Here is a 144,179-nt window from a genome sequence, read left to right on the forward strand (position 1 = left end):
GATTTTATACTGAACTTAAGGAATAGAGCTAGTATTCTTATCTTTTCATATAACAAAATATCATTCAAATCTAATAAATGTAGAATTAGTTATGACTACGTTTTAAAAGGTTATTTACTGTCGGTTAGAGATTTACTACCACTAGTGCTTTCATATGTTTAAATTTTAAATTCAAATATTAAATCATTATCATTTTAATTAATTAATTAGTTATTAAAAATGACTTGATTCAAAAAGTTGGGATGTTACAGTTTGGCAATGATGTTCTTTTTCACTTATTTTTTTTAAAGAAAATAATCTTTTCTACCCTCTTGATTTGTGCTTTATGTATTTTGTCTTGGTTCAGGATTCAATTCCAAATCTAAATGCATATAGTATCAGATTACATTAATTTTTTGTGATAGTGTCATATTATTAGTATTTTAATTTCTTTTGTACTCTGTTAGCAAAATCAAAATTTGTGTTCTATTCTAATATAATTAAACTAATAATCTATACCAAACTAATAATCATAGACCTATAAATATAATTAAAATCATCTTTCTATTTTTTTATTTGTTTTTTTTTTTTTGAGTTATTAACCCTTCATTCAGTTGATATTTTGTGGTCACAATATTACGATGATCATTTTTCTCAGAAGCTTTATATGTCATTGAGAATGTGATATATAGGTCTTCAGCATTTTGTTTCTTTTCTCTTTTGGAATTTAGTTGAAATGCAGATTATTGCTATGCTTGATTTCGTACTGCACTACAATACAGCTAATGCCATCACATTTTAACTCCTGTATAATTTACGTGTCCACTATGTATTCTATGCACATGATGTTTCCAATTATCCATGCAATTCAGCTTGTGGCAGTCAAATATAGTGGCTGCCCCAACTGAATAATATTTTTGTCAAGTATTTGGACTTTTGCTAAATTTTTCTTTTCTCAAGTCCTCTAAGTTTTGTCATGCTTTTATATATGTAATTCTTTTGACATTTGATTGGTTAATTCTTATTGTAGAAATCCAGTGACAATCTTGATAGTGTTCTCATGCCAATAGCAACGATAGATCAAGACTTGGATACTGAAGCAACAATTGTGCAGTTTAGCTTTGGTGATCGCCTTGGAGCTCTTATTGACATGGTGACATGGCTCTTTGATATATATCTGTGCTCAAACTCTAAAACTTTGCAATTCATTTGAATGTATTAGTGCATTCTTGGTTAGATATTGTTGAAGTATGATAGCGTTGCTTTTTAGAGTTAGAGAAGATTTATTACTCCTCTTACCTTTGCTCTGTTGTCGGTCTTTATATATCCCTCATGCCATGTCAGTGTAAGTGAGGAAGGTTGTGTGCAACGTAATTTTTTTTCTCCAAATCTTTATAAGTCAGTGATGTTGCTGTCACTATAGGGATTACAATGTAAAATTTTTCTTCTAGAAAAAAAAATTGAATTATCAAGAATGTTTGATGGTTGAAATGAACAATTTGTCTGAGAAGTATTTGAAAAGAGATGCTTAGCAGTCAGATTTTCTATGCCATGTTACGAAAGGACATCAATTCTATCAAATTTTGTTATAGTTTTGAGTTCGTTTTCTCTGTGTGCATCATTATTAAGTATATAAGTATTACTAATAATTGACTTATTTCTGCTTATACCAAGACAGATGCGAGCATTACAAAATTTGGAGTTGGATGTTTCAAAGAGACCGGTGAAGCAAAAAAAGTTTTTAATTAATCAGAAATAAGTCTTTTTTGTCTCTTTCATCTTGCACTTTAGCTTCAATTTTTTTTTTAAATGATTTTGCTGGCAAATGAAAACATTAAACCCAGAAGAGATTATTTGCCTAATGGTTTTCTTGGTAGGGTTATTGCAGTCATTAAAAGCAAGAAAATTGTAAGTAAGTTTTAGTTATAACTTTTATAAATCTAACGAGGGATTTCTATAAATTATTTGGATCAAGGATGAAAAATATATTTTAGATGGGAACACTCATATACAAATACAAATATTTATTCATCAAACAAAAATAACTTATTTAACCGCTTATATGTTATGTAAGCTACTTTCCACGGTATATGTCTTACTAATTCTTATGCTTTTTTTTTCTTATATATTTTTATTAAAGTTCTAATTTGTTTGAATTTATAACAGTAATCGTATAACAAATATTTATTTAAACACATTTACATAATAACTTTTATATTTAAGTAGAACTCATTAATATAGACAAAAAATATCAAGATTATTTTGGTCTTTATAAAATGTAATAGTGTTATATCCTGCATAATAAATTTTTAATACAATAATTTTTCAAATTGAAAATAATAATTACTAATATTAATGGACATACAAATACCAACAAAATTTTATAATGGAACAATATTTAGCTCGAATATAGTCTGGATTTTACACTATAATTTTTCTGTATACTAAGTAAATTAATTCTTTCAATAAATATATATATTAATATATTTATAAACAAATTATACATAAATATAATAAAATAAATTAAGTACATAATCCACGTATAACACGGGTTATACATTAGGGGTCTAATAATAAATAAATATCACTTAATTAGTATTTATTGTTTGTGTATTAGAATATAAACTATTTTTATTAAAGTTTTATTTTTTTTTAGATTGTAGAACAGTAACATAATTAAATACAAACATAATAGTTTTTATATATAAGTAGAATCTACTAATATGAACTTAAAAAATAATAAAATTATTTTACTCTCTATAAACATAGAATAAAACAATCTTATACATTATATAATAAATTTTTATATACAAAGTTTTTTTTTAAAGTAAAAATAATAACTATTACTATTAATAAATAGATATTACAAAATTTTTAATATATTAACATATTAATAATAATTATATTTTTATACAAATACAAAAAATATTTAATATAGAAATAATATTTTTACATGTGTGTTGTATTTTAATTAATATAATTATTTTTTATTTTTTACTAAAATATTAATTTTTTGAAAATAACACACAACATATTAGGGTATATAATAGTATTTATTTTTTTATATATAAACGATGTAGGACTTTAAAGGATAACCTCAATTATTCAACGTATACTTATAAATTATAATATAATATTCATATACATATTGATTACATATTATAGTAAAACAATAGTGTAGTATATTAAATATTGATTACATATTTATTATAAAAATATAATAATTTTTATAATAAAATAATATTTTTGTTGTAATTATAAAACTAAATAAATTCAATCCTGTAGTACAAAAAATTATAATACCAAGAAGTCTATAACTAAAGTATGACTTTTATTATAAAACAGCTTAAAGAAGTATGACCTTCATTATAAAACAACCCGCACGAAAGCTCGGGTGATACACTAGTATGGTAATAAAGGTAAGAACAATAGTATATATTTAAATTTTTTTTAATTAACTTTAACTAAGTTAAATAATAAAATTTAGAGTAATATTATTCATAAAAAAAGTTTAAAAAGTTAATTATAGTATAAATCAACTAAATTAACTTCCTTTTTTATTTCAAAATTCAAAAAATTAAGATAATAAAAGGTTTTTTTTTGTTTTGTAACAAACCTATTTTTTAATTAGTTGGTTAGAGTTAACTTTATCCCTAATTGATTCTCTAGTAAAATTGTATTCATAATTGATTTTTGTTGATACTAAACCAATTTAATTAGACTTACTTAACAAAAATATTTGGATGTGTAACATTATTTTTAAGGTAATAATCCTACTAGAAAACTAACTAGGCGTACAGCCAACTACAGCTAATTAGTTGAAAAATATATCTGTTACAAAAAAAATCTAATCCTCCACTTTTTTTATTTTTTGAATTTCAAAACTAAAAATAAAATGGAGTTGGCTTATGTTGGCTTATGAGGGAGTTGGTCTCAATAATTTTTCGAGTTTAATTTTGGTGCACTGTTAATATAAAATGTTGAGTAAAGTATTATTTTTGTTCCCAACGTTTGGGGTAAGTCTTATTTGTGTCCCCTAATGTTTAAATTGTCCTATTTGTATCCCTAACGTTTATAAAAGTGATTCAATGTTATCCTACTATCAATTATACTAACAAATCAGATTATATTTTTCAATTATTCTCACTTGAATGTATTCATTTTCAATTAGGTCTCACTTGGATGCATTCGATTTTAATATTATACCCACTATTTGTGTTTAGATTCAATTATGTCTCTAGAAAAGTGAATTATGTAAATGTGTAGGAATTAGTTTCAACTTTTGATAAGCTATTTTTTGGAGTGGATCATCGATTCTATCCCAGACATTTGTATTCTAACTTCAAGAAGAGATTTTTAAACTCAAATTAAAGTGTTTATGATGTGTAATTGACGGTAGGATAACATTGAATCACTTTTACAAATGTTAGCGATACAAATAGAACGATTTAAACGTTAGGAACACAAATAGAATTTACTCTAAATATTGGGGACAAAAACAATACTTTATTCTAAAATATTTTACACAGTTGCATAATTATATCTGTATATATAGTTCAGTTTGACCGCTAACTAAGCAATAATAAAAGCTTGGACTTAGACTCTTAGTTACTATATATATATATATATATATATATATATATAATGTAAAAGGATAGAGTATTAAAGGAGTATAAATACAATTCATTTTTTCATTGTTTGCTTGTTATACTTGTTTTTTGGATTTCTTTGCATAATTCTTTATTTTTTTTTTTTGTTCACTGAGATTCTTTGTGTATACATGTTTTTATTTCAACATCACTTCATGGTATCAAGAGCCTAACATTGATCCATGGCTGAACCTACATTTAACATGTTTTATCTTTTTTGCTGGTTCTTTTTTTTTTATCATTATCACCATCTTCTTCTTCTTCTCCTTCTTTTTATTCATCTTTTTCTTTTTGTTTTACTTTCTCAAATTTCTTCTTGTTTTACTCTCTTAACAAGAATAAAAACAAAAAAATCAAACAAAGAAGAAGAAGAACCACATAATGCTACAAAATTACTTGGAAGATGATGAACTTACATTTATTTATTAGAGGAAACATTTTTCTGTACAAAAATATTATTTGTACACTAAAATCAGCCACAAAAATCATCCACTAATGTATTTGTGTATAAATACATGTGTGGTTTAATTTATTTTCAAAGTATATTTGTATTCCAGTATGTATTTTATATTGGTGGCTGACTTTGGTGGTTGATTTTGGTGTACACATAGCATAACTCATTTCTGTATTTGCAGTAAATTTGGGTGTAAAACAAAGATATTTAAGTGTATTGTTATTCTGATAAGTTCTGCATAATTCAGAACTCTTCCTCTTCCTCCTCCTCATCTTCTACTGTTTCTTCTTCTTCTTCATCTTCTTATTTCATATTCTCATAATTCTTTTTGGGAAGAAAAAATTAAATAAAAAAATATATAATGTTGCAAAATCAAAAGAAGAATGAGGAGAAACACGACGATGAAGATGAAACACGCGAAGAAAAAAGAGGAGAAACACAAAGAAGAAAGAGAAGAAGAAGGAAGAAGAGAAGGAGGAGGAGAAATGCGAAAGAAAATGACAGTTGTGGTTTTCATTGAGGAAGAAGAAGAGTCGTTCATAATGGTGAAGGAGCGCTTTGGAAACGTGATACGCGTGTTAACATGCTTTTGTGGGTGAGTGTAGCTTTTGTTGGATTTGCCCCAACTTATAAGACTTGTAAGTCAAAAAGACTTGTATGTGTAACATAACTGAAAAATAACATACATCCACATATTACATTAATAAATCAACGTAACAAGCTTTTAAAGCAATAAAAATTTAATATCCTCCAAATTTCTATTATATTTTTGGTAATACTAAGGAGATAAATAAAATAATTAAAATTTATTTTATTTAATATTTATTAATTATTCTAACAATTAATAAATAATAAATAAGATAAATTTTAGTTATTTTTTACTAATTTTATTTAGTTATCAAATATTTTCTTATATTCCTCGCCCATCAACCTTATCCACAACATTAAAAGAACTTAATTCACCTTTTGACTTGTTTTAGTATAATCAGCCACCTTCATAAAACCTACACATAAACACCCATTGCCTTTGACCATTCACATTGTATTAAAAAAATGAGGAGTAGAAGAAAGAGGTAGATATTAATTACTCATCCTTAGTATTTTTAATAGTGTAAGATTATATTTAATAATGTGAGATTACTCACTTTTTTTTGTTGGTTAAATATTGACCAAATTTTAATAAAAATAATAACCTCCCAAATTTTCTCATAAAAAAATTATTTTCACATTATAAGTTCCAATAAATTCCAATCACACATATAAAATAATATTCAAAATTACATTAATTAAATATAAACCACATTGACTCATACACTAAAATATTCATTAGATTATTATGTACTAACTTGCACCATATTTTTAAAACAGCAAAAATGTTCCACAAATCTAGATTTAACATGAATGCTGAAAAAGAAAAGTTATTATTTCTGTGATAAAATCTTAACACAATAAGATGAAAAACTCTTCCATACGAATCCGAATAGAACGGGACACAATACCTTCTTTTTTAGTGAAACTACAGCAAAAGTCACACGCACCCGACAAAAAGGATGAACACTAATTAGGTAATCTTTACAGTTGATGTATAGTGCAAGAATGAATGGCAACAATGACTTAAAAGGGACTAATGGATCAACTCTAATGAGTTTGAATTGTTTTTAGAGAAAAGGACAGATAAGTTTCTGACTTTTTAAATTTTTTATAAATACATTTCTGACAAAATTTAAATACAAAAAATTTCTTGATTTTAACAAACAGAGGACAATTTAATCCTTCCGTCTATTTGCCTCTCATACACAAAATGAAACTGATTGACGTAGTTGAAACGGTGTTCAGGTGTCCGTTACGGTGCTACGCTGGAAGGGCAATAAAGTTTGAAAGACAAATAGGTCTTTACTGATGAAAACGACGTCGTTTTACAAATAAAGTTCGAAAAACAAATAGGTCCTTGATATAACAAATTCTAATACACAAATAATGCACAAGTGAACTAATGTACTCTTGATGCATAAATAAACTAACGCTAACTAATGCCACTGGTATGAGAAAACTGAACTAATGCAATTTATCAAATTCTAATATAATACACGAATGCCCTAATGCTAACTTAATATATGAATGATGCACAAGTAAACTAGTGCACTCTTGATGCATAAATGAACTAATGCTAACTAATGCTATTGGTAAGAGAAAACTGAACTAATATAATTTAACAAATTCTAATATAATACACAAATGCACTAATGCTAACTTAATACATGAATGATGCACAAGTGAATTGATGCTAACTTGATGCATAAATGAACTGATGCTAACTAAGACCACTGGTATGTTGAAAACTGAACTAATGTAATTTAATAAATTATAATATAATACACAAATGCACTAATTCTAACTAATGCTAACTAATGTGAGAAAACTAAACTAATGCAATTTAAGAAAAAAATAGAAACAGAACAAGCCCAAATTCTGTAATTTTAATACAAATAATCTAAATTGCAGAATACAACAAGTTAACTAGATTTTAAAATACAAGCTTAATTTTATAAACTAAATTCCCATAATAGAAGTATAATGATCTAAATTCCCAAAAACCTATTTGTTCTTCGAATTTTATTTGTAAAACGACGTCGTTTTCATCAGTAAGGACCTATTTGTCCTTCGAACTTTATTCCTCTTCTAACGTGGCACTGTAACGGACACTTGGACACCGATTCAATCACATCAGCCAGTTTCGTTTGGTGTATGAGAGGCAAATAGGCGAAAGGATTAAATTGTCCTCCATTTGTTAAAGTTAAAAACTTTTTGTATTTAAATTTTGTCAGAAATACATTTATCAAAAATTTAAAAAATCAGAAATCTATATGTCCTTTTTTCTTGTTTTTAATATTGTAACTTTTCTTATGTGTTGATGTCCACTGTTTTGGCAATGGAGGTTTTTTTTCTAAACCTTGAAGAAACGTAAAAAAAAAAAAGGCCAACCAAGTCAAGTAGTAATATTAAGTACAATTATCTAAACTAGTTTAAGTTGGTCGAGTGGTCAGTTTATTTGTCCATTTAAATAAATGTTAGGGTTTAAATTCCGCCTTATGCATGCAGCAACCTATTGGTTAGTAACAAACCCTTAAAAAAAGTTCAGATCTATGACGAATTAGTTTTTAACCTGTCGAATTAAAAAATACCATGAAAAATCAAAAAATTAATTACAATTATCTACGAACCTCATGTACTCGTGAGAGGACACATGTGACCATAACAAAAGATAGTCTCTGTACTTACTGTGAGTTGTATTAATCAAAATCTGCTACTGCACTTCCACATACGTAGAAGGCACCAGATCCTCTACACTGAAGAGTTGGCCCAAATTAAAAAAAGGGATGAATTTATAGTGAGAGGAACTTTAGAGAACCAGTATTTATTATTTTTAGGTTTTTAATTAGGAGTTATCACTCAATAATATTTAAAAATATGAATTAAAAATATATTATTAAATTATTAGACTAAAAAATCAAAAAAATAACTAAAAAAATATAAAAATCGACTCTATATATAATTAACTTAAAAAAAATGTTCTGAAAATCGGACCGGATCGGTCGGTTCAACCGGGTTAATTAGAAACCGGTCACCTAGCCGGTCCGGTCCACCAACAAAACCGTTCTGTAAAAAATCGGTTAAAAAACTGGCTGAACTGGAGAACCGGGCCAGTTTCTGCAGGTACCGGTTTTCTCTTCTGATAATGAAACGGTGCCGTTTTGCTTTAAAAAAAATAAAATAAAATAAGAACGCGTGATGAAGGAAACGAGCCAGCCACTTTAGCATACCCTAATCCAGTAATCCCTAATCTTAGGGGTGTTTAAATCCAAACCGATCCAAATTAAACTGCTCATCCAATCCGATCCAAACCGAAAACCGATTAAAACCGCACTAATTCGGATTTGATTGGATTCTATTTTTTGCAAACCGCTGGATTGGATCGGATTTCGGATCTACTTTTCATAACCGATCCAATCCAATCCAAACCGCACAATGTGCTATAATATTATTATTTTATTATTATATTTATAATTATACTTATAATATGTTCAATTTGTTATACATTTTTCTATTATTCATGTATTATTATTATTTAATAAATATTTTATGTTGAAAATGTTATTTATTTATTTATTTTAACTAACCTATAATTTTATTTCTATTGTTATGTTATCGTTAGTTTTTTAAGATATTGTTAAGACTTGTTATGTCATTGTTAATTATTTAAAATTTGATGTTGAGACTTGTTATATGTATTTAATTTTTTTATTTAAAAAACCGCAAATTCAAACCGATCCAAACCGCTTGTAATCGGATCGGATTTCCAAAAAATTTTCATCCAATCCAAACCGCACCGCACATAAATTAAACGTTCGGATCGGATGACTTTTTCCCTTAAAACCGAACCAAACCGCACCACGAACACCCCTACCTAATCTGCTAACCCAGGAAGCCTGCCCCCAAGCCTAGCCTCCACCACGGCCTTGTGCCTCTATTGCTGCCGCACCGTCCGTCGCACCGAGTCTCTGGTTGACCACTGCCGCCGCTCTGCCTCCTCCCTCCATCTCCGTCACTGCGTTGCTGCTCCGCCTCTGCCAAGTTTCTCGGCCACTGCTCTGCGCCTCGTGGTGCTTAGCAACTTGTGAGAACCCCAACTCATGCCATATTTCCACTGAACACTCTCTTTGCACACAGTAATTCCCTTTCTTATACATGCTTCATATTATTACATCACTGCCTTGCATTACAGGTGTTCGATGAATTGCCTGACCCATTTCATTTGTAAAATTATTAGCTCTAATTAATTTTCAAGGGATATTGATTCAATACTAGTTACCAACTTGCCATTTAGTTACTTTTCAATTATAGAACCAAAATATTTGCCAAAAAACTTTGTAGAATAAGGAGTGATCTTTAGTTAGAAGGCGCCAACATTGCTTCCCCAGCATAGCTAGATTGAAAGCTCTCAAGTTTTTGAGATCCTAGACTACCCTTCTGACTTTGGCTTTCTAGTTGTGCTCCAACTGAAACATGTCATTCTTTTCTCCTCGCCTCTTTGTCCCCACTAAAGTTGGTTCTTCGTCTAATATACATGACTCTGAATAATTTTTTAATATTTATTTACTGTGCAAAAGTAACTATGAAACGTAAATTTAAATAGCATTGACTGAGAGAACTGAAGGATTGAAATTGAATAGAAGGTTGGTTTTTCTTGTTTAGGTTGCATTGTTATGTGGTAATAAATTAATACTGTTTATATAAATTGTTTTCTTATGATTATTTTGGGATCATTAAGACTTTAGAGAACTTGAACTAGCTATTGTGATATCTGACTATCTGTATTCGTATTTAGTTAAAGTATAATTGTTCTTGTTCTCTCTAAGGTTTGATCTTTAAGGTTAATAGTGGTTTGGAAAAAAAAATATTATACTCACATATAACTTCTGTTCTTTTACTTGCTTTAAAATTTTAAATGTTATTTTGTTGTTTTATTTTGTGCTGAGTAATTCCAAATTCGTGTATTACTGTAATTCTGCGTTTTGAATATTGTCATTTGAAGTTGTTTATGACCTTTTAATGATAAATTATGTATTGTTCATTTTGTGAAATTGTTAAATTTTGAATCTTATTAGTTTAAAAATTATTGAATTTAACTTTTTAAAATTATGTATTCAATTTTTTATAATTTCACTCTATATTTAATTAAACTGGTTTAATTACGGTTCAACCACAATTGAACTATTGAACCATTGAATCAGTCACTTAACCGGTTCGATGATCGGTCCGGTTCTCACAACCTTACTTACTAACATAGTAGTCTTTTTTTTTAAATCTGATTTTAAAATTACAAAAACTAAGCGTTACTTTTATTCCCCTTCACCTTTTTTCAAAAAAGGCAAAAGTTACAACGTTTTGTACCGTGTTCTACTGCTATTCCTTATCCTCCTACTCTTTCTCATTTTCTTCACAGCTTTTGCGCTTTTTTTATTTTTAGGTTTTAGATTTTTTTTAATAATTTTGATATTTTTTTTATAGATTTTGAATGTTTATTTTTTTATGTTATGAATATTTTTTTTATAATTTTAAATAAATTTTTTTAATAGTTTTAGATATTTTTTTAGTTTTTAAATATTTTTTTTATATTTTTTATGTTTTCTTTTGTTATGTTTTCAGATCTTCTTTTTTCAATAATTTTGAATATTTATTTTGTTAGGTTTTAAATTTTTAAAAATAATTTTTGGACATCTTTTTTTTGTTAAGTTTTGAATGTTTTTTTTTTAATAATTTTAAATTTTTTATTTTGTTTGGTTTTGAAATTTTAATTTTAATATTTTGGAATTTTTTTTGTTAAATTTCAAATGTTTCTTCTTGTTAAGTTTTAGATGTTTTTTTCTAATAATTTTGGAGTTTCTTTTCGTGATCTTTTGGACATTTCTTTTAAACAACAAGACAAAGAGAGGGATGGCAACGAAGGACAAATCATCTGCAAACGCAATGACGACAATAGATGGATGGACCAACAGCGATTGAACAGACTAGCAGCTTCTTTAATGCGTCACGGTTGGCGGAGCAAAATTCAATGTAGTCAGGACATTTTTCGGATGCTGAGTGGCTGAAAAATATTTTACCAAACAAAATTTTTGTTTCTTGTACTTACTGAAAATTATTTATTTTTAGTTTAAATTATGAAACATATAGGTTTTTACAATTTTTAAAAAGATATTTTTTAAAAGTCAAATTTCACAAGTTATTTTCGATAATTAAAAATTTTAACAAGTTCATAAGTGGGCTGATTTTTTTAATATGATTTAGTGTTGTGAGTAATGCTTCATTATGATCATTTGGGGGAAATTACACTGTTATGACGGCGTTATTTTAAGAAATTAGGGGGGAAGAAATCGGTGGGACCAATTTCAAGGAGAGAGAAGAGGGAACACAAATCGGTCCCACCGATTTGTGGAAGAGAGATGAAGAACACAAATTGGTCCCACCGATTTGTGTAAGATGGAGATACCAAATCGGACCCACCGATTTGTAGGAGTCCTATTTTATAACATAGTAATCGGTCCTACCGATTTCGGGCGTGAAAAATGTTTTTTTAATACGATAGTGCACCAATCGGAGCGAGCGATTTGTGTGGAACGCGGTTGGTGGGTCCGATTTGCCGTAACTGCTTAAATAAAATGAAGAAAACATCACAGAAGCTTCATTTCTTCGTCTATGGTCTCCGTCTAAGCTGATGTTCTTCCTCCTCTCCTTTTATTCTTCTCCGTCATTCTTTCCGTCATTCTTGTAGAAAAAATTTAAAATGAGTGTGAAAATAGGCAAGTATGTATACTGATATGGATGATAGAGTTGTGTTGAAGATTTATTGTTATGGGCAGATTTTGTTGCAAACATATGAAGGAGTTCAATTTGTGTGTGAAAATCCAGTAGATGTTGTTATTCCGTTCACGTTGTCGTTTGAGGAATTGAAAGGTGTGATTTGTGAGAAGATAGATTCTCAAAGATCTAGGAGAGTATCCTGTATTTTGTACAGGTATCCTTTATCTGTGTTTGGTGGGTTCGTTCAATTTCAGACCAAGTACGTGACGGATGAAGCGAGTATGCATGAAATGTTTTCAATGTACATGGAAAATTGCCACTGAATGTCTTATATCGAGTTGTATGTTGAGTTTGAGCAATCTGAAGCGGACCGTAACATTGTGTTGGAAGATTATAATAGTGAAAGTGAGGATGAATTTGAAAGTAACTATGAGATCGTTGGTCCAGGTGAACACGAAGATGAAGCTGGCGGCGACATGAATGCAGATGTGGCGGCAGTTGCAGATGCACTAGCAAACCCGCATCCGTTTCAGGAGCCTTCTTTCATGCGGTCGTTGGATTTGGAGGCTATGCACGCACCGGAGTTTCCGCAATATATGAATCCAGGTGCGTAAAGCTAGATAGCTGTATGAAACTCTTAAGTAGCAGATCATTATGTCAGATAAGTAATATATGTGATATGTGGATAGTCATTTGTGAGCATAGCATTTGGTTTTTTTATTAATTAATAGTTCTTTGTTATGAGTTATATTTAGATGTTCTTTACGTAGATAGAATAGCGACAAAGAAGACTATTATGATCTTACATGGTAAAGTGTGTTTATTAATTGAGTTGTAATAAATGATTTATTGCTAAGTACACAATAAAGGATTTATTATTTTTGATGTATGCAGTGCTTCCTGTTGTGGCGGATAGTGAGTTCACAGTGGGGATGGAATTCAGTTCAAGGGAGGCAGTAATCAATTGCAGTCTCACAAGATGGTAATAACAACATCGTGCCTATTGCATTCGCCATAGTGGAGGGAGAGACTTCTGACGCATGGTACTTTTTCCTGAGTAACTTGCGTCAACATGTGGTGACACGTGATGGTGTGGGACTCATCTCTGATCGACACGATTCTATTAGGTCAGCTATTGAGAGAAGTAATGGGGCTTGGTCTCCTCCTAGAGCGTTCCATATGTTTTGTATCTGACATATTGAATCCAACTTCTTGAGGAAGTTCAAGGCACCTTACTTGCAGAAGCTCATAGTCAATATTGGTAAGTTTAAATACAATGAAATTTGAATTTATTGTCAGTACGATCAAATAGAATGGTGTTCATTGTTGACTGAATGTTTTTCATAGGATACTCGAGGACGATCAGGGAATACCAGATGCGCTATGAACGATTAAAGGAACGGGGTGAGGCTTACACCAACTGGCTTGATCGGATCCCACGTGAGCAGTATGCTTTGGCATTTGATGGTGGATACCGATGGGGTCATATGACCACCAATCTTGTGGAGTGCATCAACTCCGTCTTAAAGGGTGCACGCAATTTCCCGGTGACTGCACTTGTTAAGGCTACATTTTACAGACTGAATGAGTTGTTCACTAGGAAAAGAGCTGAAGCTGAAGCCCGAATAAATGCTAGACTTGTGTTCTCTGAGATGGTGACCACCAAGGTGCATGCAAATTAACGGGCATCGGGTAACATACAGGTTAGTTGTTTTGATAGAGAAAATGAAGTATTTGAGGTACGGGAGATGCCAAGTGGGGTTGAGTATGCAGTTGACCTACGCCAGCGTCGTTGCGACTGTGGTGAATTTCAGGTTGACCGAATTCCGTGTCGACATGTATTTGCTTGTTGTGTAAATCAGCGGTTGGACTGGCAAGTGTACGTTCATGATGTATACAAGATGGACCAAGTTTGAAGAGTATACAGGGCTAGGTTTAGACCACTGGAAAATCCTGCAACGTGGCCTGCTTATCATGGACCTCGATTTGTTGGAAACCCGTTCCTCAGACGTGTGGCCAAAGGTCGTCCGAAGATGACCCGCTTCTTGAATGAGATTCACACTCGTATGTTGCGTCGCCCTAGGCGATGCAAGCAATGCGGTGCCGATGGCCATAGTCGTAGTAAATGTCGCCAAAGTGCTGGACCAAGTGCAGGTCCAGCCGAAGAGTAGTAGTTACCTTCTTTTACATTTCATCTGAATTTACATTGACATTTATATTTACCAACTCGTGCTTGTATTCATCTGAATTTACATTGACATTTATATTTGCCAACTCATTGAGTAGTAACAACCTAATTGAGGTACTCATTAAGTAAATAGTACAACTTAATTTTTAAATAGTAATAACAACCTAATTGACATACTAATTAAGTAAATAGTACAACTTAATTTTTAAGTAGAAGTAACAACCTAATTGACATACTCATTAAGTGAATAGAACAACTTAATTTTTAAATAGTAATAACAACCTAATTGACAAACTCATTAAGTAAATAGTACAACTTAATTTTTAAATAGCGATAACAACCTAATTGACATACTCATTAAGTAAATAGTACAACTTAATTTTTAAATAGCGATAACAACCTAATTGACATACTCATTAAGTAAATAGTACAACTTAATTTTTAAATAGCGATAACAACCTAATTGACATACTCATTAAGTAAATAGAACAACTTAATTTTTAAATAGTAGTAACAACCTAATTGACATACTCATTAAGTGAATAGAACAACTTAATTTTTAAATAGTAATAAACCAACTTAACAACTTAGTTCATCCATACAACTTCACTTCCTTGGTGCCCACTTCATATCGGTGTATAACTTTCTGCACTTCTTGGCAATCCTGTTAAAAGCAGATGGTGTATACCGATTCGCACTCCGACGAGGAGGATCAGCTCTAAGGTTGTAACCTTTTCCTCTTTCACTTGTGGCCGTACCTATGAAAACACAACAAATGGTGGATCCTATTACTCAAATGGCTATTCAATATGTAATACAAATACAATTTCACCATAAAGCTACAAATAGAATTAAATAATCAAATACAAAAACAACTTTATTTTACCTGCACTGGGAGCTGGGTCCTCCTCATCATCATCATCATCCTCATCCTCATCCTCTCCCTCATCCTCATCCTCATCCTCATCCGCATCATCTGGATGGTCTACTAGGTAGTTATCAGTCTCATCAACTGTCCTGTTACTCTCATGAATCAGACTCATCGGAATACGTCTAGGATTTCCACTCTGTATAATCCCTCCAATGCCTTCAGCACTTCTGCTTGAGTTAACAGATATTCTGGCACCAGAATTAGCCGAGGAAGTGTGAACCCGAAGTCTCGAATCCAATGCCTCCTAGCTGGAGTAATCCCACCCGAATGTGCTTGATGGTCGGTCGAAATGTTAACATAATTACCTGAATGTGAGTGGCGCGACCCCGATGCCATGAAACCAAGCAGCTGACTGAATGAAGTTTGCTCTGGATACTCAAAATGTGGACCACCCAAATACTGTTGCTGTACCGGGACTGACGTTGAAAAATAATCAGACGGATGCGTCTCAGGAACATATGGTACAAAGTACCAATGCATGTAAATTTCCAATGGATAATGTAAATGCACTAAGTCATCAGAGAGAGTGTGACTATACCGATTGGTCTACTTCATCACCCAAGAAGAGTGGGTATTGGCCCAATCTTGATTCTTAGGCCCAGTAAGAACTTCGCCGTGTGATGCACCTAGATTCTCTGGTTGATTAGGAACACCCTGTGTCAATCCAAATTGTCTCCTGACTCTATCAGATGCATGCCACTCGATGCATTCAAAAGATATAAGTGGAACTATGGCACTCCAGATAACCGAATTATGATGGATGTCTAAAGGAATCACGTCTGGGTCGATGTTTCCAATGCCATATGCCTGCCAAACAAACTAGACACATCGAACCAGTCAGATGATTACACAATTAATTTACTATACAAGTTACATACGGTACTTGTATTTTACAACATACCTGTCCTTCTTGTAGATCATCCAACAATCTCCTGTAGTGCGCAAGAGAATTATATCGGTAGGCATAGTTTTCACGGTCCCAACTACGCCACCTGCCATCGGACAATTCATTAGTTAACTAATCTTGTAAAAAACATAAAACAATTTCTATCATACATTTCAATGCATACTTTAATCAAACTTACTTGTTTGCAATTGGAAACACTCGGGGAATAGGCGCTAGAAATGGTAGCCGGATCCAAGCCCAAGTGAGCAAGAGTACCAACGGACCGTCCATCTTCTTGCAGTCGACACGAGTTGCCCTACACAATGATCTATACAAGTGTGCCAGGCATGCCGAACCCCAACTAAACTGTATGATCTGATGAAAGTTACGGAGCAAAGGTAAAAATTTCCAATGAACAGCTGAACTCGCCTTATCTCCAAACATAACTGTCCCAAATAACAACATTATGTGACACTTTACATACATCTGAATATGCTCAACATCATTCAACACTATACGATCTCTCAAACCCCTAAACCATGTTAATTTTATAAAGCTCCCTCTACATTCCGTCTTCCTCGGTGCAACTCCAAATTGGTGCAAGCACTCGGCTTCCAATGCCTCAAAACAACTCATGGTCGGTCCTGTTACCGGAAGACCATTTGTTGGCAGACCGAGAATCATCGCCACATCCTCCAAGGTCACGGCACACTCACCAACTGGAAAGTGAAACATGTGAGTTTCAGGCCGCAATCTCTCAATCAGAGCATTAATCATTGCTGACTGACATGGAATAAATCCAATTTGTGAAACATAATAAAATCCTGTCTCGCGTAAGTGTGACTCAACAATTTGGTTGTATGAATCCGGCGGCTTTAAATGTTCACACAGCAACATCCTTGAACCCTACAATATCACGTTTCCACTATAAGTCCCAGTATAATATAACTACATTCTCAAAAACACAATTATCGTTACATGACCATTATAACTAATTCCAGCATAATTGCATTCCAAACATACGCAGTAAATCTGTTATACAAATATCTTTCAATCATATTCAGTACCTTAAAACAGCATACTAATTTATTATTGTTATTATTACTCATAAAACATCATACTAATTTTTTTTTTATTATTATTATTATTATTATTATTATTATTATTATTATTATTATTATTATTATTATTATTATTATTATTATTCATAACACAACATTACAATTTTCTAATCTAAGTTTAGTTACTACTAAGTTATTCTCTAAATTTTAATGAATTAAAATTCATTTATTATTGATCATAAATAAAATAATTTATTAAATTTTAATTATTAATCATAATAAATTATTAAACTCAATTACTACTACTAATAATAACTACAATCTACTTTAGGGGAGCATGTACAGGATCTGATTTCATTAGTTCATTAACTAAAAAAAAAATTATTTACAGTTTACTATACCATACCATACCATACATACATACATACATACATACATACATACATACATGATTAATTTCGATTTTAATTTCTATTTCTAACCACCTAATCATACATACATACATACATACATACATACATACATACATACATACATGATTAATTTCAATTTTAATTTCTATTTCTAACCACCTAATAATAAAATCATACATACATATATGATTTAATTAATCTCTACTTAATGCTATTACAATATATATTTTTAATTAAATTTAATATTTATCACTATTATTATTATTAAATCAGATTATTAAAAAATAAAAACTTACATAATTTGGATCTCCAAGATAATTAACAATGTGAAACTCTGGTTGATTTACTTCTTTAATTTTTGGTCTTCTTGGCATTTTCTTTGAATTCTTTTCAAAATCTGTTGTGGTCCAACAATGGTGTGCAGCAAGGATATAGTGGGGTTGAGGTGGGGTTGAGGGTGTTGAAGAGAGGGAGACGAAAGTGAAAGAGAGTGAAAGGGATACGGTTGAGGGTGCTGAAGAGAGGGAAACTAAAGTGAAAGAGAGTGAAAGGGATAGGATGAGGGGGTTCTTTTGTGGCAAGGGGGTCACGGGCAACCGAGGGAACTGCATGCGTCACGCGTGGCCAAGGAACGCAAATCGGTGCCACCGATTTGTGCACCCTCCGCGACCTGAAATCGATGCCTCCGATTTCCTTGCAACCAATCGGTGCCACCAATTTCTGCTATCCAGCCGTCACAAATCCGTTAAACACCAATAATCACCATATCGCTGCATAACTCCATCAACGGCGTCATATCTAAATTAAAAAACTCTCATAAGTGTTAGAGTTGGAATTTTACTTTGTAAATACAGTAATTTATTGGCCTTAAAAATTTAAATTTACAATAGATTAATTCTTAATATATACGAACAAAAAAAAAAGAAAGAATAATGGGGTCAGAGGAAAAAAAAATTACAATAGAACTAGATGGGATATGTTGGCTTCCATAATATCATCAGCAATAGTTCTGGTAATATGCTATGCTTTGAAAATTGTTTGGGAATTGGGATTCAAAAAAATTATTCTTGAGTCATACTCAAAGGCATCTGTGGAGGTTCTTAGAAAAGGTAGAAATCTGAAAGAGCACCCAAACACAGTGGTGAGAAGTATTAGATTGAAGGCAATCAAAGTGCAGATTGGATGGCTAAAAAAAGCTTGAATGCAAAAAAATCAGGGTACCACTTTGTTGATGTTTTTTACATAGATTTTAAAAGTACTTTAGATGCTGATGTGAGAGAAGCTACCCTATCTCGAATAGTAACTTGTAATTTTTTGTTTTTTCTCATTGGACTTTTTAAACCCCGTTTCAACAAAAGAAAATAACTCTAATAACACCGTAAGAGTAAGGCCTATTTTAGCCAACAAGTCAGTACTTCTGTTGGAAACTATGATGTGTGAAATTTTCGTTGGTGGGAAATAACAGCCACATTAACATCATCATCTATCATAGATGCAAGGGGGTTCTATCAACGAAGTGGAACCTAGAGGATGTTTAGTATTCATTTTGGCTATTCGCATAGCTATTTACTTCTCCGTATACATGATTAAAAATGATTCATTTTCACATAGGAATATAACTTAATTATTAGTATCTGTTGTAGAATAAATATAAAATATAGAAGCGTAAAACGTTGTTGAATAAATATAAAATATTGAAGCGTAAAATTATTAGTAGTGTATAAAGAGAGAAGGATGTTTTATTGCTTCTATGTATGTTCCATATGCTTCATATTAAGTTGCTATTTATAAGCACAAAGAAGCTTTACTTTTCAAACATAATTAAATGCAACCACCCTTGGTAAACTAAATATCATAGAAAATGGTCATCCACATCATTTATCCTGATCACAACACTCTCTCTTGGATGACCATTTAAAATTATGCCTCGTTAAAACCTTACTAAAAAAAACCCAATGGGAAAAATTTTAGCGAAGGAAAAAGAATACAAAATCCTTTGTAATGGGGACTGCCTCATTAAAAATTTTGTCAAAAAAATCCAATAAAAAAAAACCTGACCAAGGAAAAAAAAGTACAGTCTCCCCCTCTTGTCGACATCATTTAATATCTCGAAATCGGCACATCCCAATCTAGTGTACCAATCTTTCAAAAGAGGATTTTGGGAGTGACTTTGTGAGTAAATCTGCCAGATTATCACTTAAGCAGATCTGTTAGACATCAATTGTCTCTTGATTTTGAAGATCATGAGTGAAGAAGAATTTAGGAGAAATATGCTTTGTTCTATCGCCTTTGATATATCCACCCTTAAGTTGAGCAATGCATGCTGTATTATCTTCAAACAGGACAGTTGGAGCTATCTTATGATCAATCAGTCTATATGATAAAAGAATATATTGGATCAGCCTCCTGAGCAAAAAACACTCGCGACTAGCTTTATGTATCGCTAGTATTTCAGCATGATTAGAGGAGGTTGCTGCTATCGTTTGTTTTGTGGACCTCCATGATATAGCTGTATCACCATATGTGAACATGTATCCTGTTTGAGATCTCCCTTTATGTGGATCAGACAAGTATCTTGCATCTACATAGCCAACTAGCTGTGACTTGGATCCATAGGGATAAAACAATCCCATATCAACCGTTCCATGAAGATATCGAAATATATGTTTCATTCCATTCCAATGTCTTCTGGTTGGAGAGGAACTATATCTTGCTAGTAAATTCACAGCAAATGACATATCGGGTCGTGTATTATTAGCAAGATACATCAGCACTCCAATGGCACTAAGATATAGTACTTCAGGACCAAGGATATCTTCATTTTCTTCCTTAGGACGGAATTGATCCTTTTCCACATCCAAAGATCTTACAATCATTGGGGTACTTAATGGATGCGACTTATCCATATAAAATCTTTTCTGTGCATGTTGTTTGATGAATAAAGATCTCACTTTTTGTATGCTCGATCTGCAGGTCGAGACAAAATTTAGTCTTTCCAAGATTTTTCATCTTAAACTCTTCTTTTAGAGCTTTTATAATTGCTGAAATCTCTTCAGGAGTTCCAATGATATTTAAATCATCAACGTACACAGCAATTATAATGAATCCAGATGCAAATTTCTTTATGAACACACATGGGCAGATATCATCATTCTTGAATCCGTTTTTTGCCAGATACTCAGTAAGACGATTATACCACATTCGTCCAGATTGCTTCACACCATATAAAGATCTTTGTAATTTGACTGAGTATAACTCCTGCAAATATTCATTGGATAATTTAGATATCTTTAGTCCTTCAGAGACTTTCATATAGATATCACGATCTAATGAGCCGTATAAGTAGGCTGTTACAACATCCATTAAATGCATATGTTGTTTATGATATGCAAATAAATTGACCAAATAACGCAATGTTATTGCATCCACTACAGGGGAATACGTCTCTTCATAATCTATATTGGGCCTTTGCAAAAAACCTTGTGCTATAAGTTGAGTTTTGTAGCATACAACTTCATTTTTCTCATTTCGTTTTCTCAAAAATACCCATCGGTATCCAACATGTTTTACATCTTTTGGTGTATAGACTACAGGTCCAAAGACTTCACGTTTTTGCAAATGAGTCTAATTCAGCTTTCATGACTTCTTTTCATTTTGGCCAATCATTCCTTTGTCGACATTCTTCGACTGATCTTGGTTCAAGATCCTTACTTTCATGCATGATATTTAATGCCACATTATATGCAAATATTTCATTGGCAATTGTTTTATTTCGGTTCCATTTCCCTCCTGTAAAGACATAATTTATCGAGATCTCATCATTTTCACAATTTTTAGGTACCTGAATGTCTTTTGGCGTTAAAATTATATCGAAATTTTGGACAACTGTAGGTGTCTTTACTATGTCTTTTTCAACAGGAATAGTATTTACCTCTTTTCTTTTTCGAGGATTTTTGTCTTTGGAACCGACAGGCCTGCCACGCTTTTAGCGTGAATTTGCTTCGGTGGCAATTTGTCCGACTGGGACATCAACTCGAATCGGAGCATTTTCAGCCGGTATATAGAATTTAGTAATCCTCTTTGTTTTAGAAAATGCATCAGGCAATTCATTTGCTATTCTTTGCAAATGTATAATTTTTTGAACTTCTAGTTCACATTGCCCTGATCGAGGATCTAAATGCAGTAAGGATGATGCATTTCAATTAAGTTCCTTTTTAGGAAGCTTATTCTCTCCCCCTAATGTTGGAAATTTTGATTCATCAAAATGACAATCTGCAAACCGGGCTTTAAATATATCTCCAGTTTGTATCTCAAGATACTTCACTATAGAGGGAGAATCATATCCAACATATATCCCCAATTTTCTTTGGGGTCCCATTTTGGTGCGAGAAGGTGGTACAATGGGAACATATATCGCACACCCAAATATTCTTATATGGGAAATATTTGGCTGCTGGCCAAAATCTAATTGCATAAGAGAGAACTGATGGTAACTCATTGGTCTCAAACGAATAAGTGCTGCGTCATGTAAAATAGCATGCCCCCAAGCTGAGGTTGGGAGTTTTGTTCTCATAAGTAAGGGTCTAGCAATCAATTGGAGGCGTTTAATAAGTGATTCTGCTAACCCATTTTGTGTGTGAACATAAGTTATTGGATGTTCAACACTTATTCCGTTAGCCATACAATAAGCATCAAAGGCTTGGGAAGTAAATTCACCAGCATTATCAAGGCGAATTGCTTTGATTGGATTCTCTGAAAACTATACTTTTAATCGAATAATCTGAGCCAGTAATCTCGCAAACACCAGGTTGCGAGAAGACAATAAGCACACATGTGACCATCTCGAAGATGCGTCTATTAAGACCATAAAATATCTAAAAGATCCACATGGTGGATGAATAGGTCCACATATATCACCTTGAATCCTTTCTAGGAATTCAGGGGACTCAAATCCAATCTTTACTGGTGATAGCCTTAAAATTAGCTTCCCTTGAGAACATGCAGCACAACAAAATTCACTAGATTTAAGAATCTTCTGATTCTTTAGTGAATGTCCATGGGAGTTTTCAATAATTCTCCGCATTATGGTTGTTCCCGGATGACTCAATCGGCCATGCCAAATTATAAATTCATTTGGGCTAGTAAAATTCTGGTTTACAATGGCATGTGATTCAATTACACTAATTCTAGTCTAATACAACCCAGATGAAAGTGAGGGTAACTTTTCTAATATAACTTTTTTATTTAAATCATTGGTTGTGATATACAAGTACTCATGATTTCCCTCATTCATTGTCTCAATATGATATCCATTTCTACGAATATCTTTAAAACTCAATAAGTTTCTTAGAGACTTCGTAGATAATAGTGCATTATTTATTATGAATTTTGTTCCTCCAAAAAACAAAATTATAGCTCTTCCGGAGCCTTCTATCACATTGTTCGAGCCAATAATAGTATTAACATATTCTTCTTTTGGCACAAGATAGGTAAAATATATATTACTTTTGAAAATGGTGTGTGAACTCGCACTATCCGCAAGGCAAATATCTTCACTATATGTCCTTGCCATTCTCTTCAAAGACAAATAATAATAAAATGAGTAGAAATATCTACGCAGTAAAATCATTTTCGTGATTGAAAATATTTTTATAAGAAGTATAGTATTTACTAAAAATTTTATTATTATTATTAGCACATTCAGTAATGTTGAAATTCAAATGTATAAATCTTAATAAGAAATTTCTTATATTATTTAGTCACATGAACACTTATACATATTAAACTATTCCATCATTGATCAAATAGCCAATATTTCCTTCAGAATCCTCAAAAAAATCAAATACATCATAATGAGTGGTGGAATTTTCAGCATCATTTGAAACAAAATTTGTTTCCTTTTCTTTGTCGTCTTTTTTCAAAGATGCTTGATAAAGATCGACTAGGTGCCTTGGGGTACAACAGGTACGTGACCAATGGTCATTTCCACCACAACGGAAATATTTATTCTCAATTGATTTATTTTGCCCATTGTTTCTTTCTTTATCCCACTTCTGGTGAGATACTTTCTTGTGAACATAATTCATTTTCCTTCCATAATTTTTCTTGCTACCAAAATCTTGCCATTTAACTCTTCTGTGGTTATGATTTGCCGCATTTGCTTCAGGAAATGGAGCGGCGCCAGTTGGTCGCGCTTCATATTTTTTAAGAGTAACTCATTGTTGCGCTTAGCAACAAGAAGGCAAGAAATTAGCTCAGAATATTTTTAAATCTTTTTTCTCGATACTGCTGCTACAGGAGCACATTCGAGGCATGAAAGGTCGAGAAAGTTTTCTCTAGCATATCGGGCTTGAGGAAATATCACCGTCTTTTGATGATTATACCTTTCTTCAAGGTCTTTCCACAGATCTACAACATCTTTTAATGTGAGATATTCATTTTTCAATCATACGTCATCTTGACGACGAAGGAAAATCATGGCTTTGGCTTTATCCATTGAATCAAGATGGATTTTAGCATCTAGTATCCATGATAAATAATTGTTTCCAGATATATCAAGAGTATTAAATTCAAGATGAGAGAGTTTCGACATAATGAAAATTTGTTACCTGAGTCTTCTTAAAATTTGATCAGAGTCTTAGGATGATAACGTGTTGTAGAATAAATATAAAATATAGAAGCGTAAAACTATTAGCAGTGTAGAGAGAATGACATTTTATTGCTTCTATTTATGTTACATATGCTTCATATTATGTTGCTATGTATAAGCACAAAGAAGCTTTACTTTTCAAATATAATTAAATGCAATCACTCTTGGTAAACTAAGTATCATGGAAAATGGTCATCCACATCATTCATCATTATCACAAAAGTATCTATATTTTTTTCTTTTATTTGTAATTTTATAGAATATTTTATTATAAAAAATTTTCGATTAAATCACGGTTAAACCAATTAGACCATTAAACTAGTGAATCAGTAACAGAAACAGTTCGATAATCGATTTGATTTTCAGAACCTTAGTTCTAAGGTAGCATTTGTTTTGAGGTACTAGGACAGAGACTGAGACTCAGTATCATGTTTATTAGGTCAGAGACTGGTACTAAAATTTTTGTCTCTGTCCCCAAAATTTCAGTTTTTCAGTATTTCAGTACCTCCAAAAAATAGGGATACAAGGGACTGAAATTTTTAGAGATGGATACTGAAACTTTAATAACATTTTATACCTAAAATACCCTCATTTCAATTAATTAATTCCAATTTTACCCTTTGTACAAATTAAATTAAAACTTCATTTTTGTTTCAATTTCTGTCTCCCACTTTGCACCAAACAAAATACTGAAATTTATTTCAGTCTCTGTCTCTAAATCTCCGTCTCTCAGTATCAGTCTTTCCGTCTCTATCTCTCTACGAAACGCTACCTAATAGTGCAAAAGTATTTCTACGCATACATATACCTGGTATCTCTTAACCCGACAATTCAAAAGCTAATCTATGGTGAATCGAAACTTCATTTAAATGTTTATCGTTAGCTAATAAGTTAATGCATACCCTAATGAATTTCCTTTTTCTTGGTGACCAACGGTATCCTGCTAATGGTTTTTTTTTTTTTTTTTTTGGGTCAAACCAGCTGAATTTGTTTTCGGTTTACTGTATCCAGCTCAGTTATACCCAATCAACAAACAAGACCGATCGGACGTTATATTAGGTTAGCCTAAAATTTAGGCAGGGCCCATCTTAGCATCTGAAGACAAAGAACCCGATACCCAACATAGTAGTTTTATATATGAGAATAATAATATAACATAGGCCCAACTGTAACTTCAACAAATGGGCTTATATTTATATAACACTAGTAGGCTAAATACCAAAAAAGGATACTAGTATCCTAATACAATGTTTTTTTGAAAAACACTAGTATCCAGATATAATTTTTTTTTTGAAACAAAGGAAGCTAACACAATAGAGTGGAGCAAAAATAACCAGAAAACCTATCAATTTCCTTGGCATCCCCAGCATTGCCAACACCTAAAAGAATCAGTGGTTTTGACAGCTCAAAAACGTCCTACTTTGTATGTTCTCTGCTTCTTTATGTTTGAAAATTCTGTTATTTCGTTCCAACCAGATGTTCCAGATCATTGCAAAGAACCCAACCAGCTATGCCCTCTGCTCTTATTTTCTACTGTACATGCTAGTCCAATTTTCAAATAGCCCTTTTATCGTTTCAGAAACAACGAACCTAATCTATACCACGATACTAGTATCCAGATATAATTAAAGAGTAGTATAAATAGTCTCAATCCCATAGTTTGAGACTTCACAAATGCTACATGAAAATTTAATTGTGTGAAGTATTGTAAATATGTGTAGTTTGGATAATGGGTAGTTTTAGAAATACATTATAGTACATACCTATTCCAAAATACATGTATTTGCAATAGTTGTACAAATTATTAGTTGTTGGTGTAGCATGTGTTGAGACTTTGAGGTGATGTAATGAGAGTGTTGTGGAGTGTCAAGTGTGGACAAACGCTGACTTTGACCAATAGGCACTACTCATAAGTTCATAACCCATTGGCGTCATTGTGTGATGGTTACCATAAACACGTCCAAATTCATTTGCAGGACCCAGTCTCGTGTGCAAAATAATAAAGTTGAAAACTGATATCATAACCAAGTGAAATTGACTGCATCACTTCAATTTTGCTTTCAACCTGTCCAAATACATTCTAAGAGTAACAACCTGTCCCAGTTTTTTTTTTTTTTTTCCAATTATTTTCTTTCTTAACCTTTTAAATCATCCAGCTAGGAAACCAATTAGAGATCTAATTAACTTAGAGCTAACTAGTTAAAAAGTATGTTTCATTACCAAAAAAAAAAAAAAAATCCTACTATCCTAATTGTTTTAAATTTTAAAATTAAAAATAAAAAAATTGATTGAGTTAACTTATATTGTAGTTGGTCTCCTATATTTTTTTCTTTCTAAATAGTTGTATAGTGCTCTTTTCATTTATCAATACTAGCTAACACTAGTCAATTTTTTCTTTCTTTTTTATACTAAAGATATTATTTCCTAGTATTTTTCATTTTTGTTACATTTTATATAAATAGTTCAAATTTAAAAAATTAACATGTTAATCTATTAATTACTTTTTTATAAGAGTATAAAAAAATAAAAATCCAAAGTTTACTATTTTTTTTTTGTTACTTCTATTATTTTTAAAGAACGTCGGATTTTCTATTTTCTCCAAAACTAATGCATTTGCGTTCTCCAAAATTGATACATGTTAGGAGATTATTTTTATGTTATTAATTAGTTAGTTACTCGAATGATTCATCTAATTTCATCAGTTTGATAATACCTTGCATTAAGGAATAATTTTACAGTAAAATGTTTTAAGTTTAATTATTCCTTATTGAGCATTAAATAACTAAGATATATAAAGGAACACTTTGTTGATTAAGTTTTTCTCCATCTTCTTGTAGTTTTGGTTATAAACATACGATTTGTTGAAAGCTTAAAGAAATGAAACAACTTGGTGGACCTCATAAAAAGCTTAAAACTTGGTATGATACATACACTTTGGAATTTAGATTTGTTCATTTTCATTTGTCCTTAATTTGAGCATCTTATGGGTTGTCCTTTCTTTTTCTTTTCATATTCTTTATATATATCACATTCACATGACACTTAGATAAAGTAGGGTGACCCCATACTATCTCCCACTATATAATTTCGTTTCCAATTTTACCACCATAATTATTCTTACCATAGCAAGTTGCTAATCAAGTTTCGTCTCCTAATGGCTGCTTTATTTCTCTCTCTCTCTCTCTCTCTCTCTCTCTAAGTTGTAGAATAGTATAACTATTATTTAAATAAATAAAACTATGCATTATGATTTATGACATGTATAGGAATTATGAGACAATGGATATGACAAATATCACACATATACATGGCTGGTTTGAGTTATTGATGAGATGTGGAGATCTGTTCACTCAATTCATTATTAAGCTCTCACTTTTTCAGTTTTTTCATTTAGCTGGCACTCATCATTTTTATTATGTCTTATTAACCTCGTGGAAAGTGTAAATACTATTTTGACATTGTAAATTTCTTCATCAAACATTGCTTGTCATATATTAAAAAGTAATTTTTTTGAGTTTTTTATTTATGAAAAGTAGTAATATTAATGTCTGGTGTAATTTTTAAAATTGAATTGCAGTTTTTTAAGAAGCTATTTAGAAACTTATAAAGAAGTTAAAAAAAATGACTTTTCTCATAATATTACTACTTTTTATCACATTTCTATAAAATAAGCTCTTTTAAAATTAAAAATCCAAACACAAAATAACTTATTTATATAAACTATTTTTAATATAATTATTTATTGTTTAAGCTATTTTTTCAAAAGAAACTTAATTAAACTGTTAATCCAAACTGGACCTAAGACTGGGTGACTTTTGAAAAAATTAAACTTGAACAAGTAATTTGTATTTTCATATGATAAGATTGCGACATTTTATTACACCCTTAAATCCCATCACCAACCAAAAAATGAGATGTAAGTATGACATTCTATCTATCGAGATTATTAGCAGCTTTTAGCGTGGTTCTAAAAACTAGACTGAATCGACCGGTTGAATTGATTTAATCGAGAACCGACAATATCAACAGTCCAATTCTATATCTAAAATCGCCAATTGAAGAATCGACAAAAAATTATTGAACCGCCAAAAATTGAGCGATTGGACCGAATTAAAAATCGGCTGATTCTTACTAAATGACACCATTTTGATAGATTTAAAAAAAAAAAAAATACACGCGAGTCACGCCCCTTTCCCCCAACTCCTCTCCTTCATGCATCACTTAGCAAAGAAAACCAAAAGTCCTTCCTTCAAAGTTCAAAGTTTCAAACCCAAAACCAAAACCCTAACTTCTTCAACGGTTTTACCACTGCTGTCTGTGGTTGTCGGTGCTTCCGCGACTTCCCTCTTCGCCTTGTCCCAAATCTAAACCCTCTGTTTTATTTCTGCGTAGCGTCCATCCTCCCGCAGCTTCTCCATTCGAGCTATTCGTCGTCGTCTCGTCGCTCGTCATCGTCCTGGTCTCAGTCACGCTCCACTGCTCTCGAATATTAATAGCAGTGCTCACATGAGTTTTTCCTTTTATGCTCTATTCTGAATTTCTGATTTCTCAATGTGAAATCATTGATAAGATTACAGGAGTTTTGAGTTGTCGAAATTATTGATAAAAATAGCTTTGTTATGCTGCTGGTACTTTTTCTTATTTCTGAGTCTGCTGTTTTTTAATTTTTCTTAATAGATTTATTGATTTCAGGGTTTAGGGTAATTATTTATTATTAGTTTTTAATTTTTGTTGCTGATTTATTTGATTTTTTATTCTATTGTGCTATTGGTGTTTTTGATTGGGTTTATGAGAGCTATCGTTTTTCACTGTGGTGTTAATTTCTTGATTTTAGTTATGAATGATTATTTGTTAAATGATTATTTGATTTTTGATTCTGCTTTGTTGCTGTTGTTTTTAACTTTATCGGTGATTTATTGATTTCAGTTATGAATAATAGTATTAATCAAGAAGCAATTGTCTTTTGTGTCTAGGGATGGCAACGGGTACCCAATGGGGAGGGGACATGCCCCCCACCCCCCGGCCCCGCCTCCAAAAACACTCTTCGTCCCCGCCCCGTCTCTGTGACGGGTAATGGGGACCTGGTACCCGCCGGATATTTGGATATCCGCGGATATCCACAGGTTTGAAGGAAGAAAAAATAGAATCAATAAAAATTAAAAAAACAGTTCAAAATAAACACAGTAGATGTCCCAATTTTATAAATACAAACCCTAAATAAAATTTTACAGTAATAGAATTTAACTCTGAATTCAAATTTATCAACTAACAGATATCAAAACCATAATTCTAAACCCAGAAATCAAACCCTAAACCCAATTTCATCAATGAAAAATCAAAATAAACACAGTATATGTCCCAATTTTACAAATCCAAATCCTAAATCAAATTTTACAGCAATAGATTCTAACTTTGAACTCAAAATGATCAACTAACAGAATAGAAACCATAATCCTAAACCCATAAATCAAACCCTAAACCCAATTTCATCAATTAAAAATCAAAATATATATTAAAATCAATTTCATCAATAAACAGAAACCAGCTATGGAGCAGAGTTGTCATCATCTTCACTGAACAAAGGCGACGTTGGAGAACACTTGTCGTTGACGTCGAAGATCTGAGGTGTCGTCACAAGAGCAGAGGCGTTGTGGAGCAGAGCCGTCGTGTTGAAGGGCGTCGTGTTGAAGAGTTGTCGCTAATGTTGCAGATCTGAGGCGTCGCGTAGAGCAGAGGCGGCAACGACGAAGCTGTGAGCAGCGAGGACACAATGAGAGGAAGAAAGTGAACGGCGGCAGCGACGGAGGAAGGTAAGGAACAACGACGTGAGGGACTGAGGGGAAGAACGCCGGCGATGCAGTGAGAAGGAAGAAGGACTGAAGGAGGCGGTGAATGGTGACCGGTGAGATTGAGAGTGCGAGAGAGAGGCTCTTTTGAGAGAGCGTGAGAGAGCGACAGAGAGAAGAGGGTCAAGTGAGAAGTGACGGTGAAATTGTAAATTAGGGTTTTAACTATCCTTGAATTATTTGGTAATGCAATACTTATTGAATAGAAAGAACAAAATTCATTTCGACCCCGTCGTAGTTCTCAATCATTTCGTGACACCGGGCGTGACTGAACCATCTACGATGGGGGGAGCGAATGTGCACGGAAGAAGCTTAGATAAGAGAATACGTTCTCGCATCGCTTTTTTTGTAGAAAGCTCGACCAGCGAGAAAAAGTGTTTGGCCGAAGCCAAAAAGAGGTTGACCCACTTCATTCGCTTGGCGAATGATCTTCGCTTCGCGGGAACAACAAAGTATGGTTATTTTTGTAATTTTATATATATAGATCCGTGGGTACCTCTATCCCTGCCCCCATCTCGTTTGTTACACAGGTACCCGTACCCGTTTCCCGTGAAGAGAAAATGCTCTCCAAATCTGCTCCCCGACGGATAAATCCCCGCAGATACCTGCCCCACCGAAAAAAATTACCATCCATATTTGTCTCGCTCTTTTCCTTATGTTCCAAAACCAATAATGGATTGTCACTCCCATCATTCTGCTTGCCTCTGTTCTAGTTGCGTTATACAATTGGTTGCAATTTTCATTGTTTGTTCTCATCTTTAGGTCAACCTATGCACCAGGCATCTTTCATAGAAACATTAAGCCTTGGCTTTGAGACTAATTAAGAGCTAGTTAAGTAACTATATTGTGCTATTGAACTTTGATGAATTCTTATTTTATTTGAGCATTTCAATGTAATTATCATTTGGTTTATAGTTTCCACTTTTTCTTTGCATTGCAATGTAATGTACCATACTACCATATTCTTTACAAGTATAATGGAATAAAAAATAGAAGGTAACCATTTCACTGACTCTAATATGTTGGGTGGGGGGTTATGAACTGTTATAATTGGTTGGTTTGTTATTGTTGGACTTCTAGTAATTTCTTAATTGCTCTTAAGTCATAGAGATTATTTGTCTAAGTTTCATGGTATAAATTTGGAAGATATTTTAAAATTTATATTATTCTATAATTATATTTTAGGATATTTATTTATAATTTATTTATTATTTTATTATAAAACAATTTTTTGATGAAACCACAGTTAGACTGATTGGACCAATAAATCAATAAACTAATAATTAGAACGGTTCAATAACTGATCCGATTCTCAAAACTTTAGTTTTTAGAGAGCTTTTATCTTCTTCCTTATGGTAACACTTTTGGGCAACGCTGTTAGGGTAGCCGACGCAGCCACGGCGATAAAAATAATTATAAAAAGGACAAATAAATATTTAATTTTTTATTTAAAAAATAAATAATTTTTTTATCAAACTAAAATATAAACCTTTGACTTTCACTACAAGAATTTGATAAATTAGCGACGAATTTTTACGAGAAATATTTTTTGTCACTAATCCGTCACTAACTTGCGAGGAATTAGTGATGCACTAACGACAAAATTGATGAGCGGTCACAAAATATCCGAACTTGATAAAAGCGAGTGATTAGCGAGAGATTCACGAGTAAGTTTGTTTCTCGCAGATTTACTTTTGTAGCTAAAAAAAGAGCGGAAAAAATTTTCTCGCTAATTTGTCACAAATTAATTAGCGACTGATAATGTTCTAGCAAATCAGTCACTTAGGGGTTCAATCGAATAAAAGTAAAGTAGCGAGGAATATTATTGTCACTATTCCGTCGCAAATGTTTGATATACAATTAGCGAGAAACAATTCACACATTAGTTCGTCGCTAAATAAACTTTGTGCGAAAAGGTATAATGAGGAACAATGTTACTAGCTAATCCATCACAAAGACTTGAAATGCATTTTGCGATGAAAAAATTCCTAGCTAATTTGTCACTAAAGTTTTTATTTTTAGCGAGCAACTAGTTTCTCGCTAATTTGTTGCATAATATTGTAAAAATTCAAAATTAGGGTAGCGACAGAAAACAGTCGTCGCTAACTCATCGCAACGGATAAATCATTCAACTAGGGAAGTGTTCCTTGCTAATTAGTCGCTAAAGTGGAAATACGGATATTGAGTGCCTAGTACCTAAGTAGCGAGAAATTTGCGACCGTTTAACAACTGACACACTTTGTTCGCTTATTTCAAATCGCTGATTAGCGGACGAAATACATTTGTCGCTAAGTTGTCGCACTTTTAATTTAGCGAGCGATTTGGCAATTGTAATTTTGTCACAAAGCAAAAGCTATATCCTACCTATTTTGTAGCAAATTACTCGCTAATCTCGTTGGAAATTCGTCGCATAGTTTTAACAACTCCAAAGCTAACCCAGAAAATTTTAGAAGTAACTGGTCACAATTAAGTCACTAATCAAAAGCTTATTTAGTGAGAAATTAGCGACCGATTAACAACTGTTAGACTTCCCTCGCTTATTTTATATTGCTACTAATTTGTGAGAAAAATGTTAGTCCTTATTCTATCCTTATTTCATGTTAATATTAATCGCTAACCTTTATATAAATCCATGGAAAATTCATGGAATTGCCAAGCACGCTAATGTAATTTGTCATAATTTTGTCACTAATCTAAAGCTATTTTAAATGAGAGAATAATTAAAGTCCCAAAGTTGTGACTAATAATTAGCTAGCTAATTTTTAATAACTAATAATTTACAATATTCTAGCAAGATGTCAATTCTAAAAAATGTTACAAACAACTAAAATCAAAAGATTTTTCTTAAAAAAGATTTTTTCCCCTATTAGATCACAAATTAGTCATTATTTTTAATGGAAAGTTTGCTGTTAATTTGAATCGAAGTTTTAAATTAATATATTTTAAAGACGAGTTTAAAAATTCAATATTTTTAAAAAATAGGAGCATAATGTTGATATTTTCAATCACAAAATATACTAGAAAATATATAATAGATAAGATAATTAGATTGTTATATATAAGGATTTATTTGTATATGATTATTATTAATTAGAATCATTTTAGAATTCATTCAATAAAGATTAATTTGAGCTAGCTCTTGAATTAATTAGGATCGTCAAAATGAGTCAAATCAGAACCGAACTGATCGGCCTGTTCAACCAAAAAATCAGTGAACCGATGTCCTATCCGGTTTGGTTCATTATTAAGATCGGACTTGCAATTAACTCGGTCAACGACGGTCAAACCCTTGAAAACCGGGTGATTTTGTCGTGAATCGGAGTCGGTTTAGTCGGTTGACCCGCACTTCCTCCTTGACCCGCGCGCTCCACATGTAAGCCAGCAGAGTGTGGATCACTGTAGGAGCATCTATTTGAATCCCCTTCAAAAAGTGGCGTCTCTAACGTTCGATCCTTAAACTTAAGAGTGAGTAAAAGATGGATATTTGACTTAAATAGATGAATATTTGACTCTAAAATCAAAATCGTAAAAATGCAAGTCTAAACGACTTAGCCATAGTTATCAGAATCGGACTGAACTGGCCGGTTTGACTAAAAAACCAGTGAACCGATGTCCTATCCGATTCGGTTCATTATTAAGACCGGACTTGCAATTAACTCGGTCAACAGCGGTCAAATAGTTAAAAACTGAACGGTTTTATCACAAACCGAACTCGGTTTAGGCAGTTGTCTCACACTTTCTCCTTGACCCACGTGCTCCACATGTAGACTAGCAGGGTGTGGATCGCTATAGAAGCATCTATTTGAATCCCCTTCAAAAAGTGGCTCTCTAAGGTTAGCCTCCATCTCACTGTGACAAGTGAATCTTCAATAGATGTAATACTTATGATTGTATATGTACCATATTCTTTTATATGTGCCACTAGTAGATTTTTTATTATATTTACTCATTATTTTATCTATTATATAAAAGTATGAATTATATCATAATTTACATATAACTTAATTAAATTAAATTTAAATAATATAAAATGTTATTTTCATTTAATTCTTATTTTTAATATTTAAAATTTAATTTTATTATAATTTTATATATTTATTAAATTATTATCGGATTAAACGGTTCGACCAATAACCCACTGGTTGAACCACTAACCCAATGATCCAGTAATTTGACTAGATTGATTGTTGGTTCAATTTTGATAGTTATAGACTTAGTTCGATTAACCATAAAAAATAGTGAATTAAGATTTTTCATGTTTATTAAAAAAATTTGTATTTATCTTATAATTTTTTTTTAAATTTATTTTTTTTGTAAAAAATCAAAATAAAATTTAAAAACAAAAGAAAAAAGTTAATAACTCAAAAAAAAAATATATTAATTTAAAAACAATTAATTTCAAAATTAAAAACGTACAAATGAGCGCCATTTCCATTACTTCAAAAAAAAATTGTGTATAAGCGCTCTTTACAGTACTTTAAATTAAAAATTGAAAATCCCATAATCTCATAATAACTTCCCATCCATAGCCCCTTTTTCTTTCTCTCTCCCAGCCAACAGCAGCAGAAAACCAGGAGCCACTGCCCAGTTCCCAGCGCCATCGTCGCCGACAAACTCGTCTCCTCAGCCAGCGTCCAGCCTCGTCGTCGCCGATCTTCTTCTCATGGATCCCATCTCCTCGCGTCGCTAGGTCTCATCGCCGCCACCGGGTGAAACTGACCGTGGTGGCATCAGGAATCATCGTCTGTGGAAGGTGAAGGTATACTCGTTGCCTGTCGTCGTTTCTCTTCCCCTCACCGTCGTCTCTCTCTATCACAGTCGAGCCCTCTCTGTCGCCGTCGAGCCCTCTCTCTGTGTCGTCATTGAGCCCTTAATCTCTGTGTGTCGCCGTTGAACTCTCGATCTCTCTGTGTTGCCGTCGAGCTAACGACCCTTCTCCGATAAATAATGCTGCTTGAATTATTTTTACTTGTTTTTGTACTTTTGTTAATAGGTGTTGATTGGGTTGCTGGTTTTACTATTTTAGTGATCTTGATTTGCTGAGTTAATAGTACTGCATTACTGATTTTGATCATTTTTTATTATCCTGAGTTGTTGAGTTTTTGATTTTTTGAAATGATGTTAATTTTTTGGAATAATACTGTTGCTGGTTTTCTGGTTTTCTGATTTGGGTATGGCTGATATTGTGAGTGAGTGGCAAGTTCATGTGGAGGTTCAGGTTCCGTGAGAACGCCAAGATAGATCAGGTGAAGACATCCATAGAGAATGGTGTTCTTACTGTCATTGTTCCCAAGGCTGAAGTTAAGAAACCTGTTGTTAAGCCCATTCAAATCACTGGTTAAATAAGATAATTTTTCTTAATCCCCCTTCTGGTTTTCAAGCCTGTGTTTGCATTTTGTTGTGAATTGTGATTACCTAATATCTATGATGTTCATATCCTAGAAATATAAATCATGTAGTAGTGGTAAGTAAGAAAGCAAGATTATTATGATATGAGATGTCATCAAGTATGTAATGCATGAATGAAATTTTTTCTGTGGCTGTGCTTTGAAAATTCTATCTATGATGGAAATCTTGAAACTAACAATGATGATTATGATTTTTTATTATTAGAGTTTTGTTTAGTTAAAAAGGTGAAATTTTAAATTTTATTAGGTTAGAAATTATTGAATTTAAATATTTGAAATTATATATGTAATTTTTAATAATTTTGTTTAAAATTTATTTAAACCGGTTGAACCTCGGTTGAACTTCGGTCGAACCATAAAACCAGTGAACCAGTTATCTTACCGGTTCATTAACCAGTCTGATTCTCGCAACCTTGGTTATAATTATAGTGAATGTATATGTAACACATGGTGGTACTGTAAGCTTTTTTTCTTTATGTGGAAGCGGAACATATTTGTAGTTTCTTGTTTTTCTTTGGAAAACAAATTGGCACAGTAATATTGTAAATAAGTTTGAATATTTAGCTTTACAAAGGGACAACTTCTAAATTTATTATTCATACGTCCCTGTTTTCCTTTCAAAGGTAAGCCAACACTGCCCACAAATTTTGAGGAGGTTACATGGGCAAAATTGAAGTCTGCTATTTGTGGTATATTCTTAAAGCAACCTGAATCTTGTGATTTGGAAAAGCTTTATCAGGTATTCCTAGATATTCTATTATTATTTATTATTCACAGTTGGGTTAGCGGGGGTTTGCCCTGTGAATTTTATGGTGAAATAGTTCATTAGTATTTTATGGTGAACTCTTCTGTAGGCTGTCAGTGATCTTTGCATATATAAAATGGCTGGAAATCTTTATCAACGAATTGAAATGGAATGTGAAGCACATATATCTACAGCTTTGCAGTCTTTAGTTGGACAAAGCCCAGATTTGGTTGTTTTTCTATCTCTAGTTGAGAGATGTTGACAGAATCTTTGTGACCAAATGTTGATGATTCAGGGTCCTTGTATCTGGATAGGACATATGTGAAGCAAACAGCAAATGTACGGTCCTTATGGGACATGGGCTTACAACTTTTCCACTAACATCTTTCATTATCTCCTGAAGTTGAACACAAAACTGTTACCGGTCTTCTAAGAATGATTGAAAGTGAAAGGTAAATCCTTATGTTACAATCCTAATCTTATAAATGAATGTCAGACCTCTTTATATATGACGATGGTAGGGAGTGTATTTCCTTGATTTTTCTATTTGTTGTCATCATAGATTTTATGTTTCTTCTTGCCATTACCTTGTATGGGCTGAGTTGATATGACACTGATGAGACCATGAGAGAGCATGTGCTGTCAAAATACTTGTAATATTTCTAATTTCCTATTTCAAAATATATCAGTAACCATTGTAACTGGTTGACATACAAAGGATAATTTTGTGAATAGTTTTGGCTTGAGTAGTTTGTTAATTATTTTTTAATAAATTTGGTCCAGTAGAATACTTCTTTATTATATATGACCATTATTTGTGGTTATATGAATTAATTTATCTCTCTTATCATAAAAAAAGATTAGCTAAATTATCATGTTTTGGGAGGGAGGGGGGCATAAATATCCTTTTGTGATGGAGCTTTCATTTTTCTGTTGTTCGTCTGGTATTTCGGATTAGGTGAAGCAGTAAATAGAACGCTTCTAAACCATCTTTTGAAGATGTTCACAGCACTGGGAATATATGCAGAAAGCTTCGAGAAGCCATTTTTTGAATGCACATCTGAATTTTATGCTGCTCAAGGTATGAAATACATGCAGTAATCAGATGTTCCAGATTATTTGAAGCATGTGGAGGTGCTTCCTTTTCTTTATCCCCTTCTATTATCTTGTTAGCTTGAATTGTTGGTATTTGTATGTGCTCCTTTAAGTAGTTCTTTAACTATTGGATCTTATCATGCCATGTATGTATTTTATCTGATCATGCATAATAGTTATCTTTGCATAGTTGAACTCTGCCTACATATCATCACATTATTTATGTACTAAATGAATATTTTTGTACTCATTTTTGTAGACAAAATTGCAAGAGGAACATGATAGATGCCTGATCTACTTGGATGCGAGTACTAGAAAGTCGCTAATAGCCACAGCAGAAAAGCAACTTCTTGAATGCTATATACCTGCCATTCTTGATAAGGTTGTGACTGCTACTAGCTTCATGATTTTTCGGGGTATTCAACCCCCTCCCCCCTTCTATTTTCACCTTACTTAGCTTGATTATTATTAGGGGTATAGTGATTTCATTTGATTTTGACTTTAGCTTGATTATTGGGTCTTTATTGATCAATCGATCAATTAATTAATTAATTCAACACAATTGATTTTGTTCTGTTCTTGATTTTCTCTGTTCTTGCTATTTATTGTTGTTCTTCACTGCTATTTATTTATTATTCTTGGCTTCTTGCTATTGTTTGTTCTTGATTTTCTATTCTTAATTTGTTGTTCTTCATTGTTGCTATTTTTTGTTGTTGATTTTTAATTTGTTGTTCTTTATTGTTGGCTGCTTCTACTGTTATTTTCATTTTGAATTTGTTAATTGTTGATTTTAATTTATTGGTTCTGTTATTTTTTGTTCTTGATTTTAATTTTTTTTATCTTCGCTGCTGTTCTAATGACTGCTATTTTTTGCATTTAATTTATTGTTGATTAAATAATTTATTGTTCTGTTTTTGATTTTGATTCACTGATGTGCTGTTATTTACTGATGTTATTTTTTCATGACATTTTTGCAGTTTGATCACAGTATAAGTGACAATATTGGTGAAACAGAAGGTGAAATTGGTGGACATGTTCTTTGTGCAATTGATATGTCAAGTTTTAAGTGTTGTTTACATTTTTCATTTTTTTAAATTTTCAATGTGAAATGAGGAACTGAGATGTGTATTTTTCACTTTTGTTTGCATAGTTTACTAATTAAGTCATCTTATTTCGAGCTATGAAAAGATAGAGTATACATTTGATCAAGCCCAAATGCTTGGTTATTATCAGGTTAAGCTTCAATACTTACTTTCTTGAAACATGGTTCGAACTTTTTTAAAAATGTATAATTTTGATGAACTAATTTATTCTGTATGTGATATTTTTTAGTTTAATGACTAAAATAAAAAAATAATGAGGTTTATTTTAGTTAGCGACATACTTGTTGTTGATGATAGTGACAAATTAAAGACTTTATTGCGACTAAAACATTTATGAGATATCTATCGATTTGTTACTAGTTTAAAAGGAAATTGCGATGATATTTTGTGATAGTATTATAACTAATTGATTACATATTATTTCCTAGCAAGTTAGCTACTACATCATAAATGTACTTTCTCGTTTAAAATAGCTATTGTTTAGCGACAAAATTCTTACAAATTTGATTAAAGATTTTCAAAGATTAGCTATAAATTTGCTACAAAATGTGGCAGATTTGCGATTATATTAGCGGATAACTTGCGACGAGTTAGGTTCGAAAAAATTCCTCGCTAATTAGCGTTAACTAAGCATTCTATTTTGTCTACAAAGTTAGCTTGTATTTAGCGATGAGTCTGCTGCAGTAGAGTTTGTTGCTAATTGGCGACTATCGTTTAGTCTATTTCTTCTATGGAATTAGCTTTTACTTTAGTGATGGATTTGCGACTATCTATTCGGTAGCTAAAAAACTTTCCGATGAATTAGCGACTGTTCTGTTTGTCTCACTGATCTGCGACTTGTAATTAGCGAGGAAAGCATTAGTTGCTACGCGGTAGCTAATCCGTCCCAAATTATATTTTGCGTCAGATTAGCGATGATTTTACGACTCTTTTTGTGGTAGCTAATCGGCCATATTCTTGTAGTATTTTATTGAGTTAATAGCCAAAATTGTCCCTGAAAGATACCCCAATCTCCATTTTAGTCCTCGAAAGATAAAATTAATCGAAATCGTCCCCGAAAGATACACGATTTGGTCACGTTAGTCCTTCCATCAGTTGGATGATGACGTGTCACGTTAAGTGCCACGTGGCACATGATGACGTGGTGAGTTGATGCCACGTGTCACAAGATGATTGATTGATGTGTCAGATCAGTGACACATGGCATGTCACGTGTCACTTGACATGTAAAAAAATTATTTATAATCAAAATAGTCTTTGAAAGTTCAGACGTAAGTCATTTTCATCTCTAAATTTTAAAAATTAATCAAATTAGTCCTTATATAATTTTTTTTTATTTTTTCTTGATAATATTAAATTTAAAATATTTTTGATACTACTAATTTTAATAAAAATGTAATTGACAAACAAAAAATTAGTAATTGTATCTTTTCTTCTTAAAAATTTTTTCAATAAAATTATCTCTCTCCTTTAATTCTTCTCAAAATCTCTCTTATTCTTTTCTAGTCTAAAACCTTTTTCTTACATTATCACATTTTGCTGGAATATATATATACTCAAAATTGAAATGTATGTATTTGTTAACCTAAACAAAGTTATATGTTCAAAATCAAAATTTATGTGATCATAATAAATTTTTGTGTGTTTCATATGTTTGAGATAGATTATATAATTTTCTTTTAATACATAAATTTTTGTGTATTTCATATGTTTGAGATAGATTATATAATTTTTCTTTTAATACATAAATTTTGATTTTGAGCATATAACTTTGTTTAGGTTAATAAATACATACATTTTAATTTTGAGTATATATATATTCCAGCAAAATGTAATAATGTAAGAAAAATATTTTATAATAGAAAAGAATAAGAGAGATTTTGAGAAAAATTAAAGGAGAGAGATAATTTTATTGAAAAAAATTTTAAGAAGAAAAGATACCATTACTAATTTTTTGTTTGTCAATTACATTTCTATTAAAATTAGTAGTATCAAAAAATATTTCAAATTCAATATTATCAAGAAAAAAATTATATAAAGACTAATTTGATTAATTTTTAAAATTTTAGGGATGAAAATGACTTACGTCTGAACTTTCAAGGACTATTTTTATTATAAATAACGTTTTTACATGTTAAGTGACATGCCACGTGTCATTGATCTGACACATGACATCAACCCACCACGTCATCGTCCAATTGGCGGAAGAACTAACGTGACCAAGTCGTATATCTTTCGGGGATGATTTCGATTAGTTTTATCTTTCGAAGACCAAAACGAAGATCGGAATATCTTTTAAGAACGATTTTGGCTATTAACTCAATAGAAAATATATAGATCTTTTTAATAATGGTTTGAATCTTGTACGAAAAGATTTATGTCTTTTCTGTTTACAAAATTTAAGAATTTATTTGTAATTAAATTTAATGAGAGATTTATTTATTTTTGAAATAAAAGGTAAAGACGTAATTTTTTTTAATATAATTAAAATTATGGTATCGACGTTATATCTATTAGTCCGATGCGTGGTTGCAATGTACTTTGTTAGGCAAGCTACATTTAGGCTGACACATCTTTTTACTTAGATATAGATGTTTAATTAGGTTTGGACTAATTAGCACTAATACCATGCCTTTTTGTTTCCCTCTCGTCTTTTCCTTTTCAATTTCCATTTGCTTTATTTATTGCGCTTTGACAATTTTCTTCAAACCAACGTCACAAAAAGCATTTAAATTCTTTGCCGATCCTATAATTGTGAGCTCATTTTTTATGATAGGATTTTGAGCAACTTTAATAAAAACATTTTTTGGGTATTATTTATAGTAATTGAACTAATTTAAAATTAAATTTTTTATTAGATATAATATTTAAAATGAGATTTATATCAATAAAAAAATTATATCACTTAAAAAAAAGACTAATTAAATATTGCTATTTATATAGTTTATTAAATAAAATAATTAAAAATATTATCAAAAATTTAAATTGAATTGAAATTAAATATTAAAATGATAAATCTCATATTAAAACTCAAATTAAATTTTTTTGGATCGATAAACTCAAATTATTTTTTATGATACATAATTTTATAATGTGATATTTTATGGGACCTAAAATAAAATTTGACATACTCTTAAACAATATTGTATTAGCAACTGTATTTGTTCAATTTGGGAAAAAAAAATCAATTCTGCATTATGGTGCTTAGTCTGATATATATACATGAATAAACGGATGATGACTCAGTTAATTAGTTGACTAAGTATTCACTAACTTCTAAATATAGCTAATAGCACTATAGCTAAATTAAATGACTAAATAAACATATAATCACAATTTACTTAATATCTAATACTCCCCCCTAAATTTGAAGAAAAAATATTAATAATTTCCAACTTGCGGATTAAGGATTTGAATAAAGTTGGTTGGACACAGTTTGTTAGAAGATTTACAATTTGATGAGCTGATTTTATATAGACCAATTTTATTGTGCCATCCTAAACTCTTTTTCGCGTGAAATGACAATTTATTTCGACGTGTTTTATGCGCTCATGAAACGTGAGATTCTCATCAATGTGTATGATTGTCATGCTATCACAAAAAATAAACAGTGGCTCTACTTCGACTTCAAACTCTTTGAATAACCTTGTAACCCACACAACCTCAGCAGTAACATTAGCTAGAGCGCGATATTCTGCTTTTGCAGTAGATCTCTAGAGACTATATCCTGTATTTTATATTTCCAACAAAACAAGGAATCACCCAAGAATACGCAATAACTGGTTGTGGACATTCTTGTTTTAGCACAACTTCCCCAATTAGCATCATCATAAGCCTTGACAGTCAAAGATGATAATGATGAAAACAACAATCCTTGGCCTAGAGCAGCTTTCAAGTAGCGCAATACATGGTGTACCGTATCCAAATGTGTAGTTCTTAGAGCAGATACGTATTGGCTGAGCTTATTCACTGCAAAACATATATCAAGTCTAGAAATAGTGAGATAAAGCAGCCTACCAATCAGACTTCGATACTGCCCTGTATCCTCAAGCAATTTACCATTTGAGGCATTCAACTTTACATTAGGGTCAAGTGGCAATGAAGCAGATTTGCAATATGAGAATCTAATATCATCCAACAAGGACATACAGGGAATAATTTCTTTGAGAAAGACATATACGTTTTTTGGATCTTGCAATTTCTAAACTGTAAGTAAAATACCCACACTTAATTGGCCCTAGGATCACTCACTCATATAAATGACGCTATCATATTTTTCATCTTTCAAACTCACTAACACTCATAATAATAAGGAGAGAATTTTTGAAACAAACACTAAGTATTTTGATTCATGGAGAGATTAATTAACAACATACATATGAAGCCTTTATATAGGCAAACCTTCATAATAAAATAGTAATTTTTTATAACAACTAAGCACTAGTTGTAATGATTCAAGAAACAAGTAGAAATTTTACTAGTCAAGTTCCTTATTCAATTTTGTTTCAAATTCTTAGTCATCAATCTTGAAGCTTCCAATTCATGATTCATCATTCTTCTAGTATGGAGGTGATGAGTACAACTTGTTCATGATTCTTCCAACTTGATTTGTAGCCTTCAATTTTGACTAGGAGATAAAGTTTGACTTGTGATTCTTCTAGCTTCTAGTTTCATCACTTATAATTCTTGTAACTTCTAATTTCATGATAGTTCTAGTATTGTGTAGTTGTACTACTCTCTTGAATATTCTTGATTTAATTATCTAACATTGCCTCCCTTAAATCAAGCTTGTAAAGTTTATCATTCCAAGCATCTTCTTTAACTTGTAAAATAATTCTGTCTTCAACGGTTTTGTAAAGATATCTGCAACTTGGTCTTCGGTGGGACAGTACTCAACCAAAACTTCTTTCTCATTCACCAATTCTCTAATTTTGTGAAATCGAATATCAATATGCTTCGATCTTCCATGGAATACTGAATTTTTGCAAAGTGCAATAGCTGACTTGTTATCACAAAATATTGTTGTTGGAGTACTTTGTTTCTCGTTTAACTCCTCAAGAATTCTTCTTAGCCAAACTGCTTGTGTTGCACAACTTGCTGCTGCTATATATTCTGCTTCTGCTGTAGATAGTGCTACTACTGGTTGTTTCTTTGACGACCATGAAATTGCACCAGAACCAAGATGAAATACAAACCCTGAAGTACTTTTTCTTGTTTCTATATCTCCGGCCCAATCACTATCAGTGTAGCCAACAAGATTTACTTCATTAGTATTCTCATAATAAATTCCATCACTTAAAGTACCTTTGATATATCGAAGAATTCTCTTTGCCGCTTGCAAATGGTTGATACAAGGCTCCTCCATAAATCTGCTAAGCAAACCAACTCCAAACACAATATCTGGTCTAGTCGCAGTTAAGTACCTCAGACTTCCAATCAAGCTTTTGTAGTATGTGGGATTTACTGCTCCTCCTTTATCTTCTCTCAACAATTTGAACTTCTCTTCGACTGGAGTAGAAACTGGCTTTGAATGCTCCATCTGAAATTTCTTCAAAATATCATTTGCATATTTCTTCTGAGAAATGAAAATTCCATCATCTCTTTGAACCACTTCAATGCCAAGAAAATAAGACATTAAGTCCATATCCGTCATTTCAAAGTGCTTTATCATAGCCTCCCTGAATTCTGTAATTATCTTCAAATTGTTCCCAGTGAAGATCAAATCATCAACATAAAGACACACGATCAAGATATCTCCAGGTTCAACGAACTTGATATAAAGAGTATGCTCAAACGGACATCTTCTAAAACCATTCTCAATGAAATAAGAATCAATCTTCTTGTACCATGCTCTTGGTGCTTGCTTTAACCCGTACAAAGCTTTCTTCAATTTATAAACTTTATCTTCTTTTCCAAGAACTTCATATCCTGCAGGTTGCTCAACATACACTTCTTCTTCTAAAGTGCCATTTAGAAATGCAGACTTAACATCCATTTGATGTATCTTCCACTTATTTTGAGCCGAGAGTGAAATAATCATACGAATAGTGTCTAATCTAGCAACAGGAGCAAATACTTCAAAGTAGTCGATACCTGGTTTTTGTTTGTATCCTTTTGCAACTAATCTTGCTTTGAAACGACCAACTTCACCATTAGTTTTGTACTTAGTCTTGTAAACCCACTTTACTCCAATCGGCTTCTTATCTGCTGGTAAATCTGTCAGCTCCCATGTGTCATTCTTCTCAATGGCATGAATCTCCTCATTCATTTCTTTCTTCCAATTATTGTCTTTAAAGGCTTCTTCAAAGTTCAACGGCTCACAATCTGAAAATAGAGCAAAATTTATGATCTCTTCATCGGACGGATCGTTGTCATTGCCAACTTCATAATCTGCTAATCTAGCAGGTAGTCTTCGTTCTCTTTGCGATCTTCTAGATGATTCTGGTTGTTCAGTTGTGTCAGGTTGTCTTTCTTCTACTTCGTCACATGTATTTGGAATTATAGTCAGCTGCTTTTCTGTCTTTGTGTTCCAGTTCCACATGTCTTTCTCGTCGAACGTCACATCTCTGCTGATGATTACTTTCTTTGTTTCTGGATTGTACAACTTGTATGCTTTTGAGTCTGTGCTATAGCCGATAAAGATACACTTCTCGCCTTTGTCATCTAACTTCTTCCTTAATTGATCTGGTACATGGGCATAAGCGATACACCCAAAGACTCTGAAATGATGAATGGAAGGCCGCTTTCCACTCCAAGCTTCCTCTGGAGTTTTATCACGAACATTTTTTGTTGGACACTTGTTTAAAATATGAACTGCTATTGCAACTGCTTCTGCCCAAAACTCTTTAGGCATTTGTTTTGACTTGAGCATGCATCTGACCATATCCATGATGGTTCTGTTCTTTCTTTCAGCAACTCCATTTTGTTGAGGAGTATATCTAGTTGTTAGTTGGTGTTGAATTCCGTGTTGCTTAAAGTATTCTGAACATGCAAGATATTCTGTTCCTCTATCTGTTCTGAGAATTTTGATTTTATAGCCACTTTGTTTTTCGACAAACGCCTTGAATGTCTTGAAGGTATCATATGCTTCTGATTTCTGCTTCAGAAAGTATACCCATGTATATCTACTAAAATCATCAATAAAAGTGATAAAGTACCTGCTACCACCATTACTTGGAACTTCTACAGAACAGAGATCTGAATGCACAATTTCAAGTAATCTTCTAGCTCTCCAAGACTTTCTTGTAGGGAATGGATCTCTGTGCTTCTTTTCCAGTTGACAAATCTCACAGACACAATTGGGAATATGAATTCGTGGTAGACCAAAAACAAGTCCTTTTCTTGACAGGTAGTTTAGGCCAGAAAAATGAAAGTGCCCAAACCGCATATGCCACAACCAGTTATCATCAAGTATCACAGAACTCATGCAAGAGGGATTAACATGTTGAATTTTTAACGGAAACATTCTGTTTGAAGTCATTTTTGCTTTATCAATGAACCTTCCATTGTTGTCAAATACAGTGCAATATCCATGATAAGTTATCATCTTATATCCCTTCTCAGATAATTGCCCCATACTCAGTAAATTGTAATCAAGTTCAGGAGCATAGAAAACATCAGAAATATAACTCAGAGAACCATCCTTCAATCTAATTGGTATGTGCCCTTTTCCTTCAATAGGGATCTTTGTACTATTACCAAACTTCAATAATAGTTTAACTGAATCATCTAGAGAAGAAAATAACTCCTTTCTACCAGACATATGATTACTGCAAGCATTATCCAAGTACCATATATTTTCATCTTCAGCACATGAATTACTTGTAAAAAATAAAGTTTGAGTACCCGGATTATCATCAGTATTTTGATGCTGATTTTCTGCAACGTGTGCTTGATTGTTATTCACCATTTTGAATCTGCAATCTGCTGCTTTGTGTCCATACTTTCCACAATGAAAGCAGTTGAAATTGGTTCTTTCTTGATAAAAATTGCCTCGACCTCTTCCTCGGTTGACAGGCCTGAAATTCGTTCCACCTCTTCCTTGATTAGGTGGTGTAAAATTGTTGTAACTTCCTTGGTTGTAATTGCCACGACCTCTACCTCTGAAACTTCCTCTGCCTCTACTTTGAAAATTAAAACCACGACCTCGTCCTACTTGTGTATGACTTGATTCTGCAATATTGTTTAAATTCACTCGACTTTTCAGTGCTTCCTCAGTTGATTTTTCTGACTTCTCTAATATTCTGCTGATGTGGCTTTCCATGGTTCCTTGCAACTCTGCAATCGTCATGGTGTCCATATCGTGGGACTCTAGTATCGTAGTCACCACATGGTCATACTTCATTGGCATGGTGCGAAGAATTTTCTCCACTACTTTGCTATCGGGCATATCTTCTCCATAGACTCTCATCTTATTGACAAGATCTGTAACACGGGTAAAATATTGCTCAACAGTTTCTGAGCTCGACATCTCATACCTTTCATATTCTCTTCTCAAAGACTGTAGCTTTGCTTTCTGAGCTTTATCTACGCCTTTGTATGACAGCTTCAACGTGTTCCATGCTTCCTTTGCACTTTTGGCATTTGCTATTTTGCCAAGCACCGTATAATCTACTCCTTGATGAATTTGAGATAACGCCAATTGATCTCTCCTCTGTTGGGCAGCATCTGCTCCTTCTTGCAAACCTGGTTCAATAAAATTTCACAGGTTCTGGGCCTTCAAATGGGTAGACATCAAAGTCTCCCAATAACTATAATCAAGTTTCCCATCTAACTTGGGACCGGACCACACAATATTGAAAGTGTTTGCCATACCACTCTATGAATAAACAACTATGTGAGAACTCTCCCACACCTCACAAACTCTCAAACACCAGGCGCTGGATTAACCAGCTCTGATACCAATTGTAAGTAAAATACCCACACTTACATAAACTAAGAAAATACTTTAGAGGACCTAGCACCTTGAGTTTGAATAGATTCTGTAATATTTGATTTGTTTGAGCAATGACAAGTCATCTTTGCTTGCCACTATGATGTCATCAACATAAACCAATACCATTACAAATTTCTTAGCCGTGCCTCGATGAAACAAAGAATAGTCAAATGTTGATTGGATGAATCCAGCTCCAACCAGCGCAGTGGAGAATTTTGTGAATCATTCCCTTGATGCTTGCCTTAAACTGTATATCGACCTATTTAACTTGCACATTAGGTTCCCAATCTGCTCCCCCCTTGTTGAGATATCCATGAGTCAACTGCATATATACTTCTTCAACAAGATCCCTGTTTAAGTTAGGCATTATTTATGTCAAGTTGCAACAATTTCAAGTATTTTATGACTACTATGGCAAGGAGTATTCTCATTGTGGTGAGTTTAGCCACATGGGATAAAGTATCATTGAAATCAATTCATGCGTGTTCCCTTAGCCACCAATCTTCTTTGCATCTATCAACTGTACCATCTTGTTTCCTTTTCGCCTTATACACCTATCTGCAATCGATGTAATTCTTTCCTTTTGGGAGCTATACCACCTCACATTTTTATTATTTTCCATTGCTTGCAATTCTTTAGCCATAGCTTGCTGTCATTGAGGGTACTTGGCAGCTTGGTGATAAAACTGTGGCTTATAAAACTCAGAGACTTGTAAATAAAAATTTTGATATGGGGTGCTTAACTTGGTATAAGAGTAGTAGTTGACCATTGTTAATGATGAAGTAACATTATTGCATTGATAATTTGACAAATAAGCTGGTTGTCGATGAAGTCTAGTGCTCCTTCTAATTTGTTGTTCTTGGTTCTGAAGTTGGTGATCTTGCTGGATAGGAGATGGAGGAAGCTGCTGTAATAGGTTTGAGTTGTCTAAAGGAGCAAGGCAGGGTTTATGGAGCACATAGTCAACAAAAGGATCAGATTCTTGAAGCTCTGTATTATCAGACTTGAAGGGAAAGTTTAGTTCATGAAAAATCGCATACCTTGAAATAAAAAACTTCTTGGACTTAATGTCATACAATTTGTATCCTTTCTATCCTTTTGGATAACACATGAACACAACCGGTGTAGCGTGTGGAGTAAATTTGTTTCTAGATGAAGGCAAAGTTGAATCATAAGCAAGGCATCCGAACACTTTCAAATCTGCATTGGACGCATCCTTTTTGAAAAGGATTTTGTAAGGTGATTGTCAATTCAATAGTGAGCGAGGAGGGAGTTCTGTTAATAAGGAATGCCACTATGGTGATGCAATCCTCCAAAAATCTTATTGGAATTTCATATTGATAAAATTAACTCCTTACCACATTGAGGAGGTGTTGGTGTTTTTTCTCCTGAGGCCTTTCCACACAACTAAATTGATGAAGAGTTCTTCTCATTTGTAGAAATTCAGTGAGTGAGTTTCGGTGCATTATCCAATCTCAACTTCTTAATATTGCAACCATATTGAGTTTGAATCATGGCAAAAAGATCTTTTATAATTGTTGCATATTTCTAACCTTGTATCACGTGCTTCGAAGATCACAGTATTTGTGTATAATCATACGTTGTTCTTGTCCTGGCTAAGACAAAAAAAAACTACTTGGAAGGAGATTGTTCATCCAGGTGCAACTCATTTTACCATTGTCTTCATCACATTGAAGAGTATCTTTGAACAAAAAGTATATTTACAAACATTGGTTATGATACACACTTTACCAGACACAAATTAGGAAAGAGTGTTAACGGTAGAGATATTAGTGCAATTATCCTAGACAATAAATTTTGAGATGATTGCTTTATTGCATGCAAACTTGTGAGTCCGTTGATTAATTAAATTGATGAATTGTTGATGCTGATGATAAACTATCATTGGGACAAGTTTATGAAGGTATGATGAGGACAGAAAATGCAATCAAAGAAATGTTCAAGTATAGTAAGACTGCATATCAGCCTTACACAGAGATTATCAACTCAAGATGGGATAAATATTTGAAAAAAAATCTTCATGCATCGGCTTATTTCTTAAATCCTATTTTTTTCGATGAAAATTATAAAAAAAGCATTTGATGTCATGCGAGGTTTACTTTATCTTGTTACGTTATATTGCAAAGTTAATAATTTAGATTTAGTTGAGGCAATGAAAGAAAGAAATTTGTATAGAGATCGAAAGGAAAGCTATGATAGACCTGAAGTTTTTTTTGCCAAATACATTTGTATAGAGATCGAAAGGAAAGCTATGATAGGCCTAAAGTTTTTCGAGCTGCAAAAAAACTTCAACCTGGTAAGAATTTTTGTTTGATAGTAACTTATTTTATATTTTTATTTCCTTAATTTGATAATTGATAGTTGGGTTATGGGATTGTAACTTGTAGACGAATGGTGGAGGTTGTTTAGTGGTTCTGTTCCATGTTTGCAAAACATGGCAGTTCGCATTCTTAGCCAAACATCTGATTCTTTGGGGTGTGAAAAGAATTGGAATCTTTTTTATCATATTCATATGAAAAGAAGGAATAGATTGAAACATGGTAGGCTAAATGATATTGTGTATGTTACATATAATTTGTGTCTTAAATCGAGATAATGTATGTTTCATACTTTCATTTCATATCATTAGATTTTGTATAGTTAATATGTTATACTAGGCTTATCATATATTGTATTTAATTTGTTAGGAAGGAAAATAAAAAAAGAAAGCAAAAAGTGCAATATAATCCAATTGATTATGAAAGTATTGATTGGTTGACTTTTGGGTCACGGAAGAAGTTGTTGAAAAAGAGCTTGATCTTCCTAGTAATATTGAAGACTTGCTTCGTGAGTATTATAGTTTATTTTCTGATCATTTATTACAATAATTTTAATTATTAAAAAATTTATTGATAATGTGTTATATATTTCATTACATGATATTGATGTTAATTTAGATTAAAGTAGTGGTGGTAGTGGTGGTAGTTGTACATTTTATGTTGTATCACTTAATTATACTAGTCCAAGTAGTAGAAATAAAAGTGATGATATTAACGAAGTAAATTTGCAGCAAGTTATAGTGAATTTTAATGATTGATGATAAATTTAGATGTTAATATTTTATATTTAGTTGGTTTTTTATTATTTGATTTTTAAATTTATATTTAAATGAGATCATAACATTGTGATTTATATAATATTTATAATTTGATTAATATTTTAAAATTTATATTAAATTATAATCATATTTTAATGTGTTTATTTATATTTTATTTATTATTTTATTATAAATAATTTTTTAATTAAATTACAGTCAAATTAATTAAACTAATAAACTAATAATTAAAATAATTTAATGATCAGGTGAATTTTCAGAACCTTAGTTCCGATCCACCATTTAGTATCCACCTTTTAGATTCGGGAAAACAGGAAAGTTTAGATCCAGGAAAACAGAAATGTTCAATAATCCTAAATCGTTATTAAATAAAAGGGTAAAAAACGTTAATAAGCCAAGGCAGGAGAGATTTTACGTATATCAGCCAAAATGAAAATCGTTTCACCAATCAGCCAAAGCATATTTCTATATAATTCGAACCAGCATGGTTCGAACTACAACAACAAATAATTCGAACCGAGTCAGTTCGAATTACTAACGAAAAATTCACTCTAATTCGAACCAAGATGGTTCGAACTAAAAACACGCGTAATTCGAACTCTGTTTGTTCGAATTATACAAGGAGAAGCTTGCCAAAGTAATTCAAACCAGGTTGGTTCGAATTACACAAACCATACTTCGAACTAGGCTGGTTCGAATTAGTGAGAAACAGACCTGTATATATATGGTTGTAAACGTGAGTTGCTCTCATTAGAGGGTGTAAGATGGCTAGTGACGAGTGTTTTGTAGTGTTGGTTCACCACAGAGGATCAATTAAGAGGAAAACTCGTTCCGCTGTGAAGTTCACTAATAAGGATCCTCTCTGTATTATCGTGAGGCCTACGACGAGCTATGATGACCTTGTTAGGTCTGTACTGATGAAACTTGGTCTGGAAGGTGCGAAGCGGGTTAAGAAGTTTTTCTATCGCATTCCAATCACGGTGCTCCAGGAAACCGTCAAGTATGATTGTTTCACGATCGGGAGTGATGAGGACTTGCAAGTCATGTTTCATTGTCGCCGGCAATTTCTGGAGGTGAGGACACCAGAATTGTTGGCAAAGTTGGTTGATGTGGTATCCAGCTCAGGGGTTCGAACCGGAATACCACCACTTTAGCCACGGCAGTCGGTTCTAGTTCCAGACCTGCCGTTGCATCTTCGTCTGTCCCTGTGTACGAGCCACCGGTCCAACCTGTCGCCTCCCCTTCTTTCGCTGTTGATCTCAATGGCAGCGTAGGCGACGAGGTCGGAACAGGAGAATTTCTGCCGACCTCTTTACAGTGCACTGCACCACTTGGGGTTGGAGACAGATTGTTGGGTGATGCAGAGGACGATGACGTCGAGCCGAATATGATTGATGATGACAGCGGCGATGATATTTGAGCGAGTGAGCCTACAGGGGCGGGAGGTGGTTCTAGCTCTGGCACACAGCAGTATCCACCACATTTTTTCTCTTTGGACTTGGATGCCATGAGGTAGGAGGGGGTTTCTGGGCAGCCTGTTAGATTTGGAGCTAGAGATGCGGAAGGGACTGCTGGTCTGACAGAGTTCCAGGTTGGTCAGCAATTTCAGGATAAAGATGAGGCCCTGTTAAGTGTGAAGACTTACAGCATCTGGCGAGGGGTACAGTACAAGGTAGTGGAGTCTAACTATCGCCGGTATGTGGGCAAGTGTTCTGAGTTCGGGAATGGGTGCACATGGTTGATTCGATTGAGTCTCCAGCAGCGCAAGGGCATTTGGGAGGTCAAATGGTACAATGGACCTCATACTTGTCTTGCCACCTCCATCTTGAGTGACCACAGGAGTTTGGATTATCATGTGATATCGGCGTTCATTATGCCAATGGTTAGGGTTGATGCATCCGTCAGCATCAAGATGCTCCTAAATGCCACGGCCGCACACTTTGGGTTTAGGCCGACGTACAAGAGGGTCTGGTTGGCGAAGCAGAAGGCTATTGCCCTCATCTATGGTGACTGGGATGAGTCGTACAACGAGCTCCCCAGGTGGGTGTTGGGAGTTCAGTTGACGATGCCTGGTACTGTTGCAGTCCTAAGGACGAGCCCTGTTCGAGTTGGTGGACAACTAGACGAGTCTCAAGCTTATTTTCACAGACTGTTCTGGACGTTTCCACCGTGCATCGAGGCATTCCGTCATTGCAAGCCGCTGGTTAGTATTGACGGCACCCATCTGTATGGCAAGTATGGGGAACGTTGCTCATCGCGATTGCACAGGACGGGAACTCCAACATACTACATGTTACAATCGCACTAGTTGAGGGTGAGAATACAGAGTCTTAGACATTCTTTCTCTCCCACCTGCGTCAGCACGTGACACCGCAGCCGGGTCTGCTGGTTATATCGAACAGGCATAACGGCATCAAGGCCGCGCTTAAGGCTCCCGACGGAGGTTGGTTACTTCCATCTGCATACCGTGCATTCTGCATTCGACACGTAGTGGCTAATTTTGCCCTTACCTTCAAGGACAAAGACGCACGGAGGCTTCTTGTCAATGTGGCGTATGCCAAGACCGAGGTTGAGTTTGATTACTGGTTTGATATTCTGCGGTCTGAAGACCCAGCGATGTGTGAGTGGGCGAACCGAATTGAGTATTCCTTGTGGACTCAGCATCGTGATGAGGGGCGGAGATTCGGTCACATGACGACGAATATCTCCGAGTGTGTGAACTCAATCCTCAAGGGTGTTAGAAACCTCCCTGTGTGCTCGCTGGTGAAGGCAACATATGGAAGGCTTGCGGAACTCTTTGTTCGCAAGGGGAGAGAGGCTGAGGCCCAGATGGGAACCGGACAAGAATTCAGTCAGCACTTGGTAAAGTGTATTGAGGCCAACTTGAAGACGGCGAGGTGCTTCACGGTGACTTTGTACGACAGGGATAACTCCAAGTTCACCGTAGCAGAGACCACTCCGACTGGTTCTTTCTCATTGGGTAGCTACAGAGTATCGCTTGCCTCTCAGACATGTGACTGCAGGTACTTCCAGGCACTTCATTTCCCGTGTCCGCACGCGCTTGCATGTTGTGCCTACTCACGGGTTACCTGGACCGCTTATGTTCACAGGGTGTATCGTCTTAGTTCGGTATTCAGTGTGTATCGGATGGGATTCACGCCTCCAATTCTGGAGGGTTTCTGGCCACCATATGACGGGCCCACTGTGATTCCGGACCCTAACAAGAGGCGTGCGAGAGAGGGTCGTCCGAGGTCCACTAGGATACGGACCAATATGGACGAGGCAGATCCGAACCAGCCAAAGAGATGTGGCCTCTGTCGCCAACCCGGACACACACGTTGGAGTTGCCCACAGCTCGGAGCATCGTCTCACACAGCGGGCCATTAGTAGCTGTATTCTTAGTGTTGGTACTTATTTTATTTAAGTTTCGCTTTCGAAAGTTGTAGTTGAGAACTCATTTAATTTGTTGATGTTAGTGCGTTGTATTGTGCATGTTGCATTAATTAATGAATATGTTATGTTTCACTTTGAGTCTTTCTAAAAGTTCGCTGAATGCAAAGTTCAATAAATAAATCTACCTATTACATTGATAGACGATGCGAAAACTATGATAGTCACTAATATAACCAATAAACACCTGTTTTCAAAGTACAATATGATGAACAAACAACAAAAGTAAACATGGCTAAAATAACAACAAAAGTAAACATGGCTAACATACATTAATGAACATGAAGAAACAACATACATGATACATGAATCATCTAAACAGATGCGAGCCCGTAAAGCAACGACGGGGTACCTGTGTCCTATGACCTCTGCGGATAAGCGGCTCCTTGTCCTCGATCCCATCCTCCTCCTCATCCGGGGCAGGCTGTGTAGGTGGCCTAGGCTGGACGGGTGCCGCAGACGGTCTGGCAACTGAATGTGATGCAGCAGTGTATGCGAAAGGAGGGGTACCTCCCAATGCAAAATGGTCACCAACAGATGTCGTAGGAGGCTCGTTCAGATCGACATCTAAAGGTGCCTGTGTGCCGGAACTCTGACCATGCCTACGGGCCGCCACGTCCTCCTGCATGATGGTAGTAATCTCGTCTAGAAAGTGTGAACCCCCGAAGTCCGCATCAAGCGTATCTGAGGCAAGGAAGTCTGCCCACTGTGATCCCGGACTAACCCATGGGCTACTCTCCTGAAGAGTCTGGTCATGGCCTGGTACACCAACGAAATAATCTCCAAGAGGCCCCGAACCAAGTCCAACGTCACTAGAGTCAGCCCCGTCACCCATACCTGACCCATACCACTTGCCTCCATGTCCACCATCATGGGAACTAATATCAGCAACTGCAACAGCCCCTGCACCATCCCCCCCCCCCACGGGCCATGCTGATCGTCGTCATCGTCGTCACAGTGATCACCGTGGTGGTCCGCCATAGCACGCCCTCTCTGTCTCCCTCCCTGCCCTCGTCGTCCGCCTCCACAGGGACCGGCATCGTCAGCCTCGTCCATAGCATGGTCCAGCCACCTCCACTCACGCTGGCTCCGTCGTGTCCCCACACGAGCTCTCCTCTCGACCCAACGCCTGTCCGGCACGTCGTCAACACGATCCATGTCAGGAACTCGCCCAGCACCCCTCTCTGACGCCTCAACGGGAATAGGAACGGCTCTCGGATCCCTCAAGTACATCTCCGGAGACAAGAACCTATTTCCATGCTGACTCCACCACTCCAGGAACTCATGCGACGGTCCAGAGTCGGCAACAACATCAAACCTGAGCACGGTCTCTGCACGTGACTCCCAATGGAGATGCCATGACTGCAAAGCGTACGGGAACCATCGATCACCGCCTCTGTCGTCCTTCGACATCAGATAGTCGATGTTCAGGGTGGGATGCGGATGGGGCTGGACCCCGCCGAACTGCGGTAGAACCCTATCTATCTGATGCCACTCTATGACGGCAAAGTATATCAGTGACGTCACAGACCGCCACAACGCCATATGCCGAGGATCCAAAGCCTCTGGATGCACAACCTGAAGTACCTCGGGGATGCTATACGGCATCCAGATAAACTGCACAGAGAACTCAACATTGTCAGGCCAACTCATGCACCCAATTCATAAAGTTTGGTTAACTAAATAAACTTAGGCAGTAGTTGACTCACCTCCCTGTCCTGTAACATGTCTATCATCAGCCTCCACATCTGCACTCTAGGACCCTTCTCGCTACCGGAAGGATTGTAACCTGACCACCTGCATCTCACATGTGTCTTATGGCTAATTAAATGTGTGAGAGATTTGTAATACATTATTAATGAACATGGAGTTAGTTATATTAAATTGAAATAGAGAAGCCTGAATAGAGTACCTCGAGGCCAACGGCCAGCTGAACGTGTCATACCTTGCAGGCCTAAACTGAGGAAAGCGCCAGAAGATCCGGGACTGAAGTAGCTGTAGTGGGCCCGCTAACTTGACCACATGTTTGTTCGCCACTCGGCACATGCACCAGTACAACCATGCCAGTGCTGCAGACCCCCAGCTGTAGGTACCCATCTCCTCAAGCCTAGCTACGTAGGGAAGCCATCTGATGTGAATGCGGTTGCCGGACTTGTCGGCAAACAGTTGCGTACCCAACAACATCATGATGTAGGCACGAGCAAATCGCCGCACAGTCTCCTCATCGACTCCATCGGGGCACTCTCCAAAATCCTCCTGGAACCAGCTGCAATTTACTGCGTACTTCTGAACCTGGCTTGGAGGAGGAATCACTCCAAGCAACTCCTGGAACCACACCCAAGCTGGACGGACACCCTGGATGTATATTTGGAAATCTGAAAGGTAGCCGCTGACATAACGTCCGTCCACTGGCAACCCCAACTGGTACGCCACGTCCTAAAGTGTGATCGTACACTCTCCGAACGGGATATGGAAGGTGTGCGTCTCCGGACGCCATCGCTCGACGAAGGCACTGACAAGGGCCTCATCTAACCGGAACCATCTATCGTTCAGCCTCGCAAGATGGTATAATCCGGCCATCTGCAAGTACGGAACGTATCTCTCATCGAGTCGCATGCCCTGCTGCCGCCGCATGCTCCTGATGCATCGCTGTGGCTGCGCATTACATGCACCGCATTATTAGAACCAACTTGATTACCAATGACAAAAACAACCGAAACCATAAATATATCAAACCACTTGGAAAACCAATATATCAAACCACTTGGAAAACCACATGCTCAGACCGCTAACATAAATCACAAAGAAATTCACTTATGTCAAACACATGTCAAAACCACTATCACGAACCGCTTACAAAAGCACATGGTCAACCACTTCCAATACCATCAAAATAAACCACCAAAGTAAATCATCAACAAAACCGCATACAAAAGTACTAACAAAACCAATACTAAAAACATCTGAACCTAAACCGCCAACAAAAGCACATGAATAAACCACTATTATAAACCGCATTCAGCATCCATTAACGAAAATCACATGCAAAACAACTATCATAAACCACACAACTGAACAACTAACAAAAATCAACTAACATAAACCACTAACATAAAACAGCTAACATAAAACAACTAACATAAACCACTAACATAAAACAACTAACATAAACCACTAACATAAAACAGCTAACATAAAACAACTAACATAAACCACTAACATAAAATAACTAACATAAACCACCAACTAAACCACCAACTAAATCGCATGCAAAACCTCTCAACTAAACCACTTGCAATACCACTACGATTAACCGCTAACATAAACCGCCACTAAAATCGCATGCAAAACCACTAACTCAGATATACCACTTGCACGAAGTTTTTTATGTACTAACCTCATCATTGATGACCCCGGCTATATGAGCAACTCCGTCCAACCGATATAACCTTGCCGGATCGTCCCCCATCGGCTGAGTGTTCCGTTCAAGTCTTTGTCGGATCGAACCCGGGTCGTTTTCTCTGGGATTTGGTGGGGTATGAGGATGGATAAGTGATTCGAGTGGTGCTGATTTGAACTCCTTTTATAGCTGTAAAACGTGTAATTCGAACCAGCCCAGTTCGAATTACTACTCGAGGACAACAACTATTAATTCGAACCAAGTAGGTTCGAATTACGTTGTGAAACGTGCAAACCCTAATTCGAACAAGCCTAGTTCGAATTATTCTCATTTCTAGTTCGAACCATGTTGGTTTGAATTACATTCAACAATTGATACATAATAATTCGAGCTACCCTGGTTCGAATTATGTGTTTCTTTAGTTCGAACCATGCTGGTTCGAATTATATAGAAATATGCTTTGGCTGATTGGTGAAACGATTTTCATTTTGGCTGATAGAATTATATAGAAATATTATTTGCCGATCCTATAATTGTGAGCTCATTTTTTATGATAGGATTTTGAGCAACTTTAATAAAAATATTTTTTGGGTATTATTTATAGTAATTGAACTAATTTAAAATTAAATTTTTTATTAGATATAATATTTAAAATGAGATTTATATCAATAAAAAAATTATATCACTTAAAAAAAAGACTAATTAAATATTGCTATATATATAGTTTATTAAATAAAATAATTAAAAATATTATCAAAAATTTAAATTGAATTGAAATTAAATATTAAAATGATAAATCTCATATTAAAACTCAAATTAATTTTTTTTGGATCGATAAACTCAAATTATTTTTTATGATACATAATTTTATAATGTGATATTTTATGGGACCTAAAATAAAATTTGACATACTCTTAAACAATATTGTATTAGCAACTGTATTTGTTCAATTTGGGAAAAAAATCAATTCTGCATTATGGTGCTTAGTCTGATATATATATACATGAATAAACGGATGATGACTCAGTTAATTAGTTGACTAACTAAGTATTCACTAACTTCTAAATATAGCTAATAGCACTATAGCTAAATTAAATGACTAAATAAACATTTAATCACAATTTACTTAATATCTAATACTCTCCCGTAAATTTGAAGAAAAAATATTAATAATTTTTAATTTGCTGATTAAGGATTTGAATAAAGTTGGTTGGACACATTTTGTTAGAAGATTTACAATTTGATGAGCTGATTTTATATAGACCAATTTTATTGGGCCATCCTAAACTCTTTTTCGCGTGAAATGACAATCCATTTCGACGTGTTTTATGCGCTCATGAAACGTGAGATTCTCAGCAATGTGTATGACTGTCATGCTATCACAAAAAATAAACGGTAGTTCTACTTCGACTTCAAACTCTTTGAATAACCTTGTAACCCACACAACCTCAGCAGTAACATTAGCTAGAGCGCGATATTCTGCTTTTGCAGTAGATCTCTAGAGACTATATCCTGTATTTTATATTTCCAACAAAACAAGGAATCACCCAAGAATACGCAATAACTGGTTGTGGACATTCTTGTTTTAGCACAACTTCCCCAATTAGCATCATCATAAGCCTTGACAGTCAAAGATGATAATGATGAAAACAACAATCCTTGACCTAGAGCAGCTTTCAAGTAGCGCAATACATGGTGTACCGTATCCAAATGTGTAGTTCTTAGAGTAGATACGTATTGGCTGAGCTTATTCACTGCAAAACATATATCAAGTCTAGAAATAGTGAGATAAAGCAGCCTACCAATCAGACTTCGATACTGCCTTGTATCCTCAAGCAATTTACCATTTGAGGCATTCAACTTTACATTAGGGTCAAGTGGCAATGAAGCAGGTTTGCAATATGAGAATCCAATATCATCCAACAAGGACATACAGGGAATAATTTCTTCGAGAAAGACATATACGTTTTTTGGATCTTGCAATTTCTAAACTAAGAAAATACTTTAGAGGACCTAGCACCTTGAGTTTGAATAGATTCTGTAGTATTTGATTTGTTTGAGCAATGACAAGTCATCTTTGCTTGCCACTATGATGTCATCAACATAAACCAATACCATTACAAGTTTCTTAGCTGTGCCTCGATAAAACAAAGAATAGTCAAATGTTGATTGGATGAATCCAGCTCCAACCAGCGCAGTGGAGAATTTTGTGAACCATTCCCTTGATGCTTGCCTTAAACCGTATATCGACCTATTTAACTTGCACATTAGGTTCCCAATCTGCTCCCCCCTTGTTGAGATATCCATGAGGCAACTGCATATATATTTCTTCATCAAGATCCCTGTTTAAGTTAGGCATTATTTATGTCAAGTTGCAACAATTTCAAGTATTTTATGGCTGCTATGGCAAGGAGCATTCTCATTGTGGTGAGTTTAGCCACATGGGATAAAGTATCATTGAAATCAATTTATGCATGTTCCCTTAGCCACCAATCTTCTTTGCATCTATCAACTGTACCATCTTGTTTCCTTTTCGCCTTATACACCTATCTGCAATCGATGTAATTCTTTTCTTTTGGGAGCTATACCACCTCCCATGTTTTATTATTTTCCATTGCTTGCAATTCTTTAGCCATAGCTTGTTGTCATTGAGGGTACTTGGCAGCTTGGTGATAAAATTGTGGCTTATAAAACTCAGAGACTTGTAAACAAAAATTTTGATATGGGGTGCTTAACTTGGTATAAGAGCAGTAGTTGACCATTGCTAATGATGAAGTAACATTATTGCATTGATAATCTGACAAATAAGCTGGTTGTCGATGAAGTCTAGTGCTCCTTTTAATTTGTTGTTCTTGGTTCTGAAGTTAGTGATCTTGCTGGATAGGAGATGGAGGAAGCTGCTGTAATAGGTTTGAGTTGTCTAAAGGAGCAAGGCAGGGTTTATGGAGCACATAATCAACAAAAGGATCAGATTCTTGAAGCTCTGTATTATCAGACTTGAAGGGAAAGTTTAGTTCATGAAAAATCACATACCTTGAAATAAAAAACTTCTTGGACTTAATGTCATACAATTTGTATCCTTTCTATCCTTTTGGATAACACATGAACACAACTGGTGTAGCGTGTGGAGTAAATTTGTTTCTAGATGAAGGCAAAATTGAATCATAAGCAAGGCATCCGAATACTTTCAAATCTGCATAGGACGCATCCTTTTTGAAAAGGATTTTGTAAGGTGATTGTCAATTCAATAGTGAGCGAGGAGGGAGTTCTGTTAATAAGGAATGCCACTATGGTGATGCAATCCTCCAAAAATCTTATTGGAATTTCATATTGATAAAATTAACTCCTTGCCACATTGAGGAGGTGTTGGTGTTTTTTCTCGACCACTGAGTTTCGCTGAGGCCTTTCCACACAACTAAATTGATGAAGAGTTCTTCTCATTTGTAGAAATTCAGTGAGTGAGTTTCGGTGCATTATCCAATCTCAACTTCTTAATATTGCAACCATATTAAGTTTGAATCATGGCAAAAAGATCTTTTATAATTGTTGCATATTTCTAACCTTATATCACGTGCTTCGAAGATCACAGTGTTTGTGTATAATCATACGTTGTTCTTGTCCTGGCTAAGACAAAAAAAAAACTACTTGGAAGGAGATTGTTCATCCAGGTGCAACTCGTTTTACCACTGTCTTCATCACATTGAAGAGTATCTTTGAACAAAAAGCATATTTACAAATATTGGTTATGGATACACACTTTACCTGACACAAATTAGGAAGGAGTGTTAATGGTAGATATATTAGTGCAATTATCCTAGACAATAAATTTTGGGATGATTGCTTTACTGCATGCAAACTTGTGAGTCCGTTGATTAATTAAATTGATGAATTGTTGATGCTGATGATAAACTATCATTGGGACATGTTTATGAAGGTATAATGAGGACAGAAAATGCAATCAAAGAAATGTTCAAGTATAGTAAGACTGCATATCAGCCTTACACAGAGATTATCAACTCAAGATGGGATAAATATTTGAAAAAAAAATTTTCATGCATTAGCTTGTTTCTTAAATCCTATTTTTTTCGATGAAAATTATAAAAAAGCATCTGATGTCATGCGAGGTTTACTTTATCTTGTTACGTTATATTGCAAATTTAATAATTTAGATTTAGTTGAGGCAATGAAAGAAAGAAATTTGTATAGAGATCGAAAGAAAAGCTATGATAGAGCTGAAGTTTTTTTGCCAAATACATTTGTATAGAGATCGAAAGGAAAGCTATGATAGGCCTAAAGTTTTTCGAGCTGCAAAAAAACTTCAACCTGGTAAGAATATTTGTTTGATAGTAACTTATTTTATATTTTTATTTCCTTAATTTGATAATTGATAGTTGGGTTATGGGATTGTAACTTGTAGACGAATGGTGGAGGTTGTTTAGTGGTTCTGCTCCATGTTTGTAAAATATGGCATCGCATTCTTAGCCAAGCATCTGATTCTTTGGGGTGTGAAAAGAATTGGAATCTTTTTTATCATATTCATATGAAAAGAAGGAATAGATTGAAACATGGTAGGCTAAATGATATTGTGTATGTTACATATAATTTGTGTCTTAAATCGAGGTAATGTATGTTTTATACTTTCATTTCATATCATTAGATTTTGTATAGTTAATATGTTATACTAGGCTTATCATATATTGTATTTAATTTGTTAAGAAGGAAAGATAAAAAAAGAAAGCAAAAAGTGCAATATAATCCAATTGATTATGAAAGTATTGATTGGTTGGCTTTTGGGTCACGGAAGAAGTTGTTGAAAAAGAGTTTGATCTTCCTAGTAATATTGAAGACTTGCTTCGTGAGTATTATAGTTTATTTTCTGATCATTTATTACCTTAATTTTAATTATTAAAAAATTTATTGATAATATGTTATATATTTCATTACATGATATTGATGTTAATTTAGATTAAAGTAGTAGTGGTAGTGGTGGTAGTTGTACATTTTATGTTGTATTACTTAATTATACTAGTCCAAGTAGTAGAAATAAAAGTGATGATATTAATGAAGTAAATTTGCAGCAAGTTATAGTGAATTTTGATGATTGATGATATATTTAGATGTTAATATTTTATGTTTAGTTGGTTATTTATTATTTGATTTTTGAGTTTATATTTAAATGAGATCATAACATTGTGATTTATATAATATTTTTAATTTGATTAATATTTTAAAATTTATATTAAATTATAATCATATTTTAATGTATTTATTTATATTTTTATTATTTTATTATAAAATACTTCTTTAATTAAATTATAGTCAAATTAATTAAACTAATAAACTAATAATTAAAATAATTTAATCATCAGGTGAATTTTCAGAACTTAGTTCCGATCCACCTTTTAGATTCGGGAAAACAGGAAAGTTTAGATTCAGGAAAACAGAAAATGTTCAATAATCCAAAATCGTTATTAAATAAAAAGCTACAATTTTTTCACATCAAAATTACTCTCTAGCTAGATAGCTACTATTTGAATTACAATTTCTGTTACAATGAAATTTACGTTAACCTAATTTCATTGGTGGGCCTTTAATAATTAACTGATTTGACGGACAAGCTAACAATTGCATAGGACATGTCTCATGTCAGGAGTCAACCAGCTAATTTATTGTTCATTTTTAAATTCCTATACGGAGCATTCGGTTTTTAATTTTGATATTAAATTTATAATAATATTTTTTTAATAATATATAAATTTAGTATATTTTTTCATATAAAAATTATAAATATGACTTTTTGATTTATAAAGTTTAATCTTTATAAAATTTTAAAAACATAAATTTGATCTTTCAATTTGTATTTTAATATTAAAAAGTTTTTTAAATATATAAATTAGACTTTCAATTTATCATTATCTCCATATTAAATTAAAACACACAATTTTTTCATAATCGAAAATAATAAAACAATAATTTTTATATAAAACAAAAATCAGCCGGAGTATCCCTTATGATTTAGGGTCAAGTTTTTTTCAGTTTATGTGATGGAAAATCAAATTTCAAATTAAAAAACAGAAATAGAGTATGTGACTTTTGTTATTTTTATTTTTAATTAGACATGAATGTAATCGTTTCTGCAAGACATAGATTTGGTATCAGAGTTGCCTTTTGAAATTTAATTTTCTAAAAATTATAATATCTATATTTAGTAAATTAAATTAAAAATAATTTTTAATAATATACATAATAACAATGGTACATTGTAAAATTATTTTTAGAATTTAAAATGATCATAACATATATAAATAGAAAAAAATTAATTGTGAATAGAATTTATTAAATTTACAAACACATACATAATTTTTTAAATGTACTAAATACAAAATAAAATATTTGTGCTTTTGAGAATATCATATATTTAAAAAAAAAAAAAAAAAAAAAAAAAAAAAAAAAAAACTTTACCTCCATAAGCATTGAGGGATTTGAGCCTTTGAGGGCAGGTAAAGAAAGGGTCGAAAATTATAAAGAGGGTCCCATAAAATGAAACAGGATCACGCTTTCACGTTATGATGGAACTGTTATTGGACCCTACTATGTGTCTCATCATGTCTCACTTATTACAATTTTTACTCCACTTCGTTGATTATTCAAAACATTCAATATTACCCGATGCTAAGGTAATCATTCATAAATATCGCCTAGCTAGATACAGAAAGAGTCATGTAAATTTTTTTAGATACGTACACTTTCAAATCAGGCAATGAGAGTTAGAAAAATTAATAATAATTCTAAGAAGAATAAAAGGTCTTTGCATCGCAAGTTATAACTCACGGAAGAATTTTAAATGTTTTTATAACAACGGTGTTTCAATAATTTTAGCAGTTGATTTTAATTAAAAAAATATAATATATTAATTAAATTAACGATTAAAATTATTAAAATATTAAATATATTTAAGAAATATTTGAAAATTTTCTATAACTATAACTAACCCCATGTAAAACACTAAAACCTAAGATTCTAAGCAAGTACATGCATGCATGAACTATCCCACATCTTCCACAGCATTGATTATACTTCTATATAAGATTAACGCATAGTAGTATTAAACAGTTGATATTAATAATAAGGTGAAAACTCAGGTGCAATCGGCTTCATGTGAAGTTGATAGTTGAGAGCCGTTAGATGATTTGACTGATTTGACTAAATTTTCATCTAACAGCTCTCAACTATCAACTTCACGTGAAGTCGACTGCACATGAATTTCCACCTAATAATAATTTGTGTCTCTCTGATGTCTGATCTTTTCTAATTTTCAAGAAACATTAATTAATGAACATTACAGTATTGGACTTGTAGAGCTACGTACGCCTTGATTAAGCGGGTAAAAAATTAAAAATTCATGATTCCGTTGATCCTTCCATAATTTCAGGATGGTTTGAGCAAAATCAATTAAACTTAATTAAAAAATATATATTCCGTTTTTGGGGAAGCGAAAAAGCAAAAATTGTCGAACTGAAGTGAGTTATGGAGCTAAAGGTCAACGACAATGTAGACAGTGTGTAATACCTTTTTCATTTGTTTGAAAATTATTTTATTTTATTGGTAAAAAATTGACAATAATCTAACTTTTTTCTTTGAATTTGTTTTCTCCAACTATAAACTATTTTGTTGACTAAATACGTAAATATTGATTAAAGAAAAGTTTAGTCTTCGATTTCATTAAACAAAAGTGACAAGAAGTCTAACAAATAATTAATACACAATAAGATAAACAGCGTATAACTATATATATAGGCTAAAATCTAATGATAGAGAGTTTATTCCAAATTAAATTAAAATCCAAATCCGTATTAAAAAGGAATGAGTATTCTAGAATCTAGAGCTTTGTCATTGCTGACTAACACTGCTAGCTTGCTAGCTACTCTGCTACTCTGAGAATGAAGGAGCTAATAAATTCTCTTTTCGTAATCAATTTGGGTCCATAAATTCTTTCATTATTGGAGTCTGGATATAAAGATTCCGATAAAATACTGCATCTCCATATTTCACAAAATCTTATTTGAACCCATCAAAAAAGAGAAATGTCTTTTAAGATTTTAATTAATCCATTTTTGTTTCTAGGTAAAACTTCACTTCTACTTATTTTAAGATATAATTATTTACCCTATTTTTTTTATCAATTTAAATTTTTGGAGTGAATAATTTCATAACATTATATTAAAACTCTCTGTGACTAAAAGGTCTAGAATTCGATCATTAGTAAATTTTAAAAATAAATAAATAAATAAATAACGACAAAAATCTATGCAAAAATCAAACTATATTTGTGCATAGTGTGTAATCCACAAATGTGAATTTGTAAGTTCAGAGACCTGCAAAACGCAAAGCACGTTTTGCATGGAAGAAAAAAAAAAAAGAAAAAAGGTTGTTGCAAAACACAACCCGCGTTTGGCATGGAGGACAATCAGATGTGAAAACGTGTTCTCTGTTTCCTGCATGCAGACAGTAGGGACGGATGCATTTATTGAGTAGTGAGGGCAACTGTCGCCAGTGAAATTCCAGAAATTACTTAGTAGTTCTTAGTAAAATGTCCTAAATGCCCCACTATATAATTTGTTTTAACCCCACCCCAAATTAAATCCATAACCCTTCTTTTTCCCCAATCTTCTTCATCTGCTCCAGGCTTCGCAGCCTCCCGCCTTCGCACTTCGCAGCCTCCAGCCTTCGCAGCTGACGAACGGATTTTTGCTAGTAAAGAATTCACAAATAAGTTCTCGTTGTTAGTTTCTAAACTAACAATAATCCTTTCGTACAAAAATTTGTTTGTCACTAAAGCAAACCCAATAAAATAATAAACCGAAGTATTTAAACCTCGAGTCGTCTCTCAAGAAATTGCAGGGATGTGCAGTTATTATTGGTTATGGAAGATTATCTTTTTGGAGTTTTTGAATAAGGAACAAGAAAAGTAAATCGCAAGAAATTAAATTAATAATTAAGAAAACTTTTGGCAAGGTATGAAAACCGGACGTCCTATCCTGATTATCCTTATCAATTGTGATGAGAATTGTCAACTGCTTCCACTTAGTTAACCCTTACTAAATAAAGGAAAGTCAAGTGAACTAATTAATTTGATTCCTCAAGTCCTAGTCAACTCCTATGGAAAGACTAGCTTTAGAGGTATCCAAATCAACCAGCAATTTTCAATTATCAATCAACAAGGAGTCTGATAACTCAAGTGTCTCCAATTACTCAACCAAAGCTAAGAATGTAAAAAGCTAAATTAAAATCATAAATATGAAATACCTCAAATTGTATTAAATATAAAGAAATCAAATCTAACATGGAGTTCATAAACCAAATCAGGAAAATAAATAAACTAGCATACTAGAATAAATAAAAGTAGAAGAGAAACTAAATTAAAGGAACATTGAACCTGGAATTGAGAAGAAGTAATCCTAAAACTAAGAGAAATCCTAAAACTTAGAGAGAGAGGCTCTCCTCTCTCTCTCTCTAGAAAACTACATCTAAAACCTAAAATTCTGAATAATGAGAAGTTGTATGAATGAATGAATTGATTCCCCCACTTTGTAGCTTCTAATCTGTGTTTTCTGGGATGAAAACTGGGTCAAAAACAGCCCAGAAATTGCCCATAACGATTTCTGATACGTCCAGCACGTGCCTCTGTCACGCGTACGCGTCGTCCACGCGTACGCGTGGATTGAATTTTTTCCAGGTCACGCGTGCGCGTCACCTAATGGCGTGGCAACTATGACAAATTATATATCATTTAGAATCCCTAGATGTTAGCTTTCCAACGCAACTGGAACCGCCTCATTTGGATCTATGTAGCTCAAGTTATGGTCGATTTAGTACGAAGAGGTCAGGCTCGACAGCTTTAGCAATTCCTTCAATTTCTTATATTCCTTCCACTTTTGCATGCTTCCTTTCCATCCTCTAAGCTATTCCTGCCCTATAAATCCTGAAATCACTTAACACACATATCACGGCATCGAATGGTAATAAGAGAGGATTAAACATAGCAAATTTAAGGCCAAAGAAACATGTTTTCAATCATAGCACAAAATTAAGATGGAAAATATAAAATATGCGAATTATATGAATAGGTGTGAGTTTAGTGGATAAAATCTACTCAATTAAGCATAAAATATACCACGAAATAGTGGTGCATCAGCAGCCCGCACTCGGCACTCTTGTCTCCAGAAACCAGAGCTACTTTGCGTCTCAGCCAGTGTCACGGCTCTCTCCCCGCTGACGTCTCCAGCTCTCCACCCTCCGCCCTCCTGTCTCCAAAGTCACTGTCGTGTCTCCACATCTCCGCATCCCCTTCTGCCTTCTTCTTCATCGATTGGCCGTCCTTTTTCTTCGAATACTGCAAATCTGCAATCCTCTTCTCTCTTCGATTTTCACTCTTCACTCTTCAGGCTTCAGCAGAGAATGCTTGCCTTTCGTCCTGCTGCCGCTGAACGCCGCACAAATTCGTCACTGGCTACTGCCTACTGAGTTCTACACTTTTGCTTCCTAGTTTCTAGAGTTCAGCTGTTCAGATTCAATCTTAGATTTTTCGTGATACATTCATGAATCATGATTCACCGATCTGCAATTCTGCTTATTCACTTATTTGCTTCATTGTTGTTTGATAATTGATTTAGTTGATTTGTTAATTGTGAATTTGTGATTAAATATTTGAATTTGTTCTGATGTAATTGCAAGTTTAGTTTGATTAATTTGTTTGTTAATTATTTTTGTGCATTGATTTAATTATTTTTGAGGACTTAATTTGTTCTGATGTAATTGCAAGTTTAGTTTGATTAAAAAATCAGTCAATAACCAACTAATATTGGTTTTGAATTTTTGGATGTAGAAATCTTCTGACGATTCCTTTTAATGATCTGATACATATTTGTTGATTGACATGAAGCATTCTATTTGTTGCATCAGATCTGGTATTTTTAATTCTTTCATAGCAACTTGATTACCTTCCTCTTGATTGAAATTCACAAGCATCTTCCTTAAGCAATGATAAGGCAAATAAATGAGAGGCTGACAAGAGAGTCTGAAAATTATTTTGTTGTTGTTGGAAATTTATTTAAATGACATATGTTTATCAATTTTGTATTTATAATTTTATATTATAATTTTTAATTTGTGTAGAATTGTAAATTTTTTTATTAATTAATTAACTTAGATTTATAATTTTATCTTATTAGTAATGGAGAAATATTTCAAAAGAACCTTATCATTGGAGATTGGATCCTAAAACAATTCATCGACCTCTTCTAATAAAAGGAGGTTTTTAGAATTCGAAGTAGATAGTCTTATAGAAGATCCAGGATAACGATCAAAGATTTCAAGTTATCACTCGAATGATAGAGACAAAGTTAGATGTGCATATTTGCAAAAAGGTCCTTGTCAACCAAGGACTCATGATTTTCCGTAAACTGCTTGTGGTTCTTCTTTTCGAAGATTTAATTTGGTTTGATGACTATGGCAACTGGTTAGAGTATAGTATATCAAAAGATGCTATTTTTTTTGTCTTTGTTATTATCTTATGAAACCCGAGACTGAAGGTGGTGATGCTTTATTTTGTAACTACTAGCTTTTCAAATTAGAAAAAAAAAAAGAGACTACAAATTCATGTTGGGATTCATGATAGCGCTCATAATCAAGCTTGGAGAAAATGTGAAGCACTTATGAGACCAAAACAACACATCATTGCTGCTATTGAAAAATAATCTGAGCAAGCTAAAAAGAATTATCAAATTCACTTGACAACAACAATTGATTGGATTAGATTTCTTTTGCGACAAGGATTGGCCTTTTGTGGTAATGATGAGACAGATGATTCTGTTAACGAAGGAAATTTTTTGGAACTTCTAAACTTTCTTGCGCAACATAATGAAGAGATTGGTCATGCTTTCAAAAATGCTCGTGAAAATCTTAAACTAATAGCACCTTTAATCCAAAAAGACATTGTAAGAGTTGCTGCAAGGGAAACGACAAAAGTTATTGTAGATGATATTGGGATGAATTATTTGCTGTATTGTTTGATGAAACCCGCGACATTTCTATTAAGGAGCAAATACCAATTTGCTTAAGGTATGTGAATAAAGGAGGACAAATTAGGGAGCATTTTCTTGGTCTTGTTCATGTTTCTAATACTAATGCTTTAGCTCTAAAATTAGCATTGGAATCATTATTAGAAACATATAATTTAAGTTTATCAAGAGTACATAGACAAGGATATGATGGTGTAAGTAACATGCAAAGAGAATTTAATGGTTTAAAAACTTTGATATTGAAAGAAAATTCTTATGCTTTCTATGTACATTGCTTTGCCCACCAACTTCAGATAGCTCTTGTAACGGTTGCAAAAAAATAAGTTGAAATTGCTTTACTTTTTAATTTGTTAACTAATTTGTGCAATGTTGTTGGAGTTTCGTGTAAACGAAGAGATATGCTTCGTGATAGTCAGATGACTAAGACAATTGAAGCACTAAAAGGTGAAAAAATTTCTAGTGGGCGTGGTTTGAATCAAGAAACAGCTTTAAAAAGAGTTGGAGACACTATGATAAAGAAATAATAAATAAACAAGAAGATAAAGATTCAAACTGAATGAAAAGATAAATTATAATTGAAATAGAAACAAAAATGATAGATTGAAATTGAGTACAAAAGAATCACTCTACTTCTACCCAATTTCTTGACGCAACAAGAAAGGGACTCCTCAACCTAACTTGTTAACGCCATAGTTTGGGAATTGATTCGAAGGGACTCCTCAACCTTCTACCAAATTTCCCGATGTAACAAGAGAGGGACTCATCAACCTCAATTGTCCACACCATGGTTTCATCACGAAACCAAAAAAGGGGTTTTGAAACCTCTAAAAATTCTATTCTACGACTACAATAGCTAAGGAGGTATTTATAACCTCTTATTAGGTTAAAACAAAGAAAAACCCTAAAACACATAAACATAAGGCCCAATGTAGTAATTAAATAAACAAAATTAAAATACATTAAATTAAAATATTCTAAAAATGTAAACTAATATCTTCTAAATAATACTTGAACTCTTCATATCACGAACATTTGAAGCACATATCATTCTCCTCCTCTTCAAAAAAGATTCGTCCTCGAATCTTGTAGGTGGAAAAAAATAATATATGAAAAGGACAATAATTACAAGGAAGATAATTTCTTTTTTTTTTGTTTTTTTCTTTTTTTTTGGTTTCTTTTTTTTGTACTTTATGCTTTTTTTTTTAAACAATAATGAAACGCAAACGAAAATAAGAACACAAGAACTTAAAGAAAGACGTAACATATTGGACTCCTTTTTTTATGATAAAAGAAGAACAAATATAGATTAATAAGAATTAATCTAATACATGAGTTCTGATACCAAATGATAAAGAAATAAAAGATAAATAAAAAGATAAGGATTCAAACTGAATAAAAAAAGGTACATTGAAATTTAAATAAAAATAAAAATGATAGATTGAAATTGAGTACAAAGAGAATCACTCTACTTTCTACCCAATTTCTTGACGTAACAAGAAAACGCAACAAGAAAGGGACTCCTCAACCTAACTTATTAACGCCATAGTTTGGGAATTGATTCGAAGGGACTCCTCAACCTTCTACCCAATTCCCCGATGTAACAAGAGAGGGACTCATCAACCTCAATTGTCCACACCATGGTTTCATCACGAAACCAAAAAGGGGTTTTGAAACCTCTAAAAATTCTATTCTACGACTACAATAGTTAAGGAGGTATTTATAACCTCTTATTAGGTTAAAACAAAGAAAAACCCTAAAATCCATAAATATAAGACCCAATCTAGTAATTAAATAAACAAAATCAAAATACATTAAATTAAAATATTCTAAAAATGTAAATTAATATCTTCTAAATAATACTTGAACTCTTCATATCACGAACATTTGAAGCACGTATCACACTAGATGGGGTTCACACTATGAAACTATACTTAGATTAATTTCTTTATTTCTTTCTGTGGTTAATGTTCTTGAATATGTTGAGGAAGATGGAAATAATTCAGAACAAAGAGCTGAAGCATGTCATTTATTGAATGTCATTAAATCCTTTGAATTCATTTTCAACTTGTACTTGATGAAAAATATCTTGGGAGTTACTAATGAGTTATCTCAAGCGTTACAAAGGAATGATCAAGACATTGTAAATGCTATGGCATTAGTCAAAGTGTCTAAGCAACGGTTGTAAAATATAAGAGATGATGGCTGGTCTCTTTTACTTGACGAAGTCTCATTGTTTTGTCACAAACATGATATTACTGTTCCAATCATGGATGATATATTTTTGTCACAAGGAAGATCAAGATGCAAAGCTCAAAAGATATCAAATTTGCATCATTTTCAAGTTGAGATATTCTATCAAGTAGTTGATAGACAACTTCAAGAACTCAATAATCATTTTACAGAGGTGAATACTGGATTGCTTCTTTGCATAGCTTGTTTGAATCCAAGACACTCATTTTTTGCATTTGATAAGGAGAAGTTGATCCAGTTAGCTCAATTCTATCCATTAGAATTTTTTTCCACTCAACTTTTGGCACTTGATAGTCAAATTGAGAACTTCGTATTAGATGTGCGTTCTGATGATCAATTCTCAGACTTAAATGGAATTGGTGCTCTTTCTCAGAAGTTGGTTGAGACTCGAAAAAATATTGTTTATCCATTAGTGTTTCTTCTTTTGAAGTTAGCTTTAGTTTTGCCTATAGAAACTGCATTAGTTGAAAGAACTTTTTCTGCTATGAACATCATAAAGAGTCGACTTCGTAATCGTATGGGAGATGAATTTTTAAATGATTGTTTAGTGACATAAATAGAAGCAGAGACATTTGATTGTATTGACAAGGAAAAGATTATTCAACCTTTTCAAAATATGAAACCTAAAAGAATGAAATTCTAAATTATTTGTTATTATTTTAAATTGTTATTTTATTTTAATTTATTGGTTAAATAATTTAAAGAATATTCCTATTTATAATATTATAGTATAATTATAAAAATTATTATTATATTATATATATTTTGCCCTAACTGAAAATATTTTCTGGATCCATCATTGCATGCAGACAAGATGTGCTATTTGACAATATTTAAAGATAACCAAATGCGACTGTATTTGGCAGATGTGCAAAGCAAAGCATGGCTTGCGATTAGCATGGAAGTAGCTTACATGTCCGACACGTGTTGGTGAAGAAAAAAAAAAGATTTTTGTAATGCGTTATGCGTCTTGGTTCTAAGGAAGGTGAGCTTATTTCATCACTACATTTTACTTCTGGGTTTCGGTTGCAAGGCAGGAAGGAAGAAGTAGACCATGAAAGAATAGGGAGTAGTTTGAGTGAGTGAAGAATAAAATTAAAGAAAAAAATAGTTTGTAATTTTACATTATCTTAAGAACATATTATTAAATATTTGGATATCTTAAGTAAATAAGTATTTTTTTTGTATTTTAATCATAAATAAATTTTTTTATTTATATTTTATCAGAATATTATTATTATTATTTAGTAGAATTTTATTATTATTATCGATAAGTAGAAATATTATTATTACCATTTGTTACGGTGGGTAACCGGAGATTAATGGGCCGGATGGCGTAGGTTGGCCCAAACGTGTGAGGGAGGTGGCTATCGAGTGGACCTGGTACTCGGTGTTCCTCCGTCCGACTTGTGCGTGAGAAAGAATGGGGGGTGGTACCTGCAAAGACACTCCGATGCTTAAGTTAGCAAGAGTGGGAGCAGGTTAGAATGTATATTGGAACTTAGAGATACCTGAATGGTGTCAGTGTATTTATAGTGGTGAACCAATAACCACCGCTGAAGTAGTGCCATCTTTTTAGGTGGATAACCGTTCCCATATCTTAGGGAGGTTAAGATATGGCTCTATGAAGTGGTTAGAGAGTTTCTAGGGGCAGTTACTCAGTGAATGAGCGTTATCTGCCAGATAACCCTCGTATCCGACTTCTTTGGAGCAGGTCGTGTTTAGTACCGACTTCTTGGGATGAAGGCTGGTACTGGGTGAGGGCCAACCCTTTGGGTGAGGGCCAACCCTTTGGGTTGGGCCTATTTGCTGGGGTCCTGGACCTTTATTATTGGGCCAGGGTATGAACAGTGCCCCTACTCGAGCCCAATTTCCTTTTAGGATTTGGGTTCGAGTATTCAACTCAGGGTCATAGCCGATTTGCAAGAGGACCGATGTGATGGCTTAAGAACCGACATGATTTTCCTTGACCTTTCGGTTCTGTCAGTTACGTCTAATCAAGCGTCGTGTCCGTTAGGGGTGTGCGTGGGGATTTTAATGGCCTTGGTAACGGTGCATCTTCATTAATGATAGCGCCAGTTTTACCATCGTGCCCCTAACGTCTTTATAAATACTTTCCCTCTCTTTCGTTGTTTCGTTTCTGCAATCTTTCAAATTTTCCTTGCATTTGTTCGTGCTGCATTCTTGCGTTTCGAGGGCTTTTACTTCTTCTAGTCTTGATTTCAGACTTAAAGGTTAGCTTTTTCCTTTTCTGTAACATGCTTTCTATTTTCGTGCCTTTATTTTGTAGGTAGGCTGGTTTGTAGGCCTTAGTTCCGTACTCCTTCCCTTTAGAGACCGTGTGTTGATTTTCCTTTTCTTTTTGTAGGTTTCTTGTCACCCTTTTTTAAGAAAAGAAAATGGCTTCCGTAGATGTTCTTTCTCAGTGGGTCGATGTCACGGTTCTAGGGGAGGAGCCTTCGGTCGATACCGAGTTTATCACCCACCTTCGTACTCATCATAGAATCTGTACTTCTGAAGAGGATGAGCCGAAGTACGAGTTGGTAGTCCCGGGTCCAGAAGACCGGGTTTGCTTCGGGAGGGCCGACGAGGCGGCCCCTCATTTCTTTTTTATGTATGAGAGTATGGTCACCCGTTTGGGCGTTTTTCTTCCATTTTCAGAGTTTGAAATGTCTGTATTACATCATTGCCGGGTTGCCCCCACCCAGCTTCACCCCAACTCTTGGGGTTTTTTAAAAATTTACCAATTTATCAGCCAGGCCTTAGAGTTCCCGACTTCTCTGAGGATTTTCTTCTATCTCTTCCATATGACCAAGCCCTTCAGTGGGTTAAATAATAAGCAACAGTGGGTGTCCTTCCGGGCCATTCAAGGTCGGAGGCTTTTTACCCTTTTTGACGAATCCTTTCACGATTTCAAAAACTATTTTTTAAAAGTTCAAGCAGTAGAGGGTCACCACCCCTTTTTCTTGGATGATGATTCTTCTCCCCGATTTCCCTTATATTGGCTGGAGGCCTCTCCCTGCGAGAAATATGGTCTGGACGACCTGGATGAGGTGGAGGCGGCCATTGTGGGGTTCCTCCGAGAAGTGTGGGTGAGGGCCCCATACTTGGATACTAAAAAATTTCTCCAGGGGTCGCCGGCCTTTGTCCAGTCACAACTAGGTAGCTTTTTGCGTTTTTCACTTATTTCCGACTTGCAATTTCTTTTACCGACTTGTCTGACTTTTAGCTACCAATTTGTTTTTGCAGAGATGGCAAAGAAAAATGCTCAAGAGTCTTTCCAGAGGGTTCAGGAAGCCAAGGCGAAGTCTCGTGCCAGATCTGGTGGTGCTAGGGTGGTTGTCTCTCCTTCTCCTCCTCCTCGGAATGTTGGGACTCCCTCCCAACCTATTGTGATTTCTTCCTCTGCTTCCTCTCTGCCACCCCCTTCTGTCCGACCTACTCCTGAGCCAGAGCCGAAGAAGCACAAGACCTTAGAGTCTGGCGCTTCTGGTGAGGCGGACGCTCTTGCGTTCGTCCGAAAGAACATCTATCCTCATGCTCGTATGAGTATGGATGATGTTTCTGTTCGGCACTACCTCACCACTGTGGTTGAGGAGAGTCTTAAGACGGCGGGGGTTTGTGGCAAACTCTTGGATATATTTGAGAAGACTCCTATCAGCTCTTTAGGGACGACCTCGAGGATCGAGGAGCTGGAGGGTAGGCTTCGCATATATCAGGAGCATGAGAGGGAGTTGGAGGGGAAAGTCGCCAAGCTGAAGGAGGAGAGGGACAGCCTCCGGGAGAAGGGGCAGAAGTTGCAAGCCCAATGCAACATGGAGGTGGATTTGAGGAAAACAGCGCAAGCCAGCTACAACAGTTTATTTGCTGATCTTGTGTCTGTAAAGAATGACTTGCTGAATGCTCGGAAGGCCTATACCGAGTTGGAGTACTCTATTGCGGATGGTGCTGATGAGGCCTGGAGGGTTTTCAAGGAGCAGGTCGGAGTCATTGCTCCTGACTTGGACCTTTCTCCTTTGGACCCTGATAAGGTTGTCATTGATGGTGCCATCGTGGATCCTCCTGTCCCCGTGGTGGAGTCTGAGTCTGATTTGAAGACTCGGGAGCAGAGGATCATAGAGTCCCCTCCTCGCTCTAAGGACGCTCCGAGTTCTTCTGCTGCTCCTCCGACTTACTCTCCAACCCCTAGTCCTGGTGGTGGTGATCCTCCTACTCCTCTTGCAAAGAAGTGATTTGGATATTCGGGGTCCGGCCTGTGGACCCCCCCCCTTTTTTTAAACTCTTTATATTTATTTGTTGGTGTTTGAACAATTTTTGGCCTTTTAAGGCCGTAAACAAAACAATTTATAATGCCCCTTTTTAATAAGTGTTTAATTTAGCGTTTTAAATAAATGCCCTTTTTTGGATAAGGGTTTTGAGTTACCTTATGTGCGCATGCTTTTTCTGTTCGTGGTTCTTTTGACTCTTTGATCTTTTCTGGAAAAAACCTTTTCTTTGGGGCTTGCCTGCTTTTCTGAATTTCCTTGATCCTCAAGGCAGCCTTACTATTTTTTCTTAGTTTTTTCCTATCTCTTTTTGTTATTCCTAGTACTCAATTTTGTTTTATTGAGTTTTTCGTGACTTAGGCTACTTTTGCGATTCATTTTAATTTTACTCGATTTCGCATTCCGACTTATGAGTCGGACTGCTCCCGAGTTTATCATGATCGACTTCTATAGCCTCTTTACGCCGACTTGTACCTCGTCGTTTTATCCTGACGACCATCTAGGTCGGTTCATGGGATTTTCACGTTTTGTCGAGCTTAAATCGGCGCGTTTCGTAGAAAGGGAATAAAAAGGGAATTTAAAAGAGATATTTAAATGAAAGAGATCTTTATTAATTAAGGAGGTACTTTATTGCTACTAAGGGCTTTTAATTATTTGTTTTCCCTTAGCCCCTACTATGATGCCTCGTTAAAAACCCTTTTCAGAAAAAAACCCTTTGATTTTGGGAAAAAAAATCATGAAATCGGGAAAAGAGTACATCAGGGAGTAGGGTTCGCTTTTAGCTGTAGTACCTTTTCATATTACAAGCATGCCATGACCTGGGTAACTCGTTGCCGTCGAAGTCAGTTACCCTATAATAGCCCTTTCCTAAGACCTCGTTGATCTTGTATGGTCCTTTCCAATTAGCCGCGAGCTTTCCTTCTCCTGATTTGTTGACTCCAATATCGTTTCTGATTAGGATCAAGTCATCTGGGGTGAAATTCCTTTGAATGACTTTTTTGTTGTATCTCGCGGTCATCCTTTGCTTCAATGCTGCTTCTCTTATCTGGGCTTCTTCTCGGATTTCGGGGAGCAAGTCGAGCTCCTCTTTGTGCCCCTGTATATTCCTTATCTCGTCGTGGAAAATCACTCTTGGGCTTTGCTCATTGACCTCTACTGGGATCATGGCTTCTACACCATAAACTAATCGGAAGGGTGTTTCTCCAGTGGCGGATTGGGGGGTTGTTCTGTAAGCCCATAGTACTTGTTGGAGTTCCTCAGCCCATGCTCCTTTCGCGTCTTGTAATCTTTTCTTCAGCCCTGCCAGTATGACTTTGTTGGCTGCTTCGGCTTGCCCGTTGGCTTGTGGGTGTTCCACTGAGGTGAACTGGTGTTTGATGTTCATACTGGCTACTAGGCTTCTAAAGGTGGAGTCGGTGAACTGGGTTCCGTTATCTGTGGTAATGGAATAAGGTATCCCATACCTTGTGATTATATTTTTGTAGAGGAACCTCCGACTTCTTTGTGCAGTGATGGTGGCCAGTGGTTCTGCTTCTATCCACTTTGTGAAATAATCTATTCCCACTATTAGGTATTTGACTTGTCCTGGCGCCTGGGGAAAAGGGCCTAACAAATCCATTCCCCATTTTGCAAAGGGCCATGGGGAGGTGACACTGATGAGCTCCTCTGGGGGGGCCACGTGGAAATTTGCGTGTATTTGACATGGTTGGCATTTTTTCACAAAGTCTGTGGCATCTTTCTGCAAGGTTGGCCAGTAGAATCCAGCTCGGATCACCTTTCTGGCTAATGACCTCGCTCCGAGATGGTTCCCGCAGATTCCACTGTGTACCTCCTCTAATACCTCAGTGGCTCTTGAGGTCGGCACACACTTTAACAATGGTGTTGATATCCCTCTTCTATAGAGAATATTTTTCACCAAGGTATAGTGTTGCGCTTCCCTTCGGATTTTCTTGGCCTCCTTTTCCTCCTTGGGGAGGATGTCGAATTTCAGGTATTCGACCAAGGGGTTCATTCATCCGAGGTTTAATCCGACCACTTCAAAGACTTCATGTTTGTCTTCCATTTTTACCACTGAAGGTTCCTGGAGAGTTTCTTGGATCAGGCTTCTGTTATTTCCCCCTGGCTTGGTACTTGCTAACTTGGATAGGGCGTCTGCTCTGCTATTTAGGTCCCGAGTTATGTGCGTGACCTCGGTTTCCGCAAAACGCCCGAGGTGCTCCAGAGTTTTTTCCAAGTATTTCTTCATATTTGGGTCTTTTGCCTGATATTCTCCACTTATTTGGGAGGTCACCACTTGAGAGTCACTGTATACCATTACTTTGGTAGCACCGACTTCTTCTGCCAGCTTTAATCCTGCGATCAAGGCTTCATATTCTGCCTGATTATTTGAAGCTGGGAACTCAAACTTGAGGGAGACCTCTATCTGGGTTCCCCTTTCATCTACCAATATTATGCCTGCGCCGCTTCCTGTTTTATTGGAGGATCCATCCACGTTGAGTTCCCAGGTAGTTGGTTTATCCTCTTGATCCCCTGCATATTCTGCAATGAAGTCGGCGAGGCACTGGGCTTTAATCGCCGTCCGAGTTTCGTACTTCAAGTCGAACTCGGAGAGCTTTATTGCCCATTGAACCATTCTTCCCACAACATCCATTTTTTGGAGGATTTGCTTCATGGGTTGGTTCGTGCGTACTCTTATTGTGTGAGCTTGGAAGTAAGGCCGTAGCCTTCGAGAGGCTATTACTAAGGAGTAGGCAAACTTTTCTAATTTGTGATACCTTAGCTCAGGGCCCTGTAGAACTTTACTGATGAAATAGATTGGGTGTTGACCGACCTCGTCTTTTTTTATCAAGGCTGCTGAGACAGCCTTGTCTGCCACGGATAGGTATAGGATGAGGTCTTTTCCGGCTATAGGTCGGGTCAAAATAGGAGGTTGGCTCAAAAACTTTTTGAACTTCTGGAACGCTTCCTCGCATTCGGGAGTCCACTCAAACTGGTGTCCCTTTCTCAACAGGGAGAACAGTGGAAGGGATCTTAGTGCTGATCCTGCCAAAAATCTGGAGAGAGCTGCTAGTCGGCCATTCAGCTGTTGGACCTCTCTCAAACAAGTCGGGCTTTTCATTTCTAGGATAGCTCTACACTTGTCGGGATTGGCTTCGATCCCTCTTTGTGTTAGCATGAATCCTAGAAATTTTCCTGCCTCCACTGCGAATGCGCACTTTGTAGGATTCAGTCTCATCCCGTGCAACCTTATGGTGTCAAAGACTTGTGAGAGGTCAGATAGGAGGTCGACTTCCTTCTTGGTCTTTACCAGCATATCGTCGACGTATGCTTCCATTAAGCTCCCTAAGTGAGGGGCAAACACCTTATTCATCAGCCTCTGATATGTGGCCCCTGCATTTTTCAATCCAAATGGCATGACCACGTAGCAAAAGTTAGCTCTGGGCGTGATGAATGCTGTTTTTTCCTGGTCTGGTTCATACATCGGGATTTGGTTATATCCTGAGTAGGCGTCCATGAACGACAAGTATTGATACCCCGAGCTAGAGTCTACTAGGGTGTCAATGCTTGGTAGTGGATAAGGGTCCTTGGGACATGCCTTATTTAAGTCAGTGTAGTCGACGCACATTCTCCATTTACCATTTTGTTTTTTGACTAGCACTACATTGGCTAGCCATGTTGGATACTTGACTTCTCTGATAAAACCGGCTTCTAGGAGCGCTTGTACTTGCTCTTCTACTATTTGAGCTCGCTCTGGGCCGAGCTTGCGTCTTCGTTGTTGTATAGGTCGAGATCCCGAGTAGACCGAAAGCTTGTGGGACATGAGCTCGGGGTCTATCCCAGGCATGTCGGAGGCCTTCCAGGCGAAGAGATCGGAGTTATCTCTTAGAATCTTGGTCAACCCTTGTCTTAGGGTCTCCCTTAGGTTGGCCCCTATGTGAGTATTTTTTCCTTCCTCTTCGCCGACCTGAATCTCCTCGGTTTTTCCCCCGGGCTGGGGTCGCAGCTCTTTTTTAATCTTTGCTCCCCCGAGTTCTATTGTGTGAACTTCTTTGCCTTTTCCTCTCAGGTTTAGGCTTTCATTGTAGCATTTCCTTGCTAGCTTCTAATCTCCCCTCACCGTTGCTATCCCTGCCGAGGTCGGAAATTTCATGCAAAGGTGGGGCGTCGATACCACCGCTCCGAGTCGATTAAGGGTAGCTCTGCCGATTAAAGCATTATAGGCCGACCCCACGTCGATGACTATAAAGTCTATACTTAGAGTCTTTGTCTTCTCCCCCTTTCCAAAGGTGGTGTGGAGGGGCAAAAATCCTAGTGGCTTTATTGGCGTGTCGCCTAACCCGTACAAGGTGTCGGGGTAGGCTCTTAACTCCTTCTCATCTAATCCCAGTTTGTCGAAAGCGGGCTTGAAGAGGATGTCCGCCGAGCTTCCTTGATCTACTAGTGTTCTGTGTAGGTGGGCATTTGCCAGGATCATGGTGATTACCACTGGGTCGTCGTGCCCAGGGATTATCCCTCGCCCATCTTCCTTTGTGAATGAAATGGTTGGGAGGTCGGAGGATCCCTCTTCGACCTGGTAAATTCTCTTGAGATGTCTTTTACGAGAGGATTTTGTGAGTCCCCCTCCCGCAAACCCTCCTGAGATCATATGGATATGTCTTTCCGGAGTTTGTGGTGGTGGGTCTCTTTTATCCATATCGTCTCGCTTTCTTTTTCCATGACTGTCCGACCTTTCTATGAGATATTTGTCAAGCCGACCTTCTCTGGCCAATTTTTCTATCACATTTTTAAGGTCGTAACAGTCGTTTGTGGAGTGCCCATATATTTTATGGTACTCACAGTAATCACCGCGGCTCCCTCCTCTTTTATTTTTAATGGGCCTGGGAGGAGGTAGCCTTTCGGTATTGCAAATTTCTCTGTACACATCCACTACAGGAACTTTCAGTGGAGTATAAGAGTGATATTTTCTTGGCCTGTCGAGGCCGAGTTCTTCCTTCTTCTTAGCTTCCCTCTCCCTTTCTTTCGTTGAGGGAGGGTGTCCGGGTCGCAAACTCGGGTCTCTTAGCCTAGCGTTTTCTTCCATATTGATGTACTTTTCAGCTCTTTCCTGTACATCATTTAAAGAGGCGGGGTGTCTTTTTGATATGGACTGTGAGAAGGGGCCTTCTCTAAGACCATTGACTAGCCCCATGATGACTGCTTCGGTGGGCAGGTCTTGGATCTCCAAACACGCTTTGTTGAATCTTTCCATATAGGCCCGTAAGGACTCCCCGACCTCCTGTTTTATTCCCAGGAGACTTGGTGCATGCTTTACTTTGTCCTTCTGGATGGAGAACCTCATCAAGAACTTTCTTGAGAGGTCTTCAAAACTGGTAATTGACCTCGGAGGGAGGCTGTCGAACCCTTTCATCGCTGCTTTTGATAAGGTTGTCGGAAAAGCTTTGCATCGCGTAGCGTCAGAAGCGTCAGTCAGATACATCCGACTTTTAAAGTTGCTCAGATGATGCTTTGGATCAGTGGTCCCATCGTAGAGGTCCATATCGGGGCTTCTAAAGTTTCTTGGAACTTTTGCCCTCATTATGTCCTCGCTAAAAGGATCTTTCTCTCCTAAGGGAGAATCTTCTCTCTCGCCGTGGGAATTCCGACCTTTGAGGGAGGATTCCAATTTTAAGAGTTTTCTTTCTAACTCTTTTCGTCGCTCCATCTCCTCTTTTAGGTTCTTTTCGGCTTCCTTTTGTCGTTCCCGCTCCTGTTCTAGCTGCTCGAGGCGGCTATGGATTAATCCCATAAGCTCACTAGTGTGGGAGGGTCCTTCTTTTTCTGATTCGCGCCCCTCCGAGGAGTTCACCTTTGGATTTTTGATTCCGGAGGTGCCTTCCCTATGTTGATCATTGGCTTCCTGGTGGAGGGTCTGATCTGCCTCATTGTTTCCAGTGTTCAAATTCTCTTGTTCGGAATCTGTCTCCACATGACCCTCTTCAGGGGATCTATCCGCCATCACTGGTTGATCTCTCGGGTCCCCGGCAACGGCGCCAATGTTACGGTGGGTAACCGGAGATTAATGGGCCGGATGGCGTAGGTTGGCCCAAACGTGTGAGGGAGGTGGCTATCGAGTGGACCTGGTACTCGGTGTTCCTCCGTCCGACTTGTGCGTGAGAAAGAATGGGGGGTGGTACCTGCAAAGACACTCCGATGCTTAAGTTAGCAAGAGTGGGAGCAGGTTAGAATGTATATTGGAACTTAGAGATACCTGAATGGTGTCAGTGTATTTATAGTGGTGAACCAATAACCACCGCTGAAGTAGTGCCACCTTTTTAGGTGGATAACCGTTCCCATATCTTAGGGAGGTTAAGATATGGCTCTATGAAGTGGTTAGAGAGTTTCTAGGGACAGTTACTCAGTGAATGAGCGTTATCTGCCAGATAACCCTCGTATCCGACTTCTTTGGAGCAGGTCGTGTTTAGTACCGACTTCTTGGAATGAAGGCTGGTACTGGGTGAGGGCCAACCCTTTGGGTTGGGCCTATTTGCTGGGGTCCTGGACCTTTATTATTGGGCCAGGGTATGAACACCATTATTATTATTATTATGATTATTATTATTGTTAGAATGTTAGTGTTAGTGTTAAACGGTTTCTGTTGTTTTGAATAATATATTATTAATATATTCATAATCATGAGTTATATATTATTCTTAACATATTATTATTAATCAGCATATTATGAATAATTTATAATTAGTATATTTTTTGTTATTAATAACTACTATTATTATTATTATTCTTATTCTTATTATTATTATTACTGTTTTTGTTATATATTATTAATTATTATTATTAGTATATTATTATTCAGGATAATATCATAATATTAATAATATATTATTAATATTTTATAATACTGAATAATATAATAAAAATAAGGGAAAATCGCAGTAAATTATGAGACATGGATCAACCAAAAGTATGTCTCTATGTAATTTGAATCAATCTAACTCGAACTAAAAACAGGAGTAATTCGAATCAATACTGTTCGAATTATGAGGGACTATGCATGCTAGGTAGTTCAAATCGAACTGATTCGAATTATGCATGGGGTAGTTCGAATCACTCTGATTTGAATTATATGGTGAGATATTCGATAGGCAGTTCGAATCTAGCTAATTCAAGTTATGTATATATAATTTGAAATTGGCTGTTTCGAATTATGAAGCCCCAGACGTGTATAAATATGGTGTGAATGTAAATTGTGTTCATTAGAGTGAGATAGACAAAATGACTAGTAAGGAGAGTTTTGTAGTATTGGTGCATTATAGAGGGTCCATTAAGAGAAAAATACGCTCTGGTGTGAAGTTCACTGATAAAGATCCTCTGAGTATTTTTATGAGACCTACATGAGTATTTTTATGTGAAGTTCACTAACATCTTCATTAATAACATTAGCTATATGGGCTACTCCATCCAAACGATAAAGTCGGTCCGAATTATCCCCCATCGGCTAAATATTCTGCTCAAGCCTTTGTTGGAGTCGTACGGGGTCCTTTTCTCTGGAATTTGGTGGGGCATGGATTTAGAATAGTGGTTCGAATGAGGTTACCTCAAACTCTTTATATAGACAAGGGCCATGTAATTCGAATGAGTAGGATTCGAATTACCAACGGCAGCCAAAACAGGTAGTAATTTAAAACAGTCTGTTTCGAATTACTATGGACACGAAATTGTGGGCTAATTCGAACTAGTATGTGTTAGTGTGTGTAATTCGAATCAGGGTGATTCGAATTAGTATGAGTTAGTGTATGTGTAATTCGAATAAATTTCATTCAAATTACTATGATGAGTACATGCAGGCATAATTCGAATTATAGTGATTCGAATTATTACAATATGTCTAATTCGAGTGGCTCTGATTCGAACTATATAAAAAAGTGCTCTTAGTAAAACTTTGTAACATTTTTATCTTTGGTGGAATTGTGTAAAACTAGCCTCTAGTTGATTTATATGCGTCATTTATTCTAAAAATAATAATAATTTATTAATGTATTATTATTCGAAAGAGTATAATAATAATGGTTATTATTATATCATTATTATATTCTTCTTATTATTATTTAATATATTATTAATTATTATAATAATATTATTATTATTAACAGATTATTATTATTATTATTATTATTATTATTATTATTATTATTATTATTATTATTAACTGGAAAATGGTACGAGTACGACTATTAATATTTTTATTATGATTATGAATAGTACTATGATTAATATTAATATTATTATTATAATAGTTATTAATTAATATTAATAATTTTTTTTACATACTATCAAAAATTTGTTACTCATAAAATTTGATCTGTCAAAAATTTATAACGAGATAGTTACAGCAATTCTAACATTAGTTAGGTTCCACTACATTTTGCAAGTAGGCAAAAAACAAACACACAAAAAAAGAAAAGGTTAACAAACACAAAATGCGCATTTTGTGAGTTTTAAAAACAAAAACAAACAAAAAAATTGAAAAAGCAAAACACAACCTGCCATTTTCACTTATATCATAGTAGTGTAAATATTTTATAAACTTCTATTTGATTGAGTTACACTATAATTATTTTCATATGTAAAAAATAACCTTAAAAAGAGGTTTTTACTTGAAAAAAAGTGTTAGAAATACATTATAAGAATATCGCTGATTAGCTACCATAAAAAGAATCGTAAAATAATTGCTAATCTGACGCAAAATATAATATGTGACAGATTAGCTACCGCCTAACAACTAATATTTTCCTCGCTAATTACAAGCCGCAGATCAGTGAGGCAAACACAATAGTCGCTAATTCATCGGAAAGTTTTTTAGCTTACGAATAAATAGTCGCAAATCCGTCACTAAAGTAAAAGCTAATTAGTGACAAACTCTACTGCAGCAGAATCATCGCTAATTCCAAACTAACTTCGTAGACAAAATAGAATGTTTAGTTGATGCTAATTAGCAAGGAATTTTCCTAACATAATTCATCACAAGTTATCCGCTAATATGATCACAAATCTGTCACATTTTATAGTAAATCTATAGCTAATCATTGAAAATCATTAATCAAATTTGTAGGAATTTTGTCACTAAATCAAAGCTATTCTAAATGAGAAAGTAGAGTTATGAAGTAGTCGCTAATTTGCTAGGAAATAATATGTATTTAATTAGTTGAACTACAATCACAAATGTCATCACAAATTCTTTTTAACCTAGTAACAAATCAATAAGTATCTCACTACAAGAAAAATTAGATTTTGTGACCGCTCATTAAGTTTGTTGTTAGTGCGTCACTAATTCCTCGCAAGTTAGTGACGAATTAGTAACAAAAAATATTTCTCGCAAAAATTTATCGCTAATTAATCAAATTTTTGTAGTGATATAACCATTTATATTACTTCATTTTATCAACTTAAAATTTTTTAGATGATCAACAGTAAATTAGTAAAAAAAATCGATAAATCAGTGAAATTGATCTAGTTTTTTAGTGATTAATCGATTTAAAATAATAAAATATAAAAAAACAATATTAACATATAAATATATTATTTTATTATATTCAATTTAATTTTAATTAAAATTTGATTAAACTTTTAAACCATGAAACCTTTATTCCATCGGGTTGATAATCAATTGGTTTTTTAAAACTTTGTTTTATGGATTTGGCTCTTATTATTAATTTTATATGAGTAATTTATTAATTAAAGTTTGTGTCCAGATTCATGACAAGAAAATTAAAATAGATAAAGAAATAAGAGACAAATAATCTGAGCGTCACAAACTCACCAACTCGATCACATGGATCATCATGTGGCACAATAAGAAATGAAATGTTGGATGGTAGGGTCTTGGTACATCTCAATAATGTTTGTGATTAGATGTGATGTCCAAAGGTGTTAGGAAAAAACGTGGAGCAAGTGACAAACTCGCCATTCTCACAACTCACTCAACCAAGTGTCTGCCCTTTTTTCTTCAAATTTGATTCAGTGTCCATTCTTTTATTTCTTGACTTAATTAATGCCATGCATTCTTTATTTATTTATTTTTTTTTTCTTTTGCCAATTAACAACGGCAACCGGGACTAAAGAAGAGAAAGACAAATAAATAGGACCATGACTTTTTATTATTAGGTACAACATAATTATTGAGTTTTTTTTTTTTTTTTTGGTGTCTAGATAATTATTGAGTTTAGTTTGCTTATTAATATTTTTTAAAATGTTTTACTTTTCATGCAGTCAAAATTAAATAACTTATATATTATAAGTGTTTTTACTTTGTAAATATTTAATTATATATATATATGCTTTTGTATAACAAATAAATTTTACTGATTTTCTGATGTATATGAGTCTTTTCAGTGTAATATCCGCTCATCTTCATTCAAATATAACTTTACATGATATGATTTATGAGTTTAATTATATATAATTTTCACAATATTATTCGATAAATAGATATTATTACTTCTATTTTGATAATATTACTTTTAGTCCCCTCCGTGTTTAGTAATACACTTAGTTTGAATCTCTCGTTCTTTTTTCCGGTTCTGTTTTGAATTTAATTTTAATAATATACACTGTAAAAATTTTTACAAAATTATTTAGTTACATCTGTTATTTTAAAATAATTATTCATACAGCTAACATAAAAAAAAAATATTTTTACTTACTTATTATTATATAATTAAGTATAAATATAAAACTGTTTTATATTATCTAACATCAAATTAAATTCTTTTGTAAATATCTCTTTCTATTTTCTTTTTATTTCAATAATATCCTACAAATGTGAATAAATTTGTTTGACTTTTCTTTAGCAAGTAAGTGAGCGACATCTGTCTCACTGATAAAAAAGGAAAAAGAAATAGGTAGGGGGAATATAATGTCTCCAACTCTCCATCGTCTATAACGATATATATCACATCCTTCACTTTGAAACCACGAGAAATATTTATTCAATTAAAGAAATAATAAATTTCTTTTTCGTCAAGAATAGTCTTTGTAGGATAAATATGAAAAATAAATATTGACCATAGGTTGATAAGCAAAATTTAAAGAGAGGAATAAAATTGAATTAATTAAAATAATAAAATTTAGGGATATTTTTTTAAATTTTTAAATTTTATGGAAAATATATTTATTTTTATATTTTTATTAAAAAAAGAAAATTAGTTTTGGAACAAAAATATCAAATTTATAATCTATTTTTTTAATTTTTATTTTTAGGTGAAAAATAAAATTGGTTATAGACTTTTTGAAACTTTTTCTTAAAAAAATAAAAATAAACAGGTTAAATAAAATCAAACAATGAATTTTTTTTCGAATTAAAGAGAAACTCATTTATTTTTTTTATTTTGCAGGTCTAATTTTAGAATAAAACATCTCTCCATTTATGACAATCCGACGGGTGTAATTTATTTTGACGGCCTTAGACAAAATAATGTTGTGGTGAAAAGAAAATATTGATAAAGAGCTAATTACTTTTTTTAATAAAAAATAAAAAAATTTATCATCATGTACTATCCACATATTTTTTGTTACCTTAAAACAATAATCTTCACTTATTACATGCCTTGAACGTACTTATTTTTCTTTCTTTATACAGGATAATAACGATCTAATTGTTAACCTTCTTGTCAGGCATATGATTCCATATAATGAAATTATTTGACACAAAAACAAGATCTATTAAAGACAAATAAATGGTCATATACTTTATAAAACTCTTTGAAAATTTTAAATGGATGTTTTTTTAATTTTCTTTTGTGCACAGTATTTTGTTTTTACGGCAAAAGAACCGGAGGAACATATTTTGGCATTTTGGGAGACGAAGATGGGAGAATAGATTTTATTTAATTTTGACATATAATTAGTTTTACAACCCCCTGCAAAATGCAGCAGAGGTTGAAAACTACAATGCATGCATTTGTCCTATTGAGTAACAGGAAAGCGTGCATGGACCATCACACATCATCCATAATTTTATATATATAAGCAGCAGTGCTTTACAACTGTCAAAATAGAAAATACAAAGCATAATTCGTAAATTAAACAAAAGCATAGAAAATGACTTGAACCAATCCTATGATAGAAACATATAATAAAACTAACGCCTTATATTATTGTTATTATTATGCAAGCCCAAACGCGGAAACTTTGCTTCCATTGCAATTGCATAATAATCTTCTTCTCTTCTTGTGTGTTCTTCATTCATTCCTCTTCAATCCCCATCTATCGCTTTCTTTATTTTCACATATTTATATATTCTCTCCTCATACCCTACAACAAAAATTTAAAGAAAAAAAAAACCAGTAGACCCGGCCGTATCATTGTTAGCATGTCAAGTCCATGTCATCATAACCAAACCTAAATGAGAAAAAATGTTCCTATTTTGTTTTTTTATGCAGACTTTATTATACATAGAGAATATCTTGAACTAGCTAGACAAAAACTCATGTTTTGAAAAAGTAGTGATATATCTTGGACTAACTAGCTAGACTTTATATGTTATGATTGTATTATGAAAAGATTAGGTTACCAGCAATATTTTTGAATAATGTATAAACAATGTAAATTAATTTTAAATTTAATTAATAACATTAAATTAAGATATAGTATATTTTTATTTGATCGGTAGTTGTTCATGTTGTTTAAGATAGTCATTATTTATCTAGCACTACTCTTATATTATTGTACTAATAACGAACGCATTTTTACGTAGAGATAAATATAGTTAGAGTGAATTATGTAGTTGTTGACGATATTAAATAGGTACCGTTATCGCATGAAGAATAAAATTATCTAAAAAATAAGAGATGATAAGAAAGAAAGAAAGAAACTTACCAAGAGTGCTAAACTAAGTTATCTAATAGTGGTAAGGAGGGGGAGGAGATGCATAAACGTAGTGTGGTGGTGGTGGTGGAGACTGATACTTGTATGGCGGTGGTGGAGGAGATGAGTACTTGTAAGGCTTCTTGTAGGGCGGTGGAGGAGAGTGGTAAACCGGGTGAGGAATGTAGGGAGCAGGGTGAACCGGTGGAGGTGGAGACGGGTACTTATAAGGCGGTGGAGGAGAGTGGTAAACTGGGTGAGGAATGTAAGGAGCAGGGTGAACAGGTGGTGGTGGAGATGGGTACTTATAAGGTGGTGGAGGAGAGTGGTATACCGGGTGAGGGTGGGGGAGGGGGTGAGGGTGGGGGAGGGGGTGAGGGTGAGGGAGGGGGTGAGGGTGGGGAAGCGGGTGAGGGTGAGGGAGGGGGTGAGGGTGGGGAAGGGGGTGAGGGTGAGGATAATGGTGGTGCACTGGTGGTGGTGGAGATGAGTACTTGTAGGGGGGTTTAGGGTGGTGGTGGTGCACTGGAGGTGGAGGAGATGGGTACTTGTAGGGTGGTGGAGGAGAGTGGTAAACTGGTTTAGGGTGAGGGTGGGGGAGGGGGTGAGGGTGAGGGTGAGGGTGAGGGTAGTGATGGTGCACTGGTGGTGGTGGTGGAGAGTGGTAGTAGTAAGGCTTCTTAGGAGGTGGAGGAGAGTGATACGCTGGGTGAGGGTGTACGTGGTGGACCGGAGGTGGAGGAGATGGGTACGTGTAAGGCTTCTTTGGTGGTGGCGGAGAGTGGTACACTGGGTGAGGATGAGGGTGTGGATATGGGTGTGGGTGTGGATGAGGATGAGGATGAGGGTGTGGGTGAGGGGGGTAAATGTGAACCGGTGGTGGTGGTGGTGGTGATGAGTACTTGTAGGGTTTCTTTGGTGGTGGTGGAGGAGATGAGTAATGGTATGGCGGCGGCGGTGGTGATGAGTAATGGTAAGGCTTCTTTGGTGGTGGAGGTGGAGAATGGTAGTAGTAAGGCTTCTTAGGTGGTGGAGGAGGAGAATGGTAGTAATATGGTGGTGGTGGTGAAGACACCGGCGGAGGTGGAGAATGGTAGTAGTAGGGTGGTGGAGGTGAAGACACCGGTGGTGGTGGAGAATGATAGTAGTAAGGCTTCTTAGGGGGTGGTGGTGGAGAGTGATAGTAGTAAGGTGCCTTCTTAGGCGGCGGAGGAGGGGAGGAGTAATGGTACGGCGGAGACTTGGGTGGTGGGGGTGATGAGTAGAGGTAGTTATCAGCGGAGATTTGCAAGCTTAGAGAAGAAAGCATTGCCAATGCAAGGATGAGAGAAGAGGCCATTAGGGACCTCATTGTTTTTCTCACTTCCAAAGTGGGTAAGCTTTGCTTTTGCTCTTTCTCAACCCAATGCCACTCCCTTTATATAGATTGCTTTTCTTTACCCCCCTTAACATCTACTTTATATTTTTTCACCATTAACATTCACCTTTAAACTCAAACTATTAACTATTAAATAACCATTGTCCTATGTGCTTTGTTTTCAACAAAACAAATTATTACTTATTGTTTTCTCCGGGGACCCAATTTGACTCAAGCCGCGCGCGGGCTTCGTTTTAATCATGGACCCTCCAACCTAATTAAGTACCTAATAACTACGGATGTAATCGGCTCGGTTCAGGTTGGTTTTGGACCGAAAATTAACCAAATCGACCTGATCAATTGTATAATGAAACCAACTATTCGGTTGGTTGTTGTTTGAACAACCGAATCGAACCAATAGTAATTTGGTTCAGTCAATTTTTTTTATTTTTTTACACTTAATAATCAGAATTTAAAATACTATAAAATGAAGTTTAAAATCTTCAATAAACTAGAATAATAAGAGTATATCACATCCAAATCCAATACAAATTCAATTTAATTAAACATAAAACAAAGACAATTAAAAATGTCTAGCAAAACAACAAAAATAAACACATTTTAAACCGAAACATTCACTTTAAAATAAATAAAAACCAAACAGCCACCATGCTTAATCTGAATCCACACCAGCCACTGTCCGTTGAAGAACGTACCACGGACTCAACATTTTCACCCCCAACTTCAGGCGTCCGTTCATTGGGCACCTCATTGCTTGTTGGCTGCATACATATAAATAGAACAATGAAAAATTAGCATTTTTAACTCATGAACAGCACCACAGTTTTGTTTCCAGCAACAAAGATGAAACTAGACTACTATGAAAAGGTGCAGACAACCTGTATATAAAATAAACCAATAGCTAGTATATGAATCCTTTAAAGCATGCATACAAGCACATTACACTATAAAATTTCAAATTCAACCATTGTTAGTGGACAATTTTGATTCTCTCTTCATTTCTCTCTTCATTTCTCTTTATGAGCACTGTTGCCTACAAAGTTGCCCACACTAAAATCTTCCACTGTTGAGCAACAATAATGAATTGATGACTTAAACGCATAAGAATGCACTCAACAGTAAAAAAGAATAGCAATGACATTTAATATCAATAACACAAAATAATGCAGTACATGATTTAATGGATGAGCTTAATTAATTGAAGTTAAAATAACTTCTATCTTTTAATACTATTTTTGTGCAAATGTGTATGCATTATTCAATTGATTGAATAAAAAAGGATCAAAAGCTCTAATAGTTATCTTCTTTCACTTTTTGCTCAATCCACCAAACAAGCATCATTGAATTTAAAAACAACATGATCTAACAATGGATTGTATTCTTTCAACAAGTATTGGATAACAACTTCAACACCTTGCACCAAAACTTTTGCTTCTCAACATACAATCAGAAACTCACCTAACAGTACAACTAGCTAGTTTATTTGCATCATTTAATACTCACTAACTGCCATACATTATTTTGAGATAATTCAACACAAATCTACTAAGACATAAGCAGCTGATACACAGCTCATAAACAAAACCAAAGCAGCTCATAAACAAAACCATAAGTAATTCATTTTTAAAGCCAATCAACAGAATTTAAATGACCACAAATAATCAGAGACAGCTACACATATATATTCAAAAAGACACTAAAAACAATTATTCAGGTTAAATCAAGTACAAATATCACTAAAAATCTCACTAAATCAAGTACAAATATCACTAAAAATATTGCAGACTAGGATTTTGTTGACAATATATACATTAATTACTGTAAAAAAAATTATAACCAAGCACAAAATCTAACATCCGAAGAAGACATCGTTCTGTTGCTTTTTGGATTTTTGCAGGAGAGGGACTGGTTGCTCGGCCACTGGAGTCTTGCTCTGCGACTGGATTGCTGCTCGGCGACGGACTGCTGCTCGGCGACGGACTGGTTGGAGTGCTGCTCGGCTTTGGCTTTGTTGCGACGGTGACCCTGCGACGGCGATGAATGAACGACTTCGAGCGACGATTGGCGACTTTCTTAACGGTGGACAACACTCTCTGGCTCCCTCAGCCTCTCCTTCTCTCAAGCATGGAGGTTGGAGGTGGAACCGTGGAAGAATGGGAGAGAGAAGTGTTTTGTGGGTGACTGGGTTTAGGGTTCGCGTAAAAGGAGAAGAAGAAAGCTAGGGTTGTGGTTGAGTGGCCCTTTTATACCTAGGTTAAAAGGCAACTTAGTAAAAACACACTACTGAACCCTCACTCTTCGGTTCGATCCGGTTCGATTCGATTTCAGTAAAGGCAACCAAAAACCAAATTGAACCAATCGGTTTAGTTCGAAAAAAAAACAAAAAAAAATCGATTTTTTCGGTTTCAATCGGTTGTTATAAAATTCGATTTGGTTTTGCGATAATTTTCTGTCCAATTCGGTAACTTACACCCCTGCTAATAACTAAGAAATAATATATTACCAAAACAAAGAAAAACTAAGAAATAATAAGATATATTTTTACTTAATCATAGATCTAAACGTAGCTAATAATTCAAAATATTCCACAAAGTAGGGTTTATTATGTCTCCATTAATTAGGTATTGTAATCTTGTGATATTATCAATCTCTTGAATTCGATATGAAAAAGTATTGATAAATAACTGATAATTGACTAGTGTGAAATGCATGGTAGCTGCCTCTAATTAACTTGTGAAAGCAAAACTCGTTTCCAATTGGATAACTTGAAGAAACATGTACCACTACATGGCCCATAGCAGCCTCAATGATTTTTTATTATCTGTTCCCCATTCTCTCTCTTTTAATTCTATTCATAAATTTATGGTCACTGAGACACTCTACTATCCAAGACTATATAGACTAGTCCACTCCTTGCACATTCTGCATGGCATTGCCTCATCATCATTATTATTATCTCTGAATAGTTAATAGTACCCTTTTTTGGGGATAAAGACATCAATAGACCCTATCATAAATGACGCCTTTTACTTTCCACCTTTTTAATTATTTGATTATTTACCTTCTAAAGTATTATACTTAGGTATTGAAAATTCTTGGTCAACTATTTCGCATTCTACTCTTGGTATTGTAATATAATTTCGATCTTCATTATATTCAACTTTCACAGCTTGCGGTGGGTTAGGTTGTCCATTTCTGTAACTAAATCCAATAAAATATCTTCCACGTTACATACATTATTATTATTGCTCATATTACTATATAATTATTATATGTACATGTACATCAACCTCGCCACGTAGTTTAATAAATCAAACAGAATATTTTGGATAACTTAAATTATTTATTTCATACTACACACCTAGCTATCTTCTGGAACCTTTAGACCTGATTAATTCTCTCACTTCTGTATCGGTCTATAAGGTGAAATGAAATGACAGTTCATCATAGATACATATGGTATTACTTGTAACCCATAACAAACTATATCTTTTTTATTTAAGGTAAAAAAAAGTTGCATTCATTATTTCACTTACTCTCCTATCTTAACATATCTTTTTTAGTAATTAAAAAGAATAGTTTACAACTAATTCAATCATAGAAAGATAAATGTATCAACTCTTTGTACGAATTGAATACATAAAAACATTGTTTCACCCCAAAAAGAAGAGAATTAATAAAGACGTGATGGCAGGGGGAATGGGCATGGAAAATGATGAAAGAACATTTCTTTCTACTGAAAAGAGTTATCAGAGGCTCTTCAAAAGGTGGAGAGCGGGAATCATATATTACCGCACTTGTTTAAGAACATGGAAAGAAAAATGGAAGTAGCACCTGATTTTTATGCCCTTTAATGTAGTAAAAAAATTTGGTTGGAGTTATCATTTTGTCTTTTTCCGAGTGTGCTAGCTAGTCATAAAGGTTCGGAAAGAATATCACTTTTATTTCAATAATAATGTATCTAAAACTAATGCTACGGTAACTCTACAAGCTAAGATATCATCTAAGCATCGTTAAATTAAATATCATCATTAATATATAATATATAACTAAACTGATAATGTTTCTTGTCTTCTTGAACTAATTAACGCACAACTAGTCTTGTGAGTTCTATATTAACAATAATGTTAAATAATAAAACTGATAGAGATATAATTATTTATGCATCTTTTTTTATTAGTTTAAATTTTAAAAAAAATTAATTTATAATACAGTATTAGAATTTTTATTCCTTAAAAATCTAAAATTTGATTATTATTATTATTATTATTATTATTATTATTATTATTATTAAAAAGGTAAAATTTAGTATAAGATAAATTAAAAAAAATTTGTATAAAAAATTTATGTAACTCAAAAGAAACTTTACGATGAGGACATGTGTTAGCGATATAAAGGGCATTTTATATAAATTAAATGATTGAAGAAAATCTTTACGCAAATACAATATTAATAAACTCCAGATGCAAATGCAACAAACACAATTGTATGTAATCCACGATATCTTTTAGCGGAATTTAAATGCACGTAATCCATTAAACCTTTCGCGGATTACGTTGAGAACTAAATACTCATAAACCGCTACATCCTGTAGCGGTTTATGATCATATGGTGTTGAAGCCTATTCCGCTAGAGGGTGTAGCGGATTATGAAGAGAGTGGAAGCTTGGGAACATATTCATGAATACCAGTTACTCGTGATGCAAAATGTATGGAATCTTTCGGTTACCGCCCTTGTGAAGTTCACATATGGTCGGCTAGCGGAGTTGTTTGTGATTCGTGGTCAGACGGCAGAGGCTCAGTTGACCAGCGGTGCCAAGTTTTGCCAGTCTTTTATAAAGGCGATGGAGTGCAACTTGAGAGACTCCAGGTGCTTCACTGTCACCCTGTTCGATAGACACCAGTCTGAGTACACCGTTGCCGAGACGACACCGATCGGAAACTTTTCACTTGGGACGTATCGAGTTTCTCTTCAGGATCGTACATGCGACTGTGGATACTTTCAAGCTCTTCATTATCCATGTTGCCATGCGATTGCATGTTGTGCCCAGTTACGGCTTGACTGGTCTATCTATGTCGACGAAGTTTACACCATGCAGAAGGTGTTCAGGGTGTACTAGATGGGTTTTGTTTCGCCAATACCAGAGGGACTTTGGCCACTTTATGACGGTCCGGTCATTATTCCGGATCCTAGCTTGATGCATTGTCGTGATGGGCGAGGTCTACCAGAATCCGGAACAACATGGATGAAGCAGACCCTAATCGACCGAAGTGATGCGGGCTCTGCAGACAGCTTGGGCACACGCGTAGATCTTGCCCCCAGAGAGGCTCCACCGTTGCTGGTAGTTCGTAGGTCTTCTAGTTTTTTGAATTTTATTTTCTCATGTAGCAATTTACATTTTCGGGTGTTAGTGTTAGTGCCTTTGGTGTGTTAGTGTTAGTTCCCACCTATTTGTATGACTTATGACATTTTTATTTCCTTTAACTCTTAATCGTTGTATGACTATTACATTTGTATGACTTATGTAGTAATTTAATCTGTGTTAGTGTTAATGTCCGGTGGCTATTATATTTCTACGGCTTACTGCTTATGAAGAGCGTATTTATATAATTTCGTACATTTTGCATCACGAGTAACTAGTATTCATGAATATGTTCCCAAGTTTCCACTCTCTTCATAATCCGCTACACCCTCTAGCGGAATAGGCTTCAACACCATATGATCATAAACCGCTACAGGGTATAGCAGTTTATGAGTATTTAGTTCTCAACGTAATCTGCAACAGTGTGTAGCGGATTACGTGCATTTGAATTCTGCTAGAGGGTGTCGCAAATTATATACAATTGTGTTTGTTGCATTTGTGTCTGGAGTTTGCCAATATTATATTTACATAAAAGATTTTCTTCAATCATTTTATTTATGTAAATTGCCCCGACATTTATACATATTTTTTATCAATTTAAACTATTATTAGAAGAGATACTTTTATAATAAAATTAAACTAGAAGATAATATATGTTTACTACATCAGATACGTACACTAGTACATTAATTACCTTTTATAAGAAATAATTAAAAATATGGCCTAGCTAGATAGCAACGTAACTAGATGATGTTACTTTAGTAGAGTCAAACAATGGTAATGAAACGTGGTTAATTTTAATTAATCAGTCATTGACTAATTATTAGTAATTTAAGCAGAACATGGCTGGTGTTAATATAAGTTATATAAATTAATGTACACCTAATATAATCAAGGCCTTATTATATAAAATAGGAGTATCTTACAAGATGGTTTGATATATAATCCACCGTCAGGGCAGTATAACATATAGTAATCGATAAAGGAACAATATTATTAATATATATTATACGAAAAGGAAGGCAACAACCAAGGATTTTAATGAAATCGGGTTGTTAAATGGAAAGATAATTAGAAACAAAAGGCATTTAACTTTCATGAGCGTGTTACTTGATAAAAGTGAATTAATTAATTATCCTCACAAAGATGTCATAATTTCATTTGAGTTGTGGCCCTTTAGCATATGATATATGCACGGAGTTACCACGCTGTGTCACGAGCATATGCCGTTTGATTAATACACTTTTATCAAGTAGGTTCACGAATAATCTAGAACTAATCTCTCTTTCCTAATAAATAAATAAATAAATAAATAAATAATGATGACATGAAACTAAAAATTAAAACAGTGTCACGTAGTAAATATGACCTTGGTCATTTTCACATCGGAAATGATTTCGGATTAATACTTACAAGTTTCAAATAAACCGATAGAATTAAAATTGGATGAGCTTAATTAAATATTTTACATTTAAGAGATATAAGATCTGCAATCAGTGACGGATGCAGAAAATTTTATTAGTGGGGCAAAATATATATAAGATGATAATAATTTTATAATTATATTTTATTATTATAAAATATAATTAATCTTCTTGCTATTTAACTAATAAATTAAAATACCTATATAGTAATTTAAATAATAACATATAACTTAGAATTTTATTCTTTTAAATTTGATATTTTGAAAAGATTGAATAATTATTTCATTGTTAATACAATTAAATGTTTCATTTTTTATATATATTACTAAATAAATATTTAAAAATTTATGTCTTATAAGATTACGAAATTGACTCTTTATAATATTCATAATTAAATTTTTTTTAATTGATGTCGTTATTACTAAAAAAACTAGAACAAACTTCAAAAGAAGAAACATCAATAAATATTCGTATATTTGGATGTTACTTTTTATTTTAACTGTTCTTTGTTGTTAGTTAATATTACTATATTTCAAAATTTAAATTACTAATGGATCTTATTATTCAATAATATTTAATCATGTAATAAAAAATATACAATAATATAATTATAAAATAAAATATAAAATAATTGGATGAATTAAAAATATAAAAAAATAAAAATAAATCTTTAATTGAATCAAAAGAAATTAAAGAATGAAGTTAATGAGTCTTATTAGGAGACATAGAGTATAAAAAGAACAACAAGAGAAGAAAAATAGAATTTTAGAGAGCATACAAAAATTATGTTTTTAGTACTTAAATTTAAATTTTGACTTATTTTTAATTATCTTTTTATTATTATTTAATTATTTTTATAATCAATATGATATTATTAAAAAATAGTGAGATCTTTTCTCTATACATTATGAAAATAGAGATAGATTGAAAAAAGGGAGCCACTCAGATAAAGACGCTGAAAACGTCTTTTTATAAAGATATTTTTTAATAATTAAAATTTAACACATATAATCGATTAAATTGTGTTATTTTTGTTAAAATTAGACTAGACAAATTGATTTGACCAAAAAATGGTGAATTAAATCTTGAACTGGTCTAAATTAATATTATTTTTTATAAAAAATGAATACAATACCCTATTATAAAAAATGACTAAAATACTTCTATTATATATATTAATTTTAAAAATCCTAAATTTTAGTCCTTTATTTTTCTATCATAGAGTTAGGATTTAGAATTTTTAAAATTAATATATATATATATATATATATATATATATAATAAGAGTATTTTAATCATTTTTTTATAATAAAGGTATTGTAGTTATTTTTTATTAAAAAAATAATATTAATTTAAACCAGTTCAAGATTTTATTCACCATTTTTTCAGTTAAATCAATTTGTCTAGCCCAATTTTGACAAAAATAACATGATTTAATTAATTATATATGTTAAATTTTAATTACTGAAAAACATCTTTAAAAAAAGACATTTTAGGCGTCTTTATTTGAGTGACTCCCTTAAAAAAAATTATAGTGGGATCAAATTTATTTATTGAGTGGGGGCAAATAAATTTTTATCCCATATACTACATGTAACTCTATAAAATTTTAAGGGGGCACTTGCCCCCACACCCCAAGGTAGATCCGTCCCTGCCTGCAATATAATATTCTTTTTTACCTCGACTCGTTAAGCTAACTCAAAATCGTAATTCGTTGAATAGTAAAACGGAACGTAAACATGACTCGTAAATTATAAAAATTTAGAAAAATTTAATAGCAAAAATTAATTTTATAGAGAATAAAATAAATCTCAAATAAACTAAATTACCTATAGAATTATAAGTAATATATATACCATAACAAATTAAAAGTCACAATTCAACACAAATTCACAAATCAAAACACAAATTCACAACTCACAAGTTCATACGACACTAAAATAAATTCAAGTAGCAAATAAACCAACCAAACTATTAGAATGAACAAATAATTAACTAAAATCTAAATAAGTTATTTAATAATCATTCTATTCTTCATCAGTCATAAAATCTTCACGAGTTTCACAAACTTCTGCATTACCATCTTCATCATTATCAGGAGCGGGAGGAAGAGGTCCTTGGAGAAGTTCTTCAAACTCATCATCATCGAGATAAGGAATTGCCAAAGGATCCTTAGAGGCACCAACAACTCTATTACCACTTGCTCCATCATTTAAATCAGGATCTGAAATTAGAGCACCTAAATCTTCTTCTTCTCCATCTTCGTCAGCAACAATCCACTCTTCATCAGAGTCCAACTCATCAAGACTATAGTCATAATCAAGACTTCTTCTAGTTTGTTTTTTCTTTGCTAATCTTGAGTTTGTCATCACAAACACAACATCATTCATGGTTTTAGCTTTCAAACGGTTTCTCCTTTTCGTGTGAACCTTTCAAAAGTAGATAAAAAATATTAGACATTAGTCAAACAACAAGATAGAATTGAAGAATTAACAACCAAATTTATAAAAGTAAAATGCAACTTATATTTAATTACTAACCATCTCAAAAGCGCTCCAATTACGTTCACATCCAGATGAACTACATGTCAAATTCAAGACACGAATTGCAAATTGTTGGAGTTCTGGATGCTGATCTCCATAAGAATCCCACCATTGAGCTGGAGTTTTAGTATAAATTACATTTTGAGCTACTTTACTACCAAAAAACTCTTTTCGAGTCTTAAAATCTTCAAGTTGAACATCCATCTTAGTGATTAAATCTGGATTTCCTGTCATCCTTTCCATACAAGCATAAAACTGCTTCTTAAGCTCATAAGCAATTTTAAAACCAGAGCTATAATGAATTTGAGGATTCAAATAATAGCCTGCAGCATGCAATGGCCTATGAAGTTGGTTGCCCCATCTTGCATCAATAATGTCCCAAATAGGTATATAACTAAAACATAAAAAAAATTAATAAATTAATTACAAAATAAACAATATTTTTAGAATTCAAATTTTTCAACTCTCTTTGGCTTTTACTTTTCTACTTCTGCCGTTATTACATTTTACAATTACACTTTACACGTATCATTCAACATTATGTACAACTCTTATGCATTAATTAAAAAATAAAATAATTAGACACTTTACCTTGTCTCAACTCCTTGAAATGCATCTCGTATTTTTTCCTTTGCACTTGTCATTTCTTCATAAATAAATCCCATTGCCGGCTTTTCTTCTGAATCCACCATACGAAGCACATGAAGAAGAGGGTAGGCAGCCCTCAAGCAAATTACGACTTCCTTCCAAAGCACCTTATCTAACACTACACTTGCAATTATCTTTCCATCTTTTGTCTTTGCAAATTTACTAGAAGTCCATTGATCAGAAAAAAAACATTCTTATTAAGGAACCTTTGTTGTCATTGAGACATCCCAAAGTAAGGTAAGAAGTTGCAAAACGGGTCATACCCGGCCTCACCAAATCTTTCCCCTTAGTGTGGATGTGTAGTAGTGCAATAAGAGCAGTTCTAGCATATATGTAAGTAGTAATCTTTCTACCTTTATAAATTGTGTCCTTGTGAAGTGTTACTTTTTTTTCCAAGTCTTCTAACATTAAATCAATGCAATGTGCTGCACAAGGCGTCCAAAATAACTTTTTTCTCTTTTTCATTAGCATTTCTCCTGCAGCTTTGTAGTTAGCCGCATTGTCGGTGACAACTTGGATGACATTTTCTTCACCAACCTCTTCAACCACATCATCTATCATTTTAAAGATTTTATGAGCTGTCTTAGTAATGTGAGAGGCATCAATGAATTTCAAAAAAACAGTCCCTTTAGGACTATTAACCAAAAAATTTAGGATGGTTCGTCTTCTCTTATCTGTCCAACCATCAGTCATTATTGGGCAACCAACCTGCTTCCAATATTCTCTATGTTCCTCTAGTGATTGTTGAACAAGCTCCACGTGTTTCTTCAAAAGAGACACCCTTAATTCATGGTAGGATGGTGGCTTGAATCCTTGTCCGTATCTTATAGCTTTCTCAAACATTCTACTGTATTCCTCGCTCCTTGAAACATTAAAGGAGATGCCATTGTTGTAGAAAAAAGCACTAATCTCTAAACATACTTTCTCTCTCAAATTCTTCTTAAATATATTGTTGATTGTTGTTTGAGTACTAATGCGTATTTTCTTGAATATGTTGCCATCTAGTTCTTTTCCCTTTCTTTTTTCACCGGTAGTGTCAACTTTTTTAGTAGCTTCTCCTGGGCTTGCCCCACCCATGTTTGTTTTCTTCATCAAATTTACTTGCAACCCACTCACAACATCCCACATTTGCTTCTTAACTTCATCACTAACAGTTGTACAAGCCCCAACATCTTTTTGAGTTCCTGCTAGGTGGTGTTTCAATCTATAAACTCCTCCTGAAAAAATTTTATGACAGTATTTACATTGTATCTTCTTTCCATCTTCTCCAACAGATATCCCGTGCTCCCATCCTACATCAGTTCTACTTCCAAGAGCATTCTTAGCAACTTTTCTTTTACAAGCGATTCCAGCTGTACTTCCTGACTGAGAAGCTGGAATGTTAGTCGGATTTTCACTTGCATTAGCTTGAGTCGATGCCATTCCTGTTCAGAAAAAAATGAAAACAGTAAATATTTAATGAATCAATTTAATATCATAGCAAAAATTCAACAATTTAACAAAAATTACAGAATTGTGTTCAATTTCAAGTACAACCATCCAAGTTCAATAACAAAAATTTAACAATCCAATTTGAACAAAAAATACCAACATAACAAAAATTCAAGAATTATATTCAATGCCACAATAATTCAGAGATATAGATAGTTATAAAATTATTGGGATATAGGTAAAATAATGAAGACATTAGTGTAGTAGTGCTTATTGCTGCACAACTATTAGTACCGTCATAGTTGCTTATGGTGAAGAATTAAAGATCGAACACATTAGTGATATTGAGTAATAACATTCATAATAATGATATTGAGTAATCACTTCACATTCAAAATCATTCCTACTATTTTCTAAATTTAACTTTAAAAAAATCCGGACTAGTTCTTTTAAGGCAATTTAAAATGGATGAAATATACATTGTTTCATGTGGTATATTGCATATTCCTACCATTGAGGAACATTAGAGAACAAGACAGAATTATACTGTTAGAGTGATGTTTTAGTACCTGAAGTCTTTAGTGTTTATTTTTTAGAAAGCTTGGTTAATATTAATTAATAGTCTATGGTGATGTAATTTTTTGTTTTCCACTGAAGGCAAGTTTCCTTCTGTTTCTTGAGCTTTTTCTTTTCTTTAAGTGAATAAGGAACATTTTATTTATTTTAATTATCTTAAACTGAGATTCACGTGAATATGCACTAATAACTTATAATTTATAAGGTTTGCTTTTTTTATATATCATATTTGTTATATCTACCTTTTAAAAAAGCTTATAAAGTTTGCTAAAGAAAATTAATGGTTTCAGATAAAGGGATAATATATTAGTGTACACGCTGCCAATTGCAGCTTCTTTTTCTATGAATAGAAAAGTCCATGTTGTACTAGCTAATTGCAGCTTATAAGGTTTGCTAAAGAAGATTAATGATTTCTAGAAATTATTGTCTAGTTTCCTCGAAGAACTTGGCTTTGAATTAACATGATGTCTTATTATTAGTCCTGTTTTCATTGATCAAAATCAAAGCTAAAGTCAAAAGCTTCTTGTCAAGTAATTTGAATTGTTCAACAGTACAACTTCAACATATATAGCATCTTCATATACAGTGCTTCACCTTCATCATTCAACAAGTAATATGTGAATTATTGATAATTAACAATAACATAAAGATTTTGCTGTACTAGCTAAGTCCCACTTCACATGATGCCATGTTACTTGTTTAGGGACACTTCTAGTTTTTGAATCTAAGGATTAATTTAATTTAATTTTAAAAAAGGGGATTCTAGTTCTAGGTTATTGAAATGGAAGTAAAGGACCCTGTATTTAGTGGATCTAAAAAATTCTGATCTCATGGATTTTTGTTGAATCTTTCATATATGGCTCTGTTAAGATTAGGAATTTAGGATACTTTAACTCAGAATTGGATAATTACTAACATATATATAAGAGGCTGTGAAGAATAATATGGTTCCCTTGTTAACTAAATTGTTTTCATAGAAACTGAAAGAAGTTTATCTTTAAAATTTCGCCATCACCAATTTGGTCAAGAACAACACTTCATCAATACGGTGACATAAAATTAACCAATTCTTAATTCACATATGTCATGCCTTACAAAAAATTCAAGTAAAGAATGAAAGGTCTTTTGTACTGTAATATGAAATACATGTTTCCAATAAACATGAACAGATAAATTAACCTCAATTTGAAAACCTGCTATAATTCGTATAAAATTATAATCTAAATTGAACAATATAATTAATCTGCAATATAATCAGGAAACCAATAAAGATAGATAATAGCAATTCAACCTGCAATATAATCCATAATAAACAAGTACAACAACAGATTGAACTGACATTGAAGAGGATAAAAATTAAAAAAGTTTTAACATACCTGAACTACCAGTGAAGGGAGGAGAAGAGCAGCAGCAATCCAGATTCCAAAAATAGAGAGGGAAAGCTAGAGAACCAGATTGGGGATTTTGGTCGCGCGAAATTCAAACTTCAGAGAGATAGAGAGATAGAGTCAGAGAGTCAGAGATTGAAAGACTTGAGAAAGGTAGAATTTTGAAATTTTGGCCATGGAGATAAACTGTAAAGTGAGGAAGGTAAAGAGATTAGGGAATTTACTGTCTGCTAGGGCTCCTCCATCTTCCATGGTCTCTATTCAGATTGGACCATTGGGTTGGACTGGGCTTCAATCAGGATCAAGAAAAGAGCCTCTTCAATCTTGAACGCAACATCGGGGCAGAAACGCGATTCCAGCGGCTCTGCGTTTTTGCACGGCGATTCCACATGAAGAAGCTTGGTATTGGACGAGAAGCAAAACCGAGACTGAGGGAGGATGCAGAAACGTGAAATCGTGCGTTTCTACGAGTTGAAACGCGATTTTGACTACCTTGCATATAATCGATTAAATCGTGTTATTTTTGTTAAAATTAGACTAGACAAATTGATTTGACCAAAAAATGGTGAATTAAATCTTGAACTGGTCTAAATTAATATTATTTTTTATAAAAAATGAATACAATACCCTATTATAAAAAATGACTAAAATACTTCTATTATATATATTAATTTTAAAAATCCTAAATTTTAGTCCTTTATTTTTCTATCATAGAGTTAGGATTTAGAATTTTTAAAATTAATATATATATATATATATATATATAATAAGAGTATTTTAATCATTTTTTTATAATAAAGGTATTGTAGTTATTTTTTATTAAAAAAATAATATTAATTTAAACCAGTTCAAGATTTTATTCACCATTTTTTCAGTTAAATCAATTTGTCTAGCCCAATTTTGACAAAAATAACATGATTTAATTAATTATATATGTTAAATTTTAATTACTGAAAAACATCTTTAAAAAAAGACATTTTAGGCGTCTTTATTTGAGTGACTCCCTTAAAAAAATTATAGTGGGATCAAATTTATTTATTGAGTGGGGGCAAATAAATTTTTATCCCATATACTACATGTAACTCTATAAAATTTTAAGGGGGCACTTGCCCCCACACCCCCAAGGTAGATCCGTCCCTGCCTGCAATATAATATTCTTTTTTATCTAAAATATAATTTGGAGCATAAATATTTGTAAAAAAAGTGGCTCATTAAAAAAAAAGATGTTTTAATATTATTGTTCATACTCTGGCTAAAAGCAATGGCTAGGATCAATCAACTCTAAAAAAGGCTCAATCCAAAGGGTTGGTCTTTGCTTATCTATTCGACCTCTTTAAAGGGGTTGGACTCGACATGAGTTGGCAAGTGACACTTGTTCAATAAGTAACTGTCTCCTTAAATCTTTCACCCACTTTTAGAAAAGAAATCCCAACAACCCTAAAATAAAGGGACGATCATCCACCATCAGAAGTGGAACTACTTTAACGGTGGTTATTGGTCCATCACCTATAAGTACACTGAAACACTCAAATAAAACTAAGTTTCAATACATTAAACCTGCTTAACCCCTTGCTGACTTAGGTATCAGAGTGTTTTTACAGGTACCACCCCCCATTTCACAAAACATACAACTCGGACGGCGGCTCCTTGACGCAGGAGAATACTTGGCCCTTACAAACAAGTTCAATCATCTATTCTACATAAGTCCCGGAATAATTATATTATAAGATTATTTAAAAAAAAATTAAATTAACAAGAGAAGATATTTAAATAATTATATATTTAATGGCCTTCTCCTTTAATCTCACTTGTTATAATGACTAGAAAGAGTGATTGGGATAAGCAAACGATGCATTGTCTCGTTGTCATCCTGAAGTACTGGAGATCTACTCCTGTGGTATCAGAGCCTCAGGTTGATAAGAGGAAGAAGAAGGTATTACTAGTAAAAGCAAGTAAGAGAGAATCACTAAACATAATCATGAATCTCACAGACTCATCAAGTTCTTCTCAACCTATACATCACTCTACCCCTCTGAGCATAGACCAATTACCCTCCAGTTTAAAGAAAACTCTTGGAAATAAGATTGATCAGTTGGTAGAATTCACTCATGTTCCAGAAGACTCTCGAACCCCGGCCACTGAGTACCCTCTCATAAGTCCTTACTCTTTCTACCACAGACAAAAGAAATCAACCCCCACTTCTATTCGCCATCTCATCCATAGAAACCATTCTCCTCCTCCCAAAGAAGTCATCCAGTCCTCTAATCTCCAACAGTGTGGTTTAAAAGCCACTACTGCTGAACAATACATAACCTTAGAAACCCCACAAGAACTTATCCAAAACTACCAAAATCAAGGCTACACTCATATGCATCTAGGGGTTGTCAGGCTCATTCTTACCCTTCATGGAAGGAGATCTCTTCCGGTAACAGCCAAAGTTGCTCTTTTAGATACTACTTTCAAAGAATATCAACATGCCTTGATCGGAGCATTAGTAACAACACTCTCAAATGGAAGTGTCATTCTTATTATAGCTCCTAATTTCACCATGAGATTATCAGATCCTACGATAAGTCAAAGGTTGAAAATCCAAATACAATTGGTAGGAGTAATTCAAGACTCTAATGCTGAACAGGCCACCTTACATCACCAAGTTCTCTACAGAATCCAGGATCATGCTCTTGATCTTAATCTCCCAAACACCACTGGAGAGGCATTATTCATGTTTACAGACAGTGCTGGAGGACCTGCAATCATAAACATTCCAAGGATGATCACTACTGAAGAACTTTCTTCTATCATTCCGTTGGAATGGATTACTGATTATGAGAAAGCTTTCCCAAAAGAACAGGTTGATGTTCATACTACAGCACCTCCAACTATTACTCATAATAGTGATGGTACGGTGACGACTGTTTTCCAGAAACCTGGAATGACCAAACAAATTTCACTGCGAAGATCATCCTTCAGAAGGATCAATATGATCTCTCCTATTCAGGTGCAAACAACTCATGATCAAAATGATCCACCAGTGCATTTCTATGAGAATGGAAAACCTGTTTACGTCTCTCACATAAATGGCCACTTCATTTGGGATGTTGATCCCTCTATGTGCGATTCTGACTGTGACTGTGCTGATCAATGGAGTGACACTGATGATGAAGATTATGCTAGAAGACGGAAGAACAAGAAAAAGAAGAAGAAGTTGTTACAAGCCCCATGCTCCTTTAAAAGACCTGAGCCTCCTGATGATGCTGAATCAGCTCCAATGCTCAGAAAGAAACCAATGCTCAAGAGGACGAAACTGTCTCGGAAAAGCTTCGCAGATTATCCTTTTCAGCCAGTCGATACAATCCCATGTATCGCCACCCTCAGATCTTATGAGGAAGAATTCCCACCTTTAGTGACCCAAACTGATGAAAAAAAAAATCACAAGGAGACCTTATGTGATACCTCAAGGAATCACTCCACATGGACATCAAGCAACAACTCCTCAAGAAGAAGTGCTCAATTGGCATACAGATAATGCAGTCAGCCAAAATAAAGTACTGCTCCGGATAGATCATACTCTTGATACCCTTGTAGAAAAGACTGAGGGTCTCTCAGTACAATTAAATTCTGTGGCAGAACAAGTAGCTGAACTCAGGGATCGACTCTCTGCACAAGCTTTTCAACTTGATCAAGAACTCAAAGCCTACATTGACAATCACTACTTTGGCCCAGAATTCCAGAAAAAGAACAGAGAACTAGATCAAGTCAAGGCTCAACTTAGACAAATTGAGATGGACAAAAGCAAAGCAACTGTACCCCAGACACTGTCCATAGACCCATTATCCATGTATGCCAAACCATATCCCTCATATTCACCTATCTTACTTTCTTCCACATATTCACCACCAGAAACCCCAGATTATGACTCCATCTTCAAATCCACCTACCATTTGGCCAGGCAAGCAAACACTAAAAGATCTATTTCTCCTCAAGGACGGCATCATTCGTCCTTGCCTAGGCCACAACAACCTCAGCCATCCCTCCAATCTAGACCTCATCCTCCTTGGAAACCAGGAAACTTTTTTAGAGACGAGACATCTTCCAATGTCCCTATGAAAGATAAGGGCATCAAAGAAGGGTCGCCTGCTCCAGGACGATCAATTTATACCCTTACTCTGGATACTCAATCACCCAGTGAAGAGATTACTGAAGAATTAGAAGATGAGACTATTGAGACCAGTGAACAAGAAGATGAGGAGTCTGAAGGAGATTATGAAGCAGATCTTTCAGCAATAGCCATGGTCAACCCTGTAGAAGAAGAGGAGGAAGAGATAACTTCTGAAAGGGATGAACCAGAAACTTCAGCTAATCAAGATCATATAAGCCCAATTGAAGTTAAAACTCCCAACAAATGGTTCACTTTTGATGATATCCCACCAGCAAGGTACAGAGAAAGGTTGAATGAATTTAGTGCTTGGATTCAGACCAACATGGCCAACCCAAATCTCACAAGCAGACAAGTCCTTGCAGATTTCATAAATCGGATGACTGGCAATCTCCGAGAATGGGCAACTAACCTTTCTGAGTATGAAAGACTCCAGCTCATCAATGGTACCTCTTCACAGTTTCTAGGGATAATACATCAAGAATTTCTAGGAGATATTGCAATTATCCAAAAAAGAAATTCTCAAGAATATTTTGAGATGAAGTGCTGTTCACTCAACAGAAAGGACTTGGAGAAACACTACAAGAAGATGGCTGCTAAATATTATCCTCTTGGAGGAAATAATAATCCGCCACTCAAACAAGTCTTTATAGCATCCTTGCCAGATGAGCTTCAGCCAGAAATACAGCGAATGATGATGACTCTTCGCAAAGAAGTGGCCACCACAACCATTGGAGAAATATACCAATTAGCACTGGCCGCCTTAGACAAGTTGTGCGAACAACAACAAATGTTCAAACAACTTAACAAAAACTCAGGCAAACTCAAAGGAGCATGCAGGAAATCCCATCTGAAAATTAAGTGTAAAGAGTCAAGTATGTGTGAATGCAAGCCAAAGAAAAAGACGCATTGGCGATCACCAACCAAGACATTTCATCAGAAAGCATTCAGAAGGAGAAGAAGCAAGCAAAAGTATCGTTACTTCAAAAGAAGGAAACCCCATACCAAGTCGAACAAATGCTTCATTTGTGGAAAACAAGGACACTTTGCTAACTCATGTCCTCACAAGACAAAAAAGGAAATAAAAATGCTCCAGTCTTTAATGGATGCTGCCTCTATTGGTGATGAGGAAGATCTAGAGTCAGTACTTGAGGAACAAAGAAGCAAAGATGATGAAACTGAATATGTTTTCCAGGACTCTGACTCAGAAGAGAATAGTTCAGAAGAAGACCTCCCGCCAAAAAGGTCTATCTTTACTATATCATCCATTGCTTCCATCACCACAAGAATTCCTAAAGGATCTAGTATGCCTGAAGAAGAACTTGGATACCTTGGATCTTTAGGAGTAAAACAGATTGATGGTACTCCTCAACCTCATTTCGATTTAAAGGTCAAGACATCTGTCTATGATAAGCCAATAAAGGCCGTTGCACTAATGGACACCGGATCTTGTGCTACTGTCCTGAAACCACATGTCTTACCTAAAGAAATGTGGGCACCTTTTTCCAAGAAATTTGCAGCAGCTAACAGTGAGGTCTTCACCATTAATCTCATCTCCAAAAAACCAATTGGATTGGAGATATTTGCAGGCCAGACCACTTGGCTCAGAGTACTGGGAAGTTATCTCCCAGATAAAGATGTTTTGTTCGGGTTTGATGCTTTCTTCCGAACTCATGGGCTACATATCAAACCCACTGGTTTGAGTTATAAAGGGCAGTTTTTGCCTTTTACAGGGATACAAAGTATCCTCGAAATTCAAGAAGCTCCAGAAGAATATAAGGAGATCCAACAGTTACTCCTCAGTGCTTGCTGTGATAGTCATGATCAATTCAACCACCCTGCTCCTTTATGAAAAACTCCAGAATTTTATGTTCAACTCCCCTTCAAAAAGAATGAAGACATCAACCCTACAAAGGCCACGCATTCAAGGATGAACCCTGAAGATCTTAAGTTGGCAAGAGCTGAATGTGCAGCCCTTCTTGTTCAAGGACTCATTGAACCAACCAACTCCAACTGGGCATGTCAAGCATTCTATGTTGAAAAAAGAACCGAGCAAAATAGAGGAAAAAAGAGGCTTGTCATTGATTATAAGCCACTTAATGTCTTCTTACAAGACGACAAGTTTCCTCTACCAAGAATCTCAGTTATTACACAGAGATTAAGTGGAGCAAAGATATTCAGCAAGTTTGACTTAAAAGCTGGATTTTGGCAAATTGGGCTCCATCCTGAGGATAGGTACAAAACAGCATTCTGCATACCTGAAGCCCAATACCAGTGGACGGTAATGCCATTTGGACTCAAAGTAGCCCCATCTCTTTTTCAAAAGGCAATGACCAAAATCTTTGAGCCCATATTACACTCCACGCTCATCTACATTGATGATATCTTACTGTTCTCAAAAGACAGTGAAGCCCACAAAGCACTCCTGGCCCAATTTACTCAAATCATCAAAGATCAAGGTATCATGCTATCTTCAAAAAAGAGTTCTATTGCTAGGACAAAAATTGAATTCCTTGGGATGGTTTTCGAGAATGGATTTTTCCAACCAGGAGAACATATTGCCAAAGAGTTGCTCAACTTCCCAGATGAGAACATGACAGTCAAACAAGTCCAACAATTCTTGGGAATCGTCAACTACATCAGAGACTTTATCCCAGATGTGACTAAACACACCAGCCAGCTGTCAAAGCTCTTGAAAAAGAAGCCCCCACCATGGGGACCAGAGCAAACCACAGCTGTCAAAACCCTGAAGAAGATAGCACAAGACCCCCCTCCTTTAAAGATTTCCAGCACAGGAAAAAGAATATTACAGACGGATGCTAGTGATGAATTTTGGGGAGCTGTGCTACTTGAAGAGATTGATGGGACGAGACACTACTGTGCGCATGCTAGCGGAAAGTTCAAAGAATCTGAAAGACACTACCATGCCACTTACAAAGAGATTCTTGCTGTCAAAAGAGGGATAGAAAAATTCAATTTTCACCTCAGTTCTTATCATTTCACTGTGGAAATGGATAACACCTCTTTCCCATCAATGCTGGAAATCAAGAAAAAAATCCTGCCAGACTCTCAATTGCTGAGATGGAAGGACTGGTTCTCTCGCTATAAATTCGAGGTAAGGCACATCAAAGGACACCAAAACACACTTGCAGATTTCCTATCCAGGCCAACCAAAGAACCACCCCCCAAACCAGTAGAATCACTCCCTAAACCAATCCATTACATTTGCACCATGAGCACCTACAACCCTTCATACACCATTCTATTTCCTGAATTTCCACTTCACAATAACCCATACAGAAGAAAAATTGGTCCTTTTCCTTTCAAAGCAAGACCCCAGACAGTGTTTCAAATAGTCTGTCTAGCCAGGCAAACTTTGTTCTACTGGTTACACCAGCTTCTTACCATAACCCAAATACATCCAAATCCGAAGTACTTTGACGTGGACACCCCTTTTTGCACTATACCAAATTACCAATAATCCAAGGACCTATACCAGAGGAAATGATGTGGTATATCTGGGCTCTGTCTTCTCTATATCCATGTGCTATCATAATACCACTCTTCCCTGTATATCATATCCTGTGTAACCGCACTGAAGCCCAGTCTCATCTAGTTCGGTTATTTGCTATGTATGCACCACTTGGGGCATAGAGAGGAATGTTATATAACATGATCGAGCAGCACCAATTATGGGATAAACCCTCCAAGACAAAGCAGAAATTATGTTATTTTGTCACCCTACAGAGAGATTATTTTACTGGATGTAAGGCACATACTGTGAATGCACATACCATGAACAAGGTTGATATTGTTGGATATTCTACCATATGGCCCACAGATGAAAAGACAGTCCTAAATGCCTTGGCCAAATACCTTTGTCAACTTTGGCAGCCTGGACTATATGGAGAAAAAGATGTAGTTGAAGGACTTCCATTTCAATCAGATGTTCCACCGATAACTCTCCAAGAATTTCAGTCCAGATTCATAACTTCAGAAATCATCAATCAATTTGGACAATACTCCTTTTATACTCCAAGAGACCAGCCCGGTACGTCCACACAGGTTCCAAGCAGAAATTCTGAAGAAGATCTGAATTCTGAAGATCTAGGTGGAAGAGTGTATGCTTTACCACCAAGCCCAACTATAATTGATGCAGGAATACCCGATGATGCTGAAGGCCCAAAATCAGACCCATAAGGGTATGTGCATCGTTTGCATCATTTGCTTATCCCATAGGGGTCTGATATTATGATAGCACATGGATATAGAGAAGACAGAGCCCAGATATACCACATCATTTCCTCTGGTATAGGTCCTTGGATTATTGGTATAGTGCAAAAAGGGGGTGTCCACGTCAAAGTACTTCGGATTTGGATGTATTTGGGTTATGGTAAGAAGCTGGTGTAACCAGTAGAACAAAGTTTGCCTGGCTAGACAGACTATTTGAAACACTGTCTGGGGTCTTGCTTTGAAAGGAAAAGGACCAATTTTTCTTCTGTATGGGTTATTGTGAAGTGGACAATCAGAAAATGGAATGGTGTATGAAGGGTTGTAGGTGCTCATGGTGCAAATGTAATGGATTGGTTTAGGGAGTGATTCTACTGGTTTGGGGGGTGGTTCTTTGGTTGGCCTGGATAGGAAATCTGCAAGTGTGTTTTGGTGTCCTTTGATGTGCCTTACCTCGAATTTATAGCGAGAGAACCAGTCTTTCCATCTCAGCAATTGAGAGTCTGGCAGGATTTTTTTCTTGATTTCCAGAATTGATGGGAAAGAGGTGTTATCCATTTCCACAGTGAAATGATAAGAACTGAGGTGGAAATTGAATTTTTCTATCCCTCTTTTGACAGCAAGAATCTCTTTGTAAGTGGCATGGTAGTGTCTTTCAGATTCTTTGAACTTTCTTCTAGCATGCGCACAGTAGTGTCTCGTCCCATCAATCTCTTCAAGTAGCACAGCTCCCCAAAATTCATCACTAGCATCCGTCTGTAATATTCTTTTTCCTGTGCTGGAAATCTTTAAAGGAGGGGGGTCCTATGCTATCTTCTTCAGGGTTTTGACAGCTGTGGTTTGCTTTGGTCCCCATGGTGGGGGCTTCTTTTTCAAGAGCTTTGACAGCTGGCTGGTGTGTTTAGTCACATCTGGGATAAAGTCTCTGATGTAGTTGACGATTTCCAAGAATTGTTGGACTTGTTTGACTGTCATGTTCTCATTTGGGAAGTTGAGCAACTCTTTGGCAATATGTTCTCCTGGTTGGAAAAATCCATTCTCGAAAACCATCCCAAGGAATTCAATTTTTGTCCTAGCAATAGAACTCTTTTTTGAAGATATCATGATACCTTGATCTTTGATGATTTGAGTAAATTGGGCCAGGAGTGCTTTGTGGGCTTCACTGTCTTTTGAGAACAGTAAGATATCATCAATGTAGATGAGCGTGGAGTGTAATATGGGCTCAAAGATTTTGGTCATTGCCTTTTGGAAAAGAGATGGGGCTACTTTGAGTCCAAATGGCATTACCGTCCACTGGTATTGGGCTTCAGGTATGCAGAATGCTGTTTTGTACCTATCCTCAGGATGGTGCCCAATTTGCCAAAATCCAGCTTTTAAGTCAAACTTGCTGAATATCTTTGCTCCACTTAATCTCTGTGTAATAACTGAGATTCTTGGTAGAGGAAACTTGTCGTCTTTTAAGAAGACATTAAGTGGCTTATAATCAATGACAAGCCTCTTTTTTCCTCTATTTTACTCGGTTCTTTTTTCAACATAGAATGCTTGACATGCCCAGTTGGAGTTGGTTGGTTCAATGAGTCCTTGAACAAGAAGGGCTGCACATTCAGCTCTTGCCAACTTAAGATCTTCAGGGTTCATCCCTGAATGCGTGGCCTTTGTAGGGTTGATGTCTTCATTCTTTTTGAAGGGGAGTCGAACATAAAATTCTGGAGTTTTCCATAAAGGAGCAGGGTGGTTGAATTGATCATGACTATAACATCAAGCACTGAGGAGTAACTGTTGGATCTCCTTATATTCTTCTGGAGCTTCTTGAATTTCGAGGATACTTTGTATCCCTGTAAAAGGCAAAAACTGCCCTTTGTAACTCAGACCAGTGGGTTTGATATGTAGCCCATGAGTTCGGAAGAAAGCATCAAACCCGAACAAAACATCTTTATCTGGGAGATAACTTCCCAGTACTCTGAGCCAAGTGGTCTGGCCTGCAAATATCTCCAATCCAATTGGTTTTTTGGAGATGAGATTAATGGTGAAGACCTCACTGTTAGCTGCTGCAAATTTCTTGGAAAAAGGTGCCCACATTTCTTTAGGTAAGACATGTGGTTTCAGGACAGTAGCACAAGATCCGGTGTCCATTAGTGCAACGGCCTTTATTGGCTTATCATAGACAGATGTCTTGACCTTTAAATCGAAATGAGGTTGAGGAGTACCATCAATCTGTTTTACTCCTAAAGATCCAAGGTATCCAAGTTCTTCTTCAGGCATACTAGATCCTTTAGGAATTCTTGTGGTGATGGAAGCAATGGATGATATAGTAAAGATAGACCTTTTTGGCGGGAGGTCTTCTTCTGAACTATTCTCTTCTGAGTCAAAGTCCTGGAAAACATATTCAGTTTCATCATCTTTGCTTCTTTGTTCCTCAAGTACTGACTCTAGATCTTCCTCATCACCAATGGAGGCAGCATCCATTAAAGACTGGAGCATTTTTATTTCCTTTTTTGTCTTGTGAGGACATGAGTTAGCAAAGTGTCCTTGTTTTCCACAAATGAAGCATTTGTTCGACTTGGTATGGGGTTTCCTTCTTTTGAAGTAACGATACTTTTGCTTGCTTCTTCTCCTTCTGAATGCTTTCTGATGAAATGTCTTGGTTGGTGATCGCCAATGCGTCTTTTTCTTTGGCTTGCATTCACACATACTTGACTCTTTACACTTAATTTTCAGATGGGATTTCCTGCATGCTCCTTTGAGTTTGCCTGAGTTTTTGTTAAGTTGTTTGAACATTTGTTGTTGTTCGCACAACTTGTCTAAGGCGGCCAGTGCTAATTGGTATATTTCTCCAATGGTTGTGGTGGCCACTTCTTTGCGAAGAGTCATCATCATTCGCTGTATTTCTGGCTGAAGCTCATCTGGCAAGGATGCTATAAAGACTTGTTTGAGTGGCGGATTATTATTTCCTCCAAGAGGATAATATTTAGCAGCCATCTTCTTGTAGTGTTTCTCCAAGTCCTTTCTGTTGAGTGAACAGCACTTCATCTCAAAATATTCTTGAGAATTTCTTTTTTGGATAATTGCAATATCTCCTAGAAATTCTTGATGTATTATCCCTAGAAACTGTGAAGAGGTACCATTGATGAGCTGGAGTCTTTCATACTCAGAAAGGTTAGTTGCCCATTCTCGGAGATTGCCAGTCATCCGATTTATGAAATCTGCAAGGACTTGTCTGCTTGTGAGATTTGGGTTGGCCATGTTGGTCTGAATCCAAGCACTAAATTCATTCAACCTTTCTCTGTACCTTGCTGGTGGGATATCATCAAAAGTGAACCATTTGTTGGGAGTTTTAACTTCAATTGGGCTTATATGATCTTGATTAGCTGAAGTTTCTGGTTCATCCCTTTCAGAAGTTATCTCTTCCTCCTCTTCTTCTACAGGGTTGACCATGGCTATTGCTGAAAGATCTGCTTCATAATCTCCTTCAGACTCCTCATCTTCTTGTTCACTGGTCTCAATAGTCTCATCTTCTAATTCTTCAGTAATCTCTTCACTGGGTGATTGAGTATCCAGAGTAAGGGTATAAATTGATCGTCCTGGAGCAGGCGACCCTTCTTTGATGCCCTTATCTTTCATAGGGACATTGGAAGATGTCTCGTCTCTAAAAAAGTTTCCTGGTTTCCAAGGAGGATGAGGTCTAGATTGGAGGGATGGCTGAGGTTGTTGTGGCCTAGGCAAGGACGAATGATGCCGTCCTTGAGGAGAAATAGATCTTTTAGTGTTTGCTTGCCTGGCCAAATGGTAGGTGGATTTGAAGATGGAGTCATAATCTGGGATTTCTGGTGGTGAATATGTGGAAGAAAGTAAGATAGGTGAATATGAGGGATATGGTTTGGCATACATGGATAATGGGTCTATGGACAGTGTCTGGGGTACAGTTGCTTTGCTTTTGTCCATCTCAATTTGTCTAAGTTGAGCCTTGACTTGATCTAGTTCTCTGTTCTTTTTCTGGAATTCTGGGCCAAAGTAGTGATTGTCAATGTAGGCTTTGAGTTCTTGATCAAGTTGAAAAGCTTGTGCAGAGAGTCGATCCCTGAGTTCAGCTACTTGTTCTGCCACAGAATTTAATTTTACTGAGAGACCCTCAGTCTTTTCTACAAGGGTATCAAGAGTATGATCTATCCGGAGCAGTACTTTATTTTGGCTGACTGCATTATCTGTATGCCAATTGAGCACTTCTTCTTGAGGAGTTGTTGCTTGATGTCCATGTGGAGTGATTCCTTGAGGTATCACATAAGGTTTCCTTGTGATTTTTTTTTTCATCAGTTTGGGTCACTAAAGGTGGGAATTCTTCCTCATAAGATCTGAGGGTGGCGATACATGGGATTGTATCGACTGGCTGAAAAGGATAATCTGCGAAGCTTTTCCGAGACAGTTTCGTCCTCTTGAGCATTGGTTTCTTTCTGAGCATTGGAGCTGATTCAGCATCATCAGGAGGCTCAGGTCTTTTAAAGGAGCATGGGGCTTGTAACAACTTCTTCTTCTTTTTCTTGTTCTTCCGTCTTCTAGCATAATCTTCATCATCAGTGTCACTCCATTGATCAGCACAGTCACAGTCAGAATCGCACATAGAGGGATCAACATCCCAAATGAAGTGGCCATTTATGTGAGAGACGTAAACAGGTTTTCCATTCTCATAGAAATGCACTGGTGGATCATTTTGATCATGAGTTGTTTGCACCTGAACAGGAGAGATCATATTGATCCTTCTGAAGGATGATCTTCGCAGTGAAATTCGTTTGGTCATTCCAGGTTTCTGGAAAACAGTCGTCACCGTACCATCACTATTATGAGTAATAGTTGGAGGTGCTGTAGTATGAACATCAACCTGTTCTTTTGGGAAAGTTTTCTCATAATCAGTAATCCATTCCAACAAAATGATAGAAGAAAGTTCTTCAGTAGTGATCATCCTTGGAATGTTTACGATTGCAGGTCCTCCAGCACTGTCTGTAAACATGAATAATGCCTCTCCAGTGGTGTTTGGGAGATTAAGATCAAGAGCATGATCCTGGATTCTGTAGAGAACTTGGTGATGTAAGGTGGCCTGTTCAGCATTAGAGTCTTGAATTACTCCTACCAATTGTATTTGGATTTTCAACCTTTGACTTATCGTAGGATCTGATAATCTCATGGTGAAATTAGGAGCTATAGTAAGAATGACACTTCCATTTGAGAGTGTTGTTACTAATGCTCCAATCAAGGCATGTTGATATTCTTTGAAAGTAGTATCTAAAAGAGCAACTTTAGCTGTTACCGGAAGAGATCTCCTTCCATGAAGGGTAAGAATGAGCCTGACAGTCCCTAGATGCATATGAGTGTAGCCTTGGTTTTAGTAGTTTTGGATAAGTTCTTGTGGGATTTCTAAGGTTATGTATTGTTCAGCAGTAGTGGCTTTTAAACCACACTGTTGGAGATTAGAGGACTGGATGACTTCTTTGGGAGGAGGAGAAGGGTTTCTATGGATGAGATAGCGAATAGAAGTGAGGGTTGATTTCTTTTGTCTGTGGTAGAAAGAGTAAGGACTTATGAGAGGGTACTCAGTGGTCGGGGTTCGAGAGTCTTCTAGAACATGAGTGAATTCTACCAACTGATCAATCTTATTTCCAAGAATTTTCTTTAAACTGGAGGGTAATCGGTCTATGCTCAGAGGGGTAGAGTGATGTATAGATTGAGAAAAACTTGATGAGTCTGTGAGATTCATGATTATGTTTAGTGATTCTCTCTTACTTGCTTTTACTAGTAATACCTTCTTCTTCTTTTAGTCATTATATACTAGAAGACAAGTATATAATGTACGTGAACGTACTTATTATAAGTTGGTTTTATCTGTAACGAATTCATCACAAGACAAACTCATGAGACTACGTAGTGCGATCAATTTCACAATGAAAATTACATGTGTTAATGGTAACATTGACTAATCACTAATTGGATCTGTATCTTTTCATTTATTCTATAGGTAGTTATTATCATTAGATTAGATAGATGAACCTATTATGGTAATTTTTTGAGTTTGTCAATCAAAATTCATGATCGGATTATTCGGGGAAGACTTTTGTGATGTATTTTTAATTGTTGGGTACATGTATTCCATTATCACAACATCCAAGCATGTATTGTATAATAATGATGAACGTGGATCTTTTAAATTTTAAATTTTTATTTTAGAGGATAAAATAAAATTTTTTATCATTAAATATTTTCTCTTTCATGTTTTTTTAGTTTTACTTATGAAATAAATAGTGATAGAACTATGGGTGGCAATATGTATCCTACCCGCGGGTACTCAACCCGACTCCACTCGCCTGGGTAGGGTTACCAACCCGATCCGCAGCGGGTAGGGTAGGGTGCGAGTAGGGTTTTCGTGCGGGTCGGGTAGGGTGCGGGTTGAGTCTCAACCCTACCCGATCAACCCGCACCCTATATATGTATATGTTATATACTTATATAAAAATATATTTTAAGTGGATATGAACTAAAAACTTCTCACTAAATACAAAAGATCCTTAGTCATTAAAAGAAGATCATTAATTGATAATTTAATAAATTTTTTTTACATAAAAATCAGTTCTATTTTAAATTATCATAAAGTTATATAATAACGTTGCATTTTTTTGTAACCCGCGGGTAGAATTGGGTATCCGCGGGTTAAGAGCGGGTAGGATTAGGTTGAGTTTATATAAAAATCTCAATCCGCGGGTAAGGTTAGGGTTGACTCCAAACCCTACCCTACCCTACCCATTGCCACCCCTAGATAGAACATATTTTACCTTTTAAAGTAAAATTTAAAATTTAAAATTTAAATTCCAAATTCAACAATGATAATGGTATGATTACACTTTATTAATATTATAATAAGAGATTAATTTTGATACAATAATATAATATAAAATATTTTACACAATCGTCTAATCACATTTATTTTTTCGAATGATTATTCACACAGTGAATAAAAAAATAATTCTTTTTACTAGCATAATCATACTTAATTTAATGCACGTATAATTTTATACTAATTATGTATTAAAATTAAATTCTGATAATAAATATCATAAATAAGAACGGAATTGGTTTAGTAAATGTATAACTATTAAAAGACTATACTAGAAAATTTGATTATTTAATAGTTGGTAGGGTAGTTAACATGTGAATTTTGGGGAAACATCAATCAAGGTGTCTGCAAGGTGTGCATATATATAGCACTAGAAGCCACGCAAAACCGCTTTAAAACTTTGAATTGGCTTTTACAGCTAAGCTCTAAATGTAGTACACATTATTTTAATTTATAAGGTCAAATTTGAGATATTCGTACAAAGTCGTTTATGAATTAGTACAATTTTGAGATATTCATAAGGTTACTGAAATTAAATAAGTGCTTACACAATTAATTACGATAACTAATTATTTTTAGTTGAGTCCATATCATTTCCGATCTGTGGCAAGTTGCAATCAAGATTACATTATATTCCTTGGAGAAACTTACTTACTATATTATTGTCAAACTCTTGTACTATATACGTACTTAGCTTATTCAATATGTATGTATATCGAAAATTATTACTATAAACTATAAAGTAAAAAAAAAATTTCAAATATACTGATACACCGGTGTTTTAGTAATTTTTAATTATTAATCTTAATTATATATATTATATATATTTTTTATAATTAAGATCAACAATTAAAAATTATTGAAACACTAGTATACCGATATACTTGAAAATTTTTCTAAAGTAAAATGAGGTATAAATATGTATCTTACTAATGTACGATGTAATAAGGATGCAGTTTTAAAATATTATAAAAAAATATTTTACTAAAATTTATTATGAAAAGTATAATTATTTTATATTTTTTATACATTAAATGTATAAATATATTCAAACATAAAATAGCTAAATCCTATAAATATAATGCAATTTATTATAAGAGTAAGAAATACTATTCTAGTTAAAATTTGGACTCAAGTCCTATAACACAATTCTAATCAATGCTGTTGTCTTCAATTAATTAATCCCTTATGAATTTATCATCAACTATTAATAAATAACTTCTCCCTTTTTATCATCATCATCATCATCATTATGAATAATTTTTGTTTGCTTTAATTGATAACAGGCATCTAATTAAAAATGTTCAAATAACTAATTATATCTAAACAGGAGTATTGGTTTAATTATTTTAATACATGGGCAATGTGAAAGCAAGACAATTGAAGCAAAGATCCCAAGGTAGCAAGGTGAAAAATTAAAAACATATTCTTTTGATGGCTACAGGGCACTAATTAATTAATAATTATACTCGGGGAATCGGAGAAAAAACAATACAAGAGAAAATGAAGATGCATTCTCATTTTTGTTTTATGCTTAGTTAGCTCTATTCATGTTTGAAAAATGGGGCATAAATAATTGAAAAGGATGATAATTAAAGTCTCTAGCTTATTCTTATACCGACACAGAAATAATTCCATGTGGCACTGCAGATTTTACACCTACTCCATCACTGCCACAAGGTGGATCGGACGGCTAATTTGATAACGTTAAGTAGCTATCAGAATTGATGGGAGCTAAAAGAAGTTACAAATTTACCTCTCTAAATTAATAGACTAAGTGCGTTAATTTTAACAAAAATGTTTGGGGCTAAAATTTTAGATTTATAGGTAGGGATGTCAATGGGGCAGGGCGGGGGCGGGGGTGCCTCCCTGCTCCCCATCCCCGCCCTCAGATTTGCTCCCCATTCCCGCCTCATTTTCCGTCGTGGGGGAATATTGTTCCCCATCCCCATTCTCCACGGGACCCCATTTTCCGTGGGGACCCCATTCCCCATGTACATAATAGTTCTAACTAATTATTAATTTCCATATGAATAGAACTACAAGTATCTATCTTATACAAAAACTGCAAGATTTTATACAAAAAAGTCTAAATGATACAATGGTGACTTCTTTCGAAATAACGCAATGGGGACGCAACGACGAGTCAAAGGACAAAGTAGTAGATGAGGTGGGAGACGCGGCAACAGAGAGGAGAATGGACACGACGGCAGAGTTACGAAAAGGAACGCCGCAAAAAGAAATTACGACGCGGTAAGGGTGATGGCACGGTGAGGTGTGACGATGCGGTGAGAAGGGTAACGAGGGGGTGGCTGCAGAGAGGTTGGATGAAGTATGGACTGCCTTAGGAATCTCTGAATTGAAGAAGGGTTATGCAAATAAAGATTAGGAGTTTTGGGTTTTTATATATATGTGTGTGAGAAATGTCTAAAAAACATATATGAGAAATAAACTATTAATGATAATTCAAGGAATTCATAAATTTCGGAGAATAGCGGGGACGGGGCGGGGATTCCCGCTCGGGTCCCCACGCCTGCTTCGGGAGAATTTTGTCCCCCATCCCCATCCCCGCGGAAAAAATTTCCCACAATCGGATTCCCATTCGGGGCAGTCCCCGTAGGAATCCCCGCGTTTCAGAGAATTTTGCCATCCCTATTTATAGGTAGTCATGATTTACTTTTTTTTTTTTTTACATTCATTAATTACTGCTATAATAAATATATAATATTAGATATAATAAATTTATCATTATAAATGTTACATACACAAAATTATAAATTTTAAATTAAATAAGACCATTTTAGTTATTATCTTTTTAATATTATTTTAATTTAATTGGGGTATTTAAGATTTTATAAATTAAAGAATGGAGTGTTAATGGACACTCAATTCACTTTAATAATAGAGTTAAAAAGTAATTTGAATTTATTCTTAATACTTAGGATTTTTTTTTTAAATTTCTATGTAAAATATTAGGAATAAAATTAAAACTTTTTAAAAATAATTTTGATACAAATAAAAAATGTTGAAAATAAAATTGAATGAATTGAAAACATTAGAAATAAAATTAAATATTAAAAATATTTTAAAAAAATATTAAAGACAAACAAAATATACTTTACATAACCTAAAATAAGTGTATTATACAAGTTATAGTTTAAATATGTAACATATAATATAAAGTGCTTGATAATCCAATTGAAGAGTGCCTTAAAATAGAAGTGAATGGGATTGTTATTGCATCCACACCACATATCAAATTAAAAAAAAATGGAAGATGCTCCCATCAAAACCCATAAAACATTCTTATGTGTCGCATTGTTATTGGACGTATTAATGAATAAGTTATTTTTGAATTTCTTAATAAATTAGAATAAAATCGATTTTTTATAACAATAACAATAAACTTAATTGTTATCAAATCCGGTCGAACTGACTAATTTACATAACCCACTAAATCTTTTTTTTAAACAAAAATCAGGGATATATTTATCTTTTTATTAAAAAAATTTAAATATAATCGATCGGATCAAATTGAGTCTAATAATTATAATACGGACAATTAGATTTATTATTGTTGCTATAATAAACCAATTTTATTTTAGTTTATTAAAAAATAAATTATTAACCGATTTAATAAAAATGTTCAATAATATCATAACACATATAAACGTCTAAAAAAAAATATTTTTAGTGTCTTTATCCAAGTGATCTCCAAACAAAAATGCAAGCAGCCAAAGTCAAAGTGGCCAGTGGCCTCCCTTCAAAGGTCCTCGAGTTTCAGATTCAGTTTCGATCTGGTGTTTAGTATTTGGGTTCTTCTGAAGGTTTCCGAGTTTTATATGATTCCAATACTTGATTATTTATTTATTTGATTGTTATTTATACGAAAATATCTTTATATAAAAATAATAATAATAATATTTACATATATTAGGTTAAGTAATTTATTTAAATATACTAAATTATTTAAAAAAAATTAAAAAAATATATATTTAATAATTTAATAAAGTATATCTGTAATAAAGGATTTGGTTGTGTTTTGATGGTGGACTCCACTTTCACTGAATGAATATGTAAAATTGTAACTTTGTAAGGAAATTAAATCTCAATTTGGCTCCTAAAATTTGGTCTAATACTCAAAATGACTTCATAATTTTGTTAGTCCCAATTAGAACCTTTAAATTTGTAATTGTGACTCCAATTTACTCCTGCGATCATCTCCGTCACCGGAATGCTGATCTAGCGCAATTGCATGACATAGTGGACACTACTTAAACGACGGCGCATTGGTTTCGCGCTCAAACCCTTTGGAAACCACGTAGTGTAAGGATTTTCTGGATGTTTTGCAACATATGATCATCCTAATGGAAAGAAAGAGAGTTTTAACCCACAAAGATGATCGCAGGGGCAAGTCAGAGCCACAATTATAAATTTGGGAGTTCTAATTGGAGCCAACGAAATTGTGGGGTCATTCTGAGTATCAGACTAAATTTCAGGAGCCAAATTGAGATTTAACTCCTTTGTAAGATATCTCTCTTTCCTGAATTTATCTCTGTCTTTTAGACTGCATTTTGTTTATAAGAATAAGACACTGAAACAGAAATATAAAAATATAAAATTATATTTACTAGTGATACTAAATTAGTGTATTTTATATTTATTCTAACAAAAATACTGAAACATTAACGAATAACACAATTTATTTTTTATTTGTTATTTTATTATTTTTATTAATTTTTTATAATTATATTTTTTCCTAAATTTTTTGAATAAAAAAATAAAAATAAATTAAAATTTCATAATTTATTTTAATTTATCACCAAATAAAATAAAAAACACTAATTTTTATATTTTTATCATTTACATTTTATTCTCAGTGTCCTATCTTATCTTATTATCAGAACCAAGCGCAGCCTTATTTCCCTTAATTACCTCTCTTCCCTATAGCTAGCCACCTCCCCCCAAAGAATCCAAAAACATTTTCTTAAAGACTCGTAAATTTGCTTAATTATTGCTGACACCGTCATATTCCTCCTTAATCACACTAATAATTACTCAATTTTATAATACACACGTATATAATCAAGACTCATCTCTAATTAAAAACCTAATAATGCTCCCTAGTTCCTATAAATCATGTCCCTAGTTGGTAAGGATTTTTCTTTCTTTCTTTCTTTTTTTAATTAAAGGATCAAAATAACCGGTAAAATGACTATATATATATACATACATAAAATAGATCAAGTAGTGATATTTAATGAAATGATATTGTTGCACGCAACTCAAGTGTTGATGATAATTATTAATTAATTAATTAAGGGAAGACAATGATAATATAAGGAGTATATGCTTTTGCAGATGCCATGCAAATAAAGAGAAAAAGATTTCCAAAGTTTGAAAAAATGCAAGGTTTAGCACATGGGGACAAGTGTGATTTTATCCAGATCTTACCTTTTTCCATTTTTTCCCTCTCATTGCTTGGCCCCAGAGCTTTGAAGTGCAATCATATTCATGTGCATGCAATCAACAGCACCAAATATGAAATATCATTCACCTTTTGGGTGAAAAAAAAAATAAAGAAAATAAAGAACCATTGTTTCCTTAAGTAATGATCCCCTATTATTAAAGTTTCTTACACACGCTTTTCCTTTTGTTCTTTTGCTATAAATAAATATTCTTGTATCACAATTAAAAGTTGCACATCACTCGCTCATCACTTCACATCACAGCAGAATCAAATTAAGCTATGTATTATAATTATATAATTATGTCACTAAAATACAACATACGTACCTAATTTCATGGCATTGGAATTGAACTACAGTCCAAGAAATCCCAAAAAATTCCCAATACATATATATAAGTCTTTAATCATAGTCCCAGATCTAACCATGAAATTTAACTGCACACTTCTTACAAGTTACAATGTCCTAGTATGTTGGACATAGATGTTGGCAAAGGAATCCCCAATACATTGGAGAAAATTAAAATATAAATTAAAATAAAATAAAATAAAAAATACAACCCTGGTAGTACTGAATAAAAGAGACCCCACTGTAATCAATACAACAAATAAGAAGAAAACACAAAGTGAGTTATGGCTAAGGTTAGGCAAGCAGGGATGATGATTTTATTGGCTATTTTGTTTATTGCTTAGCTTTGGGAGATTTTACGAAATAAGAAAAAGAAAATAAAGAAAATTATTAAATTCTGACAAGTTACAATCATGCCAAGGGAAAAAGGGCTGATAGAGATAAATTATATAAGATCAGCATTTATAGTTCTAATTAATAAAAATAGCACTTGAAGCTATCCATTGGTTCAATCTATTAGTCTTTTGATATCATGCTGATGTGTATTAATTTTTCTTTTTCTATTTTAGTAAGTAAAACCACTCAGATGGATAATAAATAACACCACAGTTCAGCGAATTAAAATTTCATCTTCCAATTTTCTAACAATCAAGGAAAGTAATGCAGCAAGTTCATGAGTAGTCCAACTATAGGGTACCATCTAACTTTCATATAAACTATTATAGGAAAAAATCGAAAAAATAAATGAACCTTTTATAGGATGTGTGATATTTAATGTGTGGGACGTTTTATTGATATATAATCAATCATCAAAATGGAAGAAGTTGTTTTTGCTTGCAATGAAAATATTATAATCACAACAAAACAAAGTACTCATCAATAACAATTATTTATTTATTTATTTATTTATTCTGACATGAACAATAATTGCTTTAACTTTATTAGTCTTTTACCATAGCCAATTTTCTTTCACTTGTGTAATCTTTGTACGTAAAAGAAGCAGAATGGACCACCTGCCGACTACACAAACTGTCAAAGAAATTTATATATAAACCAATGTGAAGTCGATTTTTGAAAGAGATGGAACTGAATTTTCATCATCCGAAATGATAATCTATTGCCTATTTGCCTAAGCCATAGTTTTTAAGCTTTCTTTAAGTTAAATTATATGGTATTATTCATTGTTATAAAGTGTTTTCAAATAAATATCTTTCCCTAAATACTTCCTGTATTAAATATTTTTTTTTTAAATATAACATTTTTTTTAAGATGATGGAAATTGTAGTTGCCGGAAAAAAAGACTATGTAAATTGTAGTTAAAATAAATTGCATCAAATAGAAAGGATATCAGTATCCTCATTAAAACAAGGAAACCAAAAACCAAAAATGTTTCTATATTATTTTCTTGTTAAAATATTAAAATATAATATTTATGTCCAAATATATTAAAATTGAAAAAAATTGGTCTGAAATTATTAACTTTTAGAAACTATATTAGGTCACACAAACCAACTAAATGAGAAACACCAAAAAAATAAAACCAACCCATTGGGAATTGGGAAACAGGAAACCCACTACACAACACTCACATACCTAGAGGGAAAAAATAGACGAGCGTCCTTTTTTTTTTTTTGGTATTTATAGTGGAGCTTTCTATTATGTCATTTTCCCATTATCTGCACAAGCCCATGAGCCCAACGGTATTCTATTATTTTGGTCAGTACATAAGCCCAATAGTCTACCAAATTTAGTTTAATTGTTTGAGATATAAGATTGATTTAAGGCCCAAAAATTATAAAATATCATAAAATAATATTTGTAAAAACGGATTGAAGACCAAAGAGAAGGTCACAAATATAGTTGATGTCAAGTATCCCGAGAGTGAACGACAAAAATGGAGTCAATTTTAGAAAGGTAAATGTCAGTCCAAAAAAAAAAAAAAGAAAGGTAAATGATAAGTCTGATTTTCATGACCAAAAAAAAATCGTATTTTTATTTTCAATAGTTTTATTTTTTTAAGATTTTATAAAAATAAATAAATAAAACAAAAAACAAACATTTTCATTATTTTCTAGTGTTTGGTCATAAAATAAAATACTAAAATAGAAAAACATTAAAAATAGAAACAAAAAGAATAAATAATCATCTCTAACCATAAAAAATTTAGGTAACTAACAAAATTAGTCATAAAAAATTTAAATAAATTTGATAACCAAAAATATATCCGATTAATAAAACTAACAATATTAATTCTATTTAAAAATTTCTAGATACCCTTCTCCTTCATCTTTCTATAAAATTTTCTTGCTCTTATCACCATCAGTGCTATTAAAAACACTTTAAAATCGAATCCAAATAGAAAATAAATCCTACATCACAATCTCGACACTGCAATCTGATAGAGTAGGAGGGCCCTGAGCAGGTCATATCTGTCCTTCTCAGACTCTCCCTTCTTGGTCTCCGCCTCCGATGACAAGACCCTCCGACTCTAGGACATACCGATCGATTCTCTCATCAAAACCCTCTACAGCGCATGTGGTTGGTTATGGTTGGGTACTTATGATATCACCGAGGAAGCTACCATGGTGATGTTCTTATTGATTTTCAAGGTTTGAAATTTTAGCGGGTTCTTGATGGTTGTGGAGGTGGTTTCGGTACCGTACTGGTAGGACAATTGGTTATGGAGAAGAGAAGGTAGAAGGCAGTAGAGATGGTAGAGTTTGGGTTTAAAGATGGAGGAGCAAGAGTAAGGAGAATGTGAAGAAAGGTTATTGTTGGGAGAATTTCTGTAGAGAAAGAGGTAATAAGGAAAGAAGAAAGGAAAAAGGATATTTGCGAAATTTTTTAATAGTTAACATTTTATTAGTTTTGTCAATCAGAGGTAAATTTTGATGGTTACTGAATTTATTTAAATCTTCTATGGTCAAAAATAGTTATTTACTCAAACAAAAACAAGAACCGAACACTCCCAAAGAATTCATACCAAGGATATAGACACATTATTTGCCAATCAGAAACAAACTTTTTTATTTGGACATCTCAAAGCAAATGCTACGATTAACAAGAAATCCTGTTTCAGATTAAACTTAACAATATTTATACAACACCGGTATTTGGCTACGACCACCCCAAAATCTGTTTGTTAGATTTGCTCAAATGTAATTGGGAGTTTCATTACTCGGCCTTTCTAATAATACTATGCGCATGTCAAGGACTCTAGTCGCGATTGTAGCCACGAGGGTGACACTAAACCAAACTCGCACGCATCAAGCATTTAACGAACACTCTCGCACCCGCGCGAAGATGATGTACAAAGGACATGGACAATATGATGAGCATAAAAAACTAAATGCCTTAGGTGAACCAGCTCACCTCTTGCTGCGAGGTCCAACTCCAGATCTAGGGCCGGGGAACCGTGAAAACTGGAGCCGCAAGTGACTGGACTCAGGATTGAGCTCATCCACTTTATAACCTGTGCCATCCAACCACAGGGTCAGCATAATTTTGTGAAGAAAGCATTGACCAATTATATCCAAATCTACGAGCTTTGAATGACTAAAGTACTAACGAATATGGCAAGTACCAGTACCTGCTGCTGACCACGCACATGACCTACTACACTAAAATGAATAGAATTTTGGGGTTTGGACTAATTAAAAAAAGTTTCACGATATTTGATGATCGGGGATTCGTGGTGCCATGTTAAAGCCATAGCATTAAAGAACAGGATTACATTCCAATCACGATGGTGTAGTCATTAGTGAGCAGGATGGTAGCTTGGTCTGCTCATTCTAAGAAATCATGGAAGTTGGAACTTATTTATTGTACAGTATAGTTTGAATGAACCTTAAAATCTGAAGTAATGATATCCACTGTAACAATAATTTACAACTTTTACGATGATATCCTTATAGTTCAATAGAACATCGAGAAATTTCCTTAGTCAAATAAGCATATCATATTTCTGCAGTTGTTTATCGAATTTCAGTATAACTAAATTAATTTTTTGATTCAAAATTATAGGGTATTTAAAACTTATTACTACTTAATATTAACATAGAAGGCCGAATAATCGAATATTATATAATTAGAACATGAAAATTAATCTCCTATAACAGCAGGAAACAAAATGATACCTTGCAAGGCACTCAAAGCAGTAGCTGCACAAGCTGGGTTTGCAAAATCCACAAAACAAAGGATTAAAGGATCTCCACCACGCTGCAATGACCAGGAGTTTCATCATGAAGAACATAATTGAACTTTCAAAAAGCTACCAGAATAGTGACAAACCAAGCCAGGAAAAGCATGACAAGTTACAGAGTACACTTACACGTTTGGATTCTTTGCTCACAAGTCTCACTTCTCTATATCCAACAAAAGGGCGGAAAATATCTAAAGATGACATTAAGGAATTTGAATAACTTGCGAGAGAGAGAGAGAGAGATGAAGGTATGAGAAAATAAAATATAAACATATCTGGTAAATCAAAATCAACAACAAAAGGATACGAGCCACTTCCCTTCTCGTGCTGTCAGACGGAAGACCTTCAACATATAAAGTACTTGAAGCATCTGGTGGTAGCGGTACTGTCTCAGGTCCTGGCCTGGAAACTGCATCTAACTGACCACCATAACTGACATTCCGTCCATTTCGTGCAATATCAGGAGGACCACCCCCAGGACGCCCCATGACAGCAGAATCAGCTAGCGAAGGACCTGGCAACCCACCAACACTCCTTCCTAATCCAACATTGCCAATTGTACTAGCTTCTCCACCAGAATTAAAAGATGTAAGCTGCTTCAAAGTAAAACATGACATATTTTCAACAACTAGCAACGGAGGTGCATGCAGGCACAAAAGCATCATGTAAATAAAAGGGGTTCAGATGTTACCCCTCCACTCTGAAGGTAGCGGTCATAAGCAGATCCAAGCGTTTTTGTGTCCTTTATCATTCGGCGGTCATCATCTCGAGCGATATAATTATGCATCTCATTACCCGAAGTCAGACCAGAAGCTGACATTTCTGCATCAAAACAAAATCTATTCTTACAATTTATTCACTAGCAAAAAGAACTAAAGCTGAAGCACACACTCTGTCTCTAACAAAAACCACTTCCATCTATTTACAATATCATACACCATAGCTTTTTCTACTATGATAATCACCGACAACACTGAAATACCACATCTAACTAAAAATTATGCTGGATGCTACATGACTCACAAACTAAATGGCACATACGCCCCACAATTACAATGCAAAATACTCTTAAAAAATAAGACGTCCATGCTACAAGATGCACCTTCCACCTTCCGGAGTTTCAAACTTACTACTGGAACAACCAACTATACAACAGGCAGCAACTCTATATTCTTAGTCTGTCCAACTTGTTCATTTTAGAATAGCTCATCTGTTTTCAGAATTGACACTCAAAACTCCACAGGATCCTTTGTGTTCTTACATCAAATCCTAATATTGAAAGCCCAAAAACTAATATTTTACCAATTCACCATGCACAAAAGCGAGAAATGATTAGTATGATTATATTCACCTATTAAACTTTCTAAAACAATAGTAACTCAAATTCCTATCGAAGGAAAACATACTAGGCAGGATATAGATATGCAGGCGCTATAATCTATTGATACATCACTTACCAACAAAGTCGCCCACCAATTTGATTACCATTAAGGCATTACCAAGAATCCAAGAATTATTGCTTAAAAGGAGATATCATCATGAAACCCCTTCTCAATTTGCAAATAAAAACTATCCTCCGTGTAAAGCTCACAGAAACACTTACTCTTTTCACAATTCACAACACATCCCCCGTGCCCTAAGTTACACAATTCAGATAACCACAACCTCAACAAAATTTCAGCTCCTTGGAGCACAAAATCGCTATCACAGATCAATCTAATTGTACTACTTAGTAATCCAAGAACAAGAAAAGAAATTTCCAAATAAAAAATTTCAACTTTTGCCATCTGAACAATTGAAAACGAATTTTCAGCGACGATGCGTGACATTTAACGGGAAAAGTAAACATCATTGAAGAAAAATGGGGATTTGGGCGGGGGAGGAGGGATAAGAACGAACCGAAATCAGTACGAGGTCGTTTGAACATAGCGGAAGAAGGAGGAAGCGCCTGCTGCCGATTCCAGAAGCCATCCGCCATGGCGAGAGATCGAGACAAATAGCAAAAGTTGATGGATTTCAGGGGTTGGATGGAGCGAAGACAAAGAACGAGGTGTCAATCACAAACCCTAATTCGCAATGAAATCAAATTTTCATACCCTAATAATCGACCGGTCCTGATCCCATTTGGTAGTCTCTGAAAGATGGAAAAAATAATAATAGAAAAAAAAAAACAATTAAACAAGGCCACCGTTGGGAAATTGAGAGAAAAACTGTTAATTCCATACTCTTTTGTAAATTTAAACAAACTAGTGCACAGATTTTGTATTTATATTTTTAAATATTTAAAAAAAATACACAAAGTAATTATTATCTTAAAAAAATTTTAAAATCGTTATCAAAATCAAAGTTTAATTTGAGACTAGTAAGTAATTATCATTTTATATTTTTTCGAAGTAAAATAAGTATTCATTATCAACCATTCTTCACATACAAGTCATTTTTTTATACAAGTCTATACAAATTATTTTACCCTAATTCACCTCACGCTCCTCTTAATTTAACTAACTTTTTAATCAACGCACAAATACATAACTGTCTTTTTCGAAAGAATTTCGTTTTCATTTTCAAATTTTCTCAACATTTACGATCTACGTTCTTTTCTATCTCTGTGTTCTCTGCATTTTCTTTTCGTTCATTCTCTACGTTTTTGTTCTGCCTCCTCCTCATATTCTGCTACTTATTCTTTTTCTTTTTCATCATCATCATTATCTTCATCATCTTTTTTTTTTCTTATTCGTCTTTTTTTTTCTTGTTTTATCTTCTCAAGTGTCTTCTTGTTTTACTCTCTTAATAAGAATAAAAACAAAAAATATCAAACAAAGAAAAAGAAGAAACACATAATGGTACAAAATTGCTTGGAAGATGATGAACTTAAATTCATTCAACTAAACGAGAAAAAAAAAGAAGAGAAAAAAATATGCAACATTAGAGGAAATATTTTTCTGTATTTGCAGCAAATTTAGGTGTAACACGAAAATATTTGAGTGTATTGTCTAAGAATTTTCGGTGTATGTGTGTGCTGATAAGTTCTGCATAATTCAAAACTCTTCATCTTTCTCCTCCTTTATCTTCTGCTACTTCTTCTTCTTCTTTTCTTATTCATCTTTTCTTTTTTGTTTTACCTTCTCAAGTTTCTTCTTGTTTTACTCTCTTAACAAGAATAAAAAAAATCAAACAAATAAGAAGAATAAACACATAATGCTGCAAAATTACTTGAAAGATGATGAACTTATATTCATTCAACTAAAAGAAAGAAAGAAATAAGGAAAAAAATGCAGCATTACAAGAAACATTTTTTTGTATTTGCAACAAATTTGGATGTAACACGAAGATATTTGAGTGTATTATTTAAAAATTTTCGATGTATGTATGCTGATAAGTTCTGCATAATTTAAAACTCTTCCTCTTCCTCCTCCTCCTCCTCATCTTCTGCTGCTTCTTCTTCTTCATCTTCTTATTTCATTTTCTCATAATTCTTTCTGAATTTAGCTTCGCAACTTCTTTCGACTTTTCGCGATGATTTTCAAAGATTTTGATCCTTATTTGAATTTTGAGCATTATTGCAGTTTTTTTTGAGAAAAAATAACTGTTTATGTTATTCAAGAGTTAGAAAAGCGGGTATTTACACGCAATCTAAACTGAAGGTCGTTTTTGTTGGGTTTTGACTAACTTGTATGAATTTGAATACCAAAAAAATTGATATGTATAATAGCCCTCATTCATTATTATCTCTACTATTAAACTTCGCTTTAAATATAAATTTTTTATTCAATAATTAGGTAAAATTCGGAGGCTGATCAATCATCCCAGCTTTTTATATTTGTATGAAAAAAATAAATCTACAAAAATAGAATAACACAAAAATAATGTAGCCTTCTTATCAAATACAACAAAAATTATTGTAGTAGTAGGATAAAAAATCACCAAATCCAATTTATATATGTTTTTTTTATATAAAAATTTCAGTTAACACATGACTTGTCATTCTTTAGTTTAAATAAAATTATAAAAACTATTATTTAACCTAATTTAAATGCTTAAACACGATAGGTCAAGTTTTGAGTTTAATTGTTGCCAGCTAAATACCATTTTTTTGTGACGCTTTCAGCTGCTTTACGGATAACAGATCTTATGTTTGGAGAAGTCTGTGTAAAATTTAGAATATTTTAAAGGATGATTTTAATTGGTACATTAGAGATTTGAACTAAAAATTTTAGTTCTCTAAATGGAGGGAAGAGGGGCAACTATGTAATGGGATGGATTATGTTCACATTTTTTATTCGGATCTCCAAATTTTAGATCTATGATCGATTGGAGAGTGGCACCTTGAGAAGGTCTATTATATTTTCATAAGATTTTGCATGAAAGCATTCTCTCCTACAACTCGGATGTGGAAGCGGATTCAGTGGTAGGCAAAGCTTGGTCTAGTGGGACGTCTAAGGTTTATGATGCTCATAATGGCTACTTATGGCTCTGTAAAAAGATGTTTGGATGGAAGGAAAGAGGGGATTGGCTTTGACTTTGGCGTCAGTTTGTTTTGGAAAGGATCAAATTATTGGCTTGGCTTTGTCTGCGAGAGGCCTTTCACCTATAGATAGTTGCCCCAGTTGCTTGACTTGCTGGGAAACAGTTTTCTACTGTATTCGGAATTGTCCGAAAACTCAGTTTGTTTGGCAGACTTTAGAAATTTCCACTCATCCTCTGGATTTGAAGAACTGATTCTTGTCCTATAGCAAACAACACTTTTTTAGATTCTTTTTTAGTCTGTGGTGAATTTGGAGAGCTATAAACAATGAAATTTTCAATCATCATGAGCTTTGGCCTCCTTTTAAAGTGGCTCGTATGGTTTTAACCTTCGAGAAGGAGTTTCGAAATGTCTTTAAATTGCAACGAGTTTCTATTCTTTTTATGATGGGTACTTTTAAAATAAATTGTAATGCTAGTTACTCTGGTTTTAGGGATCAAATTGGTTTTGCCCGTGTTAACAGAGACAGGAACGAAAATTAGCAACAAGGCTATTTGGGAACAATAACGGGCTACAATATTCTTCAATGAGAGTTGTTTGCTATCTGAAAAGAATTTCTTTTAGTCTGAAACTTGGGGTAAAGAGATGTGATTTACGAAACGAATTGTCAGGAGGCTTTCATTTTTGTTAACAATTCTCAAGATAATGATGAGTGTGTTGATCTTTTGGTGCTTAAAGTCAGAAATATCATGACTTAAAAGTGACACGTTGATTTTTGCTTAATCTTGCGAGATACAAACATAGTAGCAAAAATTATAACAAAGACGGCTTTAAAATTGCATTCGCAGCATTGCACTTTCTTAGTCCCTTAGAACTTTTTTCTTTTTCTACTTAGTTGTTTTAAATTTTTAATCACAAAAAAAAAATTCACTTAATACCAAAAAGAACAAATTGAACCCAAAAATATGAAGAACTAATTTATAATTTAACAAAAAGAAAGTAAGTATCCAAATTAATTTGAATAATAAGTAGATAATAAAAAGACAATTTCATAACAACAACGAAATAAGTTAATTGCTCACAACAGTTTATATTGACCATCTCAATTAAGCGATATTTTTTCTTCAAATGTTTCTTTTACTGTATTCAAAACTGAAACTAAGCATATATCCCTTTCTTACCACTTTTGATCTAAAACTAACGTACCTCTTTGATAAGCAATTTTAAAATGATACTGCCTCTTTTTTATTTCCAAATGCAAGAGGGAAAAAGGAAAAATCATAATTGGCATATATTAATTTTTTTAATATCACATAAAGCATTTTTATCGAAGTGATCACCGTTATCACATATCCCTCACAATAATCTATTTTATTCAAGATGTATACTTGGCTAAGGTCATTTCAAGAGGAAATTAACCATCTTGACTCTTAAGTATTCTATAATTATTTTTTTATCTCTAATTTTAGGAAATTTTTTTTAAATAATTATGCCATGAATGTCTAAATTATTGCAGGGATATGTTGAAATGGCTAATTTTACAACTTAATAAATTATTCTTTTGTTCTCTACTAATGGTTGATATTAATTTAGATATTCCTAAATAAACTAAAAAGAGATATATTTAATTACATAAGGGATAAGTATTGTTTTAGTATTTAGGGTCGAAATCGAAATTGTCCCTCACGTAATTTTTTATTTAGAATCGTCCCAAACGTTTTATTTCATATTAAAATCGTCTTTTTTAATAAAATTAATTTTATTACTAAATTACCCCTACTTTAATTAAAAAAATATAAAATTTTAAAAAGAATAAAAGAAAAGAATGCGTTGGGGAGGAGGAAAAGGATATGCGAAGGGAGGGGGGAAGGGGAAGAGGGGAGGGGAGATGGAAGCGGTGGCAACACTGGTGAGCACTCACCACTATCGTCGCGTCTTTTCCATCATCGCGGGCTCTCTCTCTCTCTCTCTCTCTCTCTCTCTCTCTCTCTCTCTCTCTCTTCGGCGGCGACGCGACGACCTCCACCCCGCGGCGGGACGAGGCTGAGCGACGGCTAGGCGCGACGCATTCCTCACCTCGACGGCAACGCGTGTGACGGCGGCGACTCCTCCCCCTTGGTCACTGGCTCACGTCCCTCTCTCCCTCTCCCTTGGGTGCGACACGATGGCGACGGCGACGCGTGTGACGGTGGCGACTCCTCCCCCTTGGTCACTGGCTCGCCGTTACCCCCTTCTTCCCCCTCTCTTTTTTGCTTCTGCTTGAGCTTCTGTTTCTGCTTCTTCTGCTTCTTCGGCTTCTGTGTCTTCTTCTGCTTCTATTTATGTCTTTATTTCTAAGTCTAATTTTGATTTGTTATTTTTTTTTATTGTTGTTGTGTGTTGATTTTGTTGGTGAATTTGATGTTGTTTAATCTGATTTGATCTTCTTGAATCTGATTTGGTGTATTTGGTGGTGGTAAAGGTGCTGGTGGTGGTGGAGGGTATTTTTGTTCTTAAAAAGTTAAAAGTATGATTTTAATAGGAAATAAAACGTTTAGGACGATTCTAAATCAAAAATTATGTGAGGGATTATTTCAATTCTGACCCCAAACATTAGGGACCAAAACAATACTTATCCCATTACATAACTACATTGCTATCTTTAAAAATATTGTACAAATAAATTTAAATAGAGGCGTATTTATCAACCATATTATTCACGTCATTTTTACCGCCATTACAAAAATATGTATCCACATTAGCTTCAACTTTCACGTTGCAAACACAGGACTTATACCATCGATATAGAATCGAATCAACTACAAAAACAGTAGTCAGAACAACATAGGATCCAACCTATATAAAAATAATGTGAAAGTCAAACAACAAAAAATAGATTTAACGTCAAATAGTAATTTTTTTATAAGACATTCACATTTGCAGCATCACGCAATTCCTTTATTATCATTATGTGGAATATAAAAATTCATCCTCAGTAATATAAGCCGGTTTGCCAAAAAGTACAATAAGTACGGAGTTATCAAAGCATGTTGATGTAATATCTTTGTCAAAGTATCACGGTTTCAGAAAATATCTAGATTTATCAAAAATCTAGTAACATACATAATATCAGAAATTATTTTTAATATGGAAAGAGAGATGGTGTTTTGGTTGAATATTGACATTTAAAATGTATTATAGTATTGTTGAAATTATTCAATATACTTCCCACGTGTTGACTTCTCACTTAAAAAATTCACCCATATGTAATTATACTAAATATTCCTATTTCCAACAAAAATACCAATATTTTTTCTATATAAAAAAATTAGCCACATAATGTTCCGCTAGTACCTATATACAATAATTATTACTCAAATCAATTGTACAGTTATATATGATATAAAAACTACCAAATGAAAAATAACCAAAACTATTCTTAGATTTAAAAAATCAATTATAATCTATTGTGAATATAATTAATCAATATAATATAACTAATTAATTTAAATTTAGTTTCTTACAATGTTATATAATAGCACAAAATTAATTTCTATAAAGCACAAAACATAGTATTTATACTTGAAACGCTCTTTGTATAATAATTGTCGAATAAAACATTATACTGAAAGCACTTTTTATATAATTTCGAGCAACATTTCTTTATAACTATTTAAATGGGTAATTTACATAAATAAATTGTTTGTCCTTTAAATTTATGCAATTGCATTCTTTTAAATATGAAGACGCAAATACATTGTTTCTATTGAGATAATAGTATGCCCAAGATCCAATCTATCATGATTGGCTCTCGTGCAAGTGGGAGATTGTTGGGAATAAGTAGTATGACCACAATCCAATCAATCATGCGTCAAATAATTTGTTATTGTTATTATATTAAAATGTTAATATAATAAGGTCCTTAATTAAATTTAGAGATTTATCATTGTGATAGTGATCATAATATTGAGAGATAAATCTTTTATAATTTAATCTAAATTGTTCTTGATTATAGGATTATTAAAAAGGATATTAATAATCCGGAAAGACCAATATATATATAATGGTCTTCATTGGATGAAGATTAATATATCTCATTTATTAAATTATATATATAGATGATGCATATAGAGATATGACCATTGAACTGGCTCACTTTGAGAATTCCTAATGGTTATAATTACCGTATATTTGTCAATAGGATATTCTCAAGATGAACATAGTAATAGAGTTTCCTTTGACCTGCGACTGTCATAGAAATTAACAATGTATTTATTATACTTTGATTCCGGACACCTAATACCCTAGGGTGCTAGTTGAATAATGGATATTGGGTATGATTTAAATACTTGTAGAATTAATGATTAGTCAATAAGGAATCCATCAACTCTCGGTAAAGAGTTTGAGCTCTATGATTATAATGACTGAGATGAATAAAATCTTGGCCAAGGAGATTGAATGAATGAAGAAATGAGTTTCTTAGGTCATTCACATTTCATTATAATAATGATAACAAGTTAGAGTTTGACAATTAAACCATACTCTAAAGGTTAACCAAGAGCTGGAAAGATGGAAGGAATTATACTTTGTTCTTCTAAGGTTCTTAGTAAAAATATATTACTTCAAACTATCGGGTCGTTGAGGAGTGTTGCTAGACACCAACCTTGATTAGTAAATTTAGTATGACTAATTTACTACCTACTTAGTATTGAACCTATGGGGTCACACACTAACGAGTGTTCTAATCTTTGCTGTAGAATTATTTAATTATTATTTTGATTTTATCAAATTTTATTATGATTTTGATCGCAATAAAAGGAATAAGATGCAAAATATTTTTTGTTTGTTTCTCATATATATAAGTGTATATATAAAGGTCAAATTTGATTTGATAATTTTTTAAGGCTAAACGTTAGTACATGAACAATCAAATTTTAATTTGATTGATGTGTTTTGAACACTATAATATTAGAAATTAGTTTTTCTAATATTCTTGATTATAAAGAGCGGCCTGACAACCAGGAGTTTTATTTTCAAGATAATAATCAGTATATACATTTGATGTATTAGTGATTTAATTTTATATTTTTACCTAGACAACCTGAGAGTATAAAATTTAATCCATGAATACTGATAGAAATTCTCTAATAATTGAGATAAATCCTAAAAGTTAGGAGTTTGCCAAAAATAATTTTATCTCTTGTTTACAAGGAGCAACCTGACAACCATGAAGGATTACCATGTGTTAATAACACACGCAGCGGAAGAAAATAAAGTAATCCTAAAGACTTATTTTGTGCTTAAATTTTATTCCAATAATTTAATATATAAATAAAATCATATCTAAATACTTGAGTACGCTAGTAAAAAATCTTTTTTCTCCTTCGATGGTACGAAGGCGCTATGCGTATCCACACCGAGACCAATCTCTGCTGTCAACTCCTTGACCAATGGACATCTGATCTAAATTGAGAAACCTCTTGCAACTCTTTGCACGCCATAAAATTCTTCTCTAAGAATTAGGCTCACATACATTTATGTGTATAGAGGTAAAGGAATAAAACTCTTCTATTTTATTCTCTCTCTTTACTTTCCTCTACTCTTGACATACATATATATAGTATGAGATTTGTTACTGATTTTAAATTTGATTCTCAATTCAAATTTAAATCATATCTTGAAATTCCAAATTTAAATCCTTCAAATTTTATGAATCATATCATAACAATTTAAAACATAATCGATTTGGATCTCATCCAAAATTATAATTCAAATTCAGAAATAGAATAACTAATTATTCTCAAATCTCATTTAATATTTTCAATTATCATATTATTATTATATTCTTGGTGCTAGCAAAGAATATAATAATATTCCATTTAAATTAATATAATTATTTATTTGATAAAATCAAAATAATAATTAAATAATTCTACAGCAAAGATTAGAACACTCGTTAGTGTGTGACCCCATAGGTTCAATACTAAGCGGGTAGTAAATTAGTCATACTAAATTTACTAATCAAGGTTGGTGTCTAACAACACTCCTCAACGACCCGATAGTTTGAAGTAATATATTTTTACTAAGAACCTTAGAAGAACAAAGTATAATTCCTTCCATCTTTCCAGCTCTTGGTTAACCTTTAGAGTATGGTTTAATTGTCAAACTCTAACTTGTTACCATTATTATAATGAAATGTGAATGACCTAAGAAACTCATTTCTTCATTCATTCAATCCCCTTGGCCAAGGTTTTATTCATCTCAGTCATTATAATCATAGAGCTCAAACTCTTTACCAAGAGTTGATGGATTCCTTATTGACTAATCATTAATTCTACAAGTATTTAAATCATACCCAATATCCATTCAACTAGCACCCTAGGGTATTAGGTGTCCGGAATCAAAGTATAATAAATACATTGTTAATTTCTATGACAGTCGCAGGTCAAAGGAAACTCTATTACTATGTTCATCTTGAGAATATCCTATTGACAAATATACGGTAATTATAACCATTAGGAATTCTCAAAGTGAGCCAGTTCAATGGTCATATCTCTATATGCATCATCTATATATATAATTTAATAAATGAGATATATTAATCTTCATCCAATGAAGACCATTATATATATATTGGTCTTTTCGGATTATTAATGTCCTTTTTAATAATCCTATGACCAAGAACAATTTAGATTAAATTATAAAAGATTTATCTCTCAATATTATGATCACTATCACAATGATAAATCTCTAAATTTAATTAAGGACCTTATTATATTAACATTTTAATATAATAACAATAACAAATTATTTGACACATGATTGATTGGATTGTGGTCATACTACTTATTCCCAACAGTTTCATAGCAGTTTACGCACGTCCTCCAGCAGTTTATGGCCAAACATCAATAAACAGAAATCGCGACAGCCTCTAGCGATTTTTGTGTTCCCCCATTTGCATGTAATCCGCGGCTAGTTATAGCGGATTATGTGTTTACATAAACTGCTACTATCAGTAGCGATTTTTATAGATATATAAAATAATGTATTTGCGTCTTCATATTTAAAAGAATGTAATTACGTAAATTTAAAAGGCAAACAATTTATTTATATAAATGGCCCTATTTAAAACTTTCAAGTTAACAATATTCCGCTCTATTATAGGCACCGGAAACAATTCTAACTTAATATCTTACAAAATTACACTATCACCTCCAAGAGTACGTGAGAAAATTGCTTTAGAGAAAGCAGCCGATGATTCATTAAGCACCTCTCAATGATTAGTAATTTTCAAACATAGACAAACATTGAATACTATTGAGCTTTAGACAACTAACTATTATTATTACATATAGTATTACACAATAAAATTCAAAAACTAAAATATTTAGATTGAATCATGTTTCAATAAATAGTAAACACAACTACAATAACATATATAACTATTTCATAATGATCAAATTCTCACAGATCTCAACAAAATTTTTATTCTTGCAAATTGAAAAACAATTACATGTAGCTGTTGCTTACTTGTTGTGACAAAACCTTTAATTCAGTCCGTCATTCTTTCAAGAACAGCAAACTGTGGAGAGAAAATTTTTTTATAGAGAATTAAAAAAAAACTTGTATAAACATATTAATTATTGAATAAGGACATGAAAAAAATACACTAGTCATTCTCAATTTAAATAACCAATGTATCAATAATTTTGTCATTTTCTATTTCGGTCATAATTCCAACAACGTCTAAAAAAATAATCAAAAAGAGGATTGTACATAAATAATCCGTTTTAGTGTTTTTTTTTTTTTTATAAGAATTAAGTAAAAAATTCAATTTATACTATATTATAAACTACATATTTATCGACTAAAAAAATGTTGAGAAGAGTATTACATAATTTCTCTCAAAGGGAATAAGGGATCAATTTAATCACACAGGATGTGACAATAGTCTTTATTTGAAAAAAAAAAAATTTAAAAATGTGCTACTGAGCAAGATCTATAGTTGTAGCCAATTCTAAAATACCTAAAAATTACACAATTTCTTCCCATATTAATTATCTAAACTAGATATCAGATCTTTACCTATAGAAGTATATATAGTTTGTTTTCTATTTGTATACAAAACAAAATATTTTTATTTAATTTATTATTTAACAAAAAAACAAATATCCAAATTAATATTAACAATAAATAGAAAATAATTATTAATTTATATTATGTAAAAGATGACCAAAATGTATTGAAGATTTTTGTAGATAAATTTGTATTGGAAGGGTAAATTAAATAATTTATAAAAAAAATTAATTATTATATAAAAATCTAATTTAAAATGAATTATATACTCTGCATGTGCTCTTCCACGATTATTTAATAAAACATTTAGATTACAAACCAATAAAAAATAATTTAAACTTTTATCGTTTTGTTACTCAATCACAAACCCTTATTCGAAATGAAATCAAATTATCAAATCCTAATTCTGGACCATCTCATTCTCGTTTGATAGTGTCTGAAGGATGAAAAAATTGAACAATAGAAAAAAAAATTAAACAAGGTCATCTCTCATTTTATAAATTTAAATAAATAAGGGGTAACTGAATTAGTGATGATAAAATGCTTTTCTTTTCCAATTTTAATCTCGCTAAATTAAAAAATATCTTTTAATATTGATTTAGTGAAATATTATTAATAATAAAAATTATTACTTTTTAATTTAATAAATACATAATAAATATATTATATGTTTTTTTAATTAATCTTAACATATATAATGAAACACATGTAAGATATAATTAGTTAAATTTGTATAATTAACCTTAAATTTTTATAGTTAAAATACAATCTAATATGAGGTTTTAAAATTTTTTATATCCAAGTTTTAAACGTTTTTCTTCCTGCTCAGCTAGAATGATTATGTTTATACTTTCTCTGTCTAATTTACTAAAATTAAAAATTAATATTTAAGAGACACTTGTTAAAATTAGAAATTAATATTTAATTTAAAAAATATAAAAATAAATAATTTTTAAATAGTTAAAATTTATTATAAAGATAAATTAAACAACAATTAAACACTAAGTAATAGATATTATATAAAATTGATCTTTGCGGATTTGTAAGAATGTTATAAAGAGGAATATGCATTCCCAAATTTCGTATATTTAATAAAATAATATTTTTTAAAATGCTGGATTTTTTATAATTATATATTTCTAGGTTTAGTTCATTTTCATTCTTATCTATGTTGGATGATTTCCTTTTTTTTAGACTACTTTTTTTTTTAAATATTTTTTATACCTTGAAATATATAAAAATAACACGATACCTTACCTCTGATTAAAATCCAATTCAAAGAGTTGAAAAAGTTCGAAATTAAATTAATGGGTAATTCATGTTATTAAACCAAGCTCCATCTAATAGTACACATATCATTCAAAATATATAACGTTATGTAAATCATTTAAAGTAGAATTTTTATGTAAATCAAAATAGAAAGGTTAGATTTAAGTTTTTTTATAAATCGAAACGGCCTTTATCGAATTATATGTATTCCTAGTAAATCTAATTGGACCATTTCGATTTATACAGGTTTAGAGCCCATGGTAATTCAAAACACACAGTTTCGATTTACTAGAAGTTTTTCTGCCCATTGTAATTCTAATGAGGCTAATTAGATTTACTAGGAGAATCTCTATAAATAGAGTTTGAATTGGAGGCATTTAAACCACATTTCAAATGCTGTCCCACCACTTTCCTTTACCTAGACACTCCAAATAGTTAAAAAATAACGTGATAGGTGATAATCTGGACCGTCTCTATCGTTTGGACGGAATTGTCCATATTAATGGCATCATCAATGAAGAGGTTAGTGTATTTTTTTTTCAAAAATAGTATTAAATATTTTATGTTAATGTTTTCTGATTTATTTTAATGATGGTCGTTTATTACAATTCTTAAACTAGATAGAGTGATTAGATTAGTGATTTAATAATCTATAGAGGTAGAACCAAACAAGTTCTAATTTGGATAATGGTTACAAATAAGTAGAAAAAATGTGAGTAGCGAAGATAATGTGTAGTGAGACTTAGTTAGAGTAAGACTAGTCAATGGAATCGTTGTCGTGAATTGGGCATTTAGGAAAAATATTTTTTAATTATTAAACTTAATTTTATTAGGCCCATTTTGATGAGTAAATAAATTTATTTTGTGTTCGTACCCCTTACATATTTGGATGTGTTTATGGCATTATTAGGATTGAGATATGCATTAGTTGATATTGTTGTGTAGGTATGTTTTCATGTAGTAGTAAGACACAGTTTGTTATATTGTTTATACAACCTCTCCGATGTATCGATAGTATGAGACGTCAGCAGGGTATGTGACTGGATGAGAGGATCGTTTCGTACTTGCAGATTGCTGGTTTATACCATCTTAAGAGGCTAAACAATACTTGGTTTAGATTGGATGAGCCGCTTGGGAGTGCATTTGTAGTGAGATGGCGTCTGGAGATGCACACGTTTCATATGCCGTTCGAGGAGTGCACGATTACATTGCAGGACGTGGCGTACTAGTTAAGGTTGCCG

At 34.0% G+C, this 144,179-nt stretch overlaps 6 protein-coding genes and 3 pseudogenes across 7 annotated transcripts; 3 read left to right on the plus strand and 6 right to left on the minus strand.

The window, feature by feature from the left end:
* Window positions 1-16,106: 16,106 nt before the first annotated feature.
* Window positions 16,107-17,223, minus strand: LOC148546823 (serine/threonine-protein phosphatase 7 long form homolog). Its single transcript, XM_088499386.1, has 3 exons — window positions 16,646-17,223; window positions 16,462-16,552; window positions 16,107-16,367 (listed from the first exon to the last, which is right to left on the minus strand). The coding sequence occupies exons 1-3, from the start codon at window positions 17,221-17,223 to the stop codon at window positions 16,107-16,109; spliced, it is 930 nt and encodes a 309-aa protein (XP_088355512.1).
* Window positions 17,224-53,645: 36,422 nt separating this feature from the next.
* Window positions 53,646-54,203, plus strand: LOC107616287 (uncharacterized). The gene has a single exon (XM_016318262.1). The coding sequence runs from the start codon at window positions 53,646-53,648 to the stop codon at window positions 54,201-54,203; it is 558 nt and encodes a 185-aa protein (XP_016173748.1).
* A 187-nt stretch (window positions 54,204-54,390) lies between these two features.
* On the minus strand, window positions 54,391-56,014 carry LOC148546824 (uncharacterized). Its single transcript, XM_088499387.1, has 4 exons — window positions 55,976-56,014; window positions 55,115-55,883; window positions 54,619-55,025; window positions 54,391-54,453 (listed from the first exon to the last, which is right to left on the minus strand). Exons 1-4 carry the CDS (start codon window positions 56,012-56,014, stop codon window positions 54,391-54,393), a joined length of 1,278 nt encoding a protein of 425 aa, XP_088355513.1.
* A 274-nt stretch (window positions 56,015-56,288) lies between these two features.
* Window positions 56,289-70,270, plus strand: LOC148546825 (uncharacterized; annotated as a pseudogene).
* Window positions 70,271-70,936: 666 nt separating this feature from the next.
* Window positions 70,937-72,552, plus strand: LOC148546826 (uncharacterized; annotated as a pseudogene).
* A 15,570-nt stretch (window positions 72,553-88,122) lies between these two features.
* Window positions 88,123-90,588, minus strand: LOC107617712 (uncharacterized). Its single transcript, XM_088498346.1, has 2 exons — window positions 89,132-90,588; window positions 88,123-88,567 (listed from the first exon to the last, which is right to left on the minus strand). The coding sequence occupies exon 1, from the start codon at window positions 90,468-90,470 to the stop codon at window positions 89,154-89,156; it is 1,317 nt and encodes a 438-aa protein (XP_088354472.1). The 5' UTR covers window positions 90,471-90,588; the 3' UTR covers window positions 88,123-88,567; window positions 89,132-89,153.
* Window positions 90,589-99,310: 8,722 nt separating this feature from the next.
* Window positions 99,311-100,045, minus strand: LOC148546827 (uncharacterized). Its single transcript, XM_088500423.1, has 2 exons — window positions 99,824-100,045; window positions 99,311-99,712 (listed from the first exon to the last, which is right to left on the minus strand). Exons 1-2 carry the CDS (start codon window positions 100,028-100,030, stop codon window positions 99,311-99,313), a joined length of 609 nt encoding a protein of 202 aa, XP_088356549.1. The 5' UTR covers window positions 100,031-100,045.
* A 368-nt stretch (window positions 100,046-100,413) lies between these two features.
* Window positions 100,414-101,896, minus strand: LOC148546828 (uncharacterized; annotated as a pseudogene).
* Window positions 101,897-124,365: 22,469 nt separating this feature from the next.
* LOC107618803 (RNA-binding protein 2) lies at window positions 124,366-131,388 on the minus strand. Of its 2 annotated transcripts, none has more exons than XM_088499657.1 (7): window positions 131,049-131,388; window positions 129,841-129,971; window positions 129,457-129,742; window positions 129,279-129,340; window positions 129,085-129,166; window positions 128,321-128,420; window positions 124,366-124,625 (listed from the first exon to the last, which is right to left on the minus strand). In XM_088499657.1, exons 1-7 carry the CDS (start codon window positions 131,125-131,127, stop codon window positions 124,607-124,609), a joined length of 759 nt encoding a protein of 252 aa, XP_088355783.1. In that variant the 5' UTR covers window positions 131,128-131,388; the 3' UTR covers window positions 124,366-124,606. The 2 variants fall into 2 exon arrangements, with proteins under 2 accessions (XP_088355783.1, XP_016176452.2); XM_016320966.2 differs by lacking the exon at window positions 124,366-124,625 and adding an exon at window positions 124,863-125,189.
* Between the last annotated feature and the right edge of the window lie 12,791 nt (window positions 131,389-144,179).

The sequence above is a fragment of the Arachis ipaensis genome, chromosome B9, assembly GCF_059453495.1.
Source record: "Arachis ipaensis isolate K30076 ecotype BB chromosome B9, ASM5945349v1, whole genome shotgun sequence".
NCBI classification, from domain to species: Eukaryota; Viridiplantae; Streptophyta; class Magnoliopsida; order Fabales; family Fabaceae; genus Arachis; species Arachis ipaensis.

Bases quoted from the DNA above. Each gene is read 5' to 3' on its own strand.
- LOC107616287 (XM_016318262.1), top strand. From the start codon at position 53,646: ATGGGAACCGGACAAGAATTCAGTCAGCACTTGGTAAAGTGTATTGAG.
- LOC148546824 (XM_088499387.1), bottom strand. From the start codon at position 56,014: ATGTGGAGGCTGATGATAGACATGTTACAGGACAGGGAG. The intron at 55,884-55,975 runs GTGAGTCAACTA...TTCTCTGTGCAG, and splicing joins ACATGTTACAGGACAGGGAG to TTTATCTGGATGCCGTATAG. The intron at 54,454-54,618 runs GTACCCCGTCGT...CTTTGAAAACAG, and splicing joins GCAGAGGTCATAGGACACAG to GTGTTTATTGGTTATATTAG.
- LOC148546823 (XM_088499386.1), bottom strand. From the start codon at position 17,223: ATGATTAATGCTCTGATTGAGAGATTGCGGCCTGAAACTCACATGTTT. The intron at 16,553-16,645 runs GTAAGTTTGATT...GTCCGATGGCAG, and splicing joins GTGTTTCCAATTGCAAACAA to GTGGCGTAGTTGGGACCGTG. The intron at 16,368-16,461 runs GTATGTTGTAAA...TTTGTTTGGCAG, and splicing joins ATGATCTACAAGAAGGACAG to GCATATGGCATTGGAAACAT.
- LOC107618803 (XM_016320966.2), bottom strand. From the start codon at position 131,127: ATGGCGGATGGCTTCTGGAATCGGCAGCAGGCGCTTCCTCCTTCTTCC. The intron at 129,167-129,278 runs GTAAGTGTACTC...TGGTCATTGCAG, and splicing joins TGAGCAAAGAATCCAAACGT to CGTGGTGGAGATCCTTTAAT. The intron at 125,190-128,320 runs GTGAGCTGGTTC...TATTGATTACAG, and splicing joins GTTGGACCTCGCAGCAAGAG to TGGGGTCTCTTTTATTCAGT.
- LOC148546827 (XM_088500423.1), bottom strand. From the start codon at position 100,030: ATGGATGTTCAACTTGAAGATTTTAAGACTCGAAAAGAGTTTTTTGGT. The intron at 99,713-99,823 runs GTTAGTAATTAA...TACTTTTGAAAG, and splicing joins ATTGGAGCGCTTTTGAGATG to GTTCACACGAAAAGGAGAAA.
- LOC107617712 (XM_088498346.1), bottom strand. From the start codon at position 90,470: ATGAGGTCCCTAATGGCCTCTTCTCTCATCCTTGCATTGGCAATGCTT.